The following is a 121896-nucleotide window of genomic DNA, read 5'->3' as shown; positions in this document are numbered from 1 at the left end:
TCTGCCTATTCCCATCATGCCAGGGCATCAAAGGGTATGGGCTGAAAGCAGGGGAGTGAGGATGAGTGGATGAAGTGGATCAGCCCATGACTGAATGGCGGAGCAGACTCGATGGGCCGAATGGCCTACTTCTGCTCCTAAATCTTATGGTCTTACAGACTAACCCACACCTGGACCATAGCCTTCCATCCAGTTACCTATCCAAAATTCTCTTACATGTTGAAATCAAACCTGCATCTACACCGCTACTGACAACTCATTCCATACCCACTCCACCCTCTGAATGTAGCAGATCCCCTTCAGGTGCACAGTGAATGATGGATGGAAAATGACAGGTGCTCGGCACTCTCCCACAACAAGGTGAGAGCAGAGCCCTGCCTTGTAGTGGCAATGAAAACACATCGCACAAGGCAGCCCGTGCACAACTTGTTTTGGCAGGGCCACCTTGTTCAGCCCGAGGGAATCAAGGGTTGATGGGATCCATGACAGTCAGTGCGAGAATGCTCTTGCGCTGCTCTGAGGCCTCGAGCAGGTGAACCTGTGAGAAGTGGTCACCTGGGCTTGACTTGCTCGCCCACGCTGGGCGTGGCTGTAAGGGCAGAGTGTCGATGCGGGACCGGGAGGCATTTTGCTCCGCCCTCTCGCCCGAGGTTCTCCGTCTCCTCCTCATCCTCTGGCAGCGCAGGGTTCTAGGGAAACCCTTCACGTTTTCCCTCAGGGCCATGTAGATGATGGGGTTGCAGGTTGAGTTACTGAAACCCAGGAGCTGCACTGAGGCGAACAGAATGGTCTCCTTCTCTGCGTCCAGCTGCAGCTTACCTGAAAGGAGAAGATTGTTTAGACTACGTAGTGGATCGAATGCTTCTCACAAACCCCGCCAAATGCATGTAACCACTTCCTTTAAAGAGAGAATTGCACTCAGCAGCCACTTTATTAGTTACCTCCTATGCCTTATAACATCACCACAGTGTATATTCATGGTCTTCTGCTGCTACAGCCCATCCACTTCAAGCTTTGACATGTTGTGCATTCAGAGATGCTCTTCTACACACCACTGTTGTGACACATGGTTATTTGAGTTACTGTCACCTTCCTGTCAGCTTGAACCAGTCTGGCCATTCTCCTCTGACTTCTCTCATTTACAAGGCATTTCCTCTCACAGCTGCCGCTCACTGGAATTTTAAACGAAAAATTTCCGCACCATTCTCTTTAAACTCTAGAGACCGTACTGTGTGAAAACCCCAGAAGGTCAGCAGTTTCTAAGATAATCAAATCACCCCATCTGGCACCAACAATCATCCCGCAGTCAAAGTCACTTAGGTCACACTTCATCCCCCATTCTGATGTTTGGTCTGAACAAAAACGGAACCTCTGGACCATGTCTGCATGCCTTTATGCACGGAGTTGCTGCCACATGACTGGCTGATTAGATATTTACATTAAAAAGGTGTAGAACTGTATCTAATAAGGTAGACACTGAATATAGTCAAACCATTCTTTACTGACTGATTGCCAACACTACCGACTAAACACATAAATGCTCGAAAGCTGCGGTTATAGGTTAAAATGTAGCAATGTGTCCCAGAGCACTATTTCGGGACTACATTATACAAAACTGATGCTGAACTAAATCGGAAGGGCTGATAGCCAAAGAAGTTGTTTTGGATCATAGTTATAGACCCATGCTGCATAGAAACAGGCCCTTCAGCCCAACTGGTCCATTCTGACCAAGATTCCCATCTAAGCCAGAGTAACACATAAAAAAAGTAGGAGGAACTCAGCAGGTCAGACAGCTTCTATAGTCGTCGTTTTGGGTTGAGACCCTTCATTGGGCTGATTTCCTCCAGAATTTTGTATATGTTACTCTGAATTTCCAGTATCTACAGAATCTCTTCTGTTTATAGTCCATTTGAGCTAGTCTCATCGACCTGCACTGGGACCATAGCCCTCCACACCTTTCCCATCTACGTACAGTGCTGATAAAAAGTATTCACCCCTCCCTTGGAAGTTTTCATATTTTATTGTTTTACAACATTGAATCACAATGGATTTAACTTGGCTTTTTGGACAGTGATCAACAGAAAAAGACTTTCATGTCAAAGTGAAAACAGATCTCTACAAAGTGATCTAAATTGATTACACATGTAAAAGACAAAATAATTGATTGCTCAAGTCTTCACCCCCTTTAATATGACACACCAAATCATCACTGGTGCAGCCAATTGGTTTTAGAAGTCACAGAATTAGTTAAATGGAGATCACTTGTGTGCAGTCAAGGTGTTTCAATTGATTGTAGTAAAAATACACCTGTATCTGGAAGGTCCAACTGCTGGTGAGTCAGTATCCTGGTAAAAACTACACCATGAAGACAAAAGAACGCATCAAGGAACTCTGCGAGAAGGTTATGAAAAGCACAAGTTGGGAGATGGATACAAGAAAATTTCCAAGTCACTGAGTATCACTTGGAGTACAGTTAAGTCAATCATCAAGTGGAAAGAATATGGCACAACTGTTAATCTGCCTAGAGCAGGCCGTCCTCACAAATTGAGTGACCGTGCAAGAAGGTGTCGAGTGATGGAGGCCACCTCTGCAGGAGTTACAAGCTTCAGTGGCTGAGTTGGGAGAGTCTGCACATACAACAACTGTTGCCTGGGTGCTTGACAGGTCATAACTTTATGGGAGAGTGGCAAAGAGAAAGCCACTGTTGGAAAAAAGAACTCACATGAAGTCTCAGCTAGAATTTGCCAGAAGGCATGTGGGAGACTCTGAAGTCAGTTGGAAGGTTCTATGGTCTAATGAAACCAAAATTGAGAATTTTGGTCATCTGATTAAATACCATGTTTGGCACAAGTGAAACACTGCACATCAAAAACACACCATCTCTACTGTGAAACATGGTGGTGGCTGCATCACGCTGTGGAGATACTTCACTGCAGCAGGCCCTGGTAGGCTTGTGAAGGTAGAGGATAAAATGAATGCAGCAAAATACAGGGAAATCCTGGAGGTAAACCTGATACTGTCTGCAAGAGAACTGCAACTTGGGAGATTTGTTTTCCAGCAAGACAATGACCCTAAGCATAAAGCCAAAGCTACACAGGAATAGCTTAAAAACAACAAAGATAGTGTCCTGGAGTGGCCAAATCAGAGTCCAGACATCAATCAAATTGAGAATTTGTTGCTGGACTTGAAAAGGGCTGTTCACTTATAATCTGACAGAACTTGAGCAATTTTGTAAAGAAGAATGGGGAAAAGAATTGCAGTGTCCAGATGTGCAAAGCTGATAGAGACATATCCACACAGACTCAAGGCCAATTTATACTTCTGCATTGAATCTATGCTGTAGGTATGGCTGTAATTGCTGCCAAAGGTGCATCTACTAAATACTTATTTGAAGGGGATGAATACTTATACAATTATTTTGTGTTTTATATTTGTGATTACTTTAGATTACTTTGTAGAGATCTGTTTTCACTTTGACATTAAAGTGTCTTTCTCTGTTGATTAGTGTCAAAAAAGCCAAATTAAATCTACTGCGATTCAGTGTTGTAAAACAATTAAAAAATGAAGACTTCCAAGGGGGTTGAATCCTTTTTCTATAAGTGCTGTACCTATGCTTCTCTTAAATGTTGCAATCAAACATGCATCCACCATTTCCACTGACAGCTTGTTCCACACTGTCACCACCCTCAGAGATGTTCCCTGTAAATATTTCATTGTTTTCCTTTAATCTATGACCTCTAGTTCTAGTCTCACCCGATATCAGTGGAAAAAGCCTGTTTGCATAATGTTGCCCTAATAATTTTGTATACCTCTATCAAGTTCCCCCTCATTCTCCTTCGCTCCAGGGAATAAAGACCTAACCTATTCAATGTTTCCTATAACTTAGATCCTCAAGTCCTGGCAACATCCTTGTAAATATTCTTTGCACTCTTTCAATCTTATTGATATCTTTCCTGTAAGCAGGTGACCATTACTGCACACAATACTCCAAATTAAGCCTCACCAACATTTTATATAACAAAATTAATGCAAGAGCTTTCTTTTAAAGATCCTTGTCTTGATGATCTAGAAACACAAATCTACAAAGACATCCAGGAATGTTTCTCTGATGACACTTACAGATCACTCCACTATCTGACTCTTCCATGGCACCATTTCGAAGCCTTTGCCACCCAAAGCCACCAAAGAGAACTTGCCACCTCTTGAACATATTACCGTAATCCGAGAGCATGATGACGAGGTGGAATGGAGCCCAGCAAACAGCAAACACGATCACCACAGCCACCATCTTCTTCACTGCGTGCTTCTTCCTTCTGTGGACAACAATAAACAACTTTCACAGTTCAATAACCTGAGACATTGACTCTATTCCTCTCCGCACAGACACTGCCTGACTGGCTAAGTAATCCCAGTGTTTTCTGTTTCATGATAATTACTTACTACCCTTTATGCCTCCATCACTGTCTGACCTCTTGGTGTTGGCTGTGTTCAGGGCTTTATCATTGCTTCACCACTGTTAGCCATGCAAGTCCTGGGTGGAGGCTCAGGATTACCGTCACACTCAGATGCGGAAGGAATCTTCAATGCTGTTTCCATAACCGTTTTGTTTGACCATTCAGGGTTGCTATCCCTGAGCTGAACCCCTGAACCCCAGGACCGCTGGACCACTCTTAGTCTGGTTTCTACCCTTTGACCTGTTTGGCACGGGCGACCCTACTAAGAGCCAAAGCATAAAGCTCTGACTCCAGCCAGCGTAGCTCTCCGGGTCATTGAGGAACACAAGAAGTCAAGGTTGTGGTCCGCTTGGAGGTCCATGACAATTAAAGGGCATTAAATGTAGTGAAGGATTCCCCCTCAAAATGAAAAGCAATATGAAAGGGAAGGGGTATACTGAGTAGGTTAAAAGGTCAGTGGGGTTGTATACTCTGGAATTTAGAAGGATAAGAGGAGATCTGATTGAAACATAAGATTATTAAGGGATTGGACACGCTAGAGGCAGGAAACATGTTCCCGATGTTGGGGGAGTCCAGAACTAGAGGCCACAGTTTAAGAATAAGGGGAAGACAATTTAGAACAGAGTTGAGGAAAAACTTTTTCACACAGAGGGTTGTCGATCTGTGGAATGCTCTGCCAGAACAGGCAGTGGAGGCCAATTCTCTGGATTCTTTCAAAAAAGAGTTAGATGGAGCTTTTAAAGATGGCGGAGTGAAGGGATATGGGGAGAAGGCAGGAAAAGGGTACTGATTGTGGATGATCAGCCATGATCACAGTGAATGGTGGTGCTGGCTCAAAGGGCTGAATGGCCTACTCCTGCACCTATTGTCTATTGTCAACACACCATTGTTGGCTGAATGGTTCTAAAAATTGTACATATTAATTTTCAAACCGATATGGGGTGGCACAACAGTGTAGCAGTTAGTGTTACACTATTACAGTGTCAGTGACCTGGGTTCAATTCCTGCTGCTGGCTGCAAGTGGCTTATATGTTCTCCTCGTGACTATGTGGGTTTGACACTGTAACCAGGTGTTCCAGTTTCCTCCCACATCCCAAAGACATTCAGATAGTAGATCAGTTGGACAGAGTGGACTCATTGGGCCAGAAGGACCTGTTACCTTGCTGTTTCTCAGAATCAGAATCAGGTTTCATGTCACCGGCATATGTCATGAAATTTGTCGACTTTGCAGCAATACGTAATAGTAGAACAAAACTGAATTACAGTAAATGTATATATACGCAAAATATTTTTTCTCAGCTCTTATGGGTGGTGTGTATTGATAAACCTGCTGTCCGCTCCACACTGACAAACACAGTACCCTACAAATGACCTAGGCACCCTAGCTATATTTTTCTCTCACCCCTTATAGGTAGTGTGTATGAGTATTTTTGCCTCAATCTCCGGTCCTCTACCTGAGGCCTGCGTGCTTGAGGTTTGCTGCAGTTTCCTTGCTGTTCCTAGTAGTGCACTCTTCTGGACTGAGATTTCAGGCATTGTTCCCGGGATTTGTTGGAGCCACTCTCCCAGTCCAGGTGTCACAGCTCCAAATGCTTCTGTCACCACCAGGATTACTCCGACTTTAACCTTCCACATCCTTTCTATCTGCTCTTTCAAGCCCCGTATTTCTCCAGCTTTTCATGTTCTTTCTTCCTGATGTTGCTGCCATTTGGGATTGCCACATTTATTTCTATTGCCTTCTTCTGTTCCTTATCCAGTATTGCTCTGTCTGGTTGGTTGGCCAGTACCTGCTTATCAGTCTGTATTGGGAAATCCCACAGGACCTTGGCCCTGTCATTCCCCACTACCTTCTTGGGTGTTTCCCATTTGGACTTGGGAGTGCCCAATCCATACTCAACACGGATGTTACTGTACACAATTCCTGCAACTTGGTTGTGCTGTCCCTGCCTGCATCTTGCACCCTGCTACTATGTGCTGGATGGTTTCAGCAGATTCCTTGCACAGTCTGCATCTTGGGTCTTGCCTGGTGGGACAGGCCCCTGCCTCTATTGCTCTTGAGCTCAGCACCTGGTTCTTGTGCAGCAGCTCTGCGCTGTCCCTCAGCCCTGCCATTTCAGCCATTGGTAAGACTGTTATGGCAACCACCTGGCGATAGTACATCTCATACAGTGGCCTGTCCTGCCGTGGCCTCTGGCTCTGCCTCTCCATGTCCCCTGCCTGCTGCCTGAGGTATTCTCTAGCAGGTCAGCCTCAGGGGCCATCTTCCTGATGTACTCATGGATGTTTCGCATTTCTTCCAGGACTGTGGCCTTGACACTTCCAAGTCCCCATCCACCTTTATTCCAGCAGGTGTACAGTCACTCACCGTTGGACTTTGGATGGAATCCTCCATGTATTGTTAGTAGTTTTCGGTTCTTGATATCAGCGCCTCCCAGTTCATTCCTTGACCAGCACAATATTGCAGCTGGGTATCTGATGACTAATAGGGCGAATGTACTGATCTTGTTCTTCCCACTCAGCTGGTTTTTTGGACCTGTCTCACTCTTTAGAGGTACTTGAATGTTGCAGCCTTCCTTGTGTCTTCATCGTGACTTCCATACACCTGCAGGACTCCCAGGTATTTGTAGCTGTCCTGGACATCTGGTATGTTGGCTTCAAATAACTCAGCTCCCTCAGTCTTGATGAGTTTGCTTCTTTTCTCCACCATCCGGCTGCACTTTTCCAGTCCAAATGACATCCCAGTGTCTCTGCTGTACACCATTGTCCGGTGGATTAGTGAATCAATGTCTCTTTCATTTCTGGAATACAGCTTGATCTCATCCATGTACAGGAGGTGGCTGATGGTCAGTCCACTCTTAAACCTGTACCCATCTCCACTCTGAGATGATCTGGCTGAGGGGGTTCAGCCTATGCAGAACAGTAGTGGGGATAGTGCATGATTCTGGTATATTCCATATCTGATGGATATTTGTGCTATTGGCTTTGAGTTAACTTCTAGCATTGTACTCCAATGGCCCACTGAGTTCTTGATGAAGGTCCTTAGTGTCTTGTTGACCTTGTACAGCAACAGCCATTCCAGGATCCATGGGTGGGGCATTGAGTTCAATGCTTTCTGGTAGTTGTTCCAGGCTGTGCTTAAGTTGGTTTGCCTGGCCTTGGAGTCTCACATGACTGCTTTGTCAATCAGTAGTTGGTGCTTGGAGCCTCTGATTCCATCACCAATCCCCCTCTGAGGAGGGCTCAGGAATTTACACACGTTCCTTCAGCTTGCTGGCTATGATGCCTGATAGGTGCTTCCACGTTGTAGACAGGCAGGTTTTAGGCTGGTATCTTCCATCATCCAAGTTATTGACAAAAGCAGCGGACCCATTACAGACCCCTGAGGAACACCACTAGTCACTGGCAGCCAACCAGAAAAGGCCCCTTTTATTCCCACTCGCTGCTTCCTGCCTGTCGGCCATTCCTCTGTCCATGTCAGTATCTTTGCTGATTTTATCCTGTTAAGCAGCCTCGTGTTGCACCTTATCAAATGCCTTCTGAAAATCCAATTAAATGACATCCTCTGCTTCTCCTTTGTCCACTCTGCTTGTTACTTCCTCAAAGATCTCTAAAGGCAAGATTTCCCTTCACAGAAACCATACTGACTTTAACTTACTTTAGTCTCCAAGTATCCCAAAACCTCATCCTTAATAATAGACTTCAACACTGTCCCAGTCACTGAAGTTAGACTAACTGGCCTATAATTTCCTTTCTTTTACCTTCCTCCCTTCTTAAAAAAAATTGAACATTTTCAATTTTCCAGTCCTCCAGGAACATGCCAAAATCAGGTGATTCTTGAAAGATCATGACCAATGCATCCATTATCATTTCAGCAAGCTCTCTTAGAACTCAGGGATGTAGTCCATCTGGTCCAGAGGACTTACCCACCTTCAGACCTTTGAGTTTGACTGTTTTCCCCCTTTGTAATAGTAATGGCACTCACTCCGGCTCCCTGACACTCACAGACCTCTGGCACACTGCTAGTGTCCTTCACAGTGAAGACAGATGCAAAGTACCCATTAAGTTCATCTGCCCCCTTTAAGTTCTTTGTCCCCCGTTACTACCTCACCAGCATCATATCAACTCTCACTTCCCTTTTACTCTATATAACTGGAAAAACTTTTAGTATCCCACTTTACATTATTGGCTAGTTGGTCCTGAAATATCATTTTTTTCCCCTTATGGTCTTTTTAGTTGCCTTTTTTTGGATTTTAAAAGCTTCCCAATCATCCATCTTCCCACTTGCTTTTGCTACCTTATATGCCCTTTCCTTGGCTTTTATGCAGTCCTTAACTTCCTTTGTCAGCCACAGTGCCTATCCCTGCCATTTGAGAAGTACTTCGTCCGTGGAACATATCTATCCTGTGCATTGTGAACTATTCTCAGAAACTTCAGCTGTCTCTGTTCTGCTGTCATCGCCACCAGTATCCTCCTCCAATCCACCAGGGCAAGCCCCTCTCTCACGTCTCTGTAATTCACTTTATTCCATTTCAATACTGAGCCATGTGACTTATGCTTCTCCCTCTCAAATTACAGTATCAATTCAATGATATAATGAGCACTGCCTCCCAACAGTTCCTTTACATTTGCTTCCTAATAAGATCTGGGTTATTACACAACACCCAGTCTAAGACAGCCTTTCTCTGAGTAGGCTCAAGCACAAGCTGCTCTAAAAAGCCATCTCATAGGCATTCAACAAATTTCCTCTTGCAATCTGACACCAATCTGATTTTCCCAATTACCTTGCATATTGAAGTCCCCCATTACAATGGTCTCATTACTCATATTACATGCCTTTTCCAGCTCCCTTTGCAATCTCAACCTTGCATCTTGGCTACTATTTGGAGGCCTATGTATGATTCCCATAATGTCTTTTCTCCATCCTTGCAGTTTCTTAACTCCACCTACAAAGATTTAACATTCTCTGACCCTATATCACCTCTTTCTAAAGATGTAATTCAATCTCTTACCAACAGAACCACATCACTGCCAATGCCTTCCTGCCTTCACTTTTGATACAAAGCATATCCTGTGATGTTAAGCTCCCAACTATGACCTTCTTTCAGCCACGTCTCAGTGATGCCCACCACATAGCGACCAATCCCAAATTGTGCCATGAGTTTGTCCACCTTATTCAAATGCTATGTGCATTTAAATACAGCACCTTCAGTCCTGCAGAATTCACCCTTTTGAATTTTGCCTCTGTTTAAACCACTCTCAACAGCTCCAGCAACCTGCCCTCAAGAATATTGGTCCCCCTCAGGTTGAAATTGGAGTGCAAATGTTCGTTTTGTACAGGTCACAACTGCCCCAGAAGAGGCCCCAATTATCCAGAAATCTGAATCCCTGCTCCCTGCTCCAATTCTTCAGCCACACATTTATCGGCCACCTCATTCTGCTCCTATCCTCACTGTCGCATGGCACAGGCAGCAATCCCGAGATGACTACCTTTGAGGTTCTGCTTCTCAGCTTCCGTCCTAACTCCCTGTATTCTGCCTTCAGGACCTCCTCCCTTTTTCTACCCATGTCATTGGTACCAATATGTACCACGACTTCTGGCTGCTCACCCTCCCTCTTCAGGATATTGTGGATGTGTTCAGAAACATCACAGACCTTAGCACCTGGGAGGCAAACTACCCTCCATGTTTCCTTTTGTGTCCGTAGAATCACCCATCTGTCCCCCTGACTATAAAGTCCCCTATGACTGCTGCCATCCTCTTCCGTTCCCTACCCTTCTGAGCCACTGTTGCTTCCCCCAGGTAGGTCATTCCACACCCCCCCTCCCAACAGTACTCAGAAGGAGTAGTTATTATTGAGGGGGACAGCCACAGGGGGGCTCTCCACTATCTGATGTTCTCTTCTCCTTCTCCTGACAGTCACCAATTTCTCTATCTCCTGCAGCCTTGGGGTGACTACCTCCCTGTAGCTCCTGTCTATCACTGCTTCACTTTCCCTAACAAGCCGAAGGTCATCAAGCTGCAGCTCCAGTTCCTTAACACAGTCCCCAAGGAGCTGAATCTCGATGCACTTGGTGTAGATATGGCCGTTGGGGAGGTAATCTTCCAGAAATTGCACATCTGACACCCAGAACAGAACACTGGCTCTGTTGACACACCACCTACACTCTCACAAGAGTTAGTTCAGAATAAGAAATAAGGAATGATCTTACCCACTTATCTTGCCTCCACCTGTTCTCACCGAAGTCCTGTTGAGCCAAAGCCTTACTACTCTGCCTCAGACTACTCCAACAATGACCGCTCCCACAATGACTGCTCCGTTAGGCAGTATCTCTCTTTCATAGAGGGTGTGTTTTTAAACTTCTTTATCTCCCACATGCCTTCTGGCAAACTCTAGCTGAGATATTGTGTGAGTTTTTATCAACAGTGGCTTTCTCTTTGCCACTCTCCCATAAAGCTGTGACCGGTGAAGCACCCGGGCAACAGTTGTTGTATGCACAGTCTCTCCATCTCAGCCACTGAAGCCTGTAACTCCTCCAGAGTTGTCATGGGTCTCTTGGTGGCCTCCCTCACTAGTTTCCATCTCACAAGGTCACTCAGTTTTTGAGGATGGCTTGTTCTAGGCAGATCTATAGCTGTGCCATACTCTTTGACTTAACTGTACTCCAAGGGATATTTAGTGACATGAAAATTTTCTTGTATCCATCTCCTGACTTGTGCTTTTCAAAAGCCTTTTCGCAAAGTTGTTTGGAGTGTTCTTTTGTCTTCATGGTGTAGTTTCTACCAGATACAGGTGTATTTTCCACTACAATCAGTTGAAACACTTTGACCGCACACAGGTGATCTCCATTTTACAAATTATGTGACTTTTGAAACTAGTTGGCTGCACCAATGATGATTTGGTGTGTCCTATTAAAGGGGGGTGGGGTTAATACTTATGCAATCAATTATTTTGTGTAAAAAATAATTAATATATATATAATTAAACCAGTAGTGTAAAAATGGAAATAAAAAAGTAAATGAGGTAGTTTTCATTGGTTCAATGTCCATTAAGGAATTGGATGGCATAATTGAAGAAGCTGTTCCTGAATCATTGAGTGTGTGCCTTCAGGCTCCTGTACCTCCTTCCGGATGGTAGCAATGAGAAGAGAGTATGTCCTGCATGGTGTGAGTTCTTGGATCAGATTAGATTAGATTCAACTTTGTTGTCATTGTGCCGAGTACAGATACAAAGCCAATGAAAAGCAGTTAGTATCTGACCAGAAATGCAAAGAATAGTGTTATTCACAACATAACTATGAATAAAAAGTAAGTGCTACAGCACACAAATATAAAAGTACTGAGACAGTACAATATGGGTGCAATACTGCTTAGTGCTGTGATGTGAGGTTCAGCAGGATCACAGCCTCAGGGAAGAAGCTCTTCCTGTGCCTGCTGGTGCGGGAGCGGAGGCTCCTGTAGCCTCTACTGGATGGGAGGAGAGTAAATAGTCCATGGTTAGGGTGAGATGCATCCTTGATAATGCTTTTCACCCTGCCCAGGCAGCGTTTATGGTAGATGTTCTCAATGGTGGGCAATTGGGTGCCGATAATCCGCTGGGCAGTTTTCACCACACGCTGGAGTGCTTTGCAGTCCAATACGGGACAATTGCCATACCACACTGAGGTGCAGTTGGTGAGTATGCTCTCAATGGTACAGCGGTAAAAGTCCGTCAGTATCCTGGGACAGAGGTGAGCTTTCTTGATGCTCCGCAGGAAATAAAGGCGCTGTTGTGCCTTTTTGATCAGGATGGAGGAGTTCAGGGACCAGGTGAGATCCTCAGAAATGTGGACATCAAGGAATTTGATGCTTGATACACGCTCCACTACAGCTCCGTTGATGTAGATGGGGACGTGAGTGTGGCTCCTGGCATGCCTGAAGTCCACAATGATCTCCTTGGTCTTCTGGGTGTTAAGGGCCAGGTTGTTATCGGCACACCATGTGGCCAGGTGCTGGACCTCGTCCCTGTAGGCCGTCTCGTCATTCCTCTGATCAGGCCAACCACCGTGGTGTCATCTGCGAACTTGATTATGGAGTTAGAACCATGTACAGTAACGCAGTCACAGATGAAAGAGAAGAGGATGCCGTTAATGATGGATGCCATCTTTTTGAGGCATCATTCCTTAAAGTTGTCCTGAATACTACAGAGGCTAGTACCCATGATGGAGCTGACTAAGTTTACAGCTTTCTGTGGCTTACTTTGATCTTGTGCAACAGCCTCTAAGGAGGATGTTTACTGACTGTGACTTTTTCTCATCATGTCATTTATTGATTGTCATATTTAGTAAGATTAAGATGAAACAAAATAGACATTTATGGAGTACAACAGTTACTAAAAGTGATATTGAATGCACATTATTGAAGAATAACTGCACATTATTCTTTCCTTAATATGTGAGCAACCTACTAAAATGAACACACAAAATGCAAGAGGAACACTGGCAGCGTCTATGGAAATGCATAAACAGTCGATGTTTCAGGCTGAGACCCTTCATCAGTGCTGTAAAGGAAGGGGGAAGATGCCAGAATGAGAAGGTGGGAGACAGAAGAAGGGGTACGAGCTATAAAGTGAGAGGTGAAGCCAGGTGGCTGGGAGAGTGGGGGCGTTGACGTAAAAAGCTGGAAGATGATAGGTGGAAAAGGTAAAGGGCTGAAGAAGAAGGAATCTGATAGGAGAGGAGGGTAGACCATGGGAGAAAGGGAAAGAAGAGGAGGCCCAGGAGGAGGTGATAGGCAATTGAAGAGAAGATGTAAGGGGGCGGGCAGAGTAGGGAATTGAAGAGGGAAGGGGGAGGAGGAAAAATACCGGAAGAAGGAGAAATCAATGATCATGCCATCAAGTTAGATGCTATTGAGAGCAACATTTTACTGAAAACATTATTGACAGAAAGTTGGAGACATCTACTAAGAGTGACATTTACTGACACAATGGTTATAGCAATTGACTGCTGTTAATACAGAGATACACGGAGGATGACGGTAACTAAGTGTTTCCATTTCCTGAGATGGACATTCACTACCTGTGACATTTAACAGGACGAAGAATGTCTGAAACAGGCATTTATAGAGAGCAACGTTTACTGAGAATAGCGTCTAACAAGGAGCGACATTTACTGAAAACAACGCCTGCTGAAAGTGACATTTTCTTGGCATGAAACTTCATGAGCGTGACATTTACCAAAATACAGTTAAGTCAAGTCAAGTTTATTGTCATTTAGCTATATACATGTATATAATGTGTATAATTATATAATGCATATAGAAACAGGAGAACATTTCTCCGAACCAGGGTGTAAAGCACAATAGTACGCAACACACAATAACTTATGAAAAACTTATAGGTAAACCACGCATAAATAATGAACAAAAGTGCATCAATTAAATACTGTAAGGTATAGAACAGATTAACCAGTGACACTTCAAATACAATGTGGCAGGGAGTTCAGAAGGCTAATGCCCTGAGGGATAGTTATTGAGTTCTGTATTTACCCACAACGACGAATTCCTAAGAGCGGTATTTACCCAGATAAACACTTACTGATACAGTCTTTTACTGAGTGGTAGATCGGCTTCCGGTAAGATTGTAGCGAGTTTTGTCACAGCGGCCAATTCAAGTCTAAAAAATGGTGAAAATATGTGCACAAAATGTTTTTCTTGTGATTGCAAGGGCCTGTTGGATGCTGGTAATATAAAATACGGGAAGTCTGGATCACTGGTGAGACCGACGGCAGGGGAGCTGCGTGGCTCCAGTTGAACGGACCAGGCCCTCTTGCCACAGCGTCGTCCATTACAGCCTCTCCGGAGGAGGCGCCAGAGGCGATGTGGGCGAGAAGAGGGGTGTGCTGAGCTCGCTGGGTTGGAGGCTGGCCCCTGTAGGTCAGTTCTCCTGTCGCTGCGGCTCTCCAGTGTCTGTTCTAATGACCGCTGGCTGGAATGCCTGACACTGACCCAGTGCGAGACAAGCTGTCTTGCCTTGCATGAGATGAGAAACTGCAGCGTATTTTTCCTTGTGGAAACATGGCTCCAGCACAACTTCCCAAGCACCATCAATGCTCAGGCCATGACACTCAGGGACCTACAGTGTGCTAACACTATTTTTTGTGCCTGGATATGTCATCATAACTGTGTGTGACTGTATGGACTGTGTTTTGTACCTTTTCCCCAAAGGAACGCAGTTTCATTTAGAACATAAGACCATATGATAGCGGAGCAAAATTAGGCCATTTGGCCCATCGATTCTGCTTCGTTACTTCATCAGGGATGATCCAATTTTCCTCTCAGCCCCAAAATCCTGCCTTCTCCCTGTATCCCTTCATGCCCTGTCCAATCTAGAATCGATAAACCTCCACCTCAAACATACATGAAGATTTGACCTCCACAGCTGCCAGTGGCAATGAATTCCACAGATTCACAGCACTCTGGCTAAAGAAATTCCTCCTCATCTCCAAGGATGCCCCTCTATTCTGAGGCTGTGTCCTCTGGTCTTATACTCTCCCACCATAGTAAGCATTCTCTCCACGTCCACTCTATCATGGCCTTTCACCATTCAATAAGTTTCAATGAGGTCATCCCTCATTCTTCTGAATTCTAGTGAATACAGGCCCAGAGCCATTAAATGCCTCTTCATATGATAAGCCATTCAATCCTGGAATCATTTTTATGAACCTCCTTTAAACCCTCTCCAGTTTCAGCACATCCTTTCTATAATAAGGGGCCCAAAACTTCTCACAATACTCCAAGTGAGGCCTTACTAGAGCTTTATAAAGTTTTAATGCTACTTCCTTGTTTTTATATTCTAGTTCTCTTGAAATAAATCATCGCATTTGCTTTCTTCACCACAGAATCAGCCTGCAAATTAACCTTTAGAGAATCCTGCCTAATGACTCTCGATTCCCTTTTCACCTCGGATCTATGAGTTTTCTGCCCGTTTAGTAAACAATCTATGCCTTTATTCCTTCTATTAAAGTGCATGACCACACACTTTCCAACACTGTATTCTATCTGCCGTTTCTTTGCCAATTCTCCTAATCTGTTTAAGTCCTTCTATAGCCTCACTATTTCCTCAAAACTACCTGCCCCTCCACCTATCTTCATATCGTCTGCAAACTTTGCAACAGATTTTCCCTTGGGGAAACCATGCTGACTACTGCCTATTTTATCATGTGCCTCCAAGTACCCTGAGACCTCATCCTCAATAATCCACTCCAACATCTTCCCAAACACTATCAGACTATCTGGACTATAGTTTCCTTTCTTCTGCCTCCCTCATTTGCAATTGAATGACATTTGCAATTTTCCAGTCTTCCAGAACCATTTCAGAATCTAGTGATTCTTCAAAGATCATTACTAATGCCTCTATATTCTCTTCAACCACCTCTTTCAGAAGTCTGAGGTGTACACCATCTGGTCCAGGTGACTTACCTACCTTCAGACCTTCGAACCCTCTCCCTAGTAATAGTAACTTCGCACACTTCATGACCACTGACACCTGGAACTTTCACCATACTGCTGGTGTCCTCTACCAGTGAAGACTGATGCAAAATACTGGTTCAATTTGTCTGCCATTTCCTTGTCCTCCATTACCACCTCTCTAGTGCCATTTTCCAGTGGTCTAATATCCTCTCTTGCCTCTCTTTTACACTTTATGTATCCGAAGAAACTTTTGGTATCCTCTTTAATATTACTGGCTAGTTTACTTTTGTATTCCTTCTTCACCTTTTTAATTACTTTTTAGTTGCCTTCTGTTGGTTTTTAAAAGCTCTCCAATCCTCTAACATCCCACTAATCTTTGCTCTATTAAATGCCCTCTCTTTGGCTTTTATGCTAGCTTTGACTTCTCTTGTTAGTCACAAGTATCATCTTTCCTTTAGAATACTTCTTCCTCTTTGGGAAGTATATATCTTGTGCCTTCCAAATTGCTTTCTGAAATTCCAGCCATTCTGCCGTCATCCCTGCCAGAGTTCTTTTCCAATCAATTCTAGCCAATTCCTATCTCATGCCTCTGGAATTCCCTTTACTCTATTCTAATACTGATACATCTGACTTTAGCTTCACCTTCTCAAAATTCAGGGTGATTTTGATCATATTGTGATCACCTGCCCCTAAGGGTTCTTTTACCTTAAGCTCTCTGATCATTTCTGGTTCATTGCACAACACCCAGTCCAGAATAGTTGATCCTCTAGGGGGCTTAACCATGAACTGCTCCAAAAGCCATCTCATAGACATTCTGGAACAAACCCCCCCCCCCCGCCCCCAGTAATCCAGCAGCAACCTGACTTTCCCAATCTACCTGCATATTGAACTTCATCACGACTGTTGTAACATTGCCCTTTTGGCGTGCATTTTCTATCTCCCACTGTACTATTTAGGGGTCTGTATACAACTCCCATGAAAGTCTTTTTACCCTTGCTGTTCCTTAGCTCTATCCACAATGATTCAACACCTTCCAGCCCTATGTCACCTCTTTCTAATGATTTGATTCCATTTTTCACCAACAGAGCAAGGCTGCCCCCTCTGCCTTCCTGCCTGTCCTTTCGATACAATGTGTGTCCCTGGACATTAAGCTCCCAGCGGTAATCTTTCAGTCCTGGCTCAGTGATGCCTACAACATCATGCAGGCCAATCTGCAACCGTGCTGCAAATTCATCTACTTATGCTGTGTACTGCTCGTATTCAAATACCACACCTTCAGTCCTGTATTCGCCTTTTACAATTTTGTCCACCTTTTACATTGCAACTCATCCTGTTGACTGCAATTTTGCCCTCTCAAGAGCTTCTCCTCACTACTCATTGCCTCTGTTTGTAACCATCTACCTCATCACCTGCCCTTCCTACGATACTTCCTGCATTGAAATATACGCAGCTCAGGACACTAGTCGCACCATGCTCAACTTTTTGTTTCCAAACTTAGACTAAGGTCTTACCAACATCTGCCTCCACAACCATTCCACTAAGTGTTCTGGTACTCTGGTTCCCACCCCCTGCAACTCTAGTTTAAACCCCACCATGAAGCATTGACAAGTCTTTCCACTAGGATATTAGTCCCCCACCTGTTCAGGGGAAAGCCATCCCTTCTGTAAACATCCCACCTTCCCTGGAAGAGAGCCCAATGATCCAAAAATCTTATGCCCTCCCTCCTACACCAACTCTTTAGCCATATATTAAACTGGATAATCTTCCTAGTTCTGGTCTCTCTAGCACGTGGCACGGGTAGCAATCCTGAGATCACAACGCTGGAGGTCCTGCCCTTTAACTTAGCACCAACTTCCTGAACTCCCTAATGCAGGACCTCATCACTCAACCTACCCATGTCATTGCTACCTCCTCGGACCATGACTTCCAGTTGTTTGTCCTCCCATTTATGAATGCTGAGGACTTGAGGACTCGATCCAAGATATCCCGGACCCTGGCACCCGGGAAGGAACATACCATTCGGAAATCTTGTTCTCACCCACAGAACCTCCTGTCCATTTACCTGACTAAGGAATACCCCATCACCACAGCATGCTCCTTCTCCCCCTTTCCCTTCTGAGTCACAGAGGCAGACTCAGCGTCCAGAGACCTCCCCACTGTGGTCTCCTCTGTTAGGTCAACCTCCACCCCACCCCACAACAGTATCCAAAGTGATGTACCTGTTGTTGAGGGGGATGACCATAGGAGTACTCTGCACTGGCTCCTTAACCCCTTTCCCCTTCCTGACTGTCACCCAGTTTCCTGTGCCCTGCACATTAGATGGAACTACCTTTCTACATGTTCCATCTATCACCCCCTCAGCCTCTCAAATGATCCGGACTTTATCCAGTTCCAGCTCCAAATCCTTAATGGGGATTGCTAGAAGCTGTATACATGTGACTGGCTGAACGGCAATTAAACTTGAACTTGATACTGAATGTGGGACTTACTGGGAGTAACATTTTGAAGCCTTGTGTTGGTCAGAGACGCCAGTGGATATTGTGTCCGAGCAGTGACTGTGACGTGCAAGCCAGGGCAGTACAACACGGAGGGCCGTGCAGCTCCCCCTCTCCATGCAGCAGATGGGTTCAGAGGAACGGCAGAGACTGATACAGTTTGGTACCAGCAGCGTTGCAGGAGTTACCAATCAATGTTGAACTCAACGTACGACTCCAGCTCTGTATATTTTCCTTGTGGTTTCCTCCTGAAGCCTTCCCCAAGAGTGGGTACAGCCGCAAGGGTGATGTGCAATAAGTGTCACTCACTGAAAGTTACATTTAAAGAGACTTAATTCACTGGAAACATTATTAACTAATCCTGAAAATCTGACTGAGTGGTGCCACAACAACAATCTCTAACTCAATGTCAGCAAGACCAAGGAGCTGATTTGGACTTCAGGAGAAGGAAACCAGAGGTTCTTGAACCAGTCCTCACTCAAGGGTCAGCAACTTAAATTCCCAGGTGTTACTATTTCAGAGGACATGTCTTGGGCCCAGCACATAAGTGCAATTACAAAGCAAATACAGCAGCAATACCTCTAGTCAGAGTCATAGTCATAGTCATACTTTATTGATCCCGGGGGAAATTGGTTTTCATTACAGTTGCACCATAAGTAATTAAATAGTAATAAAACCATAAATAGTTAAATAGTAATATGTAAATTATGCCAGAAAATAAGTCTAGGACCAGCCTATCGGCTCAGGGTGTCTGACCCTCCAAGGGAGGAGTTGTAAAGTTTGATGGCCACAGGCAGGAATGACTTCCTATGACGCTCTGTGTTGCATCTCGGTGGAATGAGTCTCTGGCTGAATGTACTACTGTGCCCACCCAGTACATTATGTAGTGGATGGGAGACATTGTCCAAGATGGCATGCAACTTGGACAGCATCCTCTTTTCAGACACCACCGTCAGAGAGACCAGTTCCATCCCCACAACATCACTGGCCTTACGAATGAGTTTGTTGATTCTGTTGGTGTCTGCTACCCTCAGCCTGCTGCCCCAGCACACAACAGCAAACCTGATAGCACTGGCCACCACAGGCTCGTAGAACATCCTCAGCATCGTCTGGCAGATGTTAAAGGACCTCAGTCTCCTCAGGAAATAGAGACGGCTCTGACCCTTCTTGTAGACAGCCTCAGTATTCTTTGACCAGTCCAGTTTATTGTCAATTCGTATCCCCAGGTATTTGTAATCCTCCACCATGTCCACACTGATCTCCTGGATGGAAACAGGGGTCACCGGTACCTTAGCTCTCCTCAGGTCTACCACCAGCTCCTTAGTCTTTTTCACATTCCTCTATTTTAGGAATTTGCAAAGATTCAGCATGACATATAAAACTTTGACAAACTTCTATAAATTTGTGGTGGAGGGTATATTGACTAGTTGCATCACAGCCTGCAATGGAAACACCAATGCTCTTGAACAAAAAATCCTACAAAAAGTAGTTGATATGACATAGTCCATTGAAGTTAATGCGCACTCCACCATTTAGCACGTCTACACGAAATGTCATCACAGGAAAGCAGTAACCATCATCAGGGACCCCCACCACCCAGGACATGCTCTCTTCTCACTGCTGCCATCAGGAAGAAGGTACAGGAGCCTCAGGACTCACTCCACCAGGTTTAGGAACAGTTATTACCCCTCAACCATCAGGCCCTTGAACCAAAGGTGATAACTTCACTCAACTTCACTTGCCTCTTCATTGAATTGTTCCCACAACCAATGGACTCACTTTCAAGGACTCTTCATCTCATATTCTCTATATTTACTTATTTATTATGATTATTTCTTTCTTTTTGTATTTGCAGTTTGTTGTCCTTTGCACCCTGGTTGAACACCCAAGCGGGGGTGGCCTTTCATTGATTCCATTATGGTTATTAATCTATTTTGGCTTTATTGAGTATGCCCATAAGAAAATTAATCTCAGGGTTGTATATGGTGAAAATTTTAAAGCGTATGGTGCAAATCATCTCCATTAAGGAACAATAATCATTTTCTATCTGGGGGGAAACCATTCACTAACAGAACTTGGGAGGATAAAGGTATTACTACTCTTCAAGATATTAATGGGGCAAGTACTATCCTTTCAAGAACTGATATCTCGATATAATATTGATAAACACTCTCTTTTCTTCTACTTTAGAGTAAGATCAGCTTGTAAAGCCTATGACGCTCCCTGGGGGGGGGGGGGTCAGATTTAAAGGACGATCCCATTTTAAGTTGGAAACAGAGTGCTCCAGGACAGATAGTGTCATATGTCTATGATAAATTAAACTCCCAGAAGTATATGCCCACATTAGGAATGAAAGCCTGGGGTAGGGACATATCTGAATTGGGACAAGGCTTAGACTGGGATGCGATTAGGGATAATGCTGCCGGTGCTCCGAAAAACCTAAATCATTGGTATATACACGTGAAATTTTGTCATAGAGCATATTTAACACCGAGAATTAGACATCAAATGGGACTGGTTCCTGACCCATATTGCTCATTTTGCCCCCACGGAGCCATTGGCTCTTTTATACATGTTGTATGGGAATGTCCAGGGGTTTTTGGTTTGTGGGGAAGGGTTATCAGTACTCTTACAGAACCAACAGGGGTACAATTACCAATGGACCCCGCTGTACATCTTCTAAATGATGACTCCCACCTTTCCCTTATGGAAAAAACATGCAAAGTCTGGCTGGCAGGCCTGACTGCAGCTGAGAAGATTGTGGTCCAGCATTGGAAACCTCCCCATGATATTTCAAATACTCACTGGCTTCAAAGCTTTTTTGGACATTTCTTACCTGGAACTTTCATCAGCAAGAGTAAATGATGCACGACCAAACACAATCTTAATGTGGACAAATTTGATATCTAACTTAAAAGATCCTTTGTTAAAATAAGAATGCTTTATCTGTGTATGTACTACTATTCAGTTGACTGGTGGAGGGGAGAGGGGTGGGGGGGAGAGAGGGGTGGAGGGGGATGGTGATGAAGGTTGGAGGGTGGCTGGGTTAAACAGTCAAAATGTAATTGGCAACTGGTTGTATTGAATGTAATTTGTTGGTGTTGCAATAAAAAATTAGTAACAAAAAGGGTTGTATATGGTGACATATATATACTTTGATAATAAATTTACTTTGAATTGACTTAATAAGAACCCACATCATTGAGAAGATGTACAAGTGATTGTAATTGTACATTATTCATTGACGATACATACAGAGTCTTATTCACTCAAGGTGAACTATTATCGAATATCAAAGTTCAAAGTTCCAATAACATTTATTGTCAAAGTATGTATGTATAATACAACCCTGAAATTCATCTTCCCACAGACAACCACAAAACAAAGAAAAACCATGGATCCTGTTCAGACATACACATCAGGCCCACCTTCCCCTCCCCCTGTGTGCAAAAAAAAAAGATAATCATGCAAACGGGAAAAAATAATGAGTGAAGAACCCAGGACATAAAACATCAACCCACCAAAGTCATCGAAAGGGTCCAGGCAAATTCAGTTCCAGCTCAATCTAGCGCTGTGTCTTACATTATTATGGCCACCCCTATCAGAATCACACAAGGTAGCAACAAAAAAAGGAATGAACAAAAACCAGAAACACATCATAACGTGAATTAGACTCCAAGCCACAACAGTGTCAATTAAACCTTGCTCAAGACCCAGGACTCTGGCACCTTTTTCAGACAGCACCCGGGGAGAGAGACCATTTGAACACAGGGACCTCCCTCCGGGAGCAGCGAGTGTGGCCGTCACACGCAGAATATCATGGTGTGGGAAGTGCCCCATTAGACCAACCAGATCCATGCACCCACTTACAGTCATCTTATCTTGTTCCTCCCATATTTCCATGAACTCCTCCCCATTTTCACCACTCAGACACAGACCAGGAGCAACAGACAGCGGCCAAGTTACCTAGCAACCAGCATGGCTTCTGGGATGTGGGGAGGGAACTGGAACATCTGGGGAAACCCACTCAGTCACGGGGGGAAAAGTTTTGAACCTGGGTCACTGGAATTGTAAGACCGAAGTTCCACTACCTCTATCACTGCTCTGTCTATTATGAGCAATATTTTCAAGAAAGTATTATTTATTCAGAAAAGTTTATTCAAACAGCAAAACACCATACAATAAATGTTTTGCAGTTTCAAATTAAGATACGATTATTTCCATCTACAATATATTCAAGACCCAAAGCAGCCCACCAGTTCCAGAAATAAGATCAAAAGACATAGGAGTGGTATTAGGACATTTTGGCCTGTTGAGTCTGCTGCAGCATCCCATCATGGCTGATATATTATCCCTCTCAACCCCATTCTCCTGCCTTCTCCCTGTAGTCTTTGATGCCCTCATTAATCAAGAACCTATCAGCCTCTGCTTTAAGTATACCCAATGACTTGGCCTCTACAGTCATCTGCGGTAATTCATTTCATAAATTCACCACCATCTGGCTAAAGAAATTCCTCCTTATCTCTGTGATAAAGGGACCTCCTTGTATTCTGAGGACTCTGGTTCTAGACTCCCCCACTGTAGGAAACATCCTTTGCATATCATTGTGCCCATAGGCATCATGTGCTCCTTCTCCAAGGTCACCTGGGCATGAATGCAACCCTGGAAGAGGGGCAAACAGTCAGCTTGGGCAGAACCCTCAGCTTCTCGCCACCTGGACCTGTGAATGGCCAACGTGACCAGGCCCATGGATATTGAGTGTTCCTTCTCCGAGGTCACCTGGGCATGAAAGTAACTGCAGAAGAGGGGCAGGCAGTCAGCTCGGCAGGACCCTTGACTGCCCTCAGCCCAGACCCCTGAATGGACAACTTGACCAGGACCAAGGGAAAACCAACCAGAACATCCCCTGAGCAACCCTCTCCCCTCTGTACTGGATGACTGTTGATCAGGAGCGTAGAGCGTGGGCCGAAGTGCAGCCAGAAGTTGAGAAGCAGCCCCTTCAGAGGATGAACAGCCAGTAAATTCGGAAATCTTTTGCTCAGTACTGCTCTATGCAATACCCTCCACCCCAATCCCCAAAGCACAGGGAAAGGACCCCTGCATATAGAGACCTTCACTGGGGACCTCTCTCACTGCCAGATCTGAAAGTATTATGAATTGAGACTGACAATTAACGGAGAAATTTAACTGTAAATTATCTGTCACTGAGAACAACATTTACTGACAGCATTATTCACTGTAAGTGACTCACACTGAGGGTCAGAGTTACTGAGAGTAACACTTACTGACATTGACTATGGCCTGATTCTGCTCCTACGTCCTATAGTCTTGAACCAGTCTGGTAACACGTTGAAGCTGCACCCTCTCTAACATGCTGGTAGAGAGAGTTTTATTCGGGTTTTTTTTAGCGCTGGAAATGGTTACATCCCGACACGCGGGACAGAAGCAAGGTCACATTGTGTATTCCAGGGACCAGCCAATGCCGGCCGGTTTAGTGGGCAAAGTGGCGGACACCCCCGCTGAAATCCGGAGGAAAACACACAGAGGGGGATCACAAAGCCGAGGAAAGAGGACCGGGTCGAGACAACAGAGACTTATGGAGAAGAGGAGTTCGGTGGGTAATACCGTTCCGGCTGACCGGAAGTGCACTGAGAGCGGTAAGCGTAAAGGAGTTGGGTGCTTACTGATCTGGTTAACAACGGATGGTGCAATCCGGGGTATATTACGATTAAGTAACGTGTTTGCAGACTGGATATTGAACTTTTTACTATTGGACTTTGGCCACATTCTACCATGATACAACACTTGGCGGCATGGGAGGTCGTTCCTGCCTGTGGTCATCGAATGTGCAGCTCCTCCCCTGGAGGGTCAGACACCCTGAGCCAATAGACTGGTCCTGGATTTATTTTCCATCTGGCATAGTTTGCATTTTGTTGTTTGATTGTTGGGGTTTTTTGTATTGCTATATTTACGCTCTATTCTTGGTTGGTGCAGCTGTAACGAAACCAAATTTCCCTCGGGATTAATAAAGGATATCTATCTATCTATCTATCCTCTTCTGACCTCTTTCAGTAACAAGGCACTTTCACCCACAGAACTGCCCCTCGCTGGAATTTTTTTTTTGTTTTTCACACCATTCTCTGTAAACTCTAGAGGTTGTAGTGTGTAAAAATCTCAGGATCCATAGCATATTAATTTAGAGTGAGCATCATTTACCAAGTATATCATTTGCTGAAGTTACCCTTTAGAACAAAGTGTCAATTATAAGACTCATCTCTAAATATTACTTGCCGAGAGTCTCTTTCCGTGAAAGAACTGCTTACAAAGATGGCTATTGATTGTATCTTTTCCCAAAGCCCTCATTCAGAAAGAGCCTCTTTCATTCAATATCTTTTAGTAGGAGAATAATTAATGAGAAGCATTTACTGGGAACAGTTTAGTGAAACAATTAGCAAAAGCTGGATCCAATCCAAGTTTACAGACAACATCTCTGGAGGTATTACTCGGTAGTTTGCATGTTTGTACATAGTGCGTTGGAAGCTTCCTCCAGCCATTTAGAGTGAATAGCAAATTTGAACAGAAAACTTATTTATAGAATTTCTTTCTCAAGATCATTTGGGGCGTTACGGTTACCTTAACACTATTACAGTGCCAACCGCCCAGATTCAGTTCTGCCATTGTCTGTAAGGAATTTGTTTGCTCTCCCCATAACTGTGTTGGTTTCCTCCAGGTGTTCTGGTTTTCTCCCACATTCCAAAGATGTGTGGATTATATGGAAATAATTGGGCAGTATGAGCTCATTGGGGAATAATTGGGCAGTATGAGCTCATTGGTTTGGAAGGACCTGTTACAGTGCTCAAAACAGATGAATGAAATTAATTCCTGGCATGAAAGTGAACCTGCCTTCTTTCATCGTCATCATTACGAGCAGTGTTGTACGACATGGGCGATCATTGGGGGTCTTTCCAAATTTGTTCTTGGCTAATTTTTCTACAGAAGCGGCTTGCCATTGCTTTCTTCTGAGCAGTGTCTTTACAAGACGCAGCTAGTGAGGCCAGAACTTGAATTGAATTGACCTTATTTTACTTACATCCTTAACATACATGAGGAGTAAAAATCTTTACGTTACGACTCCAACTAAATGTGCAACGTGCAATCATAGTAATTTATAATAATTTATAATAAATAGAACAGTCGATGTAATATAGAGTACACTCAAATCAGAGTGAGTTCACCAGTCTGATGGCCTGGTGGAAGAAGCTGCCCCAGAGCCTATTGGTCCTACGTGGACCAGGTTCAAATCTGCAAGGACACTGGCAGCTTCTAAGATCATACAGAGAGAGAAGGGAGGAACTACTTGATGGACAGCTGGTGTTCAGCACAACAGTACTTAAACCAGCATAATTGCTTGTTTCACAGGACACGGGACAGGCAGGGTGTGGTGAAGTTACCACTATCCTGTTTAGGAGCCCATGAGTATGGGACTGTGGATCAATTATGAGGTATCGATCTGTGATTGTTAGTTCGTGAAAGAGTGACCCTGTGGAGTCTATTAGAGTGTCTAACCCTCGCCTGGGTTGGTAGACTATCACTCGAAGACCGTGCTCTTAAGTTGGTCAAGTTTGGCTAACTTGGAAGTTTCAGAGGACAACGGGAAGATCAACGGCATCAGCTTGCCTGAAGAACCAAACACCTCTCTCTCTCCATCACTACTCAACTTAATACCACGAACTGAACTGAACTTTACTCATCACCATAAGACTGTATCCACTTACCCCTAGACTTGATGAAGTTTGGCTTCTATATTTCCACACTTATATATATATTATCATTGCTAACCTGTTTGATATATCTGAATTTATATTACTGTATTGCGTAGTTACTAATAAATACCAATTGTTAATAGCAATACCAGACTCCAAAGTGTTTTCCATTTCTGCTGGTTCTTTAAGCCGTCATGGGGTACGTGACAAAATTGGGGCCTGCGTCCGGGATATAAAACAAATTGGTGGGAGCCATTCTAAAAATTGTGTGGGGGCTTGTTTGAATTGATTGGGGAAGTTCCTTTTGATTTGCTTGTGTGGAATGCCAGCAGAAATGGAGTTTGAGGTTAATAAGTTTGTGGCAGAACCAACCCCTGTGGCGCTGGATGATGCTATGAGGGATGTGCTGTCGGCAATCGCTCAAAAGTTAGGGCTAAAGGTGAGCAGTAAAATGAAGAAAGCTGAGATGCAGACGGTCATAGCCCAGCATTATACAGCGAAGGGAAAGTTTGAAGAGGAGGTGTTAGAGTTATTTGCTGGAGGTAAACTTACTAATGCTGAGGTTCAGCTTCAGTTGGCGAAATTAAAGATGGAGCATGAATTGCAATGGAAACAGCTCGAAGCTGATGAAGCAGAAAAGCAGAGTGTTCATGAGGCTAGAGAGGCAGACAAACAGAGAGAAGAGGCAGAAAGACAGAGACAGTTCGAGATGGAGATCTGGCAGCTGGGAGGTCCAGTGTCGGACTCTGATGATTTGTACAGCTCGAAAGAGCTTGTGTTGATTGAAGAATTTAAGAAGTGTGTTCCTGATGATGTAAGGGCATACCTAGATGAAGAGGATGCCACCACCCTGCGGGGGTCTGCTAAGGCAGCAGACAAGTTTGTTTTAACCCACGAGGTTGAGATTACTCCAGATGAGAGTTTGCCAGAGAGTAGCTGGGAGGTTCGGGTTGACCTTGAATTTGAAACTGGGACAAATGATGAAATCCCAGAAGAGGCAGCTGTCCCGATTGCCTGTATTCAGGTTGTTGAAGTACCTGTGGATTCACAGGGTACTGAACCTTGTGTTGAGGTTCAGTTAAGGTCTGAGGTATCTGACTTAGTTGGAAAGGAATGCAGTTCTTTTGTGTCAGATGGTCTTGTTTCAGTGAATAAGAGGTTAACCTTGCTACCAGTGGAAATTGAGGATTCTCAGTCACTTGTATTAGATAGTGTTCTAAAAGTTAGTGAGGGATGAAAATTGGTGAGGTAAGTGTTTCTGAAGATATTGAGGAAAGTGTTGTTTCTGGACTTTTGAATAAAGTACTTGTGAAGGTTGGATTGGTTTCACAACCTTTGACCCTGCTTGCAGGACAAGCGCCTGCTGAAGAAATATGTGCCACTCTGTTGAATTTTGTTTTAACATTTGGATGTAAACACCTTCAAGGTTATGATGTTGTTCATGATTGTGATGTGAAGAAGAAGGATTATTATGGTTTTGAGAGGCCGTTGAAAGAAGTTACTATGGAGACAAATCGGGATAAAGGTTGTAGGAATAAAATAAATGGATTGTTTGGCATTTTTCACATATACACATGGTTTTTGTAAGTCTGGTGATAGTGCTGAGTTTAGTAAACATTAGGGGGGGAGGTTGACACCTATTTTTTATGTTTATTCAGCAGTTCAGCTAACGAGCAAAGCTGCTGCTAATGACCCATACAGAGAGACTGATGTGTACGCCGCATGTGCAGTGTCCTGAAGCATGTTTGAAAAGTCTGCTGATGCAGATAGTTCGGGGCAGGGGGATTTTGAGGCCCATGATAGCAAAACCAGGGGTTTAAATCATGATGATTTATCAGAGACTTTTCTATCTTCCCTATACCAACAGGACTTAGAGGGTAGTAAGGCCGAGGAGAATAAGGTATATGAGAAAGACTTGTCCTTATCGAGGAAGGAATTTATAGAGCAACAAAATAAAGATCCTGAAATTGTGGCTTTAAAGGAGACAGCTCTCACAGAAGAGGAGGTTCAGAAAGACACAGTGGGATATTACCTTAAAGATGGAGTGTTAATGAGGAAGTGGAGACCAGCCACTGTGCCTGCAAGTGAGGATTGGGCTATTGTACGCCACGTAGTGGTTCCAAAAGTTTACAGGGCTGAAATTTTAAACATGGCTCACAGTGTGCCTTTATGTGGACATTTTGGAGTGAGAAAGACAGTGAACAGGATTATGAAGAAATTCTACTGGCCTAATTTAAGAAAGAATGTTGTGAATTTTTGCAGGACTTGCCATACCTGCCAGGTTGAGGGGAAACTTAATCAGGTTATTTAAGTAGCACCACTTAAACTGATACCTGCTTTTGGAGAACCATTTTCTAGGGTCATAGTGGATTGTGTAGGCCCATGGCCAAAGACTGCAGCTGGTCATCAGTACTTGTTAACAATTATGTGTGCTGCATCTAGGTTCCCTGAAGCAGTGCTTCTCGGAAACATCCAGGCCAAGACTGTGGTAAAAGCACTCAGTAAGTTTTTCACACTGGTGGGTCTGCCTAAAGAAATTCAGTTTGACCAGGGTAATAACTTTACTTTGAGAACATTCCAGGGGATAGTTGGAGAATTGAGAGCTAAGCACATCATGTCATCTGCATATCACACAGATTCTGAGAGGGCCTTGGAATGGTTCAACTCCACTCTTAAGACCATGATTAAAACATACTGTGTGGAAAATGGAAAAAAAAACGGGATGAGGGAGTTCCCCCACTCTTATTTGCTGTTGGAGAATCGATTCAAAAATCACTGGAGTGTAGTCTATTTGAGCTCATTTTCAGCCATGGGCCCAAAGGACCTTTGACCTTGCTCAGAGAGCAGTGGTCTAACCCAAAAGTGTGTGTCAGCGTGTTAGATTATGTTTTGAAATTCCGGGAGAGACTTAACAAGGCTTGTGACCTTGAAAAGGAAAAATTGCAGAATGTTCAAATTAAAATGGAACATTGGTTTGATAAGGTAGCACCTGTGGGTACTGTTAGGAAAACAAATGGAGTCGGGAAGGCTGGTACCGAGATACCAGATAATTTTAATGTACTCAGTGTAATCTCCACAAAGCTCGGAAACACTATTGTTTTGAAAAATATTACTGACAAGGTCTATCAGTTGGGGCTACACTGCAAAAACAATTGAAAGAATTAATTAGCAAGCATAAAGATTTATTTCCTGACATTCCAAGACAGTACACAGCTGCCGTGCATGATGTCATTGTAAATTCAGCCCAGCCAATCAAAGAGCATCCTTACAGAATGAATTTAGAGGAAAGTAAAATGGTTGAACAAGAAATTGGAAACAAGGAAGAACCAGGAAAGAGAGTGGATGACTGTATTGATAGAGTGGGGAAAGCTAAATACCTTGCAAAGATTGACCTGTTAAAAGAATATTGGTGTGTTCCTTTAACAGAGAGGGCCAAAAAATATCTACATTTGTGACACCATCTGGACTGTACGAATATAATATTTTACTCTTCCGGATGAAAAATACCCCAGGGACATTTCAAAGAATGATCAATTCTGTGATTAGAGGGTTAGAAAACACAGGGGCTTATATTGATGATTTGGTTGTATGGAGTGACACGTGGGAAGAGCATATTGCAGCAGTAGAAAAACTGTTTGAAAGGCTGTCCAAGGCCAATCTTACTGTGAACCTCGATAAGAGTGAATTTAGCCATGCCACAGTTACATATCTGGGCTATGTAGTAGGCCAGGGCCAACTGGCTCCTGTACAGGCCAATGTTCCAGCTATTGCTGAGGTTCCTGTTCCGACCGGCAAGAAAGCATTAAGAAGGTTTTTTGGAATGGTGGGGTATTACCAAAAGTTTCGTAAGAACTTTGCAGATATTGCTCTCCCCCTAATGAAACTCCTAGGGAAGAGTGAAAGAATTGTGTGGAGTGATCTTTGCCAGGAGGCATTTGAACGCCTGAAAACCATTCTGTGTTATCATCCTGTGTTAAAAGCACCTGATTTTTCCAAGCCATTCTCTATAGCAACAGACGCTAGTGACGAAGCTGCTGGGGCAGTATTGTTACAGAAAGATATGGATGATATTGAACACCCAGTAGCTTATTTCTCAAAGAAATTTAATGTGCATCATGAAAATTATTCTACTGTTGAAAAGGAGTTGCTATCACTTATTCTGGCTTTACAACATTTTGAAGTCTATGTCTGGCCTGCCCAGAGACCACTTATGATTTACACAGATCACAACCCGTTAGTGTTTCTAACTAAGATGAAGGATAAGAATAGAAGGTTATTAAACTGGAGTCTGATATTGCAAGAATGTGACCTGAAAATAAAACATGTAAAAGGTACTGACAACATTATAGCTGATTGTTTATCCAGACATTAAGTTAGAAATTGTATACGTTTTTGCCCTGTTATCTGATGATTATACATGTATTGTTTTAAAATTTGTAATCTACAGTTAAACTAAAAGTTTTGACTTCGTCACATTTTTTTTCTAAAAGGAAGGGAGTGTGATGGGACCTGAATTATCCCTATGAACTGTGCTTTTAAAAGAGAGAGGGAGAGAGAGAGAGGTGTCCAAAACAGACACCTGGTTATTAAGAGAGAGAGAGGCGAAGTCTGCTTGGAGATGGTGTTATGGTTTCTCTGCAGCGTGTTTACACTTCTGCAAGAACACTGGCAGCTTCTAAGTTCCTACAGAGAGAGAAGGAAGGAGCTACTTGATGGACAGCTGGTGTTCAGCACAACAGTATTTAAATCAGCATAATTGCTTATTTCACAGGACATGGGACAGGCAGGGTGTGGTGAAGTTCTCACTATCCCGTTTAGGTGCCCACGAGTGTGGGGCTGTGGATCCATTATCAGGTATCGATCTGTGATTATTAGTGTGTGAAAGAGCGACCCTGTGGAGTCTATTAGTGTGTCTAACCCTCGCCTGAGTTGGTAGACTATCACTCGAAGACCGTGCTCTTAAGTTGGTCAAGTTTGGCTAACTTGGAAATTTCGGAGGACAACAGGAAGATTGACGGCATCAGGTCACCTGAAGAACCAAATACCTCTCTCTCTCCATCACTACTCAACTCAATACCATGAACTGAACTGAACTTTATTCATCACTGTAAGACTGTATCCATTTACCCCAAGGCTTGAAGAAGCTTAGTTTTTATATTTCCACACTTACATATATATATTATCATTGCCAACCTGTTTGATATATCTGTATTTATATTACTGTATTGCATAGTTACTAATAAATAATATTAGTGAATAGTAATACGGGACTCTAAAGTGTTCTCCATTTCTGCTGGTTCTTTAACTCGTCACAAGGTACGTGACAAGAGGATGTTTCCTATGATGGGGGAGTGTAATACCAGAGGACACTGCCTCAGAATAGAGGGGCGTTCTTTTGGAATGTAGACAAGGAGGAATTTCTTTAGCTAGAGAGTGGTGAATCTGTGGGATTTTTTGCAACAGGCAGCTGTTGAGAGCAAATCTTTATGTATATTTAAAGTAAAGGATGATAGGTTCTTGATTGGTCAGGGCATGAAGGGATACTGGGCGAAGGACAGAGATTGGGGCTGACAGGAAAATTGGACCAGCCATGATGAAACATGATGAAATGGCGGAGCAGACTCGATGGGCCAAATGGCCTTATTCTGCTCCTATATCCTATGGTCTAAGACTTGTGACCCTAGCCAATACACAGGAAAGAAAATCTTTTTCAACCGTCTTGCTTCCTCAGAAATTTTTAGTGTTTGTAATAGACTACATAAAGCTGAAAACAAATAATAATTTCAGACTATGTGACTATAGGAATTTGGAGAAAGATTTTGCTATCACAAATACTCCTGAAAATACAATTACTTTAATTGTAATGAGTACACACAATCTGTTATGTACATGGAGCCTGCACGTCAACATGATTGCCAATCGATATACATGTAAACACAATACATAGAATAGTGTGTATGTGATACTTTTCTAGCCTCTCTAAAACCTGCCCTGCCAAAGCGTGCCTCGACAAGATAGAAAACCTTTCAGCTTACATCATGGGCAACATTTTAATTGACTTGAATAAAGAAATTGAAATAACAAATATAGGTGATTTTTTTAAAAAGTGCGTGATAGGGTAACTTTGTGGTTATTTTCATCATCAGCAGCCCAAAATCCATAAAATACACCCAAAAGTACTCAGGAAGCAAAATCCTCACAGATTGTCTGCCTGGTGTCAGTAGTTGCATAACCAGGATTTGTGATATACAGTATTTCCTCTGGAGGGAAATAAATAAAAGATAGTCTCCAGGATCATCATCCCATCTCAAGCCAAATTAAACTTAAACACAAGATACTCTCACTTTCAGTCAATAATACTTCCAAGAAAATATTGATCCTGACAGACAGCGCAGAGATGCAGCTGGTAAACATGAAGGAGTTTGCAGTCACAATTAATTTCCTGAAATTTACCTTGTTCGCTTGCTCATCTCAGCTCCAGACAGGGCTTGAAAGACGGAGTCGTAAACACGATGCTTGAACCACAACTCATGTGCCACCTTTCCGTAGATGCCGGCCAGCGTGAGCAGTGGGACAAGGAACACCAGAATCAGGATGACAGTGGTGTAGGCCCTCCTTTGCTGTGGCTGGTGCCAGATCTCCTGACAGCAGGTGTAGTGCACCTCGAAGAGGAAATCGTGCTGTACCTGCGCGACAATCACACAGCAATGTCAGACGGCCAACAAGGAAGTCACCTGATCCCGTTCGTCCACACACAAGTAGCGGGCAGGAGTATATGTGGGGGACAGTCCGGCGTTGTGTCGAGAGGCACTGACAGTTCTTAAATGTGGGGCCTGCAGGAGGAAGGTAAACTTAAGAACATAAGGAGGAAGCCATTCAGCCCCTCAAACCTGACCCACCATTCTACCTAATTACATGCGTATGACAAGTTAACCTACTCGCAGAACGTCTTTGGAAAGTGGGAAGAAATGCCACATTCCTACCGCTGGCCGTAAGGAGTTTGCATGTTCTCCTCGTGGCCACGTGGGTTTCCACCCACAGTCCAAAGACGTACCGGTTGTTAGGCCAATTGGTCATTGTAAATTGTAGCGTGATTAGATTGGGATTAGAATCAGGGGATTGGTTGGCGTCGCAGCTCGAAGGGTTGGAAGGGCCTGTTCTGCACTATCTCTGTAAATTAAAAACTGTGAGCACCTGGAGGAAGCCCTGTGGTACAGTTACAGAGAAGGCACAGTCCGTGCAGACAGCAACGTGCAAGACATAATAATATAGTCTGCGAGGTTAGGAGTCCATTTTATCATAGTAGGAGATTGTTCAATAGTTGTATAACAGTAAAGATGATATCTCAAGACCGATGATGTGGAAATGGAAGAATTGCAATGAAGTATTTACAAGAAGTAGAATGGAGGAAAAGTAAACAGAATTGTGTTGTACATCGCAACACAACATGATTCATCATATCAAACACGCGGTGAGGGAGGGACTACGGTTTGCTTTGCTGTTGCTGCTGCTTGTGCTGTTCTGCTGAATTGCGGGAATGTTAATGGTGGAATGTGAGCCAACACTTGCGGGCTGCCCTTGCATACCCATAGGTTGTATTGGATGTTAAAATAAACGGCTCGGCCATTGCATGCTTCAATGTACATGGGATCAATAAACTTGAATCCGAATCTGAATCAGAACCGGGGTTGATATGGCCGGCGTAAGCCCAGCCTGAAACGTCAATTGTACTTTTTTCCATAGATGCTGCCTGACCTGCTGAGTTCCTCCAGGATTTTACATGTGTCCTGTGAAATCTGTTACGCAGCCGCAGTACTTTAAAAATAAAAATAAAGAACTGTAAATTACATCGTAAAGTTAAACCAGTAAGTATTGCAAAAAGGGAGGAAAAAGCAGTGAGGGGTCAATGTCTATTCAGAAATCAGATAGCAGAGGGGGAAGAAGCTGTTCCTAAATCGTTGAGTGTGTGATTTCAGGCTCCTCCCTGATGGTAGCAATGAGAAGCGGGCATGTCTTGTGTTATGATTTGTAACTTCAAAACATTAAACTAATTCGAAGGAAGGCATGGGAATCCAAAAGTGCGGGTCGAACTTTACGTTTACTTTAAGCAAGGTGCGCATGTATCACATGGTAGCGTGAAGATGTATGCATTTAATGTATTTTTACATATAACCACTAATTAATTATTTAAACAAACAAGAATGATCATGTTCTGCTACTGAATCTGATACCCTTCAAAGTGGAGAGGAGCTTCACCCATATACGAAGACCATAAGACTATAAGAGATAGGAACAGAATTAGGCCATTCAACCCATCGAGCCTGCTCCACCATTCCATCATGGCTGATTTATTAGCTCTCTTAACCCTGTAACTCCTGCCTTCTCCCCTAACCTTTGACTTATCAAGAAACTATCAACATCGGCTTTAAATATACCTAATGACTTGGCTTTCACAGCCACCCATGGCAATCAATTCTTACAGATTCATCACCTTCAGGATATAGAAATTTCTCCTCACCCCTGTTCTAAAGGGACAGCCATCTATACTGAAACTGTACTCCCTGATCCTAGACTCCCTCACTATTGAAAACATCCTCTCCACATACACTCTATCTAGGCCAGGGGCTTCCCAACCTGGGGCCCACCAACCCCCCAGTTAATGGTAGGGGTCCATGGCATAAAAAGGGTTGGGAACCCCCAAACTAGACCTTTCACGGGCATGTGAGGCAAGAAACAGCACAGGGTTGAACACACTGCTCATGTGAAGGTAATAGGCAGCAAGTTTCATAAGTGCTTATTATTGGAGTGCTGTTCCAATTAGCTTTCAGCTTGTATTATTGGAATAGTGCGCTGCGAGGGTAGAGAAGAAGCTGGTTGTACCTCAATCTTCTGTGCATACCACAGCGGTGAAGCGATAGCCATCGCGGACAGCCAGACCGCTACTGTAAACCAGAAAACAGCCAATCAGACAGCGATGCATTTTAAAGGCGGCTTCCACAGTGAAAAGCCTCAAAGATCATAAGACCATAAGACATAGGAGCAGAGTTAGGCCATTTGGCCCGTCAAATCTGCTCTACCAGGTAAAACAAGTGAGGAACGTCTCATTATGGCAATGACGGGTGACATAGTGTAGATCACAGACTGGATCTACTTTGCTCTCAGTGTGCAGCTGTCTCCATGAGACTTCGGAGCAAATCACATGTATTGGGGCAGCATCACAACATAATGTTTAGCGTCAAGTTTAAAATCAAGTGGTTATGTGGCAACTTTATAAAACTCTGATCGGGCCATGTCTGGAGTATAGCGTACAGTTCTAGTCGCCCCCTCCCCCCACTATAAGAAGGAATTTGAGGCTTTGGAGAGGGTGCAGAAGAGGTTTACCAGGATGCTGCCTAGTTTAGAGGGCATGTGCTTTCTTGAGAGGCTGGACAAACTTGGGTTTTCTCTGGGGCATTGGAGGCTGAGGGGAGATCTGATGGCGTTTTATAAGTTCATGAGAGGCATAGCTAGTGTAGATGGGGAATATCTGTTTCCCAGCATTGAAATTTCTAATACCAAAGGACATGCATTGAGGTTGAGAGGGGGTAGGTTCAAAGGGGATCTGAGGGGTAATTTTTTACTCAGAGAGTGGTGGCTGCCTGGAATAGTGGTAGAGACAAATACATTAGAAGCTTTTAAGAGACATTTGAATAGGCATCATGACTGTAAGGAAGATGGAGGGATATGGTCGGGGTACAGGTAGGAGGGATTAGTGTTTGAATGTTTTTGGTTTACCTTTTAGCTAGTTCAGCACAACACTGTTAGCCGAATGGCATGTTCTACGTTCTACGTAATGTGTTACCACGCCAGCTTTCACTGATTGGTTTAAATCCGCCTCTGCCTGTAAGTTCCTACCATCAGGCAGGAGGTACCGTAACATTAGGACGTTAGGAGGGGAAACAGCTTCTTTCACCAGGCTGTGAGACGACTGAACTCCCTGCCACCACCCAGGTCTCATCACATAAAGAGCCATTAGTGTTATACTGTTTACTTTTTAACCAAATCCCTCATGACCATTCAGGTCCCTAAACAGTCCTTCCAGGTGAAGCAACGCTTCACCTGTGAGTCTGTTGGGGGGGGTCATCGACTGTATCCGGTCTCTCGGTGTGGCCTCCTGTATGTTGGTGAGACCCAACATAGATTGGGAGACCGCTGAGTTGAGCACCTATGCTCCATCTGCCAGGAAAAACAGGATCTCCCTGTGGCCACCATTTCAATTCCACTTCCATTCCCATTCCAACATGTCAGTCCATGGCCTCCTCTACACTCACATGCAAGTTGGAGGAACAACACCTTATATTCCATCTGGGTAGCCACCAACCTGATGGAATGAACGTCAATTTCTCAAACTTCTGGTAATGACCATCCCCTTCCTTCACCATTACCCATCCCCCTTTCCCTCTCTCAGCTTATTTCTTTTCCTGCACTCTCTGGTGCTCCGCCCCGTTTCCTTTCTTCCATGGCCTTCTGTTAGACTCCCCCTTCTGCAGCCTGTATCTCTTTCACCAATCAACTTCCCAGCTCCTTACTTCACCCCTCCCCCTTCACTCTCTAACTCTCACTCCTCATCTACCTTTCTCCAATCCTGAGGAAGGGTCTCAGCCCAAAACATCGACTGTGCTCTTTTCCATTGACGCTGCCTGGCCTGCTGAGTTCCTCCGGCATTTTGTGCGTGTTGCTTGGATTTCTAGTACCTACAGGTTTTCTTTTGTTTGTAAAACAATACAACATGAAAACTTCCAAGGGGGGGGTGAATACTTTTTATAGGCGCCATAAGTCACACACACAGATATAGAAGGGTTCTTCATTGCTGTTCCCGTGAGAATTTTTTATGAATATTCAGGGTTGGTGGCCCTGACCTGAATCCCCCAAACTTGGAGGTCTGGTGGACCTCTCTTAGTCTGGCCTAACTAAGGTCTGGTGGACCTCTTTACCCTTTGACCTAACTGGCATGGGTGACCCTACCAAGAGCCAAAGCATAAAGATCTGAATCCAGCCAGCATAGTTCTCCAGGTCATTGAGGTATGCAAGCCTCCAAACCCCACGACAAGGTTGTGGTCCTCTTGGAGGATGCTACATCACGGGTAAAGCCCCCCAACCACTGAGCACATCTACATAAAACTTTGCCATAGAAAAGCAGGATCCATCGTCAAAGATCCTCACCACTCAGGCCATGCTCTTTTCCTGCTGCTGCCATCAGGTAGAAGGTACAAGTGCCCAAGTGCCTCAGGGCTCCATAATCATAAGACCATAAGACATAGGAGCTAAATAGGCCATTCAGTCCATCGAGTCTGCTCTGCCATTCCATCATGGCTGATCCTGGATCCCACTCAATCCCACACACCTGCCTTCCTGCCATAGCCTTTGATGCCCTGACTGATCAGGAAATAATCAACTTCCGTCTTAAATATACCCACGGACCTGGCCTCCATTGTGCTCTGTGGCAGCGTATTCTACAGATTTACTGCTCTCTGGCTAAAAAAATCCGCTTTAACTCTGTTCTAAAAGGTCATCCCTCAATCTTGAGGCTGTGCCCTCTAGTTCTGGATACCCCCACCACAGGAAACACCCTCTCCACATCCACCCTATCTAGTCCTTTCAACATTCAGTAGGTTTCAATAAGATTCCCCCACATTCTTCTAAATTCCAGTGAGTACAGGCCTAAAGCTGCCAAATGCGCTTCATTTGTTAACCCCTTCATTCCCTGAATCATCCTCATGAACCTCCTCTGGACTCCCTCCAAAGATAACACATCCTTTCTGAGATACAGGGCCCAAAACTGTTGACAATATTCCAAGTGTGGCCTGACTAGAGTCTTATAAAGCCTCAGCATTATCTCCTTGCTTTTATATTCTATTCTCTTTGAAATAAATAACAACATTGCATTTGCCTTCTTTATCACAGACTCAACCAATAAATTAACCTTCTGGGAATCTTGCACATGGACTCTTAAGTCCCTCTGCTCCTCTAATGTTTGAACCTTCTCCCTATTTAGATAATAGCCCACACTATTGTTCCTTTTACCAAAATGCATTATCATTCATTTCCCAACACCGTATTCCATTTGCCACTTTTTTGCCCATTTTTCCAATTTACCTAAATCCTGCTGCAATCACATTGCTTCCTCAGTTCTGCCTACCCCTCCACTTATCTTCCTATGATCTGCAAACTTTGTCACAAAGCCATCAATTTCATTATCCAAATCATTAACAAATGATGTGAAAAGTAACGGTCCCAATACTGACTCCTGAGAAACACCACTAGTCACTGGCAGCCAACCAGAAAAAGCTTCTTTTATTCCCACTCACTGCCTTCTGCCTGTCAGCCATTCTTTTATCCATGCCGATACTTTCCTATAACACTGTAGGATTTTATCTTGTTAAGCAAGATGGATCAGCAAATTTGCTGATGATACAAAGACTGGAGGTGTAATGGACAGTGAGGAAGGTTTCCAAAGCTTGCAGAGGGATTTGGACCAGCTGGAAAAATGGGCTGAAAAATGGCAGATGGAGTTTAATACAGACAAGTGTGAGGTATTGCACGTTGGAAGGACAAACCAAGGTAGAACATACAGGGTTAATGGTAAGGCACTGAGGAGTGCAGTGGAACAGAGGGATCTGGGAATACAGATACAAAATTCCCTAAAAGTGGCGTCACAGGTAAATAGAGAGCTTTTGGTACATTGGCCTTTATTAATCAAAGTATGGAGTATAACAGTTGGAATGTTATGATGAGGTTGTATAAGACATTGGTGAGGCCGAATCTGGAGTATTGTGTTCAGTTTTGGTCACCAAATTACAGGAAGGATATTAATAAGGTTGAAAGAGTGCAAAGAAGGTTTACAAGGATGTTGCCAGGACTTGAGAAACTCAGTTACAGAGAAAGATTGAATAGTTTAGGACTTTATTCCCTGGAGCATAGAAGAATGAGGGGAGATTTGATAGAGGTATATAAAATTATGATGGGTATAGATAGAGTGAATGCAAGCAGGCTTTTTCTACTGAGGCAAGGGGAGAAAAAAACCAGAGAACATGGGTTAAGGGTGAGGGGGGAAAAGTTTAAAGGGAACATTAGGGGGGGCTTCTTCACACAGAGAGAGGTGGGAGTGTGGAAAGAGCTGCCAGATGAGGTGGTAAATGTGGGTTCTTTTTTAACATTTAAGAATAAACTGGACAGATACATGGATGGGAGGGGTATGGAGGGACATGGTCCGTGTGCAGGTCAGTGGGACTAGGCAGAAAATGGTTCGGCACAGCCAAGAAGGGCCAAAAGGCCTGTTTCTGTGCTGTAGTTTTGCTATGGTTTTCTATGGTTTCTAAGCAGCCTCATGTGTGGCACCTTATCAAATGCTTTCTGGAAATCCAAGCAAATGACATCCACTGCCTCTCCTTTGTCGAACTTGCTTGTTTTTTCCTCAAAGAACTATAACAGATTTGTCATGCAAGATTTCCCTTCACAGAAACCATGCTGACTTTGACTTATTTTATCATTAGTCTCCAAGTACCCCGAAACTTCATCCTTAATAATGGACTCCAACAATTTCCCAACCACTGAGGTCAGGCTAACTGGCCTATCATTTTTTTTTTGTCTTCCTCCCTTGTTAAAGAGTGGAATGGCATGTGCAGCCTTCCAGACCTCCAGGATCATGTCAGAATCAAGTGATTCTTGAAAGATCATGACCAATGCATCTGTTATCTCCTCAGCAACCTCTCTCAGGACTCTGCGATATAGTCCATCTTAAGACGTTTGAGTTTGCCTAGCACTTTTCCCTTTGTAATAGCAATGGCACTCACTACTGCTCCCTGACACTCACAGACCACTGGCACACAAAATACTCTGCAGACGTTGGGGTCAAAGCAACACTCACAACACACTGGAGGAACTCAGTAGGTCAGGCAGTATCCGTTTCCATGGATGCTGCCCGACCTGCTAAGTTGCTCCAGACCACTGGCACACTGCTAGTGTCTTCCATAGTGAAGACTGAACCCATTAAGTTAATCTGCCATTTCTTTGCCCTCATTAATACCTCGCCAGCATCACCTCCATTTTACACTTTATATAACTGAGAAAAACTTTTAGTATCCTGCTTTATATTATTGGCTAGTTTGCCCTCATATTTCACCTTTTCTCTTCTTATAGCTTTGTTATTTGCCTTTTGTCGATTTCAAAACCTTCCCAATCATCCAACTTCCCACTCACTTCTGCTACCTTACATGCCTTTCCTTGGCTTTTATCCAGTTCTTAGCTTCTCTTGTCTGCCATGGTTGCCCACCTCTGCCACCTGAAAGCTTCTTCTTCTGTGGGACATATCTACCGTGCGCCTTGTGAACTATTCTCAGGAATTTCAACCATGTCTGCTCTGCCATCATTCCTACCACTATCTCCTTCAATCCACCTGGGCAAGCTCTTCTCTCATGCCTCTGTAATTCCCTTTAATCCATTGTGATACTGATACATGTGAGTTATGCTTCTCCCTCTCAATGTGCAGTATGAATTCAATCATATTATGATCACTGTCTCCTAAGGGTTCCTTTACATTAAGCTCCCTAATAAGATCTGGGTTATTACACAACATCCAATCTAATAAAGTCTTTCCCCAAGTAGGCTGAAGTACAAGCTGCTCTAAAAAGCTATCTTGTAGGCTATCATGCGAACCAGCATCAACCTGATTCCCCCAGTCCCTTTGCATATTGAAGTCCCCCATTGCAATTGAGTCATTACCTTTGTTACATGCCTTTTCCAGCTCCCTTTGCGATCTCAACCCCACATCTTGGCTATTATTTGCAGGCCTATATATGATTCCCATAATGATTTTTTACCCTTGCAGTTTCTTAGCTTCACCCACAAAGACTCACACTTCCAGCTTCAAGAACAGTTACTACCGCTCGACCATCAGGCTCTTGTACAAAAGAGGATAACTACACTCATTCTATTTCTGGTGTTCCCACAACCAATTATCTCACTTTAAGGACTCTTTATCTTGCTATTTATTGCTATTCATTTGTATTTTCATTTGCACAGTTTGCTGTTCATTTATCCTGCTTACAGTTGCTGTTCTACAGAACTGCTGAGTATGCCCGCAGGAATAGGAATCTCGGTTTGTGGTGGCATGTATGTACTTTGATAATAAATTTTACTTTGAACTTTTCAGTATACTACCTGAGGATTCATTTCTTTGCAGGCACATACAGGGAGAAAAAGGAAATACAAAGGATTTCCAAAAAAAACTATACGTAAAGAGACGAAGCTGACAAGCAATCAATCTGCAAAAGAAGGTAAACTGAGCAAATAATTAATACTGAGAACATGGGCTGTAAAGAGTCTTTGAAAGTGAGTCTGTAAGGTCATAGAATCAGTTTATAATAATTTTGATTGAAGTTATCCACACTGGCTCAGGAGCCTGATGGTTGTAGGGTAGTAACTGTTCCTGAACCTGGTGGTGTGGGACCTGATGGTTGAGGGGTGATAACTGTTCCTGAACCTGTTGGTGTGGGATCTGATGGTTGAGGGGTGATAACTGTTCCTGAACCTGGTGGTGTGGGATCTGATGGCTGTAGGGTAATAACTGTTCCTGAATCTGGTGGTGTGGGACCTGATGGTTGAGGGGTAGTAACTGTTCCTGAACCTGGTGGTGTGGGACCTGATGGTTGAGGGGTAATAACTGTTCCTGAACCTGGTGGTGTGGGACCTGATGGTTGAGGGGTAATAACTGTTCCTGAACCTGGTAGTGTGGGACCTGATGGTTAAGGGGTAATAACTGTTCCTGAACCTGGTGGTGTGGGACCTGATGGCTGTAGGGTAATAACTGTTCCTGAATCTGGTGGTGTGGGACCTGATGGTCGAGGGGTAGTAACTGTTCCTGAACCTGGTGGTGTGAGACCTGATGGTTGTAGGGTAATAACTGTTCCTGAACCTGGTGGTGTGGGACCTGATGGTTGAGGGGTAATAACTGTTCCTGAACCTGGTAGTGTGGGACCTGATGGTTGAGAGGTAATAACTGTTCCTGAACCTGGTGGTGTGGGACCTGATGGTTAAGGGGTAATAACTGTTCCTGAACCTGGTGGTGTGGGACCTGATGGTTGAGGGGTAATAACTGTTCCTGAACCTGGTGGTGTGTACCACCTGCCTGATGGCCACAACGAGGAGAGAGAGTGGTCTGGATGGTGGGAGATTTTGGTGGTGGGTGCTGCTTTCTTGTGGCAGCACTCCATGTAAATGTGCTCAGTTGTGAGGAGGGCTTTGCTGTGACAGACGGGGCTTATCCACTACTTTCTCTAGACTTCTCCATTCCTGGGCATTGGTGTTTCCATACTAGGCCATGATGCAAACAGTCAGGATGCACCCCACTGTGCATCTATAGAAGTTCAACTATGAAACCCTCTAACTCTTTCATGAATCCCAGAGCCTCAAAATTTAACTGTGGTTGATGTGATGCTTTTACTCCATTTCTGGTTGACCAGAGGTGTCAGGGATGATCTCCTCGTTGTCCAGTACTTCAGTAACACATACCTATCAGCTTCTTTCCCTGCAAGGATGCACTGGTGCTTCGGGGCCGCAGCGGGTAAAGGACGCCCTGGAAGCGCTCTACTGCGATGCACACCATGGTCAGAATCCCCGTGGAGACAGCCATGGTTTGGACAAATGACACCATCTTGCACAGGAACTCACCTGCCAACAAAGTCAGATCTTTTCAATTGGCCAGCACAATTCAATGAATTTTGTTCATTTTTAATCAGTTTCATAGAGTCATACTGCACAGGAACAGGCCCTTTGGCCCAACTGGTCAGTGCTGACCAAAGTTCGCACCCAAGCTGCTCCCATTCCAACCTTCAGCCCTCTTAACCTCCCTTATCTATGTCCCTGTCCAAGTTATGTTTTATGTGTATAAACCAATAATGTGGTGTTTGTCCATCATGTTGGATGATGACAGGAAACCAGAGCCGGAGAGAAGTTCCATTGGGAATTTCAGAGCAGGGCTGAACATCCTGAAATATGCTTCCAGGGAAGACGGTGAAAGCAGATGAAAAAAAACAGAATGAGATGTAGTTAGGCACATGAACAGCCGGGGACTGGAGGGATATAGACCATATACAGGCAGATGGGATTAGTTTTCAAAAGAGAACAGCGCAGGCCGACAATAACTTGCAGTATTATAGAGGAACAAATCCGTAGAGAGTTCACAGACCCTTGCAAGAAAGATAAGGTTGTTATACTGAGTGATTGACTGGGACTCGGAAGTGAAATTTTGAGAGTACAAAGCTTACATGTGTAAGAAGTTCGTATGTTTTCTCCTTGACCACGTGGGTTTCCTCAGGATGCTCAGGTTTCCTCCCACAATTCAAAGACATAAGGGTTAATAGGTTATTTGGTCACATGGGTGTAATTAGGCGGTGCAGGCTCACTGGGCCAGAAGGATCTGTTACCGAGTTACATCTCTAAGTAAAAATAAATTCAGAATAAACAACAAAGTGTAACAGCTACAGGGAAAAAGCAGTCAATAAGGTGCTCGGCCATAACAAGGCAGACTGTGGATACATTAGGGACATTAAGGAAACACGTGGATGATAGAAAAATGGAGGGTTATGTAGGAGGGACGGATTAGATTCATCTTAGAGTAGGTTAAAAAGTCTGTAAGACACTGGGACCTGAAGGCCCTGTACCGGGCTGAGGTGTGCTATGTCCACAATTAAAATCTTCAATTATCAGTTGGCACTTCGCTATTACAACTCGGGGATTTCCAGAGTTTGGAGTTCAATTCCAGCAGCTTCTGTAAGGAGCTTGTACAGCCTCACCGTGGAATGCATGCATTTTCCCCCTTTGTCCCACGGCCCAAAGACGTGCCCGGTAGGTTAATTATTCATTGTAAATTGTCACGTGATTAGGTTAGGGGTAGTAGGGTTTGTTGGGGGTCGCTAGGGCGACATGGTTTGAAGGGCCTACTCTGTCCTGTATCCCTAAAATAGATAAATAAATAAATAGATAAATAAATAAATAAATAGATAAATAAATAAATAAATAGATAGATAGATAGATAGATAAATAGATAGATAAATAAATAAATAAATAAATAAATAGATAGATAGATAGATAAATAAATAAATAACTCTCCTTGGCATTATCTTCTCTGATCAAACTCAACTTCACCAATTTAAGCTTCAAACATGGAAATTTCCCAATATAACTCTCTTTTACTCTCTCCGGAAGTTTCACATCCTTCTAAAACTTAGAATTAGGCAGAACATTTCACGTATGTAGAACTGCTGTTGTATAATAGTCTATCTGAAGCTCCTGATTTGCCTACTTTCCTTTATTTACGAAGGCCAGAAGTACTCATTTTACATTAATGTTTAGAACTTATTCATCTTTCAAGCCTTCAAGGTTTTGAAGGATGAAATTCAAAATGCTGAAATTGATTTCCAGTATATCAAATTGGCACAATAAAAAACTTGCGTTCAAGGTAACAGGAAACTATTCAGGCAATTCTTCATGAAGCCTCAGAGGAACCTTTGAGTTGCTCCATCTCCTTTGGGTGGTGCTCCAGATTTCCAGCATCTGCTGTCTCCTGTGTCACAGTATGACTGGGAGAAGTGTGTTACTGTGAAATGGACAGTGCCTATCACAAAGCAATAGAGAGCTGCTATAAACCTATCTCTTTCATCTGCAATAATATAACTAGTGAAGTGCCCCAAGGATCAGTTCTTGGACACTGATTATTTGCAACTTAGAGTGTAAATTGCTGGTATTTATGTATTTATGCACATTTTATTCCATGTCATGGGACGGGGGGGGGCGCGGAGATACAGGAGCCTCAATACCACGCTCAATGTGGGAACAGTTTCCTCCCCACAGCCATCAGATTTCTGAATGGAAAATGAGTCCCTGTATATTGCCTCGTTTTTTTCCTCTGTACTACTTGTTTAATTTAATTTTTAAAATATATTTATTTTGTAATTTATAGTTTTATTATGCATTGCATTGTACTGCTGTCATGAAACAAATTTCATGACATATGCCAATAATATTTAATTTATGCACTTTGTTTATTTATGCATACTTATGCATAATTTATTTGTAGATTTTATTCTTACATGCGGGTTACATGCGTGTTACGTGTACCACTGTGCTTTACACCCTGATCCAGAGAAACTTTGACTTGTTTGACGGTATACATGCATATAGTTAAATGACAATAAACTTGACTTGACTTGATGATCTTAAACCAGATTCTGATTCCGATATCCGTACTTTAACCTCCAACTTTATTTCTATGTAATTATTTATACTTTATAATTGATGAATGTGTTTTTGTTGTATGACCAACACACCACAACCAAGTTGTAATACATGTAAATGTACCCTCATTTGTTCGGTACACCTGTACACCTGCTCATTAATGCAAATATATCTAATCAGCCAATCACGTGGCAACAATCCAATGCATAAAAGCAGGCAGACATGGTCAAGAGGTTCAGTTGTTCAGACCAAACATCAGAATGGGGAAGAAATGTAACGTAAGTGATTCTGACAGTGGAATGGCTATTGGGGTGGTTTGAATAGCTCAGAAACTGCTGATCTCCTGGGATTTTCACATAGTGCAGTGATTGAGGTATTAGATAGAGGGGTGTTTGCGGGGCTAACTAGAATGGTTGATCAGATTAATTGCCTGAGAGAAGAAATTTCTAAGAAGGCGTTAAGTTTTTGTTTTAATAGCCCTATAGCACTTTCAAGAAGAGAGCTTTTGGAAAAGGCAGTTTACATCAGGCATACATGATCTTCCCTTTACAAGTCAGCACTGAATATTTTTATTGGTCCATGCTTCTCCAAGTAGCTGTTAGTTGTTATTGTTTCTTATCATCATCATTAAGCTGTTACTGAGCTGGTTCATACTGTATTTGTTAATTGTCGTCTTATCTTGAGCTGTTAAGCTCTTGTGCTTTCTGGTTAACCGTGTCAAGTTTATTTTGACTGGCACGGGGTTTCAGCCTACAGTGATTATTTAAAGTGGACTCCTAATTAGCGTTTTTTGTGGGGTCCTTGTGTGCGTTTCGAGAATGATTCATCTTGCGGGGTTGCTTGATCGAGCCAAGGAAGATTGTTTGGATTTCTCAGGAGCAAACTCTTGTTTCAGTCCCAACATGGGAAGTTTGTTGTTCCTCCAGACCTGGTTTCAGTCATTTGCCAGTGCACGTCGTGACACATTCTTATCCAAACTGGAAACAGATCTACAGTTCAAACTGTGGTTCTTTACAAGCGGTGTGCTTTCGGACCGACTGTGTGGCCTGGCGCTTCACTGTCTCCAGGAGCAGCCTGGAAGACGCTCACCCTTGAGGAGTGGCCCCATGAACAACCCAATTCCACAAAACTGAAACATCACGGGAGACAACAGGCAGTGTGTCTGCTGTCAGAAGGCGGCCCCCCTATTTCAGCGATTCCCCCTATATCTCTCTGTCTCGATGGAGAGTGAGTGCTTGTCAGTTCTCGAGATGGTGGGGCTCAGAGAAGCGATGAGGAAGATCGTACCATGGGAACAACTAGTTACTGCTCTCCGCTCTTGTGGCTGCAGGACCGACCCCTCTCTCCCTCGCTGGTGAGAGAGAGCCTGTCTGAGATACTGAGGTGCTGGGTGATGCACTGTAGTTTAGATGGACTCTAGGTCAATGTCTCTTTAGAGGGCTTTTGCTTTTGCTTGTACGGTGGCAGGTCGGATGGTCATTGGTGTCTGATGGTGTGAGTCGGGGGCGGGGAAGAGAAGCTTCGGGGCTTCACTGATTCTGTCATTCATTCTGTGGGGTTCCTGTTTTGTGGATGTCTGTGAAGAGTATGAAGTTTAGGTTGTATATTGTATATAAGGCATCCGTTAGTCTTGGGAGACCATGGATCTGCGCCTGGAAAGTCTTCACTCTCCAGGGCGCAGGCCTGGGCAAGGTTGTATGGAAGACTGGCAGTTGCCCATGCTGTAAGTCTCCCCTCTCCATGACACCAATGTTGTCCACGGGAAGGGCATTAGGGCCCATACAGCTTGGCACCAGTGTCGTCGCAGAGCAATGTGTGGTTAAGTGCCTTGGTCAAGGACACAACACGTTGCCTCGGCTGGGGCTCGAACTCACGACCTTCAGATCGCTAGTCCAATGCCTCAACCACTTGGCCACGTGCCCACATGTATATTGTATATGTTCTCTGATATTATATTGAACCATTTGAACCTGCGCCAAGAACGTCATACACAGAACCAAACAACCTTTTGTGATCTGCAACACTGTCTTTTATGGCAATTAGAATGTCCAAAAATGTAAGAAGCTGCAGAGAGCCCAATCCATCACTAACACCTCCCTCCTCACCGTCAATAGCATCTTCAGGAAGGCAACATCCATCACCAAGGACTCCCTCCATCCAGGCCATACCATCTTGTTGCTGCCACCATCGGGCAGGAGGTACAGAAGCCTGGAGTCCCACACCAGCAGGTTCAGGAACAGCTACTTCCCTTCAACCATTTGGTTCTTGAACCAACCGATATTATGTTTTGTAACTTCAGAACATTAAACTAATTCAATGGAAAACAAGAAAGCCAAGGGACATGAGTCTTAGGTCAATTTTACTTTAAGCGTGATAATGTATGCAATTCACATATTTATATATGTAAACCAGAATGAATTATTTAAATGAATAAGAGTGCTTAATCAACCTTTATATATGCAAGATTACTCAATTATAACTGAGATATTAAATACACAACAATCAGGGCAACCTGAATCACTGCAGTTTAGCACCACTATGTCCAATTTGATCACTTTGCTCTAAAATTAACTCTTTTTTGTTCTATTTCTGTTCCCTCTTGTAAAAATTGCATATAATTTATGTTTTTCTTGTTGTTCTTTTTCACACCTTGTGGCATGCGAGGGGGCATTTTTGCCATTTCTGTAGTACTTGACTATTTTTTTTACAAAGCCAAGTTGCTAACTTGACACTCAACCCAGTATGGCTGGAAAATGTTTAAGACCCAGCTGGATTTGAACTCAGGACCACGCGCCTCAAAGGCAGGTGCTGATGCCAGAACACCACTAGCCTTCTGCGTTTTTCCTGAGCATACTGCTTACCTGATGCTCTGTGCCTGTGATGCCGCTACAAGTAAAATTTTCATTGCACCTGTGCATAAATGTATGTACTTGTGCAGATGACAATAAACCTGACTTTGACTTCAAAGTTCAAAGTTCAAAGTACATCAATTATTAAGATGGGGTTGAGAGGGATAATAACTCAGCCATGATGGAATGGGACAGCAGACTCGATGGGTCAAACGGCCTGATTCTGCTCCTGTGTCTGATGCACTTATGGACTGAGGACAACCAGTCACATGATGGCCAGAAAAAGAGACTCAGAGATTCTCTTAGAACATCTCTCTAGAGTTACAACATTGACATTTCCACTGGGACAAATAAGCATTCACCTCTCCAGAACATCTAGAACAAACATTGATTTCTCAAAATTCTGGTCTTTTCTCCTCCCCCTTCTCTCTTTTTCCATTCCCCCTTCGGGTTCCCCTCCACCCCACCCTTTCTCTTCTCCTCACCTGCCTATCTCCTCTCTCTGGTAAACACAAGAGATTCTGCAGATGCTAGAAAACCCAAAGCAACACAGAAAAAATGCCAGAGGAACTCAGCAGGTCAGGCAACATCCATGGAAATGAATAAACAGTCGATGCTTTCGGCGCTTCAGGACTAAAAAGGAAGGAGGCGAGATGCAGAATGAAAAGGTGCCCCTCCTTCCCTTTCTTCCATGGTCCACCGGCTTCTCCTATCAGCTTCCTTCTTCGTCACCTCTTTAAATTCTTCACCTATCCCTTTGCAGCTTTTTACTTCATCCACCCACCTACCTTCCACCTCATCTGGTCTCTCCTCTCTCCCTCCCCCACCTTCTCATTCTGACTTCTGCTCCCGTCCTTTCCAGTCCAGATGAAGGGTCCTGGCCCAAAATGGCAACTGTTCATTCCCCTCCACAGAAGCTGCCTCCTCCAGCACTTTATTAATTCACTTTGCTGTGTGTTGCTATGGATTTCCAGCATGTGCAGAATCTCTTGCGTTAACAAAAGAGGTCTAACTTCACACTGACATCCAGGGGTGAAAGTATGTGACAGTGAAGTACTGTATACCTGTAGGAAAATTGTGGTAAAGATCTAGCCTTTAGTAATAATAATCAGAGAGCCACAGGGAGAGTCTGTATTTACCAACAAGTAACCACTATTGTCTCAAGTAAAGAGCACGTGGGTTCACAAACGAACTACATGTGTGCACTCACTAGAATTCCTTGATCTCCATGAAGAGTCAATGAAGAGGAAAGGTATTACCGCTAGTTAGAGTGGCAGGAAAAATAATAACGAGGAACAAGGACATGACAGATGAACTAAATGAGTATTTTGCATCAGGCTTCACTGTGGAGGACACGAGCAGTACGCCTGATGTTGTAGTGTGTGAAGGAAGAGAAGTGGGTGCAGTTACTGTTACAAGGGAGAAGGTGCTCAAAAAGCTGAAAGACCTAAAGGTACATAAGTCACCCGGACCAGAGGAACTGCACCCTACAGTTCTTAAAGAGGTAGCAGTAGAGACTGTGGTAGCATTAGAAATGATCTTTCAAATATTATTGGACTCTGGCATGGTGCCAGAGGACTGGAAAATTGCATATGTCACTCCACTCTTTAAGAAAGGAGGAAGGCAGCAGAAAGGAAATTATAAACCAGGTAGCCTGACCTCAGTAGTTGGGAAGATGTTAGAGTCAATTGTTAAGGATGAGGTGATGGAGTACTTGGTGACACAGGACAAGATAGTACAAAGTCAGTGTGGTTTCCTTCAGGGAAAATCCTGCCTGATGAACCTGTTGGAATTCTTTGAGGAGATTACAAGTAGAATAGATAAAGGGGATGCAACATGTTGCATATTTGGACTTTGAGAAGGCCTTTGACAAGGTGCCACACATGAGGCTGTTTACCAAGTAAAGATTAGATTAGATTATGAGGACATGCAGTCCTCTTTTATTGTCATTTAGTAATGCATGCATTAAGAAATGATACAATGTTCCTCCAGTATGATATCACAGAAACACAAGACAAACCAAGAATGAAAAACTGACAAAAACCACATAATTATAACATATAGTTACAACAGTGCAAAGCAATACCGTAATTTGATAAAGAACAGATCATGGGCACGGTAAAAAAAAGTCTCAAAGTCTCTTTGAAGTCCCGTCATCTCACGCAGACGGTAGAAGGAAGAGAAACTCTCTCCCTGCCATGAACCTCCAGCGCTGCAAACTTGCCGATGCAGCATCCTGGAAGCACCCGACCACAGCTGACTCTCGAGTCCGTCCGAAAACTTCGAGCCTCCAACCAGCCCTCTGACACCGAGCAACGAGCACCATCTCTGCCAAGTGCTTCGACCCTGACCCCAGCCGCCAAGCAATAGGCAAAGCCAAGGATTTTGGGGCCTTCCTCTCCGGAGATTCTTGATCGCACAGTAGCAGCGGCAGCGAAGTGGGCATTTCAGAAGTTTCTCCAGATGGTCCTCCATGCTTCTCAAGTCTGTCTCCATCAAATCAGGATTGTGTACGATACCTACTTAACAAATACCGATATCATTCCGGAGCGGCTGCGGGCGCTGTGTCACGCCTCCATCTTCTCCTCCCCATGGTATTACAGGAAAGTTACTGGCATGGTTAGAGCAATGGCTGATTGGTAGGAGGCAGCCAGTGGGAATAAAAAGATCCTTTTCTAGTTGGCTACCAGTGACTAGTGGTGTTCCGCAGGGGTCAGTGTTGGGACCACTTTTTTCTATGCTGTATATAAATAATTTAGATGATGGAATAAATGGCTTTGTTGCCAAGTTTGCAGATGATGTGAAGATTGGTGGAGGGACACGTAGTGTTGAGGAAACAGGTAGGATGCAGAAAGACTTAGACAGATTAGGAGAATGGGCGAGAAAGTGGCAAATGAAATGCAATGTTGCAAAATGCACGGTCGTGAACTTCGGTAGTGTGTGAAGGAAGAGAAGTGGGTGCAGTTACTGTTACAAGAGAGAAGGTGCTCAAAAAGCTGAAAGACCTAAAGGTACTTAAATCACCCAGACCAGAGGAACTGCACCCTACGGTTCTGAAAGAGGTAGCGTTGTGCAGACTATTTTCTAAATGGGGAGAAAATACGGGAATCGGAGGGACCTGGGAGTCCTTGTGCAGAACACCCTAAAGGTTAACTTGCAGGTTGAGTCGGTGGTGAGGAAGGCAAATGCCATGTTAGCATTCATTTCAAGAGGTCTAGAATACAAGAGCAAGGATGTGATGCTGAAACTTTATAAGGCACTGGCGAGGCCTCACCTTGAGTATTGTGAACAGTTTTGGGCCCCTTATCTTAGAAAAGATATGCTGTCATTGGAGAGGGTCCAGAGGAGGTTCACAAGGTTGATTCCAGGAATGAAAGGGTTATCATACGAAGAACATTTGATGGCTCTGGGTCTGTAGTCGCTGGAATTCAGAAGGATGAGAGGGGATCTCATTGAAACCTTTCGAATGTTGAAAGGCCTAGACAGAGTAGATGCGGAAAGGATATTTCCCATGGTGGGAGAGTCCAGGACAAGAGGGCACAGCCTCAGGATAGAGGGGTGTCGTTTCAAAACAGAGATGCGGAGAAATTTCTTTAGCCAAAGGGTGGTGAATTTGTGGAATTTGTTGCCACATGCAGCTGTGGAGGCCAGGTAATTGGGTGTATTTAAGGCAGAGATTGATAGGTTCTTGATTGGACATGGCATCAAAGGTTATGAGGAGAAGGCTGGGAACAGGGGTTGAGGAGGAGATAGAAAAAAAGGATTAGCCATGACTGAATGGTGGAGCAGACTCGATGGCCCAGATGGCCTAATTCTGTTGCTATGTCTTTCTGTGGTCTATGGTCTATTACCCAGGAAAGGAGTCTTCACTGGCTAGGAGTTCCTCGTGATCCCAAACTCCATGTGTCAGTGGGATCGTCCTCATCCACAACTGTTGGGCTCTGGAAAGTGATCACTGTGATGTACTTGGAGCTCCTGACTCTTATAGTGTTCCTTATCAGTTCAAATGATGTATCTCCATTCCATTGGCTCAAGGTGACCTGACCTACTTCAGTCAGTTTCTTATTGGCTATAGTCAGGACAACAATGAACATTGATTTATAGTCTTTGCCCTCCACCATTTGCCTTTGATCTTTTCGATTCTGACTGGTTCAAACCAGTTAAATCAGGTGACTCAGATGCTGACTCTAATAAGATTACAGATTACTTCTCCTGCTAGCCTGCCACTTTGTATAATAAACGGTTACTTATTTGAGAATGGTCTCAGGTTTAGCAGGTCATTACCTGACTCTCCTTGTGCCCACATTCAATTGTTCTGATTAGATTACCCCAGAGCAAGAATCATTTCAGAGTACACAAAATGGGAGGGACTGCAAGGACAAAATCTCACAAAATGTCCATCTCCATCTCCTTCAAGCACATGGACAATTGGTTTGTCTACTTCCACTGTCCTTGATTCATCCAGATCCACTGATTTGTAGACTGTAGTTCCTTCTGGCCACCAGAATGTCTGACACCAACAATAAAAATGAGTAAAGGTGACATAGTCAGAATTCACCTTCTGCTGCGAGGAAATTGAAGCCACTTTCACCTCTAGTGCTAATGTGCATCAGATGGCAGATCTGAATCTACAGCAACAAACATGGATTGAGCCCACAGCATTCAGCCCAAGTGGGAGAGTGAGCAACCAGAGATCATGGTCCACATCAGTACCAAAAGTTTGGACTTACCAAACATACCAGTGATAATGAGGCATCTTTAAAAGGAACCGAGATGACTACCTACCTGTTGAAGTGCAGCAAGACGTTTTTTTTTAAATCCATGGCGTGCTGTCTTTGGAAGAGGAGAAGATGGTCAATTTTTTAAAAAGGCAGAAAATGGTCAAATTCAGGGGTTCATAAACAGTAAGTACTGGGTGATAATAATTATAAATTTTTAAAATGTAAAAATGGCGAGCTAAATAGGAAAAGATAGATGCATTCGATTGCACAAGAGATAACTATATTGTATACTGAGAGATTTGAGCAGTATTTTGAAACAAGTGAAATAGCCAATGAGAAATGAATGGAAATTTTGCTGAGTGCATTGGGTGGAAAATCATACAAGAAGTGCTTAGAAGTTTAACTGCTCCAACTAAACCAACTGAAATGAGCTTTGCTGATATTGTGAAAGTAATGCAGGACATTTAGAACTGTACCATTGTTGAATGCAGAACACTTTAGTTTCATAAGCAGAATCAAAAGGAAGAGATTGTCTGAGCATTGTCAATTCAGTGATGGGCTTGAGAGATTGTTTAGTTTGTGGAATCTTACAAGAAAACATTCAAAAATAGCTCCTAACTGAAGCACAACTCAACATTTAAAAGAGCAGTTGAAATCACTGTATCAATAGAAACCACAACCAGAGGTGCAATTGAGTTGCAGTCAGGAATGAAAGTGAACTTAAACAAAAACGCAACTTCTAAACGTAAACCGGCCTGGCCGAACAAATTGTGTTACCAGTGTGGCAGGGGCTCACATACACCAGACTAATGCAGGTTTAAAAGTGAAATTGCAGAAAATGCAACAATGTAAGACACACAAAGAGCATGTCAGACAGACAAAAATAAATGGACTGCAGAGGGGAGAGAAAAAGATAGAAAGTCAATTTACAGTTTCAAAAACAGCATTAATCTGCATGCTGTTGATGAAAAATCTGATAATGACGACAGTGACACAAACCTGTATAGCCTTGAGGTTTATAATGTAAAATCTAACAAAAGATAAGCAATATGGCCTACAGCATAAATGGACAGCAAATTAATTAAAATGGAATTAGACACTGGTGCAACTGTTTCAGATATTCCATAAAATGTGTTTGAATGGAATTTTAAAGATAATGAACTGAAACCTGCAGGTATCCAACTAAGGATTTATACTACAGGAAAAAACAAGTTCTGTGTGAATGACATTCGTAATAGTGGAATACAACCAGAAAGACACATTGGGCTTGTATGTGGTAAAACCAGGAGGACTAGAATGGAGGTAGATAGATAGATACTTTATTGATCCCAGAGAAAATTGCAGTGTCACAGTAGCATTACAAGTACACAGATATAAATATTAGAAGAGAAGCAGAAAGAATAAATAAGTTACCACAAACAGTCTAACAGGAGGGGGTCATTACTTCCTTAGCTATAGGTTGACTCATTATAGAGCCTAACAGCCTAGGGTAAGAATGACCTCATATAGCGCTCTTTGGAGTAATTCAGTTGTCCTAGTCTGTTACTAAAACTGCTCCTCTGTTCAGCCAAGGTGACATGCAGAGGGTGGGAAACATTGTCCAGAATTGCCAGGATTTTCCTTTGTTCTGCCATCGCCTCCAGTATGTCCAGTTTGACTCCTACAACAGAGCCAGCCTTTCCAATCAGTTTATTGAACCTGTTGGCATCACCCATGTTGATGCCATTGCCCCAGCACACCATCGCATAGAAGATTATACTGGTGACAACAGACTGGTAGAACGTGTGAGGGAGAGGCCTGCATACTCCAACGGCCCTCAGCCTCTTCAGGAAGTAGAGGTGACTCTGGCCCTTCTTGTACAAAGCCTCTGTGTTGATGTTCCACTCAAGTCTGTCATCCAGGTGCACCGCCAGGTACCTGTAGGTCCTCACCACATCCACGTCCTCGCCATCAATAGTAACAGGGAGCAGTGCAGGCTTAGCTCTTCCTAAAGTCCATCACCATCTCCTTTGTCTTACTGATGTTGTGTTGCAGATAACTCAGCTTGCACCATTTGACAAAGTCCTCCACCAGAGCCCGATATTCATCCTCCCGTCCTTCCTTTATACCCAACTATTGCTGAGTCATCAGAGAATTTCTGCAAATGACATAGAAACATAGAAAATAGGTGCAGGAGTAGGCCATTCAGCCCTTCGAGCCTGCACCGCCATTCAGTACGATCATGGCCAATCATCCAACTCAGAACCCTGTACCAGCCTTCTCTCCATACCCCCTGATCCCTTTAGCCACAAGGGCCATATCTAACTCCCTCTTAAATATAGCCAATGAACTGGCCTCAACTGTTTCCTGTGGCAGAGAATTCCACAGATTCACCATTCTCTGTATGAAGAAGTTTTTCCTCATCTCGGTCCTAAAAGGCTTCCCCTTTATCCTCAAACTGTGACCCCTCATTCTGGACTTCTCCAACATCGGGAACAATCTTCCTGCATCTAGCCTGTCCGATCCCTTTAGAATGTATACGTTTCAATCAGATCCCCCCTCAATCTTCTAAATTCCAGAGAGTATAAGCCTAATCGATCCAATCTTTCATCATATGAAAATTCTGCCATCCCAGGAATCAAACTGGTGAACCTTCTTTGTACTCCCTCTATGGCAAGAATGTCTTTCCTCAGATTAGGGGACCAAAACTGCACACAATACTCCAGGTGTGGTCTCACCAAGGCCTCGTACAACAGCAGTAGTACCTCCCTGCTCCTGTACTCGAATCCTCTTGACATGATTCAGTGTTGTACCTAAAGTCCGAAGTATACAGGGTAAACAGGAAGGGAGCCAATACAGTCCTCTGTGGGGCCCCGGTGCTGCCTATAGCCATGTCTGACACACAGATCTGAAGCTGCACATACTGAGGTCTGCCCATTTTGGTCACCTACCTACAGGAAAGATGTAAACAAGGTTGAAAGAGCGCAAAGAAAATTTACAGGAATGTTGTCGGGACTTGAGGACAGGAGTTATAGGGAAAGGTTGAATAGGTTACAACCTTATTCCCAAGAACATAGAAGGTTGATGGAATATGTGATCGAGGTATACAAAATTAATAGGGGTATGGATAGGGTAAATGCAAGCAGGTATTTTTCTATCAAGGTTGTGTGAGAATACAACTAGAGGTCACAGGTTAAGGGTGAAAGGTGAAATATTTGAGGGGAAGATGAGGGGGAACTTCTTCACTCAGAGGGTGGTGAGAGTGTGGAACTTGCCAGTGCAAGTGGTGGATGTGGGCTTGATCTCAACATGTAAGAGAAGTTTGGATAATTACATGGATGAAAGGATATGGAGGGTTATGGTCCAGGTGCAGGACAATGGGAGTAGATAGTTTAATGTAGATTTCCATGACTCTGACACTATAGCAAACAATCTGGTGAAGTAAGTCACATATAATGCTGGAGGAAATCAACGAAGTTTGAAGTAAATTTATTATAGAACATAGAATAGTACAGCACAGTACAGGCTTTTCGGCCCATAACGTTGTGCCGACCCTCAAACCCTGCCTCCCATATAAGCCCCCACCTTAATTTCCTCCATATACCTGTCTAGTAGTCTCTTAAACTTCACTAGTGTATCTGCCTCCACCACTGACTCAGGCAGTGCATTCCACAGACCAACCACCCTCTGAGTAAAAAACCATCCTCTAATATCCCCCTTGAACTTCCCACCCCTTACCTGAAAGCCATGTCCTCTTGTATTGAGCAGTGGTGCCCTGGGGAAGAGGCGCTGGCTATCCACTCTATCTATTCCTCTTATTATCTTGTACAACTCTATCATGTCTCCTCTCATCCTCCTTCTCTCCAAAGAGTAAAGCCCTAGCTCCCTTAATCTCTGATCATAATACATACTCTCTAAACCAGGCAGCATCCTGGTAAATCTCCTCTGTACCCTTTACAGTACTTCCACATCCTTCCTATAGTGAGGTGACCAGAACTGGACACAGTACTCCAAGTGTGGCCTAACCAGTGCTTTATAGAGCTGCATCATTACATCGCGACTCTTAAACTCTATCCCTCGACTTATGGAAGCTAACACCCCATAAGCTTTCTTAACTACCCTATCCACCTGTGAGGCAAAGTACATGTATAGGAACATATACAATCCTGAGATTCATTTTCCTGTGAGCATACTCAATAAATCTATAGAATAACAACCATAACAGAATCAATGAAAGAAACATAGATGCTTACAGCACATTACAGGCCCTTCGGGGCATATTGTTGTGCTGACCATGTAACCTACTGTAGAAACTGCCTACAATTTCCCTACCACATAGCCCTCCGTCTACCTATCTAACAGTCTCTTAAAAGACCCTATTGTATCCACCTCCACCACCTTTGCTGACATTCCATGCACCCATCACTCTCTGTGTAAAAATCTTGCCTCTGACATCTCCCTTATACCTACTTCCAAGCATCTTAAAACTATGCCCCCTCACATTAGCCATTTCAGCCCTGGGAAAATCCTCTGGTGATCCGCACCATCAATGCCTCTCATCATCTTATGCACCTCCATCAGGTCACCTCTCATCCTCCGTCGCTCCAAGGAGAAAAGGCCAAGTTCACTCAACCTATTCTCATAAGGCCTGCTCTCCAATCCAGCCAACATCCTTGTAAATCTCCTCTGCACTCTCTCTATAGTATCCACTTCCTTCCTGTAATGAGGTGACCAGAACTGAACACAGTACTCCAAGTGGGGTCTAGCTAAGGTCTTATGTAGCTGTAACATTATCTCACGGCTCTTGAACTCAATCCCATGGTTGATGAAGGCCAGCACACCATACACCTTTGTAACAATACTGTCAACCTGCGAAGCAGCTTTGAATGTCCAATGGACACGGACGACAAGATCTCACTGATCCTCCACACTGCCAGGAGTCTTACCATTAATATTATATTCTGTCTTCAAATTTGACCTATCAAAATGAACCACTTCACACTTATCTGGGTTGAACTCCATTTGCCACTTCTCAGCCCAGTTCTGCATCCTATCGACGTCACTGTAACCTCTGTCATCTCTCCAGTCTATCCACAACACCTCCAACTTTTGTGTCATCAGCAAACTTACTAACCCACCTTCATCCAGGTCACTTACAAATATCACAAAGAGTAGGCGTCCCAGAACAGTTCACTGCAGAACACCACTGGTCACCGACCTCCATGTAGAATACGAACCATCTACAACCACCCTTTGCCTTCTATGGGCAAGCCAATTCTGGATCCATAAAGCAAGGTCTCCTTGGATCCCAAACCTCATGACCTTACGAATGAGCCTCGCATGGGGAACCTTATCAAAAACCTTGCACCATTCCAGAATCTGCCTCCCTATCTGCTCCTCGATATTTCTGTTACTACTGGGGGGTCTATAAAAAAAAGACCGCCTAACTTGGGCATTCATCTAGAATGCAGAAGACAAAAACTGTGCAAAGGCAAAAATAAATAAATAGCAACATAAAAACATAGAAACATAGAAAAGCTACAGCACAATACAGGCCCTTCGGCCCACAAAGCTGTGCCGAACATGTCCCTACCTTAGAAATTACTCAACTTCCCTATAGCCCTCTATTTTTCTAAGCTCCATGTACCTATCTAAAAGTCTCTTAAGAGACCCTATCATGTCTGCCTCCACCACTGTTGCTGGCAGCCCATTCCACGCACTCATCACTCTCTGAGTAAAAAACTTACCCCTGACATCTCCTCTGTACCTACTCCCCAGCACCTCTTGTGGGAGCCATTTCAGCCCTGGGAAAAAGCCTCTGACTATCCACACGATCAATGCCTCTCATCATCTTGTACACCTCTATCAGGTCGCCTCTCATCCTCTGTTGCTCCAAGGAGAAAAAGCCGAGTTCACTCAACCTAGTCACATAAGGCATGCTCCCCAATCCAGGCAACGCCCTTGTAAATCTCCTGTGCACCCTTTCTATGGCTTCCACATCCTTCCTGTAGTGAGGTGACCAGAACTGAACACAGTACTCCAAGTGGGGTCTGAGCAGGGTCGTATGTAGCTGCAACATTACCTCTCGGCTGCTAAATTCAATTCCACGATTGATGAAGGCCAATGCACCGTATGCCTTCTTAACCACAGAGTCAACCTGCGCAGCTGCTTTGAGCGTCCTATGGACTCGGACCCCAAGATCCCTCTGACCCTCCACACTGCCAAGAGTCTTACCATTAATACTATACTCTGCCATCATATTTGACCTACCAAAATCAACCACTTCACACTTATCTGGGTTAATAAGTAATAAACAACAAATATAGAGAACATAAGATGAAGAGTCCATAGGATGTGAAAACATTTCAATGATGGGGCAAGTGAAGTTGAGTGAAGTTACCCCTTTGGTTCAAGTGACTGAATGTTGAGGGGTAATAACTATTCCTAAACTTGATAGTGTGAGTCCTGAGGCTCATGTATTTTCTTCCTGATGGCAGCAGTGAGAAGAGAGCATACTCTGGGTGGTGGGGGCCCCTGATAATGAATGCTGCTTTCCTGCAGCAGCTTTGTATGTAAATGTGTCCAATAGCTGGGAGGGCTTTACACGTGATGCTCTGGGTCACTACCTTTTGTAGAATTTTCCTTTCAGGGGCATTGGTGTTTCTATACTAGGCTGTGATGCAGCCAGTCAATACACTCTCAACTACACATCTATAGAAGCTTGTCAAAGTTTTAGACGTCGTACCAAATCTCTGCAAACTCCTAAGAAAGTCAGGCAAGATCTATGGAGAGGAATAAACAGTCGATATTTCAGGCTGAGTCCCTTCATCAGGACTGTGCTCCATAGACGATGCCTGACTAGTTGAGTTCATCTAATTAGTTCTTCAAACACTTGCTTTGATTAATCCCTTTAATATAACTTTATCAATATCCTTCCTCCCATACTAAATGTACCCAGTATTCTCAGTTTGTGTTCAAGGTAATTGGAGAACATGACATAATATTGTCAAAGCCATTCTAATTTATGAAACTTGCATTTGAAGAATAAATTTCAATCCTACTCTAATAAGAATACATCAGTAGTTAGAATCGTCACGTATCCCTAATTTGACAGCATTTTTACATAACTTGTCACTGAGTTAAGGTGACATATACATAGTCTGTGTATTGAAAATAGCTAATTGGTGTACAATTTTTAATCAAGAGCAAATTGATTACAAGGGGAATGTGAATCACAAGGATAGAACTTGAAAACAAAGGCTTTGGTTTCATAAACGCAAGACTGTCCGCAGATGTTGGAATTCTAGAGCTATCATCATTATTATATATCATGTTGCATAACGTGGGTGATCATGGTCTTTCCATGACCATGATTTTCTTGGCAAATTTTTCTGTAGAAGTGGTTTGTCATTGCCTTCTTCTGGGCAGTGTCTTTACAAGACGGGTGACCCCAGCCATTATCAATGCTCTTCCGAGATTGTCTGCCTGGTGTCAGTGGTCACATAGCCAAGATTTTTGATATGCACTAGCTGCCCATACGACTATTCACCACTTGGTCCCATGGCTTCATGTGACCCTGAGTGGGGGGTTAAGCAGATGCTACACTTTGCCCAAGGGTGATCTGCAGGCTAGCAGAAGGAAGGAACACTTTGCACCTCCTTAGGTACAGACATACCTCCACTCACCTCCCCAAATCTAGAGTACCACATACAAAATGCTTGAGGAACTCAGTGGGTCAGACAGCATTTATGGAGGCTAATTAACAGTCTACATTTCAGGCCAAGACCTTTCATCACCACAGACTCAACCTGCAAATTAATGTTTAGGGGATCATGCCCAAGTCTCATTTCACCTCAGTTTTTTTTTGTATTTTCTCTCCATTAAGAAAATAGCTAACCCTTTCTCTTTTTCTACCAAAGTGCATGACCATACACTTCCCAGCACTGTATTCTATTTGCCATTCTTTTGCCCATTCTCCTAATTTGCCTAAGTCCTTCTGCAGCCTCTCTACTTCCACAAAGCTACCTGTCCATCCACCTATATTCATATTTTCTGCAAACTGCAACAAAACTATCAATTCCATCATCCAAATCATTGATATATAATATAAAATGAACTGGTCCCAACACAGACCCTTGTGGAACACCAGTAGTCACTGGCAGCCAGCTAGAAAAGGCTCCCTTTATTGCCACTCTGTGCCACCTGTTAATCAGCCACTGCTTTATCCATGCTAGAATCTTTCCTGTAATACCATGGGCTCATAGCCTGTTAAGCAGCCTCATGTGAGGCACCTTGTCAAAGGTCTTCTGGAAATTCAAGTACACAACATCAAGTAATTCTCCTTTGTCTGTCCTGATTATCGTTTCTTCAAAGAATTCCAAAAGATTTCTCAGACAAGATTTTTCCTTGAGGAAACCATGCTGACTATGGCCTATTTTATCATGTGCCTCCAAGTACCCTGAGACCTCATTCATAATAATTGACTCCAAATCCTTCCCGATCGCTGAGGTCAGTCTAACTGGCCTATAGTTTCCTTTCTTCTGCCTCCCTCCCTTCTTGAAGAGTGAAGTGCATTTGCAATTTTTCGGTCTTCCAGAACCATTCCAGAATCTACCCACTCCTCCACCTATCTTTGTATCATCGGCAAATTTAGCCACAAATCCATTAATCCCATAGTTCAAGTCATTGACATATATCGTAAAAAGCAGCAGTCCCAACACCGACCCCTTTATTCCCACTTTGTTTTCTGTCAATCAGCCAATGCTTCACCCATGATAGTAACTTCCCTGTAATTCCGTGGGCTCTTATCTTGCTAAGTAGCCTCATGTGCGTCGCCTTGTCAAAGGCCTTCTGAAAATCCAACTACACCACATCTACTGCATCTCCTTTGTCTACCCTGCTTGTAATTTCCTCAAAAAATTGCAGTAGGTTTGTCAGGCAGGATTTTCCTTTCAGGAAACCATGCTGGCTTTGGCCTAACTTGTCATGTGCCTCCAGGTACTCTGTAATATCATCCCTAACAATCGATTCCAACAACTTCCCAACCACTGACATCAGCCTAACAGGTCTATAGTTTCCTTTCTGCTGCCTCCCACCCTTCTTAAATAGAGGAGTAACATTTGCAATTTTCCAGTCATCCGATACAATACCAGAATCTACCAATTCTTGAAAGATCATTGTTAATGCATCTGCAATCTCTCCAGCTACTTCCTTCAGAACCTGAGGGTGCATTCCATCAGGTCCAGGAGATTTATCCACCCTCAGGCCATTAAGTTTCCTGAGCACCTTGTCAGTCTATTTTCACTGCACATACTTCACTTCCCTGATACCCTTGAATGTCCAGTATACTGCAGATGTCTTCCACTGTGGAGACTGATGCAAAATATGCATTCAGTTCCTCTGCCATCTCTGCATCTCTCATTACAATATCTCCAGCATCATTTTCTATTGGTCCTATATCAACCCTCAATCTCTTTTACCCTTTATATACTTAAAAAAGTTTTAGTAACTTCTTTGACATTAGTCACTAGTTTCCTTTCATAATTCATTTTTCCTTTCCTAATGACCTTCTTTGTTTCCTTCTGCAAGTTTTTAAAAGCTTCCCAATCCTCTATCTTCCCATTAGCTTTGGGTTCCTTGTATGGCCTCTCTTTTGCTTTTACTTTGGCTCTGACTTCGCTAGTCAGCCGCGGTAGTGTCCTTCTGCCATTCAAAAATTTCTTCTTATTTGGAATGTATCTGTCTTGCACTTTCCTTATTTTTCACAGAAACTCCAGCCATTGCTGCTCTGCTATCCTTCCTGCTAGTGTCCCTTTCCAGTCAATTTTGGCCATATCCCTTCTCATGCCATTGTAATTTCCTTTATTCCACTGAAATACTGACACATTGGAATTTAGTTTCTCCTTCCCAAATTTCAAAGTGAACTCATCATATTGTGATCACTCTTCCCCAAGGGTTCCTTAACCTTAAGCTCTCTTATCACCTCCAAATCATTGCACAACACCCAATCCAGCACAACTGATTCCCTAGTGGGCTCAACAACAAACTGTTCTAAAAAGCCATCCCTTAGAGTAGACATTCTACAAATTCTCTCTCTTGAGGTCCAATACTGACCTAGTTTTCCCAATCCACTTTCATGTTAAAATCCCCAACGATTATCATAATATTGCCTTTCTGACGCGCCTTTTCTAACTCCTGCTGTAATTTGTAATCCACAGCCCAGCTGCTGTTTGGAGGCCTGAATACAACTGCCATTAGGGTCCTTTTACCCTTGCCATTTCTTAACTTAACCCATAGAGACGCCACACCTTCCAACCATGTGTAATCCCTTTGTAATGATTTAATATTATTTCTTATACACAGGAACACTCCACCCCCTCTGCCTACTAACCTATCTTTCTGATACACTGTATATCCTTGGACGTTCAGCTCCCAATGGCAGCCATCCTTTAGCCAAGTTTCAGAGATGGCCACAATGTCATATTTGCCAATCCATAGCTGAATCTCAAGATCATCAATTTTATTTCTTATGCTGCATTCTCCAGTTTCCCCCACATTCCAAAGATGTGTGGGTTGGGGTTAGTGAGCTGCACGCATGCTACGTTGGTCTCGGAAGCATGACGACACTTGCGGGCTGCGCCCAGACTATCCTTGGACTATGCCATTCATTGACGCAAATGATGCATTTCACTGTCTGTTTCGATGTTTAGATATACAGGTGGCAACTAAAGCCAATCTTTTGAAGTTTTCCGATACTTTCCACCATCACGTGGTCAACAGCGGTATAACTGTATCCAGAATGGCATACTGACTGGTTGCATCTCCCTCTGGTACGGAGACTCCAAAGCGCAGGACTGGAGAAAGCCGCAGAGGGAAGTAAATTCAGCCACTCCATCATGGGCATCAGCCTCCCCAGCATGCAGGACATCCTCAAGGGGCAATGCCTCAGGAATGTGACATCTATCACTAAGGACCCTCATTGACCTGGACCAGGTTTGCTCTCTTTTTACTCTGCTTATTTGTTTTAACCATATAACGACATAACAATTACAGCACGGAAACAGGCCATCTCGACCCTTCTAGTCCATGCCGAACTCTTACTCTCACCTAGTCCCACCGACCTGCACTCAGCCCATAACCCTCCATTCCTTTCCTGCCCATATAGCTGTTCAATTTAACTTTAAACGACAACATCGAACCTGCCTCAACCACTTCTGCTGGAAGCTCGTTCCACACAGCCACCACTCTCTGAGTAAAGAAGTTCCCCCTCATGTTACCCCTAAACTTTTGCCCCCTAACTCTCAACTCATGTCTTCTTGTTTGAATCTCCCCCACTCTCAATGGAAAAAGCCTATCCACGTCAACTCTATCTATTCCCCTCATAATTTTAAATACCTCTATCAAGTCCCCCCTCAACCTTCTACGTTCCAATGAATTAAGACCCAACTTGTTCAACCTTTCTCTGTAACTTAGATGAAACCCAGGTAACATTCTAGTAAACCTTCTCTGTACTCTCTCGATTTTGTTGAAATCTTTCCTATAATTTGGTGACCAAAACTGTACACAATACTCCAAATTTGGCCTTACCAAATTTTCTGTATATACAGTACTACAGTTTATAGTTATTTTATTGTGTTGTACTGCTGCCACACAAAAAAACAAATTCAGTGTCCACTTTATTAGGTACAGAAAGTATTTAATAAAGTGGCCACTGAGTGAATGTTCCTGGTCTTCTGCAGCTGTAGCCCGTCCACTTCAAGGATCGGCACATTGTGAGTTCAGAGATGCTCTTCTGCACACCACTGCTGTAACGTGCGGTTATTCAAGCTACTGTCGCCTTCCTGTCAGCTTGAACCAGTCTGGCCCTTCTCCTCTGACCTCTCTCATGTTAACAAGGCATCTTTGCCCACAGAACTGCCACTCACTGGATATTTTTTTTTTGTTTCTCGCACCATTCTCTGTAAACTCCAGAGACTGCTGTGCATGAAAATCCCAGGAGACAGCAGCTTCTGAGATACTCAAACCACCCCGTCTGGCACCAACAATCATTCCACAGTCAAAGTCACTTAGGTCACATTTCTTCCCCATTCTGATGTTTGGTCTGAACAACAACTGAACCTCTTGACCATGTCTGCATGCTTTTATGCATTGAGTTGCTGCCACGTGATTGGCTGATTAGATATTTGCATTAACGAGCTGGTGTGCAGCTGTACCTAATTAAGTGGCCACTGAGTGGGCTGTATATGAGTGATTCTGACATATCCCTCTGCCCCAGCACAGTCAAGTGATTTTATTTTTGTTATACGAGTGTTACTGAGCTTAACACCCCGGTCCCAAGAAACATTGTCTCACTTGGCGGCTCCATGCATATAATTAAATGACAGTAAAGATGGCTTGACTAGATTCCAGGGAAATGGAGAGGAGTTAGAATACTCACCAGCGATCCAGTTGGCTGACAGGTGCTGGAGAAGGGTGAACGGGACACAGAAGACGGAGATGAGCAAATCGCTGACGGCCAGTGAGGTGATGAAGACACAGCTGGAGGTTTTGGCGGGAACCTTCACGTTCTTGTGGATGACCAGGCAGTTGCCAAGAAGAGCCAAGATGAAGATCAGCAGGTAAAGGGCGGAGAAAAGGACCTTCAGGCTGAGCGGTAGCTCCGGCACGTAAACCAACGGCTGTAAGTTAAAGGTCTCTATGAACTCTCTCCGAGACAGGTTCCAAGCTTTCAGCCAGTGCTGGAGTACTTCTGAAGTGATATTCATTTCGGACTAAAGGCGGAAGAGCGCAGGTGAATTCCAGAAGGTTCGCCTGATACCCGACCTTGTGAACTTTGGCACTGGCGGGCAAGAAATTGTACACGAAGCACAAAAGGTCGTGGGGTATGTCGAAAAATAAAGTCTAGTGTGCTTTAGCGCCTTTCACCCAAAGTATGCACCTCTCTCCCAATACCGGGGAGCCAAGCTGATCCGTGTCCAGACTGAGCCGCAAAATGCGATCGAGGTTGAGAAACTCAACTGACTGCTGTCCGGCGATCGGTGCGGTGGCCCGGTCGCTCGCTCTGGCAAGAAGAGGGCAGATGTGCGGCTTCCTCAGCCAGCTGTGCAAATCCTAGAGATACCTGCACCTTCTGCAGCGCTCACTCCAAACTGCCTCGAACGGTGCAGGTCCCTCGGCTGCGATGCGAGGGGAAGCCCTCTTCCCCCGAGCACCCAAAGCCAACTTTCCCCGGCACCCGTGAGGTCTCCGCAACGCGCGGACACGGCTGCAATACAGCTCCTCACTCCTGTTGGCGCAACTCGATGCATCAATCTCCTCCTTTTATATATAACGCCAGTCCCCGCACTGCCTCCCGAATTCATTCCGTGCCCTTAGCCTGCTGTGGAAGGCGGTGCTTTGCCCCCGCCCCACCTCCAATGACTACTGACAGTACAGCATTCAGAGACACGGTCTCCCACAAGATGAAATTGCCGACAATTGTCCAATTTTCCTGCAAGAGTAGGTTAAATTTCACCGCGAAAGTCAGTCTCCGCTATGATTACGACAGCCACTCTTAATACTGTTCGAGTTCAATTAAATCCCAGTATGTTTCAAATACTTTTCCTAACTAATTGCTTCGATCTCGGCTTCCAGTCAGCGATCGAAGAGAGCTTCCTCCCGCTCTCGAGTTTAACATCAGCTCTTTAGGGCGTTAATAAAAAACGATGAAGATCCCAGACTGGGCACTTCACTGTTTTCCCAACAACTTGGGTTGAAAAACAGATAAAAGCTGGCGGGCAGTGGGGGTTGGGGGGACTTTTTCTGGCCATGATGCTTGAGAAGGTACCAACTTCAGAGAGGATTCAGGAGAGGCAAGAGACGGCGGGCCCTGGAATCCAGATCAACAGACAATGCCCAGCTCCAGCAGCTGGATTCAGATTCATATCCTGATTTATTTACCTCATGTGTATCGAAAAATTCAGTGAAATGCGTCAATGGCCAAGTCATTGGGTACATTGAAGGCAGAGGCTGATAGGTTCTTGACTGGTCAGGGAATGAATGGATACGGGGGAAGGGCGGGAGATTGGGGCTGAGAGGGAAATGGCGGAGCAGACTCGATGGGTCAAATGGCTTAATTCTGCTCCTGTATCTTATGGTTTGTGTTTACAAATAACACACCTGTGCAGGGTGCAGCCAGCAAGTGCAGATTCCTCTGTTTAGTAAAGAACCACCACATTCAGTGGTGAGGACAAGATGGCTTTGCATAAACTATAGAACATTATGAGGCAATACAGACCCTTCCGCCCTCAATGTTGTGGCGATTTTTTAACCTACTCTAAGATTAACCTAACCCTTCCCGCTTATTGCCCTCCATTTTTCTATCAGCCATGTGCCTCTCTAATAGATTCTTAAATGCCCCTAATGTATCTGGCAGAGCGTTCCAGACACGCACCACTGTCTGTGTAAAGAACTTACCTCTGACAACCCTCATATACCTTCCTCTGAACACTTTGGTTAGGCCATATCTACAGTAACGCACACAGCCCTGGTCATCCCACTATAGGCAGGCTGCTGAGACTTTGGACAGGGCACCGAGGAAGTTCACCAGGTTGCTGCCTGGTTTTGAGGGCATGTGCTATCACAATAGGTTGGACAAAGTTGGGTTGTTTTCTCTGGAGCGGTGGAGGCTGATAGAGTTTTGTAAGATTATGAGAGGCACAGACAGAGTAGACAGGGAGTATCTTTTTTCCTAGGGTAGAGATACCTGATACCAGAGGTGAAATGGGGAAGGTTCAAAAGGGATCTGAGGGGTAAATATTTTACTCAAAGAGTGGTGGATGCTTGGAATGCGCCGTCTGGTACAGAGGTAGAGGCAAATACGTTAGACAGACTCTTAAGAGATGTAGGCAAATGAATGTGAGGGAGATGGAGGGATATGGACAATGTGTCACAGTCCCGACCGTTAATTCCCCATTTTCTCCTAATTCCCTTTGATTGTGTCATGGTCCCGACCGTTAATTCCCCATTTTCTCCTAATTCCCTTTGATTGTGTCATGGTCCCGACCGTTAATTCCCTATTTTCTCCTGATTCCCTTTGATTGTGTCATGGTCCCGACGGTTAATTCCCCATTTTCTCCTGATTCCCTTTGATAGCGACACACCTGGTTCTCATCAAGACCTGCAGCATAAAAACCCCGGCTTTCCATCCACTCATTGCTAGATTGTTGTTCTAGCCAGTGTGGTGATTAACATTCCTGGCTGCTTAGGGATTGTGCATCCTAAATTTTCCTTCAGTGCCGAGGTTTACCTGTGTAACTCCGTCTCTCCGTGTCAAGAGAAGTATTGTCTATGGCTTGCCTTTCTACGCTCCGTATCAAGATAAGTTCTGCCTGCCTCCTGCTTTCCTGTTCACTCTCCTGTTTGCCGTTCAGCTCCAGCCACTCTCACACCCTCGTCTGCATCCTAACTCAGTCTCCGTGCCAGTGTCTTGTGTTTGGGTTTGCTCCGTCCCGCGCAACACATCGCGTAGGTAGGAGAGATTAGTTTCTGGGGGTGGGGGTTGGTTTACTTTTTAGGTAGTTCGGCATAACATTGAAGGCTGAAAGGCCTGTTCCTGTGCTGTACTGTTCTGATCACCTTAAAATTACAATATGCCCATTTGTATTAACTATTCACACCCTGGAAAAAAGTCTCAGGCTGTCCATGTGAGCTCTGCCTCTTATCATCTTGTACAGCTCTATCAAATCACCTCTCATCCATCTTCACCCCAAAGAGAAAAGCTCTAATTCACTCAACCTGCCCTCATAAGACTTGCTCTCTCATTCAGGCAGCATCCTGGTAAATCTCCTCTGCATCCTCTCCAAAGCTTCCATTTCATCTCTGTATCGGGCATGCTTTATTGGCAGGATGGAGGTACATCCCTACCAAAGGAGGTGTAAGATTCTCCTTCTCTCTGCTAGCCTGCGAGTCACCCTTGGGCAAGATGTAGTACTTGGGAGCAGGTGGTGGATGGTCGTATGAGCAGCTGGTGCAGATTACAAGTCCGGGTTATGTGGCCACTGACACCAGGCAGACAATCTCTGAAGAGTATTGATAATGGCTGGGGTCACCCGTTTTGTAAAGACACTGCCCAGAAGAAAGCAATGGCAAATCACTTCTGTAGAAAAATTTGCCAAGAACATAAAATTCTGGAGGAACTGAGAAGGTCAGGCAGCATCTATGGAAATAAATAAGCGATTGAAGACTCAGGCCAAGTCCCTTCTTCAGGACCCTGTTACACTGAGGTCACTTTATTACACCTGCTCATTAATGCAAATATCTAATTAGCCAATCTTGTGGCAGCAACTCAATGCATAAAAGCATGCAGACACGGTCAGGAGGTTCAGTTGTTGTTCAGACCAAACATCAGAATGGGGAAGAAATGTGATTGAAGTGACTTTGACCATGGAATGACTGTTGGTGTCAAACAGGATAGTTTGAGCATCTCAGAAACTGCTGATCTCCCGTGATTTCCATGCACAACAGTGTCTAGAGTTTACAGAAAATTGTGCAAATGAAAAAAAAATCTGTGAGCGCTAGTTCTGGGGGCAAAAATGCCTTGTTAATGAAAGAGGTCAGAGGAGAATGGCCAAACTGGTTCAAGCTGACAGGAAGGTGACAGTATTTCAAATAACCACGTGTTACAACAGTGAACATCTCTGAGCACACAACATGTCAAACCTTGCAGTGGATGGGCTACAGCTGCAGAGGACTAATGTACACTCAGTGGCCACTCTATTAGGTAAAAGAGGTAACTAATAATGTGGCCACTGAGTGTATTTTCCCTCCAGTTCCTACTTCCAATTATTATGAATGATGGTGACTAATTCACAATTCAATTCCTATCCAATTCACACCTGGCTGCACGTACATATGCATGCATGCACTGACAGGGTGTGTGGAAATGCGTGGGCTCACAGTACATCCTCTGTGATGGGAAACTGTGCAGTCCGACCCCAGGCTGCTGACAGCAAGGGCCTGAGAGAGCTCTGTCAGAACCTGCAGTGGGTAACTTGAACATTGCAAGGAATGTGAGGCTCTTAAGGGGAACACTGTGTGAATATATACATATACATTCACTCATAGTGTGAAAGTGTAACCATTACAAGGAATGTGGAGACTCGTTGTGTTGGAGTGTCAATGGAGTCATACACTTGCGGAAACTTGCTGTTACCCACAGAGGGTGATTTTGATCGATCAACCTCTGGCTTATGGGTACAGCAAACTTCTGCAGCATTTTTCTAGGCAGCTGTGAGAGGAGAAACTGAACAACCAAACGACCCACCCGCTAACCACAGTCACCACTTACTTTTACCAACAAGGTACCAGAATACTGTATGTGGAATGGCTCAGCCTCTACAGGCACTTGAGGACCCACCAATAGACAACCCCTTAGGAGAACAGCATACTCAACTCAAGTGATCTCACTATTATCAACTAGAGTCATACAACGTGATTCCCAATCATATTAAACTAGATTCCAAGATTAGATTAAGCTAGTACAATTAATCTGTGTTTGGCTCATATCCCACTAGACCTTGTACCTGTCCAAGTCCCTTTTCAATGTTGTGAATGTACCTGCCTCAGCCACTTCCTCTGGCAGCTCACTCCATATAATGAGCACTCTTCAGGTAAAAGAAAGTTACCCCTTGGGTTCCTATTAAATTCCTCCCCTCTCAGTTTACACCTGTGCCTCCTGGTTCTGCATTCCCCAACAGACAAGGTGTATTCATCCTGTCTACGCTCCTCATAATTGTACACCTCCGTAAGATCACTCTGCATTCCTCTACATATCAACATTTGAACCTTAAAGAGGATGGTACAGCAGCAGAAGATCACTCCTGTACCTACTCATCATCATCATCATTATGTATCATGTTGTATGATGTGCGAGATCATGGTCTTCCATTTCCTTTCTCTTCTAATTCTTTTCTCTATCCATGATCATGATTGTTCTTGGCAAATTTTCCTACAGAATTGGTTTGCCATTGCCTTCTGGGCAGTGTCTTTACAAGACGGGTGACCCCAGCCATTATCAATACTCTTCAGAGATTGTCTGTCTGGTGTCAGTGGTCGCATAACCAGGACTTGTGATCTGCACCGGCTGCTCATACGACCATCCACCACCTGTTCCCATGGTTTCACATGACCCTGATCAGGGGCTAAGCAGGTGCTACACCTTGCCCAAGGGTGACCGGTAGGCTAGCGGAGGGAAGGAGCGTCTCACAACTCCTTTGGTAGAGACGTATCTCCACCCTGCCACATTGCAGTACAAAATCTAAAAAGTTATAAATTACAATAAGAAATATATATTAAAAATTAAATCAAATAAGTCGTGCAAAAAGAGAACAAACAAAAATAGTGGGTTCAGTGTCCGCTTTGTCTTACCTACCTTCTTTGTCCTCTCTTCAGCTAGATGTTAACCCCAGTTCAAAACTCTGCTGCTGTTTTGTGACCTGTTCAATGTTTTCAGTGTTTTCTCATTTGTGGTTCCCTGATTCGTCTTGTTATTTGTTGCATCTTCAACCTTGAGATCCTGTATTATATGTGTGACGAGAATACACATAGATTAAGATGTTAGCTGGCCTGTGCTGGCACCAGTAGGATCAGCAGTTGGTCTGCCACCTGTCTTCAGGAGAGAGAGAGATAAGGAAAACAATGGAGCAGCATTTGGAGATGTTAATGAAGGGGAAGGAGAGCTGTCAAGATCGGCTCCCCCTTTGAACCCCGAACTGTTTGAAGTGATGGACAGGCGATACCCCAGCAGGGGGATAAAAAGGGACAGGTTCGCTAAGGCGACACACATGACACCCGAGGTAACGAGACCCTGGAAGCAGTGCGCCTCTCACAAGTCGGTGGGAAGCTTTTGGACGGCTGGTCGCGGGATCAAGCCATAGACGCTCAGGGTGGAAAGGCACAATCGGTGGGAACCTGGTGTGTGTCCACCCTTGCCTGGGTGCCGGGTTCACCGCAGGGAAACGATCGTATCTGGAAATGGAGGGGTCACGGTCGGTGACCTCAGATGACATCACAAAGGGCTCACCTGAAAGCTGACTGCGAAGGTCTGTGTGGAAGCTGTTCTGAATATTCATTTGTTTTTGCTCTCTCTCTCCTTCCCCCCCACTGTCCATCGCCACGGCAGCGATTACTGTGAACTGAACTGAACTGAACTAAATTGAACTGAACTTTGCGTCACTTTGAAACTGGTCATTTACCCCTAGACAACGATAGAGCTTGATTGATCCTGTTATCTTAATTCTGTGTACATGTATGTTTATCATTGCTGAACTGTTGCATTCATTATCCTTTTGATTAGAGTACTGTGTTGCTTGTTTCTTTAATAAAACTTTCTTCGTTCTAGTAATCCAGACTCCAACTGAGTGATCCATTTCTGCTGGTTTGGCAACCCAGTTACGGGGTACGTAACATATGAAAATGTGCAGTTCTCTGAGACATTATCTTTAATCCAGCTGAGTTGCTTTGTGCCAACTGTGTAATAAATAAGATTATTATCGTTCACTCCTTTGAAGCCAAATAAAGGACTAAATATTACAGAAAAAGCACTGCAAAATAAAGAATTGAATTGAAATCTTTATGATCAGGTTCTTAAACTAGGTCAACTGGAAATGCATTATCTTCTTTTTTCTCAGAGCTTCATAACACAATTATCATTTATTTATTTATGAAATACACAGCGAAATGGGTCCTTCTGGCCTTTCGAGCCACACCTCCCAGCAGTCCCCCAATTTAATCTGATCCTAATCACGGGACAATTTATAATGACCAATTCATCTACCAACTGGTCCGTCTTTGGACTGTGGGAGGAAACCCACACGGTCATGGGGAGAACGTACAAACTGCTAGCAGGCAGTGGCAGGAACAAAGCCCCGATCACCTGTACCATAAAACGTTGCGCTGTCCAGTATGCTGCCATGTCGTTTCAGACAGTGGTTCAGAGACTTGAAAGCTGGTATCTGATCCCAAACCTAAACAGAATTCATAGACGTCATAGAACACCACAGCTCTTCGGCCCATCTAATCTGGGCTAATCTATTAATCTGCCTAGTCCCACTGACCTGCACCTAGGCTATTGCCCTCCGTACCCATCCCATCCATGTACCTATTCAAAATTTCTCTTAAATGTTGTAATCAAGTTCAAGTTCAAATTCAGTTCATTGTCATTCAACCGTACACATGCACACCACCAAATGAAAGAACATTCCTTTGGACCAAAGTGTACGACACAGTACATATAACTCACACACACCACACATAAAGTAATACCACGATAAACAAATTAGCAAATAATAAAATAATTTATGACACAAGTTAAAAAGTAAACAATATAACATTACAGGCGCTGCACATGTGATGATATCCTGGTGGTGTCAGGGAGTTAGATAGTCTTACGGCCTGGGGGAGGAAGTTGCTTCCCATCCAGAGAGTTCTTGTCCTAATGTTATGGTACCTCTTGCCTGATGGTAGGGGGTCAAAGAGATTATTGGACAGATGGGAAGCATCATTGACAATGCCAAGAACCCTGTGAACTGAACACTCCTGATGAATACCTCTGATGGATGGAAGAGAGACCCCGATGATGCTCTCAGCAGTCCTCGCAATCCTTTGTAGGGACCTAGATATAGTCGTAGAGTCATAGAAAAGTTCAGCACAGTAACAGGCCCTTTGGCCCATCCAGTCCATGCAAGCCATTTACGCTGCCTAGCCCCATCGACCATCCACGTATCTATCTAAACTTCTCTTAAATGTTGAAATCGAGCTCACATGCACCACTTGTGCTGGTGGCTTATTCCGTACTCTCACCACCCTCTGAGTGAAGATGTTTCCTCTCATCTGCAGAACCTCCTGTGTCTATGTCTTGCTGCTGCACTGCAAATAAGAGAAAAGATTAGTCACATATACATCAAAGTATCGAAACATACAGCAAAATGCATCGTTGTGCATTTTCAAACCATATCAGCACAGATCACGCTGGGCAGCCAGAAAGTGTCACCAAGAAAGTGGCAGGAGGGGGAGGAGCATAAGTTTGGCAAGACTAGCAGATATGATTTTGCAAACTATGAAATAGATTATAAAGGGACCACAAAAAACAAAAAAAAAATCTGCAAAAGAAGATCTCTGTATGAAATCAGCATGCCTTAAAGGGCTTCAGATTCAGATTCACTTATTTATCACATGTACAGCGAAAAATAGTGAAATGTGTCATTTGCATTAACAACTAACACAACCGAAGAACGTACTGGAGGCAGCCCATAAGTGTCAACGAGTCAATGGTTCCATTTGATATCAGAGAATGTATACAGTATACAACCTGAAATTCTTACTCTTCACAGACATCCAAAAACAGAGAGAAACTCTGCCTCCCCCAAAGAATGAATGACAGGAAAACATTAGAATCCCAAAGCCCTCTTTCCCCCTCTCACGAACACGCAGCAGCAAAGCATCAACTCTTCCCCCCTCCCCCTCCTCCCAACACTTAAACATCTCAGCAGGCCCTCTCGCTCACTAACAAGGGAAAGACATCGCCCCTGCAACAGAAAGAGGGGAGACCAACAGCTCGCTGTTTCTATGATACAGTCTGTAGCATCACGTATTTGAGTTCCCCTGACTCAAGATCACTATCGAGAGAGAGAGAGAGAGGTCATTGGAAAGCAGGGGTCTCTGACAGCTGCACCCAGTGTCTTGATATTTCGTTCTCCCGTGACACTGGTGAAGAATCAAGTGGTCCTCGGGGCGATATCTCAACGGCGCGCTTCTTCCAAGCCATGCATTCCGGCACCAACGTGGTATTCCCACGATACTCGGCAGAACAGGACACAGCCAACATACGACAACAAACCAGCAAAAACAAGCCTCTTTCTCACCCACTCAGACACACAGACCAGCCACCAAACCCACGACGGCCCACCTCAGACACAAAAGCAAGCAGCCAGTCGGCACAGTCAGAGGGATTCGTATCGATGTGGAATCAGTGGGAACTCCCTCACGCTCTCCCTTCGCAGCTATGAGAATTTATTATTTATTTTTATTTATTGGGATACAACTCAGAATAGGCTTTCCCAGCCCTCTGAGCTGGGCCTCCCAGCACTCCCCCGGTTTAATCTGACCCTAATCACAGGAGAATCTACAATGACCAGTGAACCTACTAACCCATACATCTTTGGACTGTGAGGGGAAACCACATGGTCACTCTGTACAAACTCCCTTCCAGACATCAGCGGGGACCTCCTTTACGTTCTTGAGGCATCACAGTAGCATAATGGTTAGAGTAACACTTTCACAACACTTGCAGCCCAGGTTCAATTCCTGCGCAACCTGTAAGGAGTTTCTACATTCTCCCTATGACTGTCACAGTGAGCGCAGGCAACAACTGATCCCAGGTGTGGAGGAACGGCAGATTGCCATGTAGAGATGGAAACAGGAGTTTATATATAAGAATTCCAACAGAATGTCGGTGGCTCAACCGAGCGAAACCTCAAGGGAAATCTTTCTCAAAACAAGGACCCCGTAATAAGTGCTAGTCAGGAGTTCACTTTAAAAAATTACTGCTCATGGAAAACCCAGAGTCAAGATCAACTTGACAAGATTAAAGAGAAAGCGCAAGGGTTTAACAACTCTAGTTAAGACAACAATTAACAAATACAGGTGATCCAGAAAACTCGGAGACAATGCACTATGGCCGTAGGGCTCATGATAGTGACCACAAATGTTTTCCCCAGGCGTACCAGTTTCATCCCACTTAACAAAGCCATACAGGCTAGTAGAATAATTAGTCTCATAGGTGTAATTGGGTGCGACACACACACAACGCTGGAGGAACTCAGCAGGCCAGGCAGCATCTATGGAGAGGAGTACAGTCAATGTTTCAGATGAAGACCCTATGGCAGGACTCGGCCTGAAATGTTGACTGTGCTCATTTCCACAGATGCTGCCTGGCCTGCTGAGTTCCTCCAGCATTTTGTCTGTGTTGCTTGGATTTCCAGCATCTGCAGATTTTCTCCTGTTTGCGGTGTAATTGGTGGCATGGTCTCAATGGGCTGGAAGAGCCAGTTACCCTGCTACACACATTCAACATTTAAAGTACATTGATCAAAATATGTGCACAGTACACAGCCCTGATATCCGTCTTCCCAACGGACTGTCAGGAAACAAAGAAAACAAGAGAGAAAACCATGAAAGCTCCTCAAAGAAAAAATATCAACTCCCCCCCACGCAAAATAACAAATCGCACAAACAGCAACAAGAAAGAAGGAGTGAAAACACAGAATAGAAAATACTAAAACGAAGAGTCCATATTCAGTTGAGCTCAGTGTTCATTGTCTGCAGGCCACCTCATTCAAAGCTGCCCAAAAATAGGAATAGAGAAAGGACCGACCATATATCAGAAAACACTCCACAATATGAACTGTAGTCCAATCCATAAACTGTGTCAATTAAACCTTGCTTCGGCACCATCCTCTGACAGCATCAAGAAGAGAGAGTTCATTCAAATGCAGGGGCCTTCCCCTGGGAGCAGTGAGTGAGAGGGAGAGAGAGACAGTTACCTCCGGCTGCAGTGAGCGAGATGCTGGGAGACACTGAAAACTCACTCGTCTTCCATACCTGCCTCAATGTTTTCGATCTTCCTCGATGCCTTATTGGGCAAGATGAGTGAGAAATGGCATTCATCATGACGTCGCGCCCCATCTCCAAGCTTCTCGGCCTCGAGCCTGCTGACCTCTTGGAACCACCTGGGAGACAGCAAAGCACCAGGTCAATCAGCCCGAAAGCACACTATCGAGTGTAGATCACAGGCTCCAACAGTAACAGAACCATATATAAAAAGATTCTCTCGTTCTCTCCGCTAACCATTCCTGTCCTGTGAGAAATCACCCAATTGCGAGCTTTTGTTTGTAAATTGTAGCCACTACTTTAATATTTAATCCCTTTATTGTCAATAGTCCTTCTTATGGATTCATTTCTCATTTTCGTTAATCATTTCCATTGACCGAGACACTGCAGATTCTGCTGTGTAACCTACTGTGATGAAGCATCACACCAAGATGTTCCAGTATAAGACCATGAGACACAGGAGCAGAATTAGGCCATTCAGCCCATTGAGTCTGTCCACCATTTGATCATGGCTGATTGATTGTCCCTCTCAACCCCTTTTCCCCATAGTCTTTCACGCCCTTACAAACAAAGAAACCTCTGCCTTAAATATACCACAATGTCTTGGCCTCTAGAGCCACCTGTAGCAATGAAATCTACAGATTCACCACCCTCTGGCTAAAGAAATTCCTCCTCGTCTCTGTTCTAAAGAGACGTCCTTGTATTCAGAGGCTGTTCCCTCTGGTCCTAGACCTCCCCCCACCCCCACTACTGGAAAGTTTCCTCTGCAGGTCAACTCTATCTAGGTTGTTCAATATTTGGTAGGTTTCAGTGAGGTTCCTCCCCCCCCCCCCCGCCACCGTTTTTCTAAACTCCAGCAAGTACAGGCCCAGATTCATCAAACACTCCTCATTAATTAGCCCTTTCATTCTTGTAAACCTCCTCTGGACCCTCTCCAATCTTAGATATGAGGCCCAAAGCTTCTTACAATACTCCAAACGTTTTATAAAGCTTCAGCATCACGTCCTTGTGTTTATATTCTGGTCCTCCCAAAATGAGTACTATCATTGCATTTGCTTTCTTTACTGCTGGCCCAGCCTACAAGTTAACTCTTATACTGCAAAAGGACTCCCTTTGCACCTTTGCTTTCTGAATTTTCTCCCTGTTTAGAAAATAATTTGTGATTTTATTCCTTCTGCCAAAGTGCTTGACCATACACTTCCTTAATTGAATTCCATCAGAGACTTCTTTGGCCATTCCCTAATCTGTCTAGATCAGGGGTTCCCAACCTGGTGTCCACAGACTCCTTGCTTAATGGTATTGGCCCATGAAATAAAAAAGGTTGGGAGCCCCTGGTCTGAATCCTTCTGTAGATTTTCTGCTTCCTCAATACTATTTGTCCTTCACCTGTCCTTGTATCATCAGCACACTTGGCCCAAGGCTATACTCTCTAAGCAGTGCCACTAGTCACTTCTGGCTGTTTGGCTGCTGGTTCATGTGGTGCTCTGATCAGTAGGCAGAGCTGGGAACTAACATTGAAACTCGGAGCTTTAGAGAGGGTGCAGAGGAGATTTACCAGAACGCTGCTTGGATGAGAGAGCATTTCTTCTGAGGAAAGGTTGGCCAAGCTAGGGCTTTTCTCTCAGGAGCGAAGATGGACAAGAGGTAACTTGATGGCGGTCTATTAGATTAAGAGAGGCATAAATGGAGTGGATAGTCGGCACTTGACCCCAGGGTGGCAATGGCTAATACTTAAGGTGAGTGGAGAAAGGTTTAGGGGGAGATGGTAAAGGTAGGTATTTCAGACACAGAGTGGTCCGAGTCCACAGGGGGCTTGGACCACTCTCTGTGTAAAATACCTGCCTTTCCCATCTTCCCTAAACCTTTCTCCACTCACCTTAAAAGGATGTTCTCTGGTATTAACATGCCACCCAGGGACCATTGCCCCAGGATCGGGTTGAAAGACAGTGTGTGTGGGTGGATCAGGGGCTTGTTTTGCTGTTGTCTTGTTGTTTGTTGGTGATCTCTGTTGTTCTGCTGAGCAATGTAGGCTTATTTAACCTTTCCTTATAACTAAGATCCTCCAGTCCCGGCAACATCCCTGTAAATTTTCTCTGTACTGAACTCTTTCAGCTTTATTTACATCTTATTTACATTGTTAGCACAAACAACACATTTCACTCTATGTTTCAATGTACATGTGGTAAATAAATCTGAATTTGAGTTCTTATTACTCTATTTTCTCTCTCTTTCTCGACAAATGTACCTGACTTTCTGCGTATGCTCAGTACCATTTTTTTTAGATTTTCAACATCAGTGGTATTTTGCGTCTGGATGAACAGATAAAATCACCGTTAACGAGGAGCAGGGACGCCATACGCGACCGAATGTCAGACAGGACACTAATTAGGTTCGGCTTCTGAAAAAAAATGAAAAACTTTCCTCTGAGCATTGACCGACCTTGAAAAACTGCACAATTCCGAAGCAGAATTTTTCAAGTTCATCCGACTGCACCAGCAACTCAGAGAATAAAAAAGAAAATGCCAGAGACACATCAAATAAGTATATTTTTTAAAGATTGGCTTTATTGGTCACATGTACATCAAAGTATACCACATTATTAGCTACCTCTTGAGCCTAATAACTTTATGTTCATGGTTTTCTACAGCTGTCGCCCATCTTCTTCAGGGTTCAAGATGCTGTGCATTCAGAGATGCTACTCTGTACACCACTTGTTGTACTGTACCGCCTGCTTATTTGCGTTCTGTCACTTTCCTGTCAGCTTGAACTAGTCTGGCCATTTTCCTCTGACCTCTCTCATTAACTGGGAGTTTTCGCCCACATAACTGCAGCTCATTGAATGTTTTCTTTCTGTTTCTTGCACCATTCTCTGTAAACTCTAGAGACTGTTGTACGTGAAAATCATAAGAGATCAGCAGTTTGTGAAATGCTCAAACCACCCAGTATGGTGCCAACAATTATTCCACATTCAAAGTCACTCAGCTCCCATTCCTTTTTGCATTCTGCTGTTTGGTCTGAAGAGCCACTGAAATTCTTGACCAGGTCTGCATGCTTTTATGCATTGAGTTGCTGCCACATGATTGGCTGATTAGATAGTAGTAGTAGTAGTAGTCATAGTCATACCTTATTGATCCTGGGGGAAATTGGTTTTCGTTACAGTTGCACCATAAATAATTAAATAGTAATAAAACCATAAATAATTAAATAGTAATATGTAAATTATGCCAGGAAATAAGTCCAGGACCAGCTTATTGGCTCTGGGTGTCTGACCCTCCAAGGGAGGAGTTGTAAAGTTTGATGGCCACAGGCAGGAATGACTTCCTATGATGCTCTGTGTTGCATCTCGGTGGAATGAGTCTCTGGCTGAATGTACTCCTGTGCCCACCCAGTACATTATGTAGTGGATGGGAGATATTGTCCAAGATGGCATGCAACTTGGACAGCATCCTCTTTTCAGACACCACCGTGAGAGAGACGAGTTCCATCCCCACAACATCACTGGCCTTACGAATGAGTTTGTTGATTCTGTTGGTGTCCCTGCTACCCTCAGCCTGCTGCCCCAGCACACAACAGCAAACATGATAGCACTGGCCACCACAGACTCGTAGAACATCCTCAGCATCGTCCAGCAGATGTTAAAGGACCTCAGTCTCCTCAGGAAATAGAGACGGCTCTGACCCTTCTTGTAGACAGCCTCAGTGTTCTTTGACCAGTCCAGTTTATTGTCAACTCGTATGTGTTAGCAAGCAGGTGTGCAGGTGTACCTAATAAAGTGGCATCACTTTACTTCAGCAAGGATGTACTTGGGGCAGCTGTAAGTGTCAGCACCAAGACAGCATGTCAACAACTCACTGTGCGAGAAAACTGGAGCCCCCAGGGGAAATGCACGCAGTCATGGGGAGAATGTACTAAGTCCTCACAGGTGACAGTGGGTATTGAACCACGCTGTAGAATGATGCACTAACCTCTACGCTACCAACGGGCACATGGATGAAGGGCTGCTGGAAAGCCCCTCCCAGAGTCATGGCACAGTACCCAGCAAGACTGTTTCGCTCCTCTGCCTCTTTGCCCAACAAGCCCGTCCTGCTCAATTACACTCCCGTGACCAGTTCAGCTACTAACTGTACGTCTTTGGAATGTGGGAGGAAACCAGTGCAGTCCTGCGCAGCCTTTAACTGTTTGTATCTCAAAAACACAAGCAAATTGGCAGATTCTGGAAATCCATGGCATGTACTCCTGACTACACCAGTGCTTTTGAGGTTGAAAGTGTTCAGAGCTTCAGGTTATTTGGAATGAGACCGCGGCCTAGAAAGCTGACTAATGCCTTCACTTCAGCAGGAGGTTCAAGAAATTTGGCAGGTTCCCATCACCGCTTACCAATTTTTATCATTGCTCAGTAGAAAGCATCCTATTTGGACGTATGATGGCTTGGTATGCCAATTGATCTGCCTGTGATCGCAAGAAACTGCAGAGAGTTGTTGACACGGCTCAGCACATCATGGTGACCATCTTCCCTTCTTTGGACTTTGTGTATAGTTCCCGCTGCCTCAGTAAACCAGCCCATGTAATCAAAGACCTCACTCACACTGAACCAGGAGCTTTCAACCTTTTTTATGCCGTGGACCCCACCATTAACCAAGGGGTCTATAGACCCCTGGTTGGGAACTGCTGGCCTGGACATTCTCTCTTCTCCTCTCTTCCATCAGGCAGAAGATTCAAAAGCCTAAAAGCACGTACACCAGGCTCAGAGACAGCTTCTTGGTTCTTGGTTCTTGATCCTCCAAAATATTCCGCATGGAATTTAAACTGGAGGTGGTCGAGGGTGGGCTTAAGAAGGAGAGTTTTGAAGAAGTAAAGCTGCCTTAAATTTAAATGGGTTTGGTCGTGTGACTGTGGTAGGATGAAGATTATTCCATGCTTTAATTGTGCGTGGGGAAAATAAATTGCTGTACACATCTGACTTGGTAGTCAGTATTTCAAATTGAGTTGAGTGCCCTCGTCTGCTCCTAATAGGTTTGGGTTTGATGTGGGATTGGTAGTCTATGGAGAGCTGACCATTTAACATTTTGTAAAAACAGATCAGGCGGTGTGCTTCACGTCTATCTTGGAGAGAGTTCCACTTTAACGAATTTAAAAGTTGAGTGACACTCGCTTCTCTCTGATAGGTATTTGTGACAAATCGGGCTGCCTGTCTTTGGACTCGATTGATGGAAGTAGTGTTTTTGTTTGTGTATGGGTCCCATGCAGCAACTGCATATTCCAAATGTGGCCTAACAAGGGTGAGGTACAACTTCTCCTTAACTGAAGCTGAACAATGATGAAAATTGCATCTCAAAAAGTTTAGGACTCCTGTTGCATTCACTGTTGCATGATGCGTCTGACTATTCCAGTGTAGATCATTCTGGATTTTAACACCAAGATACTTGATACTGTATGTTTGGTTTCTTCAAGGGTGACACCTAAGATTTTATATGATGTTTTACCTGGTTTTCTCTTCCTGGTGACACGCATGGTTTCACATTTGAAAGGATTGAACTGCATGCCCCATTGTTGGGACCACTCAACCATACTATCAAGATGTTTTTGGAGAACATCTTCATCATCAGCTGACTTAATTGGCCAGTATATCAAACAATCATCAGCAAAAAGTCTGGTGGTTCTTGTGACTTTTTCGTGGATGTCATTAATGTAAAGTAAAAACAAATGTGGGCCCAGCACTGTACCCTGGGGTGTACCACTTAACACTGGATGCCATTGAGAACTTTTTTCCATTCACGCACACACGTTGAAGGCGTTTTGTCAAGAAACTGGAAATCCATCTTTTAGTATTGGAGCGAACACCGCAGATGTCGAAATTCCTAAGTAATCTTTGGTGGGGAATAACATCAAGTGCTTTGGAGAAGTCGAGCACTACTAAATCATTGATGATATTGTTATCAAAATTCTTGGCCAGGTCACTTACTGTCAGGATAAGCTGAGACTCGCATGATCTATGCTTCCTAAAAGCATGCTGGTTGTCAGCAAGAATATTGTGTCTGCTAAGGTACCTCATCAGATTGCTGTCAATTATATGCTCCAGGAGTTTACAGCAAGTGCTTGTTAAAGAAATAGGATGATAATTTGCCGGGTTGGTGGTTGGACCCTTCTTAAAGAGAGGAGTGATGTTGGCCTTTCTTCAATCCAGGGGAAGATCACCTGAGTCGAGCGACTGCTGCAAAATAAAATGCAGAACAGGAGCTAGTTCTTCAGCTGCGATCATAAGGGCTTGATTCTGAATCTGGTCTGGCCCAATAGCTTTCGTCGTACTGATGTTGAGCAGTAACTTTTTGACACCTTCAACCTCAATTTTGTTAGGAGGCATATCAGCATACGGGCTGGGCAGTAGATCAGGAAAAGGCGAAGGTTCCGTATCTCTCTGGGTAAAAACATTTTGAAATTGGTTTGCAAGAGCTTCTGCTTTCTCCTGGTCCTCAGTGATCGAACAGTTGTTCACCTTTAGCATCTGGACACCAGTGTTGTCTGTCCGTCTGGATTTCACATATCTCCAGAAATCCTTAGGGATGCTCTCCCTCAAGAATTGAAGAAACATGTTTTTTATGAGCACTCCTAATGGGAGTGTAGAAGTTTATGTGCACTTCTACCCCATTGTTATCAGACTGTCCATCCAGAATGACAAGATGGACTCTTGACCTCACAACCTGCCTCGTTAAGATCTTACACCTATTGTGTACCTGCACTGCACTTTCTCTGTAGCTGTTACATTTTTTCTAGATTGTTATAGTTTTATCTTGTACTGCCTTGTGTAATGATGTGATCTGTGTGAACAGTGTGCAAGACAAGTTTTTCTCTACAAGTGGCAATAAAAAACCAGTTTCAATTCCAATTCTTAACTTGCTTACTTCATCAATCTTAGCTAGCACCTCCCTCACAGTACCATAAATATTCGTATTTAAAATGAAGACACTGATTATGGACCTATGATGTTCATCCTCAAACTACAATTGGAATTCTATTACGCAAACAACAGGAACTCTGCAGATGCTGGAACTTCAAGCAACACACATCAAAGTTGCTGGTGAACGCAGCAGGCCAGGCAGCATCTCTAGGAAGAGGTACAGTCGACGTTTCGGGCCGAGACCCTTGGTCAGGACTAATGTTATGGTTCGTCCTGACGAAGGGTCTCGGCCTGAAACATCGACTGTACCTCTTCCTAGAGATGCTGCCTGGCCTGCTGCGTTCACCAGTAACTTTGATGTGTGTTGATTGGAATTCTATTACTAACTTACCTGGGAGGGCGAACCCATGGCACGCGTGCCCAAGATGGCACCCATAAAACCTTTTTGGCATGCGGTTTTAATGCTTCAAACCCCATCCATAATAAAAAAAAGATGCATAATGATTATCTTTACTGCCAAATGAGGCAGGGAATGATTTTTTACAACCCCAGATCACTGAGACATTTTCACAGGAAACATCTCATGCAGGCTCGCTGGATAGTTGCAAGAACACTTGATGTTCTCATGTAACAAGAAAGAATTCACAAGGGAAATTGTGATTAAAGATTGCCTGTAGCAGAAATAGTGATCCTTTCTGAGAGCATGTGCCCAAATTGGTGAAAAACTTTAATTAATTTTACTTATTTAACAATACAGCACAGAGTAGGCTCTTCTGACCATTTGAGCTATGCTGCCCCAGCAACCCTTGACAAACCAAGTTAACCTTAACCTAATCACGGGACAATTTACAGTAACCAATTAACCTTGCAAGTACGTCTTTAGATTGTGAGAGGAAACCAGAGGACCTGGAGCAAACCCATGCTTTCCATACACAGACTCCCTACAGAATGGAGCTTGAATTGAACTCTGAACTCCATAACACCCCGACCTGTAATAGCGTCGTGCTAACTGTGGCCCCCGAAAAAGCATCCTATAGCATGCCATAGAAACTTTGAGCAGAGACAATGAATAATTCCTTTTGAAGATCTAGTGCCTTTAGCATGAAAGAGAAATGGAGGGATATGGCGAGGGAAATATTAGATTGATCTTGGAGTGGGTTAAAAGATTGGCAATACATTATGGGCCAAAGAGCCTGTACTGTGTTGTACTCTTCTGTGTTCTATTTAGATAGTAAACAGTTACAATAGCAAGGCTACTTATAGATAATTTATTATTCAATTATCTTTAAAAAAAATTAACATTACATTTTGAACAGCTTTTTAAAAATGCTTCATTTATTACATTTAGTCTCTGTTCTGGTTTTATTAATAGTGAAGCTGTGAGTACACTTAAATAAACAATAGCACTTATTCTTTAACCTTAAAAAGTTCATAATTATTGTTGCCAATTCATTTTCCAATAATAATCATTGCTCAGAATTACCTTGGAATGTCACAGAGATTCAATGAAATACATAAAATTACTACAATACTGAACAAAGGTCTTATGAACCCAAGCTGTGTATATGTCTAAGACTTTTGCACACTATTGTGCTTTGAACTTTTGAGTATATGGTGACATCTACGTACTTTGATAATAAATTAACTTTAAACTTTGAGGATCTCTGAAAGGTAGCAAACAATATCGTTAAGACATTCAAGATGCTTGCCTTCATTGGCCAGGGCACAGAAAGGTAGAAGCTCATGAAATATTGATGAAGCTTCAGCTAGCGTACTGTGTTCAGTTCCTGCCCACTTCATGGGTCAGGGCACAGAATGGTACAAGTTCATCAAACGTTGATCAGGCCTCACTTCTGGCCCGCACACTGTTGGACAGGTGAGATTGCACTGGAGGAAGTTCACCCTGATCTTGTCTGGGATGCATTGAGAACGCGCTGGCTTGGTTTTCATTAGAGGATGCAGAGGGGAAACCTAATAGAAGTACACGTTATGTGGAACAGTAATTGTGGAAATGTTCCCCCTTAGCAAAACTATTTAAAACTAAACAGCATTTGCTTAGGGTAAGGCAGTAGTTAGTTTAGCTGGGTCTTGAAAATCATCGGGTTGTTGAAATCTGAAACACACTGACTAGGCGGATCCTAAGGCAGCACCCGTCATTAAGGGCTTCACCAATGAGGACTTACCCTTTTCTCATTTCCACCATCAGGGAGGAACCTCTGGAGCCTGAAGGCAATGTTTTAGGAATGGCCTCTTCCCATCCTTCATCAGGTTTCTGAATGATCCACAAATTTGTGACGTGCTGTATGTATGTCAGTGATAATAAACCTGATTCCAATTCTGGGTTGAGGTAAGTGTCCTCAACTATCAATGGTTGAACCGGAGTGGATAACTTCACTCACCTCAATTCAAAACCTACAAACCAGACTCCATTTCATAGGTTCTGCAACACACATTCTCAGTACTATTTATTTAATTTATTTGCAAAATTTGTCTTGCTTTTCACATTGGTTGCTTGTCAGTCTTTGATTATGTATGTTTTTTCTTTCTCATAAATTCTATTGTAAAGATAGAAGTGTTAAACATAGAAAACCTACAGCACAATACAGGCCCTACGGCCCACAAAGCTGTGCCGAACATGTCCTTACCTTAGAAATTAACTAGGGTTACCCATAGCCCTTTATTTTTCTGAGCTCCATGTACCTGTCCAGGAATCTCTTAAAAGACCATATCGTTTCCACTTCCACCACTACTGCCAGCAGCCTATTCCACACACTCACCACTCTCTGCATAAAAAACTTACCCCTGACATCTCTTCTGCACCTACTTCCAAGCACATTAAAACTGTGCCCTCTGGTGCTAGCCATTCCAGCCCCAAGAAAAAGTCTCTGACTATCCACATGATCAATGCCTCTCATCATCTTATACACCTCTATCAGGTCACCTCTCGTCCTCCATCTCTCCAAGGAAAAAAGGCCAAGTTCACTCACGCTATTCTCATAAGGCATGCTCCCCAAACCAGGCAACATCCTTGTAAATCTCCTCTGCACCCTTTCTATGGTTTCCACATCCTTCCTGTAGTGAGCCGATCAGAACTGAGCACAGTACTCCAAGTGCTCTCCCACTGAGAGATCTGATACCTGACCAGGTTCATTTCTCAATACCCAATAAAGTACAGCCTCTCCTCTTGTAGGCGTATCTACATATTGTGTCAAGAAACCTTCTTGAACATGCCTAACAAACTCCACCCCATCTAAACCCCTCACTCTAAGGACATGCCAATTGATATCTGGGAAATTAAAATCTCCCACCAGGACAAACCTGCTATTATTACATCTTTCCAGATTCTGTCTCCTTATCCGCTCCTCGATATCCTTGTTACTATTGGGTGATCTATAAAATACACCCAGTAGAGTTATTGACCCCTTCCTGTTACTAACTTTCACCCACAGAGACTCCGTAGACAATCCCTCCATGTCTTCCTCCTTTTCTGCAGCCATGACACTATCTCTGATCAACAGTGCCATGCCCCCACCTCTTTTGCCTCCCTCCCTGTCCTTTCTGAAACATCTAAAGCCTGACACTCAAAGAAACTATTCCTGCCCCTGAGCCATCCAAGTCTCTGTAATGGCCACACCATCATAGCTCCAAGTACTGATCCACACCCTAAGCTCATCCACCTTGTTCATAATATCCTTGCATTCAAATAGACACATCTCAGACCATCGGTCTCCAAGCTTTCTCTATTTGTGAGCCAACCGTCTCTTCCTCCGTCTCTTTAGTTTGGTTCCCACCCCCCAGCAATCCTAGTTTAAACTCTCCCCAATAGCCTGAGCAAACATCCACACCGGGATATTGGTCCCCCTGGGATTCAAGTGCAACCCGTCCTTTTTGTATAGGTCACGCCTGCCCCAAAAGAGGTCCCAATGATCCATAAATCAGAATCCCTGCCCCCTGCTCCAATCCCTCAGCCACACATTTATGAACAATTTATTTTTGAGCATATTGTACAGTTTATTTTTCTGTGAATATCTTCAAGGAAATGAATTTCATGGTAGTATATGGTGACACAAGACCATAAGACATAGGAACAGAATTAGGCCATTTTTTTATTATCCCTCTCAACCCATTCTCCCACCTTCTCCCTGTGACTCTTGACACCTTTATGAATCAAGGACCTATCAACTTTGAATAGACCCATTGGCTAAACTGGGATGGTAAAGTGGAGATTCGTCTCTACCAAAGGAGGTGTAAGACACTCCTTCCCTCCACTAGCCTGCAGGTCATCCTTGGGCAAGGTGTAGCACCTGACTAGTCCTCTCCCCCAATCAGGGTCACGTGAAGCCATACAATCAGGTGGTGGATGGTCGTACGAGCAGCTGGTGTATATCACAAGTCCTGGTTATGTGACCACTGACGCCAGGCAGACAATCTCTGAAGAGTATTGGTAATGGCTGGAGTCACCTGTCTTGTAAAGACACTGGCCAGAAGAAGGCAATGGCAAACCACTTCTGTAGAGAAATTTGCCAGGAATAATCATGGTCATGGAAAGACTGTGATTGTCCACATCATATGATACAGCTCATAATGAAGGAACAAATGACTAAACATATGGATGCACTTTGATAATAAGTTCATTTGACTTTAACTTGACTTGACTTGGTGTCATCAGATCATTTAAGAATTACTTAGATGAGTTTTTGAAATGTTTTGCAGTAAAAGGCTATGGACAAGAGCTGGATAAGTAAAAATAAATAATAAATAGAGGGCGTACAGGAGCAAAATATATCAGTTAGTGTAGTGGTGTTGCAGCTACAACCTTGCACTCAACATCAGTAAGACCAAAGAATTGACTGTAGACTTCAGAAAGAGTAAGACGAGGGAACCCACACCAGTCTTCATCGAGGGATCAGAGTGGAGAGAGGGAGTAATTTCAGGTACCTGGGTGTCAATATCTCTGAGGATCTATCCTGGACCCAACCTATCGATGCAGCTACAAAGAAGGCACCACAGCAGCTATATTTCATTAGGAGTTTAAGGAGATTTGATATGTCACCAAAAACAGTGACAAATTACTACAGGTGTACCGTAGAGAGCATTCTAACTGGCTGTATCACCATCTGAAATGTGCAGTAGGGGAGGGCTACTAAAATAAGCTGCAGAGTATTGTAAACTTAGTCAGCTTCGTCATGGGTATTAGCCTCCATAGTATCCACAACATCTTCAAGAAGCAATACCTCCGAAAGGTGGCACTCATCACCCAGGACATGCCCTCTTCTCATCGCTACCACCAGGAAGAGGAACAGGAGCCTGAAGACAAACACTCAGTGTTTCAGGATCATCTTCTTCCCCTCTGCCATCCAATTTCTGAATGGACATTTAACCCATGAACACTACCTTGCTACTTTTTTGTTTCTATTTTGGCAGTACTTTTTAAATTTAGCTATTATATATATACTTACTGTAATTCATGTTTTCTTTCCTATTATCATGTATTGCAAGTTACTGCTGCCATGAAGACAAGAAGTTTCACGACATATGCCGGGGATATTAAACCTGATTCTGATATCAAAATGTAGCAGCAGCTACAATTTAAATGCATTTCAACAATTATGAGCATCACTGACTTGCAGTCTTTCCATTTAGATAATAATCTGCCTTTGATTTATTTTAGTGAAGTGCATGACCTCAACCCTCCCACGTTAAATTCTGCTTGTGTGTCTAACGTCCGCTCGCTCGATCTGCCATTGCACACACTGTTTTTTAATAACAACTCATCTTTCCATTATTTTTTGTATTATTGGTGAATGCACTTCATTTGAGCAAAGACCATGAGACCATGTCATAGAAACAGAATGAGCTATTCAGTTCATTGAGTCTGCTCTATCATCCTCTCTCAATCCCATTCTCCTGCCTTCTCCTTGTAATCTTTAATGCCATAAATCAACAACCTTCATTTTAAAGATATGCAATACCTTGGCCTCCACAGCCGCCTGTGGCAACCAGTTCCCCGGATTCACCACTCTCTGGCTGAAGAAATTCCTCCTCATCTCTGTTCTAAATGGACAGCCCTCTATTCTGAGGCTGTGCCCTCTGGTGGTAGACTCCTCCGCTATAGGAAACGTCCTCTCCACATCCATTCCATCTAGCCCTTTCACTATTCGCCAGGTTTCAATGAGATCCCCCTTCATTCTTCTAAACGCCAGTGGCTACAGGCCCACTGCCACTAAATGCTCCTTGTACGTTAACCCTTTCATTCCTGAGATCATTCTCGTAAACCTCCTTTGGACCCTGTCCAGTTCCAGGATCCCACCCACTTTGCTCTTGGACTGCCTGCTCCACTCCCATCAGGGAAGAGGCAATGTAACATCTACACCCAGACCACCAGATTCAAAAACAGTTTCTTCCCCCAAGCCATCAGGTTGATCAGCATCTTCACCCATTGACTCACCCCACCACACTCCCCACACCACTGCTTTATCATTTCCTGTCAGTCCCCTTACATACAGATACTCCTGTAGTTAGCGTCACCTTATGTACATACAATCAGTCTACGCTCAGTAACCAAAATGTGGGCTACAAATTACAACAGGAAAAAGAAAGTGAATGTCAAAAGGGCAATGTTATGATAGACATGGGAAATTTCAATATGCAGGTAGATTGGGAAAATCGGGCTGGTTCTAGATCCAAAGAGGGAGAATTTGTAGAATGTCTGCGATATGGCTTTTTAGCGCAGCTTGTGGTTCAGCCCACTAGGGGAAAGGATTAGGTGTTGTTTAATGAGCTGGATTTGATTAGGGAGCTTAAGGTAAAGGAAACCTTAGGAGTAAGTAATCATAATACGATAGACTTCACCCTGCAAGTTAAGAGGAGGCTGTATCAGTATTACAGTGAAGCAAAGGGAATCACAGAGGAACTGGCCAAAATTGATTTGAAGGGAACACTAGCAGGGATGATGGCAGAACAGCAAAGGCTGGAGTTTCTAGGAGCAATTCAGAAGGCACGGGATAGATGCATCCCAAAGAAGTAGTATTCTAAAGACAGAATGGCACAACCATGGCTCACAAGGGAAGTCAAAAACAACGTAAAGTTCAAGAGAGGGCATATAATAGAGCAAAAATTCATGGAAATTAGAGGATTGGGAAGCTTTTAAAAACCAACAGAAGGCAACTACAAAAGCCATAAGGAGGGAAAAGGAAATATGAAAATAAGCTAACCAATAATATAAAAGAGGATACCAGAAGTTTTTTTCAGATATAGAGTAAAAGAGAGTTGGGAATAGATATCAGATGACTGCAAAGTGACGTTGGAGAAGTAATAATGGGGACAAGGGGAAGGTGAACAAACTAAATAAGTAAACAAGGGAAAATCTGCAGATGCTGGAAATCCAGAGCAACACACACAAAATGCTGGACGAACTCAACAGGCCAGGTAGCATCCATGGAAAAGAGTACAGTTGAAGTTTTGGACCAAAACCCTGCAGCAGGACCAAATAAGTATTTTGCATCAGTCTTCACTGTGGAAGACACTAGCAGTATTCCAGAAGTTCAAGAGTGTCAGAGGACAGGAATGATTCTAGTTGCTATAACTAAGGAGAAGGTGTTTGGGAAACTGAAAGGTCTGAGGTTAGATCTGAACCGGATGGTGTACACCCGAGGATTCTGAAAGAGGTGGCTGAAGAGATTGTGGAGGCATTGGTAATAATCTTTCAAGAATCAATAGATTCTGACATAGTTCCAAAGGACTCAAAAATTGCAAATATTACTCCACTCTTCAAGAGGGACGGAGGCAGAACAAAGGAAATTATAGGCCAGTTAGCCTGATCTCAGTGATTGGGAAGATGTTTGAGTTGATTATCAAGGATGAGGTCACAGGGTACTTGGAGGCACATGATAAAATAGGCCAAAATCAGCATGGTTTCCTTAAGAGAATATCTTGCCTGACAAATATGTTGGAATTCTTTGAGGAAATAATAAGCAGGATAGACGAAGGATAATTGGTGGATGTTCTGTGCTTGTATTTTCATAAGGCTTTTGACAAGGTGCCTCTTGAGGCTGATTAACAAGTTTAGACACTATAGTATTGCAGGAAAGATACTAGCATGGATAAAGGATTAGCAAACTGGTAGAGACAAAGAGTGGGAATAAAGGGCAAACATGAGGAAATCTGCAGATGCTGGAATTTCAAGCAACACACATAAAAGTTGCTGGTGAACGCAGCAGACCAGGCAGCATCTATAGGAAGAGGTACAGTCGACGTTTCGGGCCGAGACCCTTCGTCAGGACTAACTGAAGGAAGAGTTAGTAAGAGATTTGAAAGTGGGAGGGGGAGAGGGAAATCCAAAATGATAGAAGACAGGAGGGGGAGGGATGGAGCCAAGAGCTGGATAGGTGATTGGCAAAAGGGATATGAGAGGATCATGGGACAGGAGGTCTGGGGAGAAAGAAAAGGGGGAGGGGGGAAGCCCAGAGGATGGGCAAGGGGTATAGTGAGAGGAACAGAGGGAGAAAAGGAAAGAGAAAAAGAATGTGTATATATAAATAAATAAATAATGGATGGGGTACGAGGGGGAAGTGGGGCAGTAGCGGAAGTTTGAGAAGTCAATGTTCATGCCATCAGGTTGGAGGCTACCCAGACGGAATATAAGGTGTTGTTCCTCCAACCTGAGTGTGGCTTCATCTTTACAGTAGAGGAGGCCGTGGATAGACATATCAGAATGGGAATAGGACGTGGAATTAAAATGTGTGGCTACTGGGAGATCCTGCTTTCTCTGGCGGACAGAGCGTAGGGGTTCAGCGAAATGATCTCCCAGTCTGCATCGGGTCTCGCCAATATATATAGAAGGCCACATCGGGAGCACCGGACGCAGTATATCACCCCAGCTGACTCACAGGTGGAGTGTCGCCTCACCTGGAAGGACTGTCTGGGGCCCTGAATGGTGGTAAGGGAGGAAGTGTAAGGGCATGTGTAGCACTTGTTCCGCTTACAAGGATAAATGCCAGGAGGGAGAAAGGGAACCTTTTCTGGTAGGCTGCCCATGACTAGTGATGTTCCACAGGGTCCGTGTTAGGACCACTCTTTTTTACATTATATGTCACTGATTGGATGACAAAATTGATGGTTTTGTTGCCAAGTTTGCAGATGATCTGAAGATAGGTGGGGGCAGGTAGTGTTGAGGAAGTAGAGATGCTACAGACGAACTTAGACAGATTAGGAGAATTGACAAAGAAGTCCCAGAAGGAATACAGTGAAAGGAAGTGTACGGTTATGCACTTTGGTAGAAGGAATGAAGGCATACATTGTTTACTAAATGGGCGGAAAATTCAAAAATCTAAGGTGCAAAGAGACTTGGGAGTCCTTGTGCAGGATTCCCTAAAGGTTAACTTGCAGGCTGAGTTGGTGGTGAAGAAGGCAAATGCAACGTTTGCATTAATTTTGAGAGAATTAGAATATAAAAGCAAGGACATAATGTTGGCTTTATAAGGCACTGATGAAGCCTCACTTGGATTATTGTGAGCAGTTATGCACCCCTTATCTTAGAAAGGATGTGCTGATATTGGAGAGGGTTCAGAGGAGTTTCACAAGAATGATCCCAGGAATAAAAGGCTTATTGTATGAGGAACGTTTGATGGTTTTGGGCCTGTACTCACTGGAACTTAAAAAAATGAGGAGAACCTCAATGAAACCTATCGAATGTTGAAAGTTGTAGATAGAGTGGATGTGGAGAAAATGTTAGGTTCAAGAGGTTAATTCCCGGGATGGAGGGACTGTCATATGTTGAAAGATTGGTGCGACTGGGGTTGTATACACTGGAATTTAGAAGGATGAGAGGGGATCTTATTGAAACATATAAGATTATTAAGGGATTGGACACACTGGAGGCAGGAAACATGTTCCCGATGCTGGGGGAGTCCAGAACCAGAGGCCGCAGTTTAAGAACAAGGGGTAGACAATTTAGAATGGAGTTGAGGAGAAACTTTTTCACACAGAGGGTTGTCATTCTGTGGAATGCTTTGCCTCAGAAGGCAGTGGAGGCCAATTCTTTGGATTCTTTCAAAAAAGACTTAGATAGAGCTCTTAAAGATAGCAGGGTGAAGGGATATAGGGAGAAGGCAGGAAAAGGGTACTGATTGTAGATGATCAGCCATGATCACAGTGAATGATGGTGCTGGCTCGAAGGGTTGAATGGCCTACTCCTGCACCTATTGTCTATTGTCTATTGTTACCTATAGTGGGAGAGTCTAGGATCAGAGAGCAGAGCCTCAGAATAGAGGGACGTCCATTTAGAACAGAGCTGAGGAGGAATTTCTTTAGCCAGAGGGTGGTAAGTCTGTGGAATTCATTGCCACAAGGCAGCTGTGAAGGCCAGGTCATTGGGTATATTTAAAGCAGAGGTTGATATGTTCTTGATTAGTCAAGCCATGAAAGGTTATGGGGAAGTGTCAGGAGAATAGGGTTGAGAGGGAGAATGGATCAGCCATGATGAAATGGCAGAACAGACTCAATGGGCTGAATGGCCTAATTCAACACCAATATTTTATGATCTTTACACTCAGTGTATGTTTACAGTCTTCTGCTGCTGTAGCCCATTCACTTCAAGGTTCAAGGTTCAGTATTCAGAGATTCTGTTGTACCGTGTGGTTATTTAAGGTACTGTTGTCTTCCTGTCAGCTTGAACCAGTCTGGTCATTCTCCTCTGACTTCTCTCATTAACGAGGGGTTTTCACCCACAAAACTGCCATTCACTGGATGTTTTCTTTTTGTTGTTGTTTTTTCTTCTCACCATTCTCTGTAAACTCTAGCTACTGTTGTGCATGAAAATCCCAGGAAGTCAGCAACTTCTGAGATACTCAAACCACCCTGTCTGGCGCCAACAATCAACAGTCAAACTCACTAAAATCACATTTCTTCCCCCTTCTGATGTTTGGTCTGAACAACAACTGAACCTCTTGACCATGTCTGCATACTCTTATACATTGAATTGCTGCCACGTGATTGGCTGATTAGATATTTGCATTAACGAGCAAGTGTAGGGGTGTACCTAATAAATTGGCCACTGAGTGTATGTATATAAGCTAATCTGATGTATTGATATTTATTGTGTTTATTATGCATTTTTATGCTGCATCAGATCCAGAGTAACAATCATTTTGTTCTCCTTTACATTTGTGTATGAAGAATGACAATAAACAATAAAGAATCTGACATCGTTTCTCAGAAGGATGTGGAAGAGGCTATATGAATGCAAATCTTCCATCAGATTAGAACAGACGAAGTCTAAAAAGGGACAATGAAAGATCTGGAACAAAAGCTGCAGTATGTCTTTTATTGGGCTTCAGAGAATGAGCTTCAAAAGTTAGCAGTCACAAACTACAGAATGTCATGTAGTTCTTTCACAGCCAGGTCGAACCACAACTTCCAGCCAACAAGTCTCCGGCTGCGTTACGCAATAGAGGAAGTCATTTCTGATCAGTTGCTCGATGAGACAGGAGATGAACTTCAAAGTGACCCCAGGATACCAAATCTAGTCGAACTGTTAAATCTGCAAGTCAAGTTATCCAACATTTGCACCACGGAGATTTTTTGCTTTGCAATCTGCACAGACCAAGTGTGGGATAAAGAAGGCCCAGCATAAATCTATGGAGACTTGAACTTGAAGCTGAAGGGACTGTTTACATGCTACCACGTTTTATTAGGCAGGTAGTTTGTGTGTTTACCCTTTTACATTGAGAGGTCTCCTGTGCCGAACATCATTGATCCGTGGAGGGAGCAGTAAAGTGGCTCCTTATCCACGGCCAACAGTGGTCAGGCATGGAGCCAATCGATGTACAAGAATAGGCTGCACTGTCTCAGGGAAGGCTCTAGACATGCCCAATTTCAGCTCAACAGCTCCCCTGACAGTCCAGCCAAAATCAGTACCTGACGGCCAGCAACTTCACGGCTCATGATCACCGCTCGTGACTTCGACAGTAACAGACTCCGCGAGGGAGGGAGAGAGGTTTCACAGAAGTCCAGCGGTCATTACAGAGGCTACTGAATGGACCCAGTTCATGTGTGTCTGAAAGAAAGAGGCATATGCCTTCTAAAAGGGATCCATACAACAGCTTTAGATCACGTTCCCTAAGGAAATGCCATCTCTCACAACACTTAGTCCTTTTTTTTGAGAACACTGCAAAACTGGGACCCGCGATGGCCCCCAGTCATAGGCTGCATCACATATCATAATACACTTTGAGTCAGTTCAGCTTGGTAAAACGCTGAAACCCGGAAATGGCTATATTCCTCGAGTCAGAATTTACAGTACGGTTAACAAAAAAGTTGCAAATTCCAGTTCCCCAGCTCTACAGAGTTGGATTATTTCTTCAGGTGAAGAGTGTCCTGGAACTTCGTGCTGGTGTAGCGTGCATGGAATCCCTTCTTGTTAATGGTGTCGTCTGTGTGAAACCGAATCATGATCGAGTCCCCGGCTGAGTAAATCTCCTCTGGAGGCTGCAACGGAAAACATTTCAGTTGGTAAATTATCGGTGCGTGTACTGTGAAAAACAAGAGCTTTGCATGCCACCAGTACCGATCACTTCCGCACAGCAGGGCGACGCATTCTCATCTCCAATCACGGCCCCAAACAGTCCTTGCAGGTGAGGCACCACTTCACCTGCAAACCTGCTGGGCTTGTCTCTTGCATCCGGCGCGCCCGACGCGGCCACCCTTACAATGGTGAGACCCTTTGTACGTCGGAGGGGCCGCTGCATCAACCACCTCCGCTCCCATTCGCCAAAAGCAGACCTTCCCAGTGGCCAAACACTCTAATTCCATCTCCCATTCCCATTCCAACATGTCGGTCCATGGCCTCCTCTTGTGCCAAGATGAGGCTACTCCCAGGGTGGTGGAGCAACACCTTATATTCCGTCTGGGTAGCCTCCAACCTGATGGCATGAATATTGATTTCTCCTTCTAGTTAAAAGAAATTCCCTCCCCCTCCCCTCTTCTTCTATTCCCCACTCTGCCCTCTTCCCTCTCCTCACCTGTCTATTACCTCCCTCTGGGTGCCCTCCTCCTTCCCTTTCTCCCATGGTCTGCTCTCCTCTCCGATCAGATTCCTCCTCTCCAGCCCTTAACCTTTCCCACCCTCTTGGCTTCACCTATCAGCTTCTAACTAATGTCCATCCGCTCCCCCTACTTTTTCATACTGGCTTCTTCCTCCTTCCTTCTCAGTGCTGAAGAAGGGTCTCAGCCTGGAACATCGACTCTTTATTAATCTCCATAGAAACTGCCTGACCTGCTGAGTTCCTCCGGCATTTTCTGACCTGGCACCTGTGTGGTACGCATGCTCCTCTTTATTCATCATCAAGCTAAATGTTTTACAGGTCTGGTTTTTGAGAAGCCACAAAAAGGAACTTTAAATAGTGTAATCATCAGTATCATCCCTAATTCTTTTCCATGTCGGTTGGCTCTACCATCACCAATATGCTGAAGCGGGGTAAGCATGTTGGACTCATCGTTCGGAAGGCCCAGCAGTGACTGTCCTTCCTATGCCAGCTTAGGAACCTTAACACCTCAGTGCGTATCCTGACGAATTTTTACTCAGCCATCACTGTGACAACCTCAATCACCATTTGGTTTCCCCCCCGCCTCCCCCTCCTCCAAGTTCAGATAGCAGTGAGTGATCCACTCAGCACAGAAGATCATTGGCTGTCAGCTACCAACATTAAAGGATCTGTTCATGGCCAGAGCAAAGAAACGAGCTGGGAAAATTACTTAAACACAAGGAATTCTGCAGATGCTGGAAATTCAAGCAACACACATCAAAGCTGCTGGTGAACGTAGCAGGCCAGGCAGCATCTCTAGGAAGAGGTACAGTCGACGTTTCGGGCCGAGACCCTTCGTCAGGACTAACTGAAGGAAGAGCTACTAAGAGATTTGAAAGTGGGATCTCCCACTTTCGGATCTCCCCCTCCCCCTCCCACTTTCAAATCTCTTACTAACTCTTCCTTCAGTTAGTCCTGACGAAGGGTCTCGGCCTGAAACGTCAACTGTACCTCTTCCTAGAGATGCTGCCTGGCCTGCTGCGTTCACCAGCAACTTTGATGTGTGTTGCTGGGAAAATTACCGCTGACCACAACCTTAACAGTCGCCTATTCACCAAATTACCACCAGGGAGACGCTATAAGTCCATCATCACCAGGACAACACATCATCTCTGAAGCTTCTTTCCTAAGGCTACCAGCTTCTCAACAAAACCCTGACTGTCCCTGCACAACATCGTTAAACGGTCTTTCCTGCTCTCCTTGTTCTGTTAATAGTTATTGAGTCAGTTCATTTATTTGAGTTTGATTATTGACGTACGCGCATGTGGCCATGCTGCTAATTGTAGATTGCTTATGGCTGATTGCACTATTGTCTTGTAAATTGCTGGTTGCATTTGTATTGTCTGTGATGGCATTGCCCTGCGTTTTATGCTTGGCATCAAACCACAATCAATTCTGGTGTGTTTTACATATTGGCAATAGAGTGATTCGGATTCTGAAAGGATCTAAGATGAACAGACTTGGGTCATTGCCAAAAAACTCCAGCATCAATGTTTTGGGATTGAGGTGATCACCCAACGACCACACCACATTCCTCCCCACAGGCCCCATCTAGGAAAGGTACAACTCGTCTGTTCTGAGTTTTGTAGCATGGTGGTAGTTACAGGAAAAGCTACAAAGTAAGATAGTGAGTTCTTACCCCAGAGCCACAGAACCTGCCCAGCCTTGGAGCAGTATCATCTGACCCATCGAACAGCTCCATGTAATCGTAGCCGCAGTCGGCTTCCTCCTCGATCTCGAAGGTCTGGAAGATCAGCTCCACCCCATACCCTTCTTCTGCTTGGACCACCCACTGACAGTCCGCTCCCCCGGGATAATTATTGTCTCCAAACTGGGAGTGGGAATACAGATCCTTGGTTTTCACTTCAGCCTTCAGCTTGCCTCCGCACTCTACAAGACAAAACATGCACGTGTAAGACTGGACTACCAGTCATATCAGATTCAGGTTCAATTATCATAGGTACGTAGAAAGACAGTGAAATGAGTCATTTTGCATTGTTCAATTAATCCAAGGTGTTTTCAGACTTCAGGAAAGAGGCACAAACTTGTTCCTTCACTGTCAAGCATGGATAGAACAAGGAATATTGAAAATGGACCGTGATAGAGCTTTACCAAGTGAAGGGACATAGAACCAAAAGATGGTGTCGCTATGCGGTCATCTTTTCTGACACACTACATAGGAAAGAAAAATTCCATTCAACACATAAGAGCCAGCCAGTCAGAAAGCCCCTATTCAAACAATGCAGCACCAGAGGAGCTCGAAGAGTTTTTCGGAATTATAGAACTGTAACCACCAGAGGACATACTAACCAGCTGCATATACAGACTGTGACCACTAGGGAACATACTAACCAGCAGATATTTAATTGTTAAATTGCAGACAAAATAACAATTTAACAATTGGATTCAACAGCTTTAACAACCAACACACCTAAGGATGTGCTGGCACCAACATAGCACATCCACAATGCTCAGCAGAACAACACAGAGCACAACAAGTAACAAAACCATAACAGTAAAAGAAGTCCTGTCTCTCTCCCTCTCTCTCCCTCTCTCTCTCACACACACACACTCTCCTCCAACTCCAGGTTGGTACTCCAGCTCCAGGCTTCAGTCATTGAGCTTTGACTTCTAGACCTCTATCAATCTTTGGGCTTCGGTCTTTGGTATCGACCCCAGGACTATTTGATGACGTAACCCCTAGCTCCAGGCTCGAACTCAAGCTCGCTGACTGACCGACCCTTGTGCCTCCTGCTCACATGGAGATCTGATTCTGGGACAGCCTGACACCCACAGATGTTCTTCATCATCCATCAACGTCGCTAGCCTTCAAGTGCAAAGCAGAGGCCTGGACTTCAGATCCTTCATTCCTACTTCTAGGAATCATTTCTAATATGGTTACACCCTTTTCTTGCCTGAAGGGACTGCTCAATTTAGGGCGGCTTGGTAGCGTAACACTATTACAGCTCCTACAACCCAGGTTCAATTCCTGCTACTATCTGTAAGCAACTTGTATGTCCTCCCCGTGATCACATAGACTTCCTCTGGCTGCTCTGCTTTCCTCCCACAATCCAGAGACATATGGATTCGTAAGTTACTACAAAATGGAGGAACTCCGCAGGTCAGGCAGCATCTATGGTAATGAATAAACAGTGGACATTTCGGGCCAAGACCCCTCATCAAGACTGGAAAGGAAGGGGAATGATGCCAGAATAAGAAGGTGGGGGAGAGAGAAAGTACAAGATAGAAGGTGATAGATCAAGCCAGATGGGTGAGGGAGGGGGATGAAGTAAGAAGCTGGGAGGTGATAGGTGGAAAAGGTGAAGGGCAGAAATAGAAGGAATTTGATAGGAGAGGAGAGTGGACAAAGAGAAGGAGGAGGGGCACCTAAGGGGGGTGATAGGCATGTGGGGAGATGAAGTAAGAGAGGAGCCAGAGTGCAGAGTTGAAGAAAAGGATAGGGGGAATTGGAAGAAAATTACTGAAAGTTGGAGAAATCATGGATGTTGAGAGGATGTTTCCATCAGTGGGAGTGTCCGGGATCCAAGCACACTGCCTCAGAATAATGGGACATCCCCTTAAAACTGAAATGGGGAAGGTCACCCAGAGGGTGGTGAATCCGTGGAATTTGTTGCCACAGGCCCTTGCTGGGGCCAAGAGGCAGAGATTGATAAATTATTGATTGTTAAGGATGTTAAGACTTACGGGAAGAAGACCGGAGAATGGGGTTGAAGAAAAGAACCAGCCATGGTTGAATGGTGGAGTAGGCTCAATAGTCCAGCTGGCCTAATCCAGCTTCTATGTCTTGTGTCCTGTTGACCACCATATTCCCTGCCTCTGCCTCTGCCTCTGCCTTTGTAGGACCTTCTCACCTTTGCAGAAGAGGCAGGTGCACCAGTACATTCAGACTGACAGTCCCCATATTGCCTATGTCTATAATGTTGGCAGTTTACTGAGTTACAGGGCCAATCTCATTGAATTCAATTGAAGATGATGCCAGCAAACAATGCAACCAAAGGTGCCGTCCTTCAGACAGTTCATGGAACGACTTCTTTTACTTCTTCTTGTCCTTTCAAATATGATTCTGCTGCTATTGGAGCCTGTGATTTACATTCCGATGGTGCGTCTTCAGGCCAATTGGGCGATCTGGTGCTTTGCTGCCTCCGAGGGAGTTCGGCAAGGTTTCGAGCAAAGTGTGCGGCCTAGGGGCCAAGAAGCCAGGAGACGGGGCACAAGTCCATGATCAAATCCATTTCTCGCTGGCCTTGATGATTAAAGTGTCAAGCAAGATTGAAATCAACAATGTCAAGAGCGAAAGGCGATCAGCACCGTCGGCCTGCGAGTGACCAGTTTCTCTCTTGCCCTCACGCACTGCTCCCAGAGAAAGGTGCCTGCGTTTGACTGGTCTCTCTCACCCTCTCACTCAATGCTGCCAAAGCCTTGGGAATTGGGCAAGGGTTAATCGATGAGGCTTGTCGGTTGGATTGAACAGAAATGAACTGAACATTCCTGGGCTGTTTCGATGACTTTCTGGATTGATGTTTTATATTCTGTGTTTTTCGTTGTTTGCGCGATTTGTTCTTTTTTTTTGCATTTTGTGATTTTGGGTGTTTGATCTTTTCCTCTGAACAGATCCCATGGCTTTCTTTGTTGCGTGCCTGCCTGTGGGAAGATGAATTCATACTTTGATAATAAAGGTACTTTGAAGCTTTGACCTCAGCCAACCTTCTCAGAGCACCATACATCAAAGTTGCTGGTGAACGCAGCAGGCCAAGCAGCATCTATAGGAAGAGGCGCAGTCGACGTTTCAGGCCGAGACCCTTCGTCAGGACTAACTGAAGGAAGAGTGAGTAAGGGATTTGAAAGCTGGAGGGGGAGGGGGAGATGCAAAATGATAGGAGAAGACAGGAGGGGGAGGGATGGAGCCGAGAGCTGGACAGGTGATAGGCAAAAGGGGATACGAGAGGATCATGGGACAGGAGGTCCGGGAAGAAAGACGGGGGGGGGGGTGACCCAGAGGATGGGCAAGAGGTATATTCAGAGGGACAGAGGGAGAAAAAGGAGAGTGAGAGAAAGAATGTGTGCATAAAAATGAGTAACAGATGGGGTACGAGGGGGAGGTGGGGCCTTAGCGGAAGTTAGAGAAGTCAATGTTCATGCCATCAGGTTGGAGGCTACCCAGAGGGAATATAAGGTGTCGTTCCTCCAACCCGAGTGTGGCTTCATCTTTACAGTAGAGGAGGCCGTGGATAGACATGTCAGAATGGGAATGGGATGTGGTTCACCAGCAACTTTGATGTATGTTGCTTGAATTTCCAGCATCTGCAGTATTCCTGTTGTTTGCTTCTCAGAGCACCCTGACTTGGTCGGCTTTACTGGCCTATTCTGTGAATACTCTTTGCTAATGGAGCAGAGACTGGAGCTGAACCTGAAAGCTCGCTTGACTTTTTGCTTCAGTTTTGGTATCCCAAATTTGCAAGTCTAAAGGAAGCTTAACATTCCACATCCATACAGATTTTTACATCCCTTGTGCTGCTCGTGATGAGTCAGTCTGCTCTGTTTCAAGAGTTAGTTAATGTGCATTCAGTGGAAGTAAACACTGTCAAGTGAAGAGCTGAGGCTTTTCAATACAATGAATTTCAGTTTCCCATGTAGTGCACCTGAACCTTCAAACAAGAATTCATGTCCATTCTGAGAACTATATGAAATTGGCAAACAAATCATAATATTACACAAGTACCATTTTCAGCATTAAAATATTTACGAAAACAATTTCTAAGCATTCTAAATTCAAAGGCGATGCCTTATGAAGCCGACATCTGTCATTAAGGACCCCCACTACCCAGGACATACCCTCTTCTCATTTCTACCATCACAGAAGAGGCACAGAAGCCCGAAGACACGCAGTCAGTGTTTTAGGAACAGCTTCTTCTCCTCCGCCATCAGATTTCTGAATGGACAATGAACCCACCCATGAACACTATCTCATTATTTTCCCTCTTTTTGCACTAATTATTTAATTTAATTTTTTCTTGTATATATTTCTTATTATAATCTACAGCTTTTTTATGTATTGCTTTGTACTGCTGGCACAAAACAACAAATATGCCAGTGATATTAACCTGATTCTATTACAAATGAACAACTGAATTTGTTCATTCCTAGTATGATTCAGCCAAGTGTAATTACATGTTAGTACGTGGCCAAGTGGTTAAGGCGTTTGTCTAGTGATCTGAAGATCGCTAGTTCGAGCCTTGGTTGATTCAGCATGTGTGTCCTTGAGCAAGGCACTTAACCACACATTGCTCTGCGACGACACCGATGTCGAGCTGTATGGGTCCTAATGCCCTTCCCTTGGACAACATCGGTGGCGTGGAGAGGAGAGACTTGCAGCATGGGCAACTGCTGGTCTTCCATACAACCTTGCCCAGGCCTGCACCCTGGAAACCTTCCAAGGGGCAAATCCATGGTCTCACGACACTAACGGATGCCTGTATATATGTAATTACATGTTACGTAAGGTTGAAGGCTGCTTACCAGAGCTGTGAGTAGCCTCAAAGCCTTTCTTCTGCACAGAGTTGTCAGAGAAGAACTTGATAAACATCCTGTTCAAGGTGGAGATCTGGGGTTCCGGTTTCTTACTCCCACAGAACCGCCCAATGACCTTGGCCTTGGCGTCTTTGCCATCATAAAGCTCCAAGTGATCGTATGCACATTCTTGGTGTTGTTCAATATCCAGCTCATTGAATGCCTTCAAACCAAACAGAACCAATCAGAATCAGAATCTGGTTTATTGCCACTGACATACATCGTGAAATCTTTCCTGCGGTGAAGCGGCGTACCGAAGCGATAGAACACGATGTTAGGATGACGGTTTAAGCGCAGGGCTGAATTGGAAAGGTCGGGTACAGGCCGAATCGAGGCAGGGGGGTCCAGGCCCCAGTATACATCGAAGCGACTGAACCCAATGATTGGACGGCAAATCAGATTGAAAAGGTCAGGGTGTCAGGGCCCAAAGCGGGGGTCAGGTCAGTTCAGCTTGCTGCTCCACTCTGTACTGAACTAAGGGTCTGGGGACTGACTCTTTCTGTGAACCAGTTCAGAAAGCTATTTGAGCAACACACATCAAAGTTGCTGGTGAACGCAGCAGGCCAGGCAACATCTCTAGGAAGAGGTAAAGCTATTTGCTTGTGTTTATTGTTTGCATGCTTTGTTTTTTTGTTCTCTGCACATTGGGAATTTGACGGTCTTCTTTTTTTTAAATGGGCTCTTTTGGGTTCCTTTGTTTCATGGCTGCCTGTTAGGAGACAAATCTCAAGGTTGTATAATGTATACAAATTTTGGTAATAAATGTATTTTGAACTTTGAGAAGCTGCTCCTAAAAGGTGGAGTGTGTGTATTCAAACTCATGTACCTCATTCCTGATGGTAGTAATGAGCAGAGGGCATGTTTTGGGTGGTGGGATTCCTTAAAGATGGATGCTACCTTTTTGAGGCATTGTCTTTGACAATTTACCATGTCTTTTTTCCCCAAAGGCACAGCCAACTCCCAAATCATATCCTATTGCCTTGGCAACCGTAACCTCTCCTTCCTTTCTCAGTATGGTCAGATATTAAATTTCTCTGCTGAACCACCGCTCATCAGCTACAGCCCAACTGTCCTACCTGCCTGTGTCACAGAACATCCATATATGGTTATGAGTGGGTTAACTCAATCTGCCAGCCTTGGAAATGCATTGTAGCCACCGCCCAACCACACTGCATATCAATGTACAAAACGGGTATTTACACAACTAAATTTAAAAAGGATCTAGTGCTTTCCCAGCGTCTCTGACGAATATACTCTTCTCGGAGTTCCAGCTGGGTACAGGTTTCAATTTTAACTGACGTTTCAATGACAAACTCCACCATCTTCATCAGGGATGATGCCTAGGCACATCTAGTTCCGTGGTATATATACCCCCATCGTCTGTCCCTCCTGATTGGTTAGTCCTCAACCAATCAGGTTTCCGCTGTCCCACCTTGTTTATAACCAAATTCCAGTTCTTAGTTAGAGTGAGACCTTCATCTTTGTTAAACTTCTTATTCTCCAGTCTTATTTTAATGGCTTCCTTCACCAGGTAGTCCCAAAAGCCATTGGCAAGGCACAGTATTTTGTGCCGTCAAAGTCAATCCCATGACCATTGCTAATGCAAAGTTCTGCTACCACCAATTTCTCCGGGTAACCCAAATGGATACAGCTCCTGTGCTCCTTGATGTGGGTTTCCACAGAATGGCCAATATACGCTGCTCTGCATTCACAGGGAATATCATAAACGCCAGCTGTCCTGAGTTCCAGGTCATTTTTGACTCGCATAAGCTGGGATTTGAACTTCCTTATGGGTTTGTGGATGGTATTAATCCGGTGTTTCTTCAGAATCCTAACAATCCTTCCAGAAGAATACAGGGAGTTAGGAAGGAAGCTGAGAAGCAGGACCTCAAGGGTCATAATCTCGGGATTTCTGCCTGTGCCATGTGACAGGATGGGAATAGAATGAGGTGGAGGATAAATGTGTGGCTGAGGGATTGGAGCAGGGGACAGGGATTCAGATACCTGGATAATTGGGACCTCTTCTGGGGCAGGTGAGACCTGTACAAAAAGGACGGGTTGCACTTCAATCTGAGAGGGGCCAATATTCTTGTAGGCAGGTTTACTATAGTCTTTGGGAGTGGTTTAAACTAACATGACAGGGGGATGGGAATCAGTATGATAGAGCTGAGGATGAGCCAGCAGGTTTACACGTACATGATGGGAGTAACGTGAATGTAAAGAAGGACAAGCCAATGACTGGATACAAATACAGACAGAGCAAAGAACTAAGTTGTACCACAGAGGCAACACTCAAAAGGGCAAAGAATGCAGGACTGAAGGTGCTGTGCTTAAATTCATGTAGCATTCGGAATAAGGTGGACGAACTCCTGACGCAATTAGAGATCGGTCGGTATGACGTTGTGGGCATCACTGCGTCGTGGCTGAAAGAAGGCCATAGTGGGGAGTTTAACATTAAAGGATATACTTTGTATCCAAAGGACAGGCAGGAAGGCATAAGCTATGGTGTCGATCTGTTGGTAAGAGATGGAATTACACCTTTAGAAAAAGGTGACATAGGATCAAAGATTGTCAAATATTTGTGGATGAAGTTAAGAGACTGCAAGGGTAAAAAAAACCATGATGGGAATCATGTATAGGCCTCCAAATAGAAGCCAAGATGTGGGGCTGAGATTGCAAAGGGAGCTGGGAAAGGCCTGTAATAAGGGTAATGAGACAATTGTAATGGGGACTTCAAAATGCAAAGGGATTGGGAAAAACAGTTTGGTGCTGGTTTGCATGAGAGGGAATTTGTTGAATGCCTACAAGATGGCTTTTTAGAGCATCCTGTGCTCGAGCCTACTCGGGGACAGGCTATCTTTGATTGGGGGGGAACGTCGACTCAGACCTTGAGAGACCCGCGTTGGGCATTTTCACGCCTTACAAGGTGCAGGTTGGATTCGATTGGGTATTGTGTAATAACCCAAATCTTATTAGGGAGCTTAATGTAAAGGTACCTTCAGGAGGCAGTGATCATAATACGATTGAATTCATACTGCAATTTCAGAGGGTGAAGCATAAATCAGATGTATCAGTAACACAGTGGAATAAAGGGAATTACAGAGGCACGAGAGAGGAGCTTGCCTAGGTGGATTGGAGGATGATTCTGGCGGGGATGACAGCAGAGCAAAGATGGCTGAAATTTCAGGGAATGGTTCACAAGGCACAGGATAGATATGTCCCATAGAGGAAGAAGTTCTCAGATAGCAGGGGTAGGCAACCATGGCAGAGAAAAGAAGTTAAGGACTGCATAAAAGCCAAGGAAAGGGCATATAAGGTAGCAAAAGTGAGTGGGAAGTTGGATGATCGGGAAGCTGTTAAAATCTAACAAAAGGCAACTAAAAAAGCTGTAAGAAGGGAAAAGATAAAATATGAGGGTAAACTAGCCAAAAATTAGGCCATTCAGGCCATCAAGTCTACTCCACCATCCCATCATAGCTGATTGATCATTGCATTTCTTTGTTCTACGGTGAAAATCTCAGGGAGTAAATGGTAATATATACATACTTGGATAGTAAATTGATTTTGAACTTGGAGTTTTGATTTATCTTCCCTCTCACCCCTTAGGTATTAAGGATTGAACTGTTGCCCACACTACATTATCAAAACAAAAAAAATCAAAGTTTAAAGTTCAAAGTAATTTTATTGTAAAATCACATACTGTATATGTCACCATTTACTACCGAGATACATTTTCCAGTGGGCACTCACAAGAAAAACAAAGAAGTACAATAAAATCTATGAAAAAAAGAATATCAGCAAAGACTGACAAACAACTGATGTGCAAAAAGAAGTTAAGCTATGAAATAACTGAGAATATGAGTTGTAGAGTCTTTGAAAGTGAGTCTCTCGGTTATGGAATCAGGTCAGAGCTCAGGTGAGTGAAGTTATTCAAGCCGATTCAGAAGCCTGATGTGATGTGATGATTGAGGGGTAATAACTGTTCCTGAACCTGGTGGTGTGGGATCTGATGGTTGAGGGGTAATAACTGTTCCTGAACCTGGTGGTGTGGGACCTGATGGTTGAGGGGTAATAACTGTTCCTGAACCTGGTGGTGTGGGACCTGATGGTTGAGGGGTAATAACTGTTCCTGAACTTGGTGGTGTGGGACCTGATGGTTGAGGGGTAATAACTGTTCCTGAACCTGGTGGTGTGGGACCTGATGGCTGAGGGGTAATAACTGTTCCTGATCCTGGTGGTGTGGGACCTGATGGTTGAGGGTAATAACTGTTCCTGAACCTGGTGGTGTGGGACCTGATGGTTGAGGGGTAATAACTGTTCCTGAACCTGGTGGTGTGGGATCTGATGGTTGAGGGGTAATAACTGTTCCTGAACCTGATGGCATGAACATTGACTTCTCTAACTTCCGCTAAGGCCCCACCTCCCCCTCGTACCCCATCTGTTACTCATTTTTATGCACACATTCTTTCTCTCACTCTCCTTTTTCTCCCTCTGTCCCTCTGAATATACCTCTTGCCCATCCTCTGGGTCACCCCCCCCTTGTCTTTCTTCCCAGACCTCCTGTCCCATGATCCTCTCGTATCCCCTTTGCCAATCACCTGTCCAGCTCTTGGCTCCATCTCTCCCCCTCCTGTCTTCTCCTATCATTTTGGATCTCCCCCTCCCCCTCCAACTTTCAAATCCCTTACTCACTCTTCCTTCAGTTAGTCCTGACGAAGGGTCTCAGCCTGAAACGTCGACTGCACCTCTTCCTACAGATACTGCTTGGCCTGCTGCGTTCACCAGCAACTTTGATGTGTGTTGCTTGAATTTCCAGCATCTGCAGAATTCCTGTTGTTTGCACAATACAGGCCCTTCGGCCCACAAAGTCGTGCCGAACATGTCCCCACCTTAGAAATTACTAGGCTTACCTGTAGCCTTCTATTTTTCTAAGCTCCATGTACCTATCCAAAAGTCTCTTAAAAGACCCTATCATATCCACCTCCACTACTGTTGTCGGCAGCCCATTCCATGCACTCACCACTCTCTAAGTAAAAAACTTAACCCTGACATCTCCTCTGTCCCTATGCCCCCGCACCTTAAACCTGTGTCCTCTCGTGGCAACCATTTCAGCCCTGGGAAAAAGTCTCTGACTATCCACATGATCAATGCCTCTCATCATCTTATACACCTCTATCAGGTCACCACTCATCCTCCGTTGCTCCAAGGAGAAAAGGCCGAGTTCACTCAACCTATTCTCATAAGGCATGCTCCCCAATCCAGGCAACATCCTTGTAAATCTCCTCTGCACCCTTTCTGTGGCTTCCACATCCTTCCTGTAGTGAGGCAACCAGAACTGAGCACAGTACTTCAAGTGGGGTCTGACCAGGGTCCTATATAGCTGCAACATTACCTCTCAGCTCCTAAATTCATTTCCACGATTGGTGAAGGCCAATACACCTTACGCCTTCTTAACCACAGAGTCAACCTGCGCAGCTGCTTTGAACGTCCTATGGACTCTGACCCCTAGATCCCTCTGATCCTCCACACTGCCAAAATGGGTGCTTCGAGTACCTCAGAAACTGCTGATCTCCTGGGATTTTCACACACAGCAGTCTGTAGAGTTTGCAGAGAAAGGTGTGAAAACAAAAAGCATCCAGTGAACAGCAGTTCTGTGGGTGAAAACGTCTTGTTAATGAGAGAGGTCAGAGGAGAATGGCCAGACTGGTTTATAATGACAGGAAGGTGGCAGTAATGCAAATAACCACACGTTACAACAGTGGTGTGTAGAACAGCATCTCTGAATGTCAAAACTTGAAATGGATGGGTTACAGCGGCAGAAAACAAGAACTGACAGAAAGACACTCAATGGCCACTTTATTAGGTACAGGAGGTACACAATAAAGTGGTCACTGATTGCATATTGGCCAAGCTCATTTCTTACCAGTTTCACACGATGCCCAGGTGTGGTTACAATCTCCCAGGTACACTCCTTGCGGCTGGTGTACTTGTCAGGCCAGTTAGGGCTGGTGATGATCCCAGAAACACTGTTGATTTTGTGCTCACACCCGGCTGCAAGCAATCACACAATGACATGTCAGTTCCCACCACTGAGTTAGTCCTTGCAATCCCCTCTGTGTGTAAGATGCATCCAACCTACCACTTACTCAAGAGCAACATCTACAGAGTATAAAGAATTAACTGAGGGAGCTGTTGAAAACCACTGTTTTTTGAAACAATACTTTTTATAAGATTTGTACTTTTTAGCAAACGTGCATTTTTCGTGCTCACAGGCAGAAAGTGGTATAGCAGCTAAACTAATGGTTTGTCACATTTCTCTCTTTTCATTGGCTAAGTATTAGCACGGTACCCACATGATGTAATTGTTTTAATTATGTAGCCTAATAACTAATTTGTTTCCATCTAAGGAATTTCTCTTATCTAGAAAAGTGATAGATTTTTCAGAAACTCCATCTTTTGTTCCTTTGTATTACACCCTTTAGCAATAATTCCCTCTGAGCATCATTTCTCAGCTCTTCATTTAGTTTGCGTAGTATTTGTATTTTTTTTTATGCTAAAATAAACTGAAGTCTTGGAATTAAGACTGCTCATCATTCCTGACTCCCAGAAGAAGCCTTTGATGATCAAGAACCTATCTATCTCTGCCTTAAATGCACCCAATGACTTGGCCTCCACAGCCTCTCGTGGCAAAAAATGCCACAGATTTACCACCCTGTGACTAAAGTAATTTCTCTGCACCTCTGTTCTAAATGGTCGTCCTTCAATCCTGAAGTCGTGCCCTCTTGTCCTGTACTCCCCTGCCATGGGAAATAACTTTGCCATACCTAATCTATTCGGGCCCTTTAACATTCAGAATGTTTCTATGAGATCCCCCCTCATTCTCCAAGGAATACAGCCCAAGAGCTGCCAGACGTTCCTCATACGATAACCCTTTTACTCCGGGAATCATTTTTGTGAATCTTCTCTGAACCCTCTCCAATGTTAGTATATCCTTCTAAAATAAGGAGCCAAAACTGCACACAATACTCCAAGTCTCCAAGTGTGATCTCACGAGTGCCTCATAGAGCCTCAACATCAGATCCCTGCTCTTACATTTCTATATCTCTACAAATGAATGCCAACATTGCATTTGCCTTCTTCACCACTGATACAACCTGGAGGTTAACCTGTAGGGTATCCTGCACAAGGACTCCAAAGTCCCTTTGCATCTCTGCATTTTGAATTCTCTCCCCATCTAAGTAATAGTCTGCCTGTTTATTTCTTCCACCAAGGTGCATGACCATACACTTTCCAACATTGTATTTCATTTGCCACTTCTTTGCCCATTCCCCTAAACTATCTAAGTCTACACAAGCTCTCTGTTTCTTCAACACTATCCACTCCTCTACCTATCTTTGCATCATTGGCAAATTTAGCCACAAATCCATTAATCCCATAGTCCAAATCATTGACATACATCGTAAAGAGCAGCGGTCCTAACACCAACTCCTGTGGAACTCCACTGGTAATCAGTAGCCAGCCAAAATAGGATCCTTTTATTCTCACTCTCTGTTTTCTGCTGATCAGCCAATGCTCCACCCATGCTAGTAACTTCCCTGTAATTCCATGGGCCCTTATCTTGCTAAGCAGCCTCATGTGCGGCATTTTATCAAAGACCTTCTGAAAATCCAAGTACACCACATCCACTGCATCTCCTTTGTCTACCCTGCTTGTAATTTCATCAAAAAATTGCAGTAGGTTTGTCAGGCAGGATTTTCCTTTCAGGAAACCATGCTGGCTTTGACCTATCTTGTCGTGTGCCTCCAGGTATTCTGTAATCTCATCCCTAACGATCGATTCCAACAACTTCCCAACCACCGATGTCAGGCTAACTGGTCTATAGTTTCCTTTCTGCTGCCTTCCACCCTTCTTAAATAGGGGAGTAACATTTGCAGTTTTCCAGTCATCTGGTACAATGCCAGGATCTATTGATTCTTGAAAGATCATTGTTAATGCCTCTGCAATCTCTCCAGTTACTTCCTTCAGAATCCAAGGGTGCATTCCATCAGGTCCAGGAGATTTATCCACCATCAGACCATTAAGCTTTCTGAGCACCTTCTCAGTTGTAATTTTCACTACACATACTTCACTTCCCTGACACTCTCGAATGTCCGGTATACTGCAGATGTCTTCCACTGTGAAGACTGATGCAAGATAAGTATTCAGTTCCTCTGCCATCTCTGCGTCTCTCATTACAATATCTCCAGCGTCACTTTCTACTGGTCCTATATCTACCCTCAACTCTCTTTTACCTTTTATATACTTTTTAAAAATTTAGTATCGTCTTTGATATTAGTCACCAGCTTCTTTTCATAATTCATCTTTTCCTTCCTAATGACCTTCTTAGTTTCCTTCTGCAATTTTTTAAAAGCTTTACAATCCTCTATCTTGCCAGTAGCTTTAGCTTCCTTGTACATCCTCTCTTTTGCTTTTACTTTGGCTCTGACTTCATTTGTCAGCCACAATAGTGTCCTTCTTCCATTCGAAAATTTCTCCTTATTTGGAATATATCTGTCTTGCACTTCCCTCATTTTTCACAGAAACTCCAACCTTTGCTGCTCTGCTGTCCTTCCTGCTAGTGTCACTTTCCAGTCAACTTTGGCCAGTTCCCCTTTCATGCCATTGTCATTTCCTTTATTCCACTGAAATACCAACACCTTTCACAAAAAAAAAACAAATTTCATGCCATATGTGAGTGATGGTAAACCTGATCCTGATATGGGTCTCTATTGTAGACTGAGAGTGGGAAGAGGGCAGGGAGAGAGGAATCATGGTTGGGAAAGGGGGAAGGGAGAAAGGATGGAGAGGGAAGCACCAGAGAGACATTCTGTAAGAATCAATAAACCAATTGTTGGGTATCGAATGACCTTACCTGGTTTCTTAGGGCTGGGTGTGCCATCCCCGCCCCGGCACTCCTTCTCTGCCACCTGTCCCACACCCCTCCCCCACGATGCACCACCTGCCAGATTTACAAACTCACTCTCTGCCCCACATTGACAAATACAGTGCTGTGCAAAAGTCTTGGGCATTCTAGCTACTGCATATGCATATAATCGGAATTGCTGTGGTGTGTTGGTGAGACATGCAACAAAAACAGCAACATTCAATAATTATAAAGAATTATATAAAATAGTTAGATATACAGATACGCAATAAAATGTATGTAAATACATAAATGCCAACATCTATTTACAATGTAAATAGAATTGTAATAAGTGGTTTAAAGTGCTCACATTGCAGCGACAGGGGTAATAGACAGAGTGGGTGGTGGGGGCTAACTAGAATGGTTGATCAGATTAACTGTCTGGGGGAAGGAACTTTTAAGGTGGCATGAAATGTTTGTTTTAATAGCCCTATAGAGCTTTCCAGAACAGAGCTTTTGGGAAAGGCAATTTTCAGGCTGGCTAGTGTCCACAATGATTATTTTCCTGTTCACTTCTTTGTTCTAGACTAGAAGTGTCCAGTACAAAGTTTATGGTGCATAAGTAAACAGATTAAAGTGGACACAGCAACGGTCATTCAGAAATCGCTGGTGAAATGGGTACCATCATTTGCAAAGTCAATAACGAAGGCTCAGAGCTGCTCGACAATATCAGCCACCTTCCTTGCACCGTACAGAAGCTTAGCATCGTGGACAGTATAACCCACCTTGCACAGCACAGAGGCTCAGAGCTGTCGACAGTATCACCCACCTTCCTTGCAGTCGTGCTTGTTTTCATGCAGCACGAAGCCACTACGGCACTGACAGGAGTAACTCCCAAAGGTGTTCACACACTCATGCTGACATCCGCCATTATCCTTTGAACACTCATCTTTGTCTGAGGGATAGGAGCAAAAAGAAAATGAAAGTCACCGTCCAGTAAAACCACAGTCTCAGCACAAGTTATCAGCTGTTGCCCAGGGTGGTTATGGCTACTATGAGTGGACATAATTTAGAGATGATTGGAGGAAAGTTTGTGGAGGGGTGAATGCCAGAGATAAGTTTTTTTACACAATAAGTGATAGGAGCCTGAGACACACTTCTCACAGTGGTTGTAGAAGCAGGTACATTAAGGATACTGAAGAGATTCTTAGATCATCATCATCTTCATCATCAGGTGCCACGCCTAGTTTGAGCTTTGGCTGCCATGGCCCACACACTCCTGTTTTGGGTCAAGTGGATCAATTCATTGGTATTCATTTCCAGTTCTCTGGCTGCTGTCTCCATCATCATTTGTCTTTGTCTTCCTCTTGCTTTCTTCCCTTCAATCTTTCCCATAATTACCGTGCATTCTAACTCCTCTTTCCTAATCCCATGTCCAATGAAATTACGTTGCCTTTTCATGATCTCATGATTTCATTTCTCTTTTTGTATTTGCTCTGTTCATGACATCCTCATTAGATATTCGTTTCGTCCATGATATTCTTTGCATCCTCCTCAAAAACCATATCTCTGCTGCTTCAATTCGTTTCCTCATGTTACTAGATATTGTCCAACATTCTGAGCCATATAATATAACTGGATAAACGTAACATTCCAGTACTCTGAGGCGGGTTGTCATGTCTAGTTTAGTATTGGTCAGTATACTCTTCATTCTCATAAAGGTGTCTTTTGCCATCCCTATTCTTCTTTTGATGTCCAAGTCACACCTGCCATCTGATGTCACCCAGCTTCCTAAGTAGCAAAAGTTCTGTACTTGTTTTATGTCTTCCCTGTTTATTCTCAGCCTGCAGATAGGATTCTCCTTCTTTTTGGGTATCACCATACATTCTGTCTTTTTGCAATTGATAGGTAGACCCATTTTTGCACTTTCTTCAACAATTATATCAATTAAGTTTTGTAGTTCTTCCTCCGTACTTGCAATTAACACAGTGTCATCTGCATATCTGAAATTATTGATGTTTTCACCGCCAACTTTGATTCCCAAGATGTCTCTTATTTTTTGTAATATTGTTTCACTGTACACATTAAATAAATCAGGGGAGAAAACATACCTTTGTCTAATGCCTCTCTTGATTTTCGTAAACTGACTCACTTCTCCATCTATTCTTACAGCGGCAGTTTGTCCCTGTACAGATTTCTGATTAGGTGGAGGTCTTACAAATCTAGATCTAGAGTTTTTTGTAATATTTCAAATAACTTATTGTGCTTCACTTTATCAAATGCTTTTGTGTAGTCGATAAAACAAACAAAGAAATCTTTTTGCACTTCAATAGCTCGTTCTGATAGTATCCATAAGATCAATATTGCTTTTCTTGTACCTTTGTCTTTCACAAAACCACATTGTTCTTTACCTATTTCAGCTTGTATCTTACTTTTAGCTCTTGCCATCAAAATTCTTAGAAGTATCTTGGTGATATGACTCATTAAACTTATGGTCCTATGTAATTCACATTCTATTGTTCCAGCTTTCTTAGGAAGAGTGATAAATACTGATTTTTTCATCTCTTCTGGTATTATTCCAGTCTCACAAATGTCATTGATTAAATCAGTAAGTTTTTCGATTCCATAATCTTCAAGGGCGATAACTTGTTCTATTACTAATTCATCAGGACCTGCTGCCTTTCCTTTCTTCATCTTATTTATTGCATTGTGAACTTCAGATTTTAAAATACTTGGACCTTCAATGTTTTTCTTAATTTCTGGTTTTTCGCCTCGATCGTCTTCAAACAATTCCTGAATATACTCAGTCCATCTGTTCATAATCTCATTTTTTCCCATGATAATGGTATTGTCCTTTGCTTTCAAACATCCACCTGAAGAACAGAGGAGCTTTTTACCAGCGATATTCTTGATTTGTTGATCAGTGATCCAAAAAGGTTACATTAAGAAATCAAGATTCTTAGCTACCCTCCCGAATAACAGAAAAATGAAAGTGGAAAGAGTTAGATCAGGGGCTCCCGACAGTTAATGAGAGAGGTCTATGGCATTATCAAGGTTGGGAACTCCAGGGTACAACTGATTTGGGAGTAGGTTAACATTGTGGGCTGAAGGGCCTGTAGAGTACTGTATCATTTTGTGCTCTATGTTTAAAATGAGGAAAGGGTTAGATTGCTGTTAGTGTAGGCTAAAAGATTGGCACAACGTTGTGGGCCGAAGGGCCTGTATCGTGCTGTACAGTTCTATGCTCATGTTTTACGGCAGGCATTAGAGTCACAGAGCAATACCGCACAGATAGATGCCCTTCAGCCCAAACAGTCCATTCCGATAATGGTGCCCACCCAGCTGGTCCCAACTTCCCATGTTTAGTCCATAACCACCTAAGTCCCACCCCTCCAAGTGCTTCTTAAATGATACTAATGTACTGGAGGGTGGCAGGGTGGAGATATGTCTCTACTAAAGGAGGTATAAGGTGCTCCTTCCCTCCACTAGCCTGCAGATTACCCTTGGGCAAGGTGTAGCACCTGCTTAGCCCCCAATCAGGGTCATGTGAAGCCATGGGAGCAGGTGGTGGACGGCCGTGTAAGCAGCCGGTGCAGATCACAAGTCCTGGTTATGTGACCACCGACACCAGGCAGACAATCCCTGAAGAGTATTGATAATGGCTGGGGTCACCCATCTGGTAAAAACACTGCTCAGAAGAAGACAATGGCAAAGCCCTTCTGTAGAAAAATTTGCCAAGAACAATCATGGTCATGAATAAGATCATGATCACCCACGTCATACGACACAGCACATAATGATGATGATGAATGTATCTACTTCCACAAGAACGCAGCTCGTTCTGTCTACTCACTACCCGTTGAGTGTAAAAGTTGGTCCTCAGGTGCCCTTCTGATCTTTAAGGCAGGTGCAGGGGAAAGAAAGGCAAGCAGAATGGAGGGAGGTTTAATGTTAACATTACATACCAGAGAAGAAGTGGGCCTTGAAACCCTTCTTGGAGACGGTGTTGTCGGATTTAAACTCTATCCGCATGTTGTTGTACTGAGATGTAATCACTTCAGGTTTCTCTGCTCCACAGAACTTTCCGTGTAGCTTCGAGTCAGCGGAGAGGCCACTGCGCACTTCCACGTAATCGTACTTACAGACCTGGACACCAACGGTTGCCAAGGGTGAAATCACTCAAGTCAGAGGAATGTAGCACACACCACATCAGTACACGAGGACGCGGCAAGCAGAGCACAACACCTAAAGTATTTGTACCCCGCTCCAGGGCAGGGGCTCCCGATCTTTATTAAGCCATGGACCAATACCATTCAGCAAGGGATTCACAGATCCCAGGTTGGGAATCCCTGCCCTAACCCCGTTTCTATGAGATCACGTGACTGAATATGAGCTGTTGCTCCTCCAACCTGAGAATGCCCTCATCGTTGCAGCAGAGGAGGCCATGGACTGATATGCCAGAATAGAAGTGGGTAACCTCCAACCTAATGGCATGATCGTTGATTTCTCTAACCTACAGTAATTTTCTCTTCTTCCATTCCCCTCTCTGGTTCCCTTCATACCTCTTCTCTTCTCAGCTGCCTATTAAACACCCCCCTCCAGTACCCCTCCTCCTTCCTTTTCTCCCATGGTCCTATTGACACTTCCATCAGATTCCTCCCCACTTCAGCCCCTTACATCCTCCACCTCTCATCTCCCTCTTCTTACTTCGTCCCACTTTTCCTCCCCACCTTGTCTCACTTATCACCTTTCAGCCTGTACTCCTTCCCCTCCTCCCCTTCTTCCCCTTACTTTTCCAATCGCCATGAAGGGTCTTGGCCTGAAACATCTACTGCTTATCCCTCTCCATAGACGCTGCCTGACCTGCTGAGTTCCTTCAGCACTTTGTGTGTGTGCTACTGCAGAGCTGTTAATGCCAGATTCCCATCAGTAGCATAAAAGGGATCAGCATTACATGGGAGATTAGCTTTACTTATCACATGTATGTTGAAACATACAGTGAAATGTGTATCTTGTGTTAACAACCAACACACTCTGAGGACATGCTGGGGGCAGCCCGCAAGTATCGCTATGCTTCTGGCACCAAATAGCAACACACATCAAAGTTGCTGGTGAACGCAGCAGGCCAGGCAGCATCTCTAGGAAGAGGTACAGTCGACGTTTTGGGCCGAGACCCTTCGTCAGGACGAAGGTTTAAGGTGAGACGAAGGGTCTCAGCCCGAAACGTCGACTTTACCTCTTCCTAGAGATGCTGCCTGGCGTGCTGCGTTCACCAGCAACTTTGATGTGTGTCGCTTGAATTTCCAGCATCTGCAGAATTCCTCGTGTGTGAGTGTGGAATTGTAAAGGGTTCATCTTTGCGCTTGTTGAATATCTTCATCACTACCACCGAGGCCTTGAACATACTAGCTGCAGAGACCTTGATTACAACTGTGGGTTTACAATACGACGAGACTGTGAGAGTAGAGGTTGTATTCCCATTGAAATTCCTCCTCGTGCACATTCCACATACATAACATGCTCTGTCTAAAAGTCACCTCTCAGATTCCTATTAAATCTCTCACCTTAAACCTGTGCCCTCTAGTTCTCAATTCCCCAATCCCCAGGAAAAAGACTAAGTGTATTCCTCCCCCTCCCACTGATGCACGATCTCACACCGCCCCCAGCATAGTCAGGTTCAAGTTCATGCCAAATTAATTGTCATTCAACCATACACGTGCAAACAGCTAAACGAAAGCGCACAGAGCACACATAGTTACAACAGCATGTACAGTCACACAATAATATAGACTCACGTCGTTGCCCTCAATCTCGAAGAACTCAAACTGCAGGGAAATACGGTACTGAGTCGGTGCCACCACCTGCCAGACGCAGTTCTTGTTGGGTGGGTATTCTTTGGGCCACCCGGGGCTGGTTATTGAGCCATTGAGCTTGGTAAGAAAACCACCGCATGCAGCTGTAGTCGGCAAAACACAGATTGGAAATTACGCTCACAGTTGTGTCTTGGAAGGAACAAACCTCCAGCTCACTGTCCCTCTAAGCTGCGGGGCTGCACGGCCACGCAGTAACTGAAATGCTCCCGTGCACATAGCCTTTGTTGCCACGCAGCTGGAATTTTCTTTTATATAATGCTAATATCATTTTGAAATTATGTTAATATACAGTGTTGTGCAAAAATCTTAGGGTCTCGAGATTTTTTAAAATAGTTTCAAATGGTACGGCCTCCACAGAGCCCTGATCTCAAGATCATCAAGGCTGCCTGGGATTACCCGGAGAGACAGAAGTGAGACAGCCAAAGTCTGCAGAAGAACTGTGGCAAGTTCTCCAAGATGTTGGAACAACATACCAGTTGAATTTCTAAAAAAAAACTGCACATTAGTGTACTTAAGAGAATTGATGTAGTTTAAAGGTAAAGAGTGGTCAAACCAAATATTGATTTGATTTACTTGTTTACTGTTCCCAACTCTTTGTAGTAATTTTTGGTATTTAGAAACTTCTCATTTCATTATTTTTGAAAGCATCTTCGTTTGACCAAATTCTTTTACACGTGCCTAAGGCTTTTGCACAGCACTGTAATTTTTAAATTATACTGATACAAATGTAAAATCTATGTTAATATAATTGTGATATAACCTATAATTATGTGTTAATGAATATAATCCATACATTTTCAAAATAATAAACATACAACAACCTTTACTTTGAAACGTTTTAGAACTTCAATGTATTTCCATTGTCAGTGTCTTAGTTACAACACTATTACAAATTGTAACAATTAACACAGAATGGGATTCAGTAGCTCAGTGTTAATAAACCGTCAGCCCGCTGAACACCAACTCATATTCCAAAAAAATCACACTTAAATGACAGTTGTCAGGCCATGTAAAAATTTTCTGCTCAGAGCAGTGGTTGGTCCGTGCAGCTGTAAAAAACATTTGAGGGAATGTTGGTCCAGATGGTCAGGTGTCGTCCAATCATACAGCACTGGGAGATCTTCACTGATCACTCAAACATCCTGCATAGTTTTTATGTTTTTATTTTATTTCCCATCTTTAATCATTCTTTCCTACTTTTCTTGTATGACCGTAAGACACAGGAGCAGAATTTGGCCATTCAGCCCATTGAGTCTGATTTTTTTCATCCCCATTCTCCCACCTGTAATCCTTAAACACCTCCACTCCCTTAACAATCAAGAACCTATCTGTCAGATCCTTGGACTCTGCTGCAGGTTCTACGTATATGGGCGGGCTGCATAACAGGTTCGACAATTGTGCTCATGAGTATGCACACTCCAGCTAATTACTGTCTCATTATGGTGGTATTTAACTCCCTTCTTTTCATTCTAGTCTTGTCGAGACTTGACCAAAAGCACAGAACATTTACGCTCCCTACTTACCTGCGTCCTTGTCCAGGATATAGGACTACCATTTCGACTGACACTGTCAAGGGGTAGTACTCATTTAGTATTAGTTATTGCTTCCAGCCACAGTGTTGATACGTAACTACTCAGTTTGAGAGTTTTAGCTAACAACCCTATTTTGTTTTTCTTTTCCATTAAATTCTGGAGCACTTCTCAATAAAGTCAATGAACTGTCACCCCTTCTTCAGTGTCTCTGACTCTCCGTACTTGGGCCATGTCCAAGCGTTTAGACACTATCGATCTCTGCCTCAAATGTACCAATGTCTTGGCCTTCACAGCAAATAATTCCAAAGATTCAACACCCTCTGGCTGCAGAAATTCCTCCTCATGTCAATGGTATTCTGAGGCTGCAGTCTCTCCTACTAATGGAAGCATGTTCTCCATGTCCACTCTATCCATTCCTTTCAGTAACCGATATCTTTCAATGAGATCCCCACAGTAGGCCTATACTCCCAAAGAGTACAGACCCAGTGATATCAAACACTCCTCACATGTTAAACCATACATTCCTTCATCTGGAGATGAAGAGTCTCAGCCCAAAACATCAGTTGTTCATCCCCTTCCATAGATGCTGCCTGACCTGCTGAGTACCTCCAGTATGTTTTGTGTGTTGCTCTGGATTTCAACAGATCCTCTTACCCTCACAGCTCCTTTTGTCATTGGCGAGTTCATACCCAGGATCGCAGGCACACTTGTAGCTGCCCAGGGTGTTAACACAGCGCTGCTCACACCCCCCGTTGTCAGGCCGCGAGCACTCATCCACCTCTGTAAGAGGGAGGGAAAGGAATCAGAACCCATTAATGAACAGAGACCCCGACTGTTCGCACAGGGACTCCCCGACAAGACCAAGTACAAACACAGCCATACGCCAAACACACAAGTACACATAGCCACACCTCCATGCAGTCGACGCAAACGTACGGATGAACACGCGCAACACAAGACTGCGAGTGTCGCCAGGCTACCGGCACCAACGTAGCATGACCACAGCTTACTAACCCTAACCCGTACACCGGCAGAAGGTGGGAAGAAGCCAGAGCACTCGAGGTCACGGGGAGAACTAATGTACAAGCTCCTTACAGATTCCAACCCCAACTTTACAGTAGAGGCCTGAAGACGCACACTCAATGCTTTCAGAACACCTTCTTCCTTTCTGCCATCAGATTTCTGAACTGTCCATGAACCCATGAGCACTACCTCTCCATTTTACTCTCGTTACTACGTATTTATTTCTTCCTGTAAATTACACTATTTTTTCAAGGCTTCTAACGTTTTTATGCCATGGACCATCGAGTCTGCTACACCATTTGATCATGGCTGACTCACTTTCCTCTCAACCCAATTCTCCTGCCTTCTTCACGTAACCTTTCACACCCTGTTGTATCAAAAATCTCTCAGCCCCTGCTTTAAATACACTCAACGACCTGGCATCCACAGCTGCCTGTGGCAACAAATTCCACAGATTCACCACTCTCTACCTGAAGGAATTGCTCCTCATCCCCGTTCTAAACGGACATCCCTGAGTTAAGTCAGGTCTGATTTACAAAGTCCGCCATCTGAACGCGGATTCCCTTCCTCAGTCCTGGCCAATGTTCCAGGTGCGCTCAAGATCTCTCCCTCGTTTGGGATTTGCTGACGCGGGCCAGCAAACGGGTCACATCGGGCATCCTGGTGTTTATAACCATCATGACAGAAGCTTCCCAGCTTCCCAACTATCTGTGGAATGTTGTGGTGAAATCTCCACGCTACCAACCCACAGGGAATTTCCATTCCGGTGGATTTTCCTTTCTGGTGAACCACAGCCTTAGTGTATGCACCATACAGACATTCCCAACAGACCTTTCAACCTGAACACACTGCTTATTCTAAAGATCAAGCTGAGGGGTTGCTAAGGATGACCGCGAGCATTCCATTTCAATGTCATTCCAGTACTCTGGGTTAGTTCTAAATCAAAGATTCAGAAGACCATGATTCACACATTACCAGTGGACTTGCTCACACTGAAAGTATCTCAAGTCGCAGGCTCTTCTATCTGCACTCCCTCTCACTGTAGACACACAGTCTCTGCTCCGCACGGATCTGTATTACCTCAGCCAAGAGCATCTTTGGCCAAAACCAAATGAGGATTGGCAAATCAATTCAGAGCTGTCTATCCAAATGAGTCAGACAGCCAGACAGTGATTACAGCCAAGTCTAACAGTTTTACAAAGAACTCCATCAGCTCCTAGTGAGGAGACTCACATGCAAGGAGAATCGAACTCAATATGTGATACTCTCATATAAGACCATAGGTCCATAAGACAAAGGAGGGAATTAGGCCATTTGATCATGGCTGATTTACTTTCCCTGTCAACCCCAACCTCCTGCCTTCTCCCTGTAATCT

At 44.0% G+C, this 121896-nt stretch overlaps 2 protein-coding genes across 2 annotated transcripts in view; both read right to left on the bottom strand.

Moving 5' to 3' along the window:
* Positions 1–463: 463 nt before the first annotated feature.
* On the bottom strand, positions 464–65744 carry LOC134351230 (pyroglutamylated RF-amide peptide receptor). Its single transcript, XM_063057335.1, has 6 exons — positions 65417–65744; positions 42708–42866; positions 35040–35101; positions 32613–32845; positions 4216–4313; positions 464–819 (listed from the first exon to the last, which is right to left on the bottom strand). Exons 1-6 carry the CDS (start codon positions 65742–65744, stop codon positions 464–466), a joined length of 1236 nt encoding a protein of 411 aa, XP_062913405.1.
* A 28885-nt stretch (positions 65745–94629) lies between these two features.
* LOC134351111 (bone morphogenetic protein 1-like) overlaps positions 94630–121896 on the bottom strand; it is a 273809-nt gene continuing 246542 nt past the window's right edge. Inside the window, exons 14-21 of the mRNA XM_063057200.1 lie at positions 120153–120278; positions 117889–118049; positions 116059–116239; positions 112923–113048; positions 109115–109242; positions 103141–103354; positions 98243–98493; positions 94630–96007 (exon numbers count right to left, since the gene is read on the bottom strand). Coding sequence (XP_062913270.1) covers positions 95873–96007; positions 98243–98493; positions 103141–103354; positions 109115–109242; positions 112923–113048; positions 116059–116239; positions 117889–118049; positions 120153–120278 — 1322 coding nt within the window. The 3' untranslated portion in view covers positions 94630–95872. The remainder of the gene's footprint in view (positions 96008–98242; positions 98494–103140; positions 103355–109114; positions 109243–112922; positions 113049–116058; positions 116240–117888; positions 118050–120152; positions 120279–121896) is intronic.

The sequence above is a fragment of the Mobula hypostoma genome, chromosome 8 (genome assembly GCF_963921235.1).
Source record: "Mobula hypostoma chromosome 8, sMobHyp1.1, whole genome shotgun sequence".
Taxonomy (NCBI): Eukaryota; Metazoa; Chordata; class Chondrichthyes; order Myliobatiformes; family Myliobatidae; genus Mobula; species Mobula hypostoma.
Note: the sequence above shows the minus strand (reverse complement) of the source record. Positions and strands in the feature narration are given on the sequence as shown.

Excerpts from the sequence above, each read along its gene's own strand:
- LOC134351230 (XM_063057335.1), bottom strand. The coding sequence starts at position 65,744 with ATGAATATCACTTCAGAAGTACTCCAGCACTGGCTGAAAGCTTGGAAC. Across the intron at positions 42,867-65,416 it reads GTCAGCCAACTGGATCGCTG|GTGAGTTCCTGTGCAAGATG; the intron begins GTGAGTATTCTA and ends CTTTGTTGGCAG. Across the intron at positions 820-4,215 it reads CATCATGCTCTCGGATTACG|GTAAGCTGCAGCTGGACGCA; the intron begins GTAATATGTTCA and ends TTCTCCTTTCAG.